This window comes from Nelumbo nucifera, chromosome 6 (genome assembly GCF_055504915.1).
Source record: "Nelumbo nucifera cultivar China Antique chromosome 6, China Antique-T2T, whole genome shotgun sequence".
NCBI lineage: Eukaryota > Viridiplantae > Streptophyta > Magnoliopsida > Proteales > Nelumbonaceae > Nelumbo > Nelumbo nucifera.
In genome coordinates this window covers 10385087-10525939 of record NC_142654.1, presented here as the reverse complement: position 1 = coordinate 10525939, position 140853 = coordinate 10385087, and the positions used below count along the sequence as shown (strand labels likewise).

The 140853-nt window shown below is 37.4% G+C and overlaps 2 protein-coding genes and 1 pseudogene across 18 annotated transcripts; all 3 read right to left on the bottom strand.

The window, feature by feature from the left end:
- Nucleotides 1–8478: 8478 nt before the first annotated feature.
- Nucleotides 8479–14175, bottom strand: LOC104587567 (glucomannan 4-beta-mannosyltransferase 9). Its single transcript, XM_010245233.3, has 9 exons — nt 13075–14175; nt 12825–12923; nt 12196–12448; nt 11096–11206; nt 10859–10995; nt 10174–10287; nt 9866–10065; nt 9523–9717; nt 8479–9143 (listed from the first exon to the last, which is right to left on the bottom strand). The coding sequence occupies exons 1-9, from the start codon at nt 13402–13404 to the stop codon at nt 8981–8983; spliced, it is 1602 nt and encodes a 533-aa protein (XP_010243535.1). The 5' UTR covers nt 13405–14175; the 3' UTR covers nt 8479–8980.
- A 10380-nt stretch (nt 14176–24555) lies between these two features.
- LOC104591304 (uncharacterized) lies at nt 24556–34828 on the bottom strand (annotated as a pseudogene). Its single transcript, XR_016077310.1, has 10 exons — nt 34523–34828; nt 33679–33843; nt 33186–33567; nt 32964–33052; nt 31658–31842; nt 31561–31586; nt 31191–31392; nt 27138–27396; nt 26435–27014; nt 24556–24935 (listed from the first exon to the last, which is right to left on the bottom strand). The product of XR_016077310.1 is annotated as an uncharacterized LOC104591304 (transcript).
- A 20259-nt stretch (nt 34829–55087) lies between these two features.
- On the bottom strand, nt 55088–136004 carry LOC104587548 (exocyst complex component SEC10b-like). Of its 16 annotated transcripts, none has more exons than XM_088889844.1 (30): nt 135917–135932; nt 135740–135768; nt 135521–135570; nt 135157–135419; nt 128482–128519; nt 118265–118327; nt 115168–115263; nt 114382–114639; nt 114220–114294; nt 113452–113553; nt 113240–113290; nt 113024–113129; nt 112563–112682; nt 112383–112474; nt 102312–102480; nt 102154–102230; nt 101924–102022; nt 101726–101816; nt 91159–91244; nt 90879–91052; nt 72245–72298; nt 72013–72141; nt 71827–71919; nt 71582–71728; nt 70696–70793; nt 70525–70609; nt 56886–56944; nt 55777–55875; nt 55540–55626; nt 55088–55446 (listed from the first exon to the last, which is right to left on the bottom strand). In XM_088889844.1, exons 7-30 carry the CDS (start codon nt 115261–115263, stop codon nt 55368–55370), a joined length of 2526 nt encoding a protein of 841 aa, XP_088745970.1. In that variant the 5' UTR covers nt 118265–118327; nt 128482–128519; nt 135157–135419; nt 135521–135570; nt 135740–135768; nt 135917–135932; the 3' UTR covers nt 55088–55367. The 16 variants fall into 16 exon arrangements, 15 of the variants coding, with proteins under 15 accessions (XP_088745970.1, XP_088745962.1, XP_088745965.1 ...); XM_088889836.1 differs by having other exon boundaries at nt 115168–115292; nt 118272–118327; XM_088889839.1 differs by having other exon boundaries at nt 118272–118327.
- Nucleotides 136005–140853: the final 4849 nt, after the last annotated feature.

The following is a 140853-nucleotide window of genomic DNA, read 5'->3' as shown; positions in this document are numbered from 1 at the left end:
GGGGGTCAGATTTCTGAAGTGGACCGAATTATAAAAACCCCTTATTTTTTTAGAATGGTTCTTTCCATAACTGGCGGTACTTTGAACTCCAAATCGGAATGGGCCTCTGAAATGACTGATTGTCCAGATCAAAGGCAACTTCAAATGAATCTATCAAACTTCCAAACGGTAGCTCCATAACCGGCGGTACCCTAAACTCCAAATCAGAATGGGCCTCTAAACTTATAGAAGCCCCAAAAGGTAGCTCCATAACCGGTGGCACCCTGAACTCCCAAAAGGGGTTCCTGTTATTGACAACAATAGAGTATGTCATTTGCTCCTGATCAAACAACTCCAGTGGAAATTGGATATATTCCTCCTGTTTTGTTCGTATTGCCAATGTCATCAGCTGGAAACAAAGAAAAAACAGATATTTGGAAACGAAGAACAGATCAGGAAATACTACAAAAGATTTCCAATTTGGCTTGATTATCAACGGTATGCTAATTTGTAAGTCGAATCAATCTTATTTAGTTACCTGAGATTCAGCTTGAACGACTGGAGACTCACTAGAGGAATGAAACGGTAGAGTTGGTCAAAGGAAAAGAGAGCTAGTCTCAACTTTTTCTTTCAATGAATCCATGACATGTTGGGGTGCCGTTAACGGCAGAACTCAGGGATCGTAGATCCTAACTTGAGATTCCATGGAATTATAGAATCTCATGTAAGTGGAGCTATTATTAGTTGGTTGAGGAGATGATGACGAGACCAATTGCAACAAAGGAGGAAGAATAAAGGTAGGTGTTGCAAGTTTGATGTTTGGTTGTTGGTGTGAATATATCTTTGTTTTTCTCCTTCATAGAAACAGAGGAAGGAATAGACCTTTCTTTCCATCCGCCTTCTTAGGTCTGGTCGCTGGTTTACTGTTGCCGCCCGTTGTCGGGATCTGGTCATCTGTCGGTTGAGGGGTTAGAGTTTGGATGAGAGAGAGAGAGAGAGGGGGGGGGGGAGGGGAATGTTTGAATCCTTCTTTTATGTAATCTCTTGAATTCTAGCTAGATGAGTCTAACTAGATTGTAAAATACTCATGCCAATGCATTTGCAGCAGTGTTTCAAATACCCACGCCACGAACAAAATGATGAAAACTCATTTATGAAGTTTTTTCAAATACCCCCCTGATATGGATTTCCATGCAAAGTGTTTCATAATAGCTCAAAACAGTCTCCACCACGATACTAGAAGAAATAAAAACAAAAGACAGTAGTCGGTAGACACCCCCTTGGTGATTCCAGAGAGACTTGGAATTGACCGTCAATGCATTTGCAACAATAATGGAAGCCCCAAATCTAATTGAACCAAACTCCCTCAATGTCATTGCAAAACATTTTTCCTTTTTCTTTAAGTTTGAGGAACGAATTGAGCAAGGAAGAGAGGTTAAATTACCTTTCTACAGTTATAGACATTGATGGAGGAGATGTTATCATCAGAGCAAGCAAATTGCAGAGCTTCCTTCCTCCCCATTCTAGTTTCTACCTACTCTCTCAACAATCTCTTCTTGCTCTGCACCCAGTCCCTGAACAGTCTCTTTCTCATACTTGTCGTTTGAAATAATTATTATTTTTGCAGTCTCAATTATTTTCTTCCTTTACTGGCAAAAATTCACCAACACTGGACGATTTTCCAGCAGAGTCTCGATGGATACAACTGGTAGCCCGTTGCCTACTTTTGACGCAGGGTCATTTTGTGTGGGGATACAGATGAACTGTTTGATGGGTCATGGGTTCATAAATTGCACTCATCTGGCCACTAGAACAGGTATAATCTTTTGAGTAGTAAAACAGTTTCTGCTTACAACAATGGGTAATTAATTATTTATCAATACTGCAGCATCCCCTCTCTAAGGACAATGCAAATATATGCCCTTTACAATCAGAAAAGAAAAAAAAAAAAAAAACTAAAATGCTCAAAACCCATATAGTTTTGTTTTTCCAAATGTGATACATATTCCTATTACCCAGTAATACTTATATGCAATGAGAGCTTATGCACAAAGAGAAGCATTCAAACACTTAAATCTCTGCAGGCTGCAGCCACAGGTGGAGAGCCTCGATGCCACTTGAATCGTTCTCCTTCATTATGAAGTAAGGATAGGATGCTAGCCTCTTGCAATCTATCCTCATTCCTGAGACCACTTAAAGTTCATTGCAGATACTGAAAATACCCACCGATTAGGGAAATATATGTAATGGCATGCATCAAAGACTACAACCTTTACTTTCAATTGTACGAGTCCATTCTTCAGCTTCCAACACTTTTTTCCTTTTTATTTATTTATCAGGGAATTGTATGTTACAAGAGTTGTAGAAAAACCACTTTTGCTAATTCGTTGAATAACCTTTCAGCATCATTGAATTTGCCCACTTTACAATGGCCATCGATAAGCATATGACAAATATTTACAGTTTGAGAAACAGAAACTAGGGGTGTATTTGAGCCGAGCCAAATATTTGACTATTCAAGTTTGGTTCGCAGGAATAGTATCAGGCTCGAGCTCGAATTGAGCTCGAGCTCGTCTTGGTTCATAGCTCGTAAGTTCGAGCTCACCTTGACTATAAGTCAAGTTTTTTTTTGAAAAATAAAAATTATATGTATAAAGTTATTACTTTTTTATTTTTTAGACAAAAGAATAACAATTATAAAAATTATTTAATATTTATATATACAAAAAATAATTATAAAAATTGCTTTTATTTTACATACAAGAAAATAAGAATTATAAAATGATTTAATATTATACATGAAAAATAAAAATATTATAATATATAATAAAATTATTTATTATATATATATGTATATATAATATAAATTATTTATTTAATACTAGGCTTGTGATCCTCACAAGCCGAGCTTCATTGGGCTCGAGTTTGACTAGATTAGCAAACGAGCTTATATATTGGACTCGAATTCGGCTTGAAGCTTGGTTTAAACTGAACCGAACCAAACTTTTCATGAACCGAACTCGAACAACTCGTGAAAAGCTCAACTTATGGCCACCCCTAACAGAAACTCCCCTACTTCCAATTCCCATAGAATGCTGTATGCAAATATTTGCATGCTTTACAATTCCTCTAAAATCAAAAGAATGCTGAAGTAAAAGCATCCGGATCAAACTTCAAACCCATGAGTTTTCATCTCTTCCATCCGTTGATTCTGACAAAGCCCATTAAGCAAAATATTCAAGGTAACAAGTTTTGGGGATGGACCCTTCTTTTGCACCAGTTCTCATACCTTCGCCTCGTCCAAATTTCCTACTTTGCAATACCCATCAGTGATCAGTGTGTGTCGTAGGCTCCATTGTAAAGGGTGAGGGTCCCATATATTTTATTATTGGCGTGGAAAGTGGAACATTATCATTGGTTCCACAGCCAGCTGAACAGCCCTCGTTTTCAGCTAATCCTTGCTCATTTATTAGTGGCCTGAATTCTGATCATCTGATGTACAAGTTTCTTATTTAGCGGTGAAGGTGGTCAGTCCACAAATTGCTGGGCTTGGGCTGGGTTTTGTGTTTAGGCCCTGCCCACAAATTGCCATGCCCGGTCCAAGCCCAGGTTATAATACCCTTATCATTGGTAATAAGCCAAATCTGGGCCTGACCCATGATCATGGTCCATGATGTCTATTCAATGTATGGTGTAAAATAACACTATAAGAGTAGAAGAAAAATCTTGAATGGTGGTGAGAAGAAATGCTACTAGTACTGAACAACGAGTTGATGCAACTATCGGATTCTTCTCTCCAAAGACATGTTAGGATACAAAGATATGCCACGTCATCTCGATACATGGGGCCCACATATATGGAATTGAAGTAAAACATCATGCTTAACCCTATTGGAAGTCGTCTAGAGTCTAGGACCCATCCAGGGTACTGTAGCTCTGGGGCAGAGAATTGAGATGATCTCATTGATCCTGTCCAAAAACACAAACAAGTGAATTGAAAAGAGTGGAATTGCATCCCTAGGTTAAAGTTATTATCTGAAACTCCCCCTTGTTAGAATCTAACAGTCTCTTGATTCTTAAACTAATCCTGACCTTTTGATACCCTGAAAACCACCCTGTTAGGCATTTTTATTTATAGCATACATACCTTCCATTAGTCAACGTTAATAACTATAATATGAAATGGTCCACATGTGCCATTTTTATTTCTTAATGACAAAAATAACCTTGACCAAGTGGTTTAACCTAATAGCTAATTTTTTATGACATAAATACATTTTGGTTTATGTCTCTCCCATTCTCCCCTATTATTTTATTGACTGTTTGACGTTCACCCATTTTACAACCCACCAACACAACAGTTTGATTTTCCCACCGATAGTTCAAATTGAGTGAAAGGATGAATCTATTTTTAAAAATTTAATTCAAAGGATGGTGCTGAATAGCGGCATTATCGTAATCTTGCAAACACCGTTCTAACGGCGAATTCCTGATGGGGGAATCTTTGGAGTGAGTTCAGATCTCTTGCCCACAAGAATTCTGTTCATGTTTATCGGAGTCACACATGAAGAACATCTCATCCTCTGTATAGTATTATGCAGAGGGAGATGTTCCCAATTCATGGAGAATAGCGTATTGTGGGTAGACATGGGCAGAGTTCTCGTGGGCAGGTGATCCAGACTCCTTTGAAGTTGGGAGGTATTGAAAAATTAGGGTAAGTTTAAGAGAAGATCAGAAAAGTCTAGGGGTGTTTCAGACCAAAAAAAGAAAAGAAAAGAAAAACATACTAAATTTATAAACCACAAAATTGTAATGGACCATTTTGTGGATGGGGCCAAAATTGAATATGCTAAATGCATATAACTTGAGGCTCTTCTTTTTTCAGAGTTTTGTCCATAAATCAACTAAAATATTCATTCAAATTCTGTATAAAAATAGTTTTTTTGGTAAAATATTAAAAAAAAAACAACTGAAAGGTGTAACGTTACGACATCAATTATTGTGGTGAGACACTGAGATGAGATCTCAGTCTCAGTGTCTCAGATATCTTCCATCCAGAATCCAGGTATATTGAGCTGGGCTTAAGATGGATTGGGTTGGTTTGTTTGTTCTTTGCTGGGTTGGGTGATTTTACTCAGTCCCCACCAAATGGGGTGGGGGTGGGGTGGGGGGGGGGATTATAGAGCTTTGGCGCTTCTAATTAATTAGGATAGGACTGAACTGTACCATTACCCCTACACACTGCTTTGTAGGGGATAACTTCTGACATGCACTTCTGTCGGGTGTTCTCTGTCTCGTCGTCGTCGATACGGATGATGCAAAACAGAATTCGAATTTGGATGGGCCAGATGGGCTCTCTACTCATCCAATCAAGAGATTTGGGCCACACTGGGCCTGCTACGTACTCTGATCATCAATTCATCATATATAAATATTGAGACTCCCTTATTATGCTGTATCAAGCTCAAGCATTACGACTTTAACCGTTGACATTGTCCAGGGAGAAATTGTTCCCAAGGCACAGAACTCGGCCCAGGCCAGAAATCACCTCCTGGCTCCGCCTAGTACATATACAAATTGGTCTGCTATTACCACTGCAGCAGCAGCAGCACCAGCAGAGAGTCCACATTTCCTAAGCAATGAGGATTTCACGCTCGCTGGTCAACTGGGAAAGCACCTGAGGCTGAGGTGCGTTTGGCTAATTGGAATCTTAGCCATGCATGAGCATTCCAAGTTCCAACGCCATGTGCATTGTTGTTACCAACTTAGTGCCTGCCTTACCACAATAGTTTCAACTTTCAACTTTCAATTCACGGGATCCAAACACATCCTTTGTATCTAGTGCCCGTTTGGGAATTGGGAGGGCTTTTACCTAGTGGCTCCGACTTTACAAGATGGGTCCCCCACCCAGACAATCTACAACTACAAGCAATGTTTGGTGAAAAGTGAAAACCTTGGAAAACCCAAAACAGCTATCTTACAGGTAAAAAACATGGCTTTCCATTGAAATTTCTTTTTTGTGGCTTATTCAAAGCAGCTCGATCAAAGCTTCAGTTCAGCCCTCCCAAACGGGCCGGGCCCTTAGCAGGAAAGTAGACAGACAAAAGCGAGAAGCTAGCTGGCTTACTGGGTCGACAAGTAAAGAGACACAGACCAAAGAAGATTGTGACATAGCTGAGTAGCGCTGGCTTCTTAGGCCCAGAACTGCATTGTAGGCCATGAAATTAAGGAGGTGGCTTCACGTTGAGTTTCTGCTTGGGACATTATAGTGATGTACAAGCTAGCATCTTTTAATTCTGCTTGTAGAGGGGCCCAAAGCAAGGCAGCCATGGTTGAAGGTTTCCCAAGGGGACCACCATATATATGAGTCAAGTCCTCTCTCTGTCTCTCTTTTGTGGGTATCATCAATATTAAACAACTAGTGCAATAATAAAATAAGGAAGAGGTAGGACATAGGTGGAGTCACTGGGGACTGTTTTTCTTATATTCTATGTGCTGTAGTGACTGCCATATTTAGCTTAGTTAAGGGAAACCATGTTTACCCTTCACTGGGACTAATTCATCAAATATATAAAAGCAACTTGTTAATATGGAAGTTTCTATGGTCTAATTATTAATGAGAAAACAAAGACGAAAAATGGACTTAAAGGCAGAAACTGAAGCAGAATCTCTCTACTTGTGTTTTCTGATTTTTCTTATACCAAAAGGCTTGTTATTGGTGTTTCCCAAGCTGTGAGGATGTCCTCTGCATTACAAGACCAAATGGGTGATAGTGATTTCTCTCTCAGCTCTCATCATGATTAGATGTAAAACAATTAGAAATGAGCATCATCATGACACTTTCTCAAATACAAACAAAACTCAAAAGTTCTAATGAAGCATCAAGACCCAGCAGCTCGCTGTTTCTTTATGTATATCTTTTTTCTTAATTTCTAAACTTGTGACATATTCAACACGTGGGCTCCGGCCCCCCAATCTGGTAATCAGTCATTCTTAATTAATTGGTTTCTCTAACACTATTGTTATTAGGGGACATGCTTGCTGGAGATGTAAATAATTTGGAAGGATTTCATGTGACAGATTAGGATGAGGTTGAACAAGGGTTCCAGTTGTTAAACATGCATCTCTTGTTCATCATGTGGCAAGTTTCATCTAGACTGACCAACCCAAATCATGTGGCAAATGGAAACCATGAGAGAGAGAGAGATGTGGGATGGGATGTGGGCACCCATGAGTACTGAACATGTGTGATGTATATGGGTTCTAGAGTACTGGAGACAGTGGAGAGTTCCCCATCTGAGCGGCTGTGTAAATTGACCATCTTCTTTGTGTTTGTTGCCAAATAGTAGACTGCCTGCCTGCACCCAGGCCCCAGGCCCAAGCACAGTCCATATGAGAGGACTTTGCATTTGTTGTTGTTGGTAGATAGTACTGTGGTGGTTGCTGTAGTAGTTGTCTATAACACTAACCATTTCTGAAAGATCCAAGCGAGCCATCTCCTTGTTTATTATCTTTGGGTTTCCCCTTTGGGTGCGCCTTCTTTCTTGGGCCACAGGTGACAGGGCCCACAAACGGGTCTGGGCGTGGGACCTACATTCCTACCCACCTCTCTCTTTCTCTTTCTTTCTCTCATGCTTCATTGTTGGACCCACCATCCAAAGGGTGGTGGGACCTACATAACTCAATGATTTTTATTTGGGCATTATTTATGTAGTCATTTTTCATACTTCAAGATTTTTTTTGGCCTATCAAAATTTCTTTGGCTTGTGACTTGTCTGATTTATAGTTGGTAACAAAAATGGAAGAGAGAACTTTAAAATCCTTGTAGCTTGTAATTTTGGGTAGGACTACTCAATGTTGGGTCATATTCCTTTTAATGTTGTTATTGTTTGTACAAGTACTAAGTGGTAATAAAAGTTATAAAACTACTACTACTACTACCAGTAGAATACCTATTTTATTGAACCATGAAGGCATGAACCCACCAAACAGCCAAAGAGCTAGCATAGTTCTGGGTCACCTATAACCTCAAGTAATGTGATTCATGTGATGTAATAGGGCCCTACTCTTAATACCAACACAATTTGTCTTTGATCTTGTTCTTCTTTTTCCTTTGCAATCTTTTAATTGTCTATTTGAACCAATAGTTTTGAGAGCTCACCTACATTATTGGCTTCGTGGTTGGGACTTGGGATTAATCCTTCTTATTTATTAGGGGACTTAAAGTTAGGTGCAATAATTAAATGTTGAAGCTTTATAGTTTTTAATTGTAGCTAGGTTGAGCTGCGGACCCCAGCATGAAGAGAATCCATAGTTTAAAAGTGCTGACTTCAATAAAAGAGAAAGCCTATTACCTAATCATTTACTGTCAATCTCACTCTTATAATAGGATTACTCTGATCAAGTTCTAGAGAACTGTCAAAAAAGGAGGAGAGGACACTCAAAAGGTTTTAAACGGTAAGAGAAAAGAAGAAAAGAAAATGATTGTGCTGTAAACGATAAGAAAAAGAATAGAGCCTTCAAATTTAGTAATTTACTACCCCTCCTGGCCATCAACTTATTCCCATCTCAAACAAAGCCCAACAAAATGGATATTGAAAAAACCAAAAAAAAAAAAAGCTAAAAATCCCAAATTACAAACAACCCATTAAAAGATGTTTACAACCAGGGTCAGACCCCCTATGCTGCTTCTGCTTCCTTTTTCTTTTTCTTCTTCTTGTTCTCTTCTTTGTAAATAATGCATTCACATAACAACATCTATGTTCTGTAAGTTCCTGGCCTTTTGTTGAGTATTCACAGGAGAATTCTTCGGCACACGATTTGAGTGCTTCTTCTCAGCATGAAAGAATGACCGGCCTTTCTTTTATGAGCTAAGACAGTAACAAATGCGGGAAAACGTTGCTAAAATGACTTCATATATATGTTGTCTGAGAAGAGAAAGATACAGATGTGGTATGACAGATATTGAAGAGGATTGTGCCATTGCATCCGGCCATGCCTGCTAAGAGTTGGGGACAAAGGTGCCAACATAGCCAAACCCTACTATGAAGAATGCCAAAGATTGCAGATAGAGGTATAGGAAGTAATGGTTCTTTCCATAGGCAAGATCATAGCATGCGATAAAGAAGAGAAACATTCCAACTCCTAGCTCCAGCAGATGGAGTCTGTTGGAAATCAACCATGAAACAAGCAATGTGTCAGATATTATGTATAACACAGTAATGTAACAATTACAGTTTTGAATACAGGACACTGGGAAGCCATGTAAGACTGGCCACCAACTTCAAGAAGGAAATCAACAGCCTTGTTTAGCCTGGGATCTGCTTATGGCTTCAGTTGCTCAAATCTAGTCCCAGGATACTTTATATGAACACATAGAGGAGGCTAATGATTCAAATTTCAAAATATATGCTAACATATGCAATTGTTAATTGAAAACCCAAGTTTTGAAAACTGATGTACAGTGATGCCTTTTTTGATCAGACTCCCCACTCCCCTTCTTGTCAAACTGAAAAAATAGCAGCAGCATGTAAAGAAAATTACCTTTCTCCGATCCTGACTCGAGGTTTCTTGGCTGCTTTTGAAGCTGCTTTTACCTTGAGAGCATCTCCCAATTTCTCAGTTACAACCCATTCATTTACTCTTCCTGCCTCCAGCAGGCCAATAAAGGTTGCCTTAGTCCGGTGCAGAGACATTACATTCTCAAAAAGGATCCAGAAAACTAACAGGTGGAGTGACCTGCACAATTAGATCACTGTGGTAAATAAACTGCTGGAAATTCCAGTAACTCGTAGCAACAAATTTGCATGCTACAGTATGACAAAAGACAATTTGAAATTTCACTTTTCTGGGTATAGACAGCAGGGGAGGGTGGTAGGGAGCAAACCTTAGAGTTCCAACTGAGTTGAGTATGGTAATGATAGAAGGGATATAAACAGATCCCCACTTTGGGACCTCTACTTCAGGAACCAAAACAGTTAATGGCATTACAACACAGTAAAAGACAAAGGTGACAATATGGGCTACGATCTTCCGAACAAAGAAGAAACTGTATATAACATGGAATTTCTTCCACAGAGTCACTTTCTGCAGCAAACAATAGAGAAGACTAAATAAATACATCATCCACTAAAAGGAGATAGGAATTAACAACTACATCAAATGACATCTTTTCTTCTATCAAGAGAAGCTGACCTTGTTCCTTACAACCTCCATGACCATTTTCCTGAACAGATTAGCAGGTCCACAAGACCAACGGTGCTGCTGGTAGCGGTAGGCCTTGAAAGTACTTGGTAGTTCATTTTTCACCTATTGTCAAAAGAAAAAGAAATTTGTAGAACACCATAAGAAAGCCACTCAGAAGTAATTTTTAGCTTTTTAGTTATGAAGTTGGTTTTCAGTTGTGATGATTCATTCGTCATTCCCCAGGGAATAGATTTCCTGTTAGCCTTGGCAGACACTCTCTGAACCTACTAGACTGCGCTTAAGTCTTAAACAAGGAGGCCTCAGCAGTGACCATTCACCAACAAAGCCATGTGTCCCCAAATGACTTGTGTCAAACATTTGGTAGGCAGCTTGGCCTAGTTATATCATTATCAATTAGTTTTTCAAAAGATATTTATTCCTGTACCAAGCTATGGAGATATCATATTTAAAAGAATACTTAGATTTCCTCAGAATACAGGGGAGTCAACATATCGACACAAGTGGACCTGTGGTCCCAAGATTATTCCTAATGTGAATTGTGAAAATCAAATTAAACACGAGCACATCGATCCGATTGCCATCTTCCTTTTTTTTTTTAAAATAAATAATTTAATATAAATATACGGTCAGAAATACATATAATTAACATTCTATACGTATAGATATACGGTACCTGGAGGCCACCAACGTATACGAACTTCCAGCCCTTGAGACTCGCCCGCACGGCTAAATCCATGTCCTCAACCGTTGTTCGGTCCTTCCATCCACCCGCCTCATTCAGAGCCGAAATTCTCCATACGCCGGCCGTCCCTGTATTTTCATTATTTATTTATTTATTTCTTATTTTCCAGAAAATTAAATTTTATTAAAAAAAAGAAAGTAAATTCTGTGAGTAGCAGGGTGTTTTTACCGTTGAAACCAAAGAAGGCGTAGGTGGACGAACCCACTTCCTGCTCCACCGTGAAGTGGTAGTTCAGCGACATCTCTTGCATTCTGGTCATCAAGCACTCGTCGGAGTTCACTGCAAAGCCGCCGGAGAGCCACCGGAACATCATCAGCAGTGTTTTCTTTGTTATATATATAAAATAATCCGATTAAAATAAGAAAGAGCATTAATTGGGAGGAAAATTCAAGTGTCGGTGAATGTAGGAGAGATGGGCCACCAGCAACATCGGGGTCGTGGATTGCAGCGAGCATGGAAAGAATAATTGCACATGGGGGATGCTGTAGAGTGACAAAGAATCGAAGAAAAAGGAAGATAGCTTACGCAGTCACGCTGCTCTCGATTTCACGTAAATCCAAACATACCCCTTACGAATTGCGCGACAAATTCATAGTCAAAAAGGAACTGTCGATTCAGAAAATGACAGACCTACCCCGAAAATCTAGCAGTTCCTTTTGTTCCACGCCGGCTAATCCGATGGCAGTCGCCTTGCTTTGCTTTGCTTACAAGGTTTGCTGGCTTGGTTTGGGACACTACCGTCATTAAACCTACTGACAAAGAAAGCGAATGCAATACATGCAATACTCTCTCTCTCTCTCTACCTGCAAATTGGTTTTTTCGAGGGGGGAAGGTGGAGCGGGACACTGGACAGTGGGAGGGGAGGTGCTGAAGTGGAAGGGAGGGAGTGGTTCACTGGTTTGGATGTGGGTCCCACGTTCCCCATCGGGTGCCGGGGAGGACTGGACCAACATGGACCATGGTCGGAATCGTGAGCCGAAGTGCGAGACCCGGCTGGCCAGCTCTTCGACTTCACGATCAGTCAGGTCGGCATTCAGCAACAAGTCTCGCCACCATCAAAGAAAGCGAAGGCGGAGGAGGCCGAACCGGAACCGCCGAAGAAGGGCAACGAAAAGAAATTGAAAGAGAAAAAAAAAAGGCAGCAAAGAATTAAGAAAGAAGAAGGAACAAGAAAACAACGAAAAATAGACACTAGACAGCACCGACACTTGATTAGAACTAATGACTAAGTCAGACACACTAATTAAGCTGAGTTAAGCGAGGCATACCGAACTTCCAGCGAGCTTGAACTAGAGCTATATCTGGGTTGTGGACAAGGAAAGGGATGGTTCGCCAGAGGAAGTCTGGTTCAGGTTGGAAATCTGCGTCGAAAATGGCGACGTAGTCGCACTCTCTAACGTAGCTTCGTTTCATGCCTTCTTTGAGAGCCCCTGCTTTGTATCCATTTCGGTTGTCTCTGATCTCGTATCTAATGTTAATTCCCTTGCTTGCCCATCTCTGGCATTCCAGCTCCACCAAACTCTGCAAATTTTAATACATAAAGAAAACAGAGCAGACACCCGTATAAGACATTTAAGAAGTTGATCAGGTTTAAGTTGACCATGTAAAAGAAGTCTCGGTTTTTAACTTTTCAGTGTTGTCTTGTACTGTAATATGAATGAATGCAGATCAAAATTGAAACTTTAGATGGAAAAACGCCTGGTTTTAGGTTTTTCCTCTTAATTAACTAGTTTTAGGTTGAATAATTGGTTTAAGCTTATGATTGCTAGCTGGGTCCGATCTGAAGCACAGATCAGAAGCAGGAAAAAAAAACTAGAGCATTTCCTTCCGATGAAGTAAAGAGAAAAAAATTCTTTTCTTTTTTCTGCTCTGTTGTCGTCTAATCTAAAGTAAGCACCTTGATGGTTGAGTCTGTGGAATCGTCGAGAACTTGGATTATGATTCGATCGGATGGCCATGAAAGCCCGCATGCAGCTCCAATGGAGAGCTGGTAAACCTGCATTAACAGTACATGAACAGACATGAAACAAATTCCCAGAAGTACAGAGAAAAAAAGATACAGAGCAACTGAGCAAGGAGCGGAAATGCTGAATCATTAAGACCTCGATAAGAAAGAAACAAGTGGGGAGATAGAGAAAGAAAAGGACCTCCTTTTCATTGTACATTGGGATTTGCACGAGAACCATGGGATAAGCTGAATTTCCCATTTCGACATCGTCCTTCATCGGCTCCCATTTGTAACGCTTCTCGGGTTTTCTCCCAAATACCTTTACGAGAATGATGACGATGCCCATATAGACCCTTTCGACGAACAGCATAATTGACATGATCAAGCACACAAAGACCGCGATTTTCAGTAGAGGAACGATTAGAGGAGCCTTGATCTGTTCCCAGATAAACCCCAATTGCCCCGCGATGTCGTCCCTCGTCCCCTGAAACGTATCCGGAAGCAGTGTAGTAGCAGAAAGCCTATCCATTTCTCTGTTTTGATCTCTCCAGGTAGTGACAGAGAAAACAGAGGACAAGGCAGATGGAAACCCAGAAGCGTGAAAAACAGGGGGACTAGTGGTTTATAGATTGGCTACAATGTCCCAGAGGAAACTCACTAGATCTGCATGGATTTAAAGGAATACCCTTGGCGAAAACAGAACGAATCTGTATCAACCCTTTCTGTCTCTTCCTCTCCTTTGGAGTATCGCTTCCGAATTACGCAATACAATGAGGTAAGGATGGACTGTCAAGTCATTCGTTCGCTCTAATCCCTCAACGCTGTCACCGTCACAGAACCAGACTCACCAGACTACTAAGACGAGAGAAGACAAACCCAGTTCGGATCTCACTCACCCAGAACACAGCAGCCTCGAGAACAAATACAAGCATTACAAAGACATTGACCAGAAAGGAAAAAGTAAGAACACTCGCAAGTACAGAAGATCTAACTTCTAACTCTCTGCTTGAAACCTTCAGCCTTCCCTCTCCCTCCCTCTTTCCCAATCTCTGCAAATCCAAGAAATGCAGAGCAGCAGACTGCAGAAGATACAGATTTGAGCTAGGGATAGAAAGATGGAGAGGCAGAGTAAGAGACAGCGAGATAGATAGAAAGAGGTGGTGTTTTATAGCTTGAGCTTCTGGGTCGTCGTCCTTTTATTTCTGCTCTCTTTCTCTCTCTTCTGCGCTCTTCCCCTCTTCCCTCTCTTATTTAGTAATGTTGCTGCTCTGCTCAGGAACCCCGACTGTTCCGAATAACACAAGTGTGAGACCTAAACCTTTATAGAAGAAACAAAATAAAAGCCGTCAAAAATCGATGACCAGAAACCGGCCGGTGGTGTCAGATCCCGGCGACCACATTTTAACATTTATTATTTAGTTAGCCTTTCCATTAATCCAAACCTGCTCCAATCAATACACATACTGCAGCGATTTCATTTTACACCTGGCCAGAATTACCTAATAATATTTCATTGATCCGTCCGATTGGAATCCTGGGAGTTCCCGCCAATAGAAGGGGTTACATGGATACCATTCTGACGGTTTAAAGTTGTTATGTTCCCAAAGCAAGTGCCTCTCGAATAATTCCTTTTCATTTTCCTTATTGGCGAAAATGGCCTTGTTGTCGTCTCTCTATTTGGAATCTCAGCGATGGATGCGCGTCGGCTTGAATGCCTGTTTTCCGTGAAATTACCATTTGTTCCTTTCCTCTTGGAAGGTGAGCTGCACTTTTAATGCCTATTTAATTTCTTCTCTATTTTCATTTTCCTTTTATAGAATTATTATAGTCTCAACTCTCAAGCAAGAGAGTCAGTCACGCGGTGACTCGACTCGCTTTGCATATTACTGACTCCTCGGAGTCAACTGATGGACTCACTCCCGGCTGAATCACTTTATGCCCGAGTTCATCAACAAAATTTTGAATTTTCTAATTTCCTCTAATTCAAAATCCGAATCAGCAAGTAATAATTTGGGAGAATTTTGATCGTAGATTGATGCCAAATCTACGGTCAAGATGTGGTTTATAGAAGAGGTTACTAATAGACTATGAATACTATAATTTCAGATTTATGTGGAGTGCAGTGTAATAATCTAGAGTGTCTTGGGAGGGTATCCTCGTCATTTAATGTGAAGTTTTTCTTTGCTTTGTTTGCCGAAAAAAAAAAAAAAATCCTCTCCATGTATATTTATTTACCTACGTGAATCGGCCATCGGCAAACAAAAAGGTGCTGGCGACGAGAGGGAAAAAAAAAAAAAGTGCAGGAAAAGAGTTGTAATACCATCGGATTTCTTACGTCAGACCTACGTTCTTTAAAATATAAAACGGTGTTACAACGTTGACTATACGCCAAGTTTGATATAATCTGGACTTATTCTAACCATCCGATGTAACCTAAGCCGTGAATAAATAGACCAGGGAGGAAGGTGGACCCAGGCTACTTCATGTTCGTGACAAGATAGATTGATAAGATGGAGAAATTGTACTTTCTTACTGTATATTATTCAGCAAATGTCGTTAGATCGGAATGACGATGCATCAGGAGATGATGACGCATCGGATGATCCTATTAAACTTTGCGCTTCACAGAATGTAGCAATAAGAGATGATGTACAGTGTCGTATACAATAGTCTCCACAAGTGGACCCGAAGTAGGAATAAAAAAAGAAATTCCACTTGTTGCATGTTTACAAGTGACAAGCATCTGGTTTCTCATGCTTACGTCTGATGGTCGACAGATTATATACAAAAACCTTAAATCATCAATAAAGTTTGGCGCCATTGATTTAGTTGACCAACAACAGAGTCAGTTGATATATTTTTTTTTTATTTCCAAAAGACGGTTGAGATCGCATCTTTAAGATCATTGCTTCAATATTGATAGGCCCAATCATCACGCGCGCATCACATCGTGATTAGCCCAATCTCACGGGTAGTACTGTAGATGTTTTGAACTCGAAGTTCATGATCTACACGTGGCTATGTATCCGACTGAGATTCGTACTTGCAATCTGACAAAACTACCCCTGACTGAATGTCGGTCGCCGTGCGTCCGTTGGCCAAAAACCCCCTTTTAAATGCCGAGAAGGGGGTATTCCGGTCACGAAAAAGATACCGAGGTCCTGCAGCCTGCTCTCCGTCCTCAGCGCACATGCCTAATTTGATCACGATAATTAAACGCCAGCTTCCACAAAACCAACAGACGGTCAATATCGAGGGATGCCGGATGAAAACTGGCCACGGATCGGATTTATTAACCCGGATTTGAATCCACAACTCCGCCCGCCCCGTTGACATCCCTTTTCTCAATTAGTCCTGGAGGGGTATTTTCGTTAATAATGAAGATTAAGAAGGGTAATACGGGCATGCCATTGTCGTATAGGGGGTGTCGGGTGTTGTGAAGGAAGGAAGCGTATATTGGAAGTGGTGGTGATCTGGTGGATAGCGTCTGGCTGGCCCTGGCTGACCTCCATCTATTCACCATTCTCCAGTCTCCACCTGCCCAGCTGGACGGATGTGAGGACTTCTTACCCTTCTCACCCGTTACGGGCAGCTCCGGATGGTTGCCCTGCCCGTACCGTTGAGCCATTTTTGTCACTGAAGGTATTTATTAAATAAGAAATTTATATATATTTTTCTTTGGTTATGCCGAGTCCGGGCGAATATTCGGACTCCAGGTGTACACAAATCTGAACTAAATAAAATTTGGTGATGAGAAACAGATTTATTTTATGTGAAGCCAATTGACTGGAATCTGATTTCCCCAGCTGTCACCCTTCCCACACAACCACCGTCGGCGGAGTCCCTTTGAGTTTTGCATTCTCCTTAAATGCCCTTTGCTTCCTTTCAATTACGAAATTACCCTGTATACTTCCTATAAAATTGAAATGATCAAAATACCCTTGATTAGTTCTTAACCTTCTACTGTGGTAAGGACTAAGGAGGCTGCATTTGATTTCTATGCGAAATGGATGAAAAAAAAATGCCATGCTAAAATATTGAACTATAATTTTGAGTTTTGTTTTTGTTTTTGTTTTTGGTTTTTCTTTTAAAACAAATTAAAAAAAAATAAAAAAGGAGGGGGTTATTAAGGCTATCAATGAACTTTGAAAATTAGATTCCTAATTTGACAATTGATCTAATTATCTTAGATTTGGATGTTAGAACTTGTATTTAATTAATAATCAAATTAGATGTAGATTTAAATTCATCATTTATTATTAAAATCCAAGTTCAATTAAATATATATGCAATATTTTATATTTTATATAAATGTATTATATATGTATAAGTTAAAATAAATATTAAATATTTTATATTTTTGTTCTTCATTCTAAGCACAACAAGTTGGGCTCAGATTAAATTCCAATTTGATCAGAAAATCTAATATGCTGAACTTGGAACAAATTTGAATGTGACATTTTGATAATTGGATTGGATTATCCGAATTACAGCCCTAAGGTTATAGTTATAACTGAAAGGGAATAGTTGTATGAATTGGTTATGTTAAGAGAATATTTGTTAATAAAGGGTAATTTGGTCATATTTCTTGGAGGGGGGGGGGGAAGGAGAGAATAAAACCATGGGCTTTGACTGTTGACCACTTTGCTTAAATAAAATAAGGGGAAGGAGGAATGGTGCTTTCCAGTTTCTAATGCAAATACTAATGCTAATATTGTGCTGAAACTGATGGTTGTCCTTGAACTATATTGGTGATGGTGACTCGATTTTCTTTCTCATTTTTTTTCTTAGTAAAGTACACTGATTATATTAACCATGAAAGAACTTTAGAGCAGGGCCCCCTTACTGTTCCATTTATGTATTCTAATTGTGCGGGAATAAGGATGTTTCTAGGTTTGTAGGGTTTAGGGTTTTTTTGCCAAAAAGAAATCAAACGTGGATCTTTTTTATTATGAATCAAAGATTGATTAGGGTTAGGGTTTGGACTAGTGCAACTCTTAGAGCAAAGCAAAGCAAGCAATCTCTTTTGTTTGCTCCTAACAGAGATACCCCACCTTTTCATTTTTTTTTCCCATTTTTTATGGGTTTTGTTAAGAGCAAAAACCCATTCCTTATTCATGGGCAAAGTTTGGTCGGTGGGCTTCTAGGCCCAATTACATACCCGGAAATGATGTGTTATCTACCTTATTCCCCCAAACCCTAAACTAAAAGCAAATGAGCTCAATGAGAGATACTTGTGATTTGTGAAGCCTCTCTCTCCCTTTCTCTCTCTCTCTCTCTAAGTGTTTTGTTCCCTCCATGCATATATTTCAGAATCAACACCACACCCATTTTATATTCAGTCTTAGAATCTACGATACCCACCTTATGTAACAATGCCCTCCCAACAGCCTCTCTACCTCTTTTATACATTTTCTTTTCAGCAAACATTTCATGGACAAGATTTTGACTAGATAAGCTCTGTTTGCTTTTGATTTAATGACCCGTCAATTTTGACCAAATTCCGTTGTTAATTAGGGTCCCCTGTTTATTTGTTTAAAACCCCTAATTAGGGTCAGCTCTTCCCTCTAACCAATCAGACTCCTGCTAATTTAACGAGTATGATCTAATATGCTGGACCCCGTGTGGATTCTCTACCTCTTTCCTTTCCCACTGATCACAATCCTAATAAAAGCATGCCCTAAAGTTGAGATTCTTTTCTTTTACTTCCATTTATATAAAAAGGGAGAGTTTGATCTCCTTTTGGTCTATTCCCAACTTTTCCCCTCCATATCCTCAAACTTTTGCTTAATTCCTATTCTATCCTCTTCCTTCTTCCACTTCCACCCTTATGATATACCCCTTTTAGGGGGAGGCTTGTACCAGTATCACGTGAAACGCATGTGCCTTTTCACACGTGGCACATGACTAACAGGAAATAAAACAAACTTTCATAATCTTATAGCTTGAACCCAAGTGTGCCTCAAAGAACTACCAAACCATATTTTCCCTGTCTTTTATTATTTTCTGAAATTCATTAAAAAATTTCTATATCTCAGCTCCAAATATGTCCATCAATCTGGTGGTTGAGATGGTCACTAGAAACCCTTCCCTTGGATTAAAAGAGTTGTGTGGGCCAGTAGGCCCTGGCTGCAGCCTGACCTCCTCCCTCCGTTTGGTCGTTTTTTTCTCCCGATACCAACCTCTATGAAACACAACTAACTCTCTCTCACCATCTCTCTCTGTCTGTCTATCTCTCTCTCTATCCAAGTGTTTTAATCAATTTCAAGTGATTTCTATTAGCACTGGATCAAGGCAGAAGTCCAATTGTCGATGATTTATGCTGTAATTGCAAAAGAGGGTCGTGGGTCATTTTCAATCCCCATGAACCAAAAGTTATGAATTCGAAAAGAGGATTCCATAGGACTTTCCATTAGTACAGCAAATCCAACATTTCTCTCCTAATTCTATTTTAATGAGGTTTCTTTTAACTGCATGTATTACTTGTTGCTTAGGGTTTCATCCCAACTCTTCCAAACACAGTTGTCACTCCTCTGCCTTTCTCTTCTCTAAATTGCTCTCTCTCTCTTACACACAAATCTTTACTTAAATATCATTGAACTGCTCTTCTTCCCTTCTGTAGCCATTTTTCCTCCTTTTATATTACGTTTTTTACTTCAACATATTATGAATATGATTTTGCTCAGATGAAATCCTCTACCATGGAAAGGCAAAGTTAAATTAATTGAATTGTTTTATAGTATCACTATCTTGTGAAAAACTGATCAGAGTTGTGGGCCATAACTAGGATGCCTGAAAATACATGATAACAACTTACATTGTATTTGGTTTACGTAAACCCATTATTCCAAATCAAGTTAATTAATGTTCTAGGCTGTGTTTGGTTTGATAGAAAATAAGAGGAAAACAGAAAGTTAGAGAGAGTTCTTAAAAAGATTTATAATGTTGGTGAAGAATTTTCTTGCAACTCTCTATTTCTCTTTTATTTTCTGTCAAACCAAACATGGCCTCAGCTCTTAGTATAATTCAGTGATGAAAGAATGTTGGGAGCTGGGGTTAGATTTTTTAAGAATTAATAGTGAGTTTGAGTTTTAAATAGGGGTGTAAGCCGAACCGGGTTAGGTAGGGTTAAAGTCAACTCTAATTCAAGCCAAGTTGTTAAATCCCCAACCCTAAACCTATGTCCCTACTCCCTAACCCAATGTTTTTGGGTTGGCCTAATTTGTTCTCTTCTTTTTACTTTTAAAAGAATAATTGTTCTCACTTCTCCGATTTAGGTTCAGTGAGTTAAGGTTAATTAATTTTAGCATTGATGCATATACAGTGACAAAACTATGGTGCTTTAGGAGAACTATATTATGTTACACTAAAAAAGGTCTGAGTTTTAAATTGGGTGTGGGGTGGGAACCTGGCCCAGGTTAGGTAGGGTTAAGGTCAACCCTAATCCAAAGCAACGTTATTTAACCCTAACCCTAACCCTATGCCTAAGCCAATGTTTTTGGTTGATCCGTTCTCTTTAACTTCTTCTTCTTCTTTTTTTTTGCATTGAAAAGAATAAATATATATTCTCACTTCTCAGATTTAGGTTCATCCAGTTGAGGTTGATTAGCTTTAGCACTAATGCGTATATGTAACAAAGCTAATTTAGGGGAACCATATTAATTATTAATTATGTAACACTCCAAAAAAAAGTCTTGGTTTTAATATTAAAATTGTTGGCACTTATACATGCTTATTCATGCATGCAAGGACAAAAACATGTTGGGGTTGGATGAAATAAGATTTTCCAAGGCCTATCTTATCCGAAGTTAAATTGGGTTCATATTTTTCACCTTAACCCTAACTTGACCTGATCCAACCTAACTTTTTTTGAGTTGGGTTTAGGTTAATCAAGCTTAAATCACATACCTAGTTTTAGGGGGTGTTTGGTATAGTGGTATTGTATTTTGGGTTGATCAATATAAATTTATGAGAAATATCTATTGTCATATATTATATGAATATCATTTAAATTAGAGAAAAATGTCTGTGATATTAGTTTTATTTATGATTGAAATGTAAATTTGACATTTTCAGTAAAAATAGTAATTTGTATAATCCAAAATGCAAAACAACTCAACACCATTATACCAAATACCCCCTTAGGGAGTAAAGGCATGCCATATGCGGGCCTTTTTTGATGATTAATCAAAAGATGGAATTTGAATAAGAATTGCTTAAGATTCCATCTGTAAGGGGTATTATATTGTGTAGCCATAGATTCAAAGTTAGCTAGAGAATAAAAAAGGAGAGAATCCTCAAATTGCTTGCGGGATCTTTATTAAGGCCGTGTGTTTGGTTTGAAAGAAAAAGGTAGGGAAATCTGTACAAGATATACCTTTTCCTACCTTTTTCTTTCAAACCAAACACAACCTTAATGAACACATCAATCCGGGAAAGGCCGGCTAGATCAGAACTTGACAATCATTCTTGTAGCTACCAAAATAGATGTTGTGATGGGTGTTAATGGATGGTGGACCCAACAATTGAGTTATCATCAAGTCAGAAAAGGGCTAGGTCTAGATGTATGTTGACAAAGTGTTGAGTGAAGAAAGTCCAATCCCTTCTTCATTGGGGGGGTGTATTTATAGATAGTTGAGGCTGAGGATCCTCAATGGATGAGGCATCCATCAACCAGAGGAGATCTGCTGCGACCATGGTCGCAGAATTCCCTTGCGACTCCCCAGTGAAACACTGATAAGTCAGTAAGGAAATAAATTCAGAATATCAGTTGAACTGCCTTTTAATTTCTATCACCAGCGTGCTTATGCTTCATTGGGTGGTGACAAGGGAGTGCTGCAACCATGGTCACAGTAGATGTGAGGTCTCAACCTGTGCAAAGATGATGAAATTGTAAAATTCATGGTGACAATTGACTCTCCTAAAAGACAACTAGGTAGAGTTGCAAATAGTATTCGATGTTGTATTTTTCATAAATTGTCAACGGTTAAGTTTCATACATGTTAATTTTGATTCATTTTGTTCATGAAATGCAATATCTATGATATTTGAATTAGTTTATTTTATTAATAGTAGATGATATTTTGATCTTTTTCTAATTTATTTATTTATTAATATTATTCAATATCCAATTGTAATCCAAATTCAATTGAAATTCAAATATAAATAAATCAAATTTGAATCTACCTATATCTAATTCCATTTGATCCAATAGTCCTATAGCTGGGATCCATCCCTTGATTTTCATTTTTACATAGAGGTAAGTTTTTTTTTTTTTTATCATGCATTGACCTATTCATTAAGGGGGCATTCGGTACTGGCGCCCAAAAGACTGGATCTGCTCCTTACACCTGATGCCTCACACGCACGTCCTATCATGCATTGGGAACATCTCCCACACTTATTTGTTATTATTCAAAGGAGATGTTCCCAATGCACGATGGATATTCCTGTGAAATGCCCATTGTGAGGAGCAGATCCCATCACCCCAAAAGGCATGATACATCTCAAGCCATTGGGCCCCACACCACGGTCACTTTGAAATGGTGCGTTTTGGAACACACTATATATGCCACGTCAAGTGTTCCTATATTGTGGTTTGTGGTGTATTCCAAAACTTTGAGACTTGAAATATATGAATTATTATTAAAATATTTTAAACCATTGTTTGATGAGTGTCTTAAGGTGTGGTGGGTTCTAAAACATGAAATTTTAGTGTGATGAAAATATTGTGATATATTCAATTCTAAAACACATCGTAGCTTCTCTATAATGTGATCTGAAATCAAATAAAATGAATCACAATCATACTACAGAGCACCCCCTAAATCATGAAAAAAATTACATTTAATGAGTTTTACAGGTTGTGCCTCTCTAACCTCCAAACCATATTGTTTCATTGGTCAAACTGAGGCAATTGTCCTACTTATTATGTCTTGTCTAGGCTACAATATTAGGAGAATGGCTTTGACCCAAGGCCATCTTGATCGATCAATGCAGGATGCTCGCATTGGTAATCTGACCAGGTGAGACTTAAGTCGATGTTCTGCCTGGGTGGGGTCTTGGAGGGCTGCCATCAACACTAGCAAATTAAAGGTGATCGAGTCTGGATCTGCTTCTCACAAAACACTCCTTACACCAATCTCACAGCACATTCCGACCATGCCTTGGGAATATCTCCCCATGAATAACAACATACAAGTACGAGAGAAGCTTCCAATTCACGGCTGCAATGTTTGTGAGGAGCAAATTCGATTTAGGGTGATCCATCTCAATAGTTTGATTCAATCCAAAAGTTCAAGGTATCAGTACTATACATCTGATACAAGGCATATCAGAGGTATGCCTATTCACCCCTAACCATCTTCCAATGTTATGCAAGTAAATAAAATAATATAGGCTTTAACTTAAGGGCTATGTGTAATTTACATAAATAATGTTATATATGAATATTCAATAAAAATTAAAGAAAAAAGATCATTGAAATCATTATTTTATAAATACTAATGAAATGAATTATCTGTCAAATACATTATCCATATTTATATTAAAAATGATTTTTATTTTTTGGCAATTTTCAAAAATAAAAATAGAACATTTAACTTAGTAATTAAAATTTATGAATTTGCGTATGATATGTATCCTAGAATTTCTAATGGATTTGATATATATTTTTTTAAAATTAAGATTATATATTTTTGTAAATTATTTATTAATATTTTAATTTACAATAAATAATAACATGTTTATATTTAAGAAATAACAGACATTATTTACAAAAACATTTAATAATTCAAGATTAAGTTGAATAGTTCTTTTATTATTATACAAAGACAAAATAATAAAATAGAAAAAATTGGTTTAGTAATTAAAATATAATAGTTACATATGATTTCTGTTTTAAATCTTTTATATTCTCATGAGTCTGATATATTTTTAGATTAATTATATATTTCTTCAATTTTAACTTAAATAAATAATAAAATATTAATGACTTTATTTATGAATGTAGTAATTTATAAAGATTTATTGAATATGTGTCTTAGACTCTTGATTGATGCATCATACATTATCAGTAAAGCTGTATGATACATCTATGTCCCTTTATATTTGGATATAATGCATTTTTTTCATATAAACTGTTAAAACATGTATTTCTTATGCATTTAGGTTATTTCAACCTTAAATCTGATATCATTAATGTATTTGTGGGAATTTATCGGATGCATCAAAGAATATCCATATCTTTCAACTGTACCCATATATATCGAAAGAGTATCACAATGTATCCGTTTTCAAGCTTACTAACATGTACATGAAATTGATATTTTGAACCTTTGTTTCAATCAAATAGTGGTTTATGAGAAGGATGGGACTTGGGAGATGTGGATCCCTGTTGACTTGTCCTTCAGCTGTTATGCAGTCCAGGTGGGCTATAACAAAAATGAACACCGACAGTGATGATTCAACTTATGACACTACTGATCCATAGAATCTCAGCCTAGGAGACTACATAATATGATGTCTTGTGAGGTGCCAAAACTGTGCCTACGTAGTATTTTAATTTTATGATGAGGGTTTGACCGTTACCCTATAGTTAAACAATGATGTTGAGTTGATGAAGAGTCATAAAAGAGTTAAATAACCTAAAAGCCATAACTGTCATTGATTGAAACAAACATTGTCACCTTTACAAAGATCTCTGAAGTGATGGTTACTACGATGGTTGATGCACGCAATTGTAAAGATGGGTCTAATCAATCTCTTTAGGTTTTACCCAGATCTCCAATCAGTTTTGTTTTTGTGGAGATGATCCAACATTGTTCCAGGCTCATTGTTTACCAAATTCCACATTTCAGGTAAGTTGAGCCCCAGATTTCTGTTTAGACAAAACAGACAAGTTCTTTTCTTCTTTACTTTTTCTTTTGCCCAGTATAGAAAAAATTTCCCCTTTGATCCTTTCTTTGTGCTCCTCATAATATGTAGCAGCCAATTTGGGTTTTACGTGTTCCATCACATTACCTTCCTTCCCATGGCAATCTGCCACCCATTAGCTCTCTGCTGCAAGGCAAACAAGAACATTTTTGACCCATGTCAGATAAATTGATGGGGCAGCTTATTCCTAGGAAATAATGTAAAGTAAATATGGTGCCGACATGAACAAACAAAGGAGAATCCCTTATCAGTTGGACATTCTTAGATTTACAGTCACTTTCCAAACGGGCAAATCCCATCTCTACAAGCTTCAAATTGTATGGGCTTATGTAGGGTTAGATGATCTGAATTTGATCCGTTTATAATTGGATTGAATATTGATCCACCCCAATAGGTATTATCAGTAAAGTTGGTTTAGATTTAGTCTGTTTAATAGAGTCAACAGCTTAGTCTTGTACAAGTTATTCTCAAGTCATTTTATTCATGATATACAATAACGAGGTGATTTCTGGTTCATTTGAACCTGAATAGCAATTGCTCAAATTTGGATCTGGGCATATCTAATTCAAATCTGATGCACTCGCAGCCCTAGTTTTTATAAAAATACAAGCGTAACTGAAGATTAACTGTAATTTTGTGTTTACAACAGTAGTAAAGTTTTGTAATTTATCCCAGGGCTCAGTTTGGGAAGAATGCAAATACAAATGAGTAAGCATCCCAAACTGATCCTTGAAGTCTAAAAATAGGGATTGGGGCAGGGAGAGAAAAGGAGTTAATCATCCAGTGAAGGAAAGTTTCGAGTAAGAGGCAGTTGGGACTGCCAGAGTGTAGCCATCCTTTGCAGCAAGGGAGGTGCTTCAGCTGTAAACAAGCTTATATTTCTTTGGAATAACGGTAGCTTCTTCTCTAGTATTATACTGTCAATAGGCTATGTCATGGTGGATTGGGACCCAGTCTGGTTGGTGGACTGTACATAGGAGCCAAAACTGCACATGGGAAAAGCAAAACCCTACCCTTTCCCAGTCATATCCACCAGAAATCTGTAAGTTATAAAGTTTGGGCTGGTCATGAGTAATAGGTTTGTTAGGATTGACTCTGCATTTGACGGTAACAGATAACCCAGACATGAAAAATCTTGAGATGTCTGCAAATCTAACTTTAAAGGATAATGGGTTTGGGTTGGTCATGAGTAAAAGGTTTGTTAGGATTTCTGTGGTATTTGACAGTAACAGAGAACCCAGACGTGACGAATAGTGAGAAAAATCTGCAAATCCAACCTTAAAAAAGAATAATGGGCAATTAGTTACTGAACTCTGGGCCCATTTATCTGGGAGCCCTCACACAATTGTACACCAATGGGAGCGTGAAAAAGGGATATTGACTCACATCCATGGTTGTAGGGTTTGGGCTGGTCATGAGTAAAAAAGGTTTGTTAGGATTTCTCTGGTATTTGACAGTAACAGAGAGCCCGGATGTGACTATTTGACTAATAGTGAGATAAGTCTGCAAATCCAACCTAAAAGAATAATGGGCAATTAGTTAGTTAACAGCTCTGGGCCCATTTATCGGGGAGCCCTCCCACAATTGTACAACAATGGGAGCGTGATAAAGGGATATTGACTCACATCTCATGGTTGCAGGACTGTCCTTGTTCCTTAATAAGAAGGGTCCAATGATAGTGCTGTTGCAGGCTTGCAGTGCAGCAATGATGCCACAACCATAATGGAAGCAGATGTTAGGCCTATCACCCCATGACACCATTCCATCTTCAAGTTATAATGGTACCAATATCATTGGACCACGTTTGAAGCCCAAGAAGCCATGGCACCTAGCCCATTTTTTGCCCTCCACTCAGTTAGGAAGAGGATGCAGGCCTTGGACACCACACCACAGTATCCAAATGGAAAGTGCCAACTTTTCAGTTTTCACTGGATTCAATCACCAGGCTGCAAATCAAGTGGCTCCAAAGCTGAAAACTTGGAAGTTTATGTTTAAATTTTGGATTTGTGTAGTTGGTAAGGGGCACTAAACAACCAATCTACAAATATTCAGTCTGCATTTTCTGTCCTCAACCATGTTTCAACCCCTACAATCATGCGTCATAAAGAATTATGCTGTCTCAAGTAGAGGCCATCTCATTCAATTTTTTCTAGATATTCTCAACATAGTGTACATGATAGTCTCTTCTCGGTTGACTTACAAGAGCTGTAAAGCAATAACAAGGTATAACAAAATCAAATTCATTAGAAAGAAGTCAGAAAATAATGGGAAGCAGTAGTATAAAGGAAAAATATATTTCATTGATCCAACGTGGATTTAGAGTCATACAGATTTCTTGGGGCCTTAGGCACTGTCTGATCACACTGTTCAAGTATCTCAACCAATGGCTTAACTAGTTGTGGATCTTCTAGGTAGAAAAAGCTGTGCAATACACCATTGACCGTATGACGTAACATCCTTGTGAGAATATCAATGTATTCATCAATGGACGGCAAGAAATCAATAATTACGACCACTTAAAATTCACCAATATCCATTATTTCAACATGTTCTTTAACAGAAACAGACACCACTGGAACTCCTCTCCCTGCAAAATTGGAAGTAAATGAAAAATGAGTTTCATGTATGAAGAGCACTATGCATTTTATACTTTCTGATAAATCCAAACAAAGAATGTGAGAATTGATTTATGCTTTCACATTTGACATTTCCCCCTTTTTATCTTATCGACAATCAGACAGTAAGGCACAAAATAAACTGGAGAAATGAAACTGTGAATATTTGTGATCCGAATAAGACAGTAACCTTTGCTAGTTACCTGCTATCTGTTGGTGAATTGTCACAAGATGTTTCATTTGATATGAAGTAACCCTTTGCTCTAAGGGTAGCAAGCAATGCCTGAGATTTATTATGTGTCTTCACTACAAATAGCACTTTACACAGCTGGAGATATGGTTGGTTACCACATGCTTGTTCAAGAACTTGAATTCCCTGTAAAAAGTCATTAGCATAGTGCTAGTTTAATGTTAGGTATGTATCCAGATAGCTGGGACCAAATTTTGATAATGGCCTTTTTAAAGAATGAAAAAAATGTTAAAATAAAAAGCAAGCACAAAGTATAGTACTTTTATTAACATATGAAGAGAGAAAAAAAAAAAAAAAACTCAAGGTGTAAGCAAGCTATCAATATTTCTAGTTATCTATGATAAGAAGACACTGAACTACTGAAGATTATGCTTACTTCTCCATAACTACTCATGCAAATTCATAATTTTAATACTTTGGCAAGTGCACAAGTGTGATGCAAACATGATAAATAGGAAATAGATCATGGAGAAAGAAAGCAAGTTTCTTCCCACTCATACCCTGATGGCAAAACTATGAGCTTTTACATGATCAAGATAATTGTTTTTTTATAGACAGAAGATAGGTTTTGTCAGTTATCTATCAAACAAGACCAAGATCTTTTGAATCCAATGAAGTCATGGCCATTTTACTGATTGGGTGCCAGTGACAGAGATTTAGTCTTTCTAAAAGATAAATTTCTTCTCATTCCTACCCAGACAACAAAGCCAGGAGCTTTTACACGGTATGATACCAGGATACCCGTACAAGGGTGCTGTATTGTGTTGGATACTTCAATTTTTAGTATAATTTTTGTATCTGATACTACCCATGACCATTTTACTGATGGGTAGCAGTCAGTGATGGGGATCTAATATTTATAAAATTTCGGCATGCCTCTCTTAAAGCTGCTTTTGGTTCATTTAGCTACAGGGTCAGTTTTTAGCTTGATTTGGAGCCTGTAAAGGAAGATTGACACATGCAGTGAGTCTATTGTAATTAGAAGAGCTGAAATTGATAAATAGAAGTTTTGTCAGTAAAATGTGATTGTGGGAGCTTGGTTCAGGGTATCTCTCACTACTTCTCTAGTAATTCTCAACCTTTTCTTCTACTATCTCAAATTTTGAACCTGATATCATATTCATGATTGTGGGAGCTTGATAACAATAGAACATAGCATGATTCAGGATATCTAGCCATGTCCTTGCATCTGATACCATATCTACTCTTCTTTCTTTATCTTTGACTTTCTTCCAATATCTCATTGCTAGAATCTATATTCAGCATTGTATGGTATAAATATGATACAACATAAAGGAAACTTTTGTGTATAATTCAAAATTAATAACATAAAGTATGGTAAAAATAGGTCAAATAAATATAAAAAAGTAAAAGATCAATCAAATACGTATTCATGTTCAATATGTTTTTATTTAAAAGTTCAAAGTAAAAAATTATGCATACTTTACATCTAAGTATGTGCATAATTAAGGGTGTCAATGGACCGGTTTTGGGTTGGACTCCTTCTAAATCAAAATCAATTTGGACGAATTGGATGGACCAATAAGACAATATTGGGTTGGATTGAGCCAATATCTGGTCCACTGATAGAAGATAAAAACACAGGTGTCAATGGACCAGGTTTGAGTTGGAACCAATCTAAATTAACATGAATTTGAACAGATTGAACGGTCCAGATATTGAACTGGACCGGTCCAAAATGGTCCAAAATATTCATTGGATTGGACCAAATCCAGTCAAATTGACACCCCTATCCATTATATATTAAATATATGCATATGTAAAAATATAAGTAGATTTTTATTTTAATATATATATATATATTAAGCTGAAATGTGTACGTAAGAAGGCTTGAGGATGAGGGAAATGGAATCTAACAGTATTTTTTGCCTTTTCTTCATAGAAATTACAAGAATGCCACTCTCTCCTACCAACTCTCTCTCTCTCTTTTGCTTTTTTTCTTTCAAATTACAAGAATGCCACTCTCTCTCCAACTGAGGGAGACCTCAACTCAGCATCTCGGCTGCTAGGGGACCTACAATCAAAGGTAGTCGAGTTCGAGCCATGCCAAGCTCAAGCTTAAGTCTCTAATTCGAATCGAGCTCGAGCTAGATGACACCTCGACCACTGAGGGAGACCTCAGCTCGGCACCTCAGTCACTGAGGGAGATCTCGGCTCAACACCTTGACAATTGAGGGAGACCTCAACTCGGCACCTTGTCAACTATGGGAGGCCTTAGCTCAACACCTCGCCTGCTAGGGAAACCTCAACTCGACACTTCAGCAGTTGAGGGTGACCTCGATTTGGCACCTCGACAATTGAGGGAGACCTCGGCTCGGCACCTCGGTTGCTCGAGAGAGACCTACAATCAAAGGTAACCGAGCTCGAACTTTCGAGCTTTTGACTTGAGCCGAGCTCAAGTCTTTAATTCGAATTGAGCTCGAGCCTGATAACTTATGAGTGAGCCCCTGCAACGCAGGGCCCCCTCCACTAGTATATACTTAACCCAAAATTTTGGACCTTTATTTCTCAAAATCTAAACATACTTTTGTATTATACTTTTTTCAAAATTAATATTCATTAATGTATTTTTTCATATCTTTGAAAAATCATGGTTTAGAACATTTTTAAGAATATAGCAACATGCAAATAATGCATATTATACATGAATTTGCTAACTATTGTGAAAAACAATATACTCCTGATTGGGGCACCTTCCGCATACATCTTACTATAAGGGTAAGAGTAGGACGTACCACCTTGGAAGGCTAGAAGAGGTGTCCATCTAATGGGCTGTGAGTGGAGCCCTGTAAAACCCCTATTCAATATATATATATATATATATATCTTTACTATATAATGGTGGTACTTGACTTCATATCCAGACCACCATGTGAAAAATCTGATCCATTTATTTTGCTTTATCCGCCTCTCTCTTCCTCTCTTTCCCCTTGCACATGCCACCCAAACTAGTACCTTAAAGTCGTCCAGTTGCTTATAAAAGAATTTGCTAAGGACTTGAAACAGTGCAAAGCACCACACTGTGAAACTTCAAAGAATTATCCCACACACATGCAGAGGTGTCTGAGAATACAAGGGGATGGACAGTGGATTTTCTTTAGTACAGTAAATGACTAACAGAACCCATTTGTTTTTCCTAGTACATTTTTTTTTTATGAATAACAGAAACTGGTTTATTAAATTAATAAAGAAAGTGTACAGAGGGGAAAAGGGAGAGATAAGTGGAGGATAAGTGGCAGGTTTTGAAGTCAAGGTGGTTACCTACTTTCTAGGAAGTTCCCAACGTACAAACTCCTTATGCAGCTATAAATAAGAAGGAAGATTTGGGGAACTTGTATAAGTGAAATATATTATTTAGCTTCAGCAAACCCACTATATTGGTGCTCCTTCAGGCTGTTGAATGGTCCAGGGTCATGTATCCTGAACCGACGGATGTCATGATCCTAACCTTCCATCCATAATCAGCTCCATCTTGCCAGATTTTTCAAGTAATACATGCACTTTGACTAGTCGCAGAATCACTTAGGCATAACCTAGAGATATGTTCCATTAGAAGATTTTGCACCACTGAAGTAAAGACATGTCCAAATGAATCATTAAAAATAATTGTCTGAGGATCTCCAGAAGCAGATTGCCTAATTGATTTTAACTTGTCCAGAACACCAGCATTAACAAAAGTTTCCAATCCATCAATAACCTGGATAAGTGAGAAAGAAATGAATTATGAGAAAATAATGAGGATCATAAGTAGCAGCCAAAAAGCAACTATTATTCACAGATTATATCTAAATATATGTGCCACAACCAGTATTTTAAAACTGAAAAGCAGAAGGGGTTTCCAGAACCTGAGGTGCAAGGCATGCACCTGAACAAAGGGAGGCACTACTTGCGCTAAAAGGTGAAAGAAATAACATGTAATAATATGCAAATCTAAATTCTAAAAGAAATAAGACCACATTAGCTCAGTTGATTAGAGGATTGTATTATTAACTTGAAGTTTGGAATTATGTAGGCCCAAGTTCTACAAAAGCTTAAATTTTCAAACATTAACTTCAAGGTTAACTTATGAAAGCATAGTAACAAGTTGGGTGATGCATACCCTACAAAATAACCCTTGCTTGTGAGACCAGGTTCACAACTCTTTAACCTGTTGAAGACAACAGTTTTTCAAAAAGGAAAAAAAAAAAAAAAAAGAATAGAAAGAGAAGAAGACAAAAAGAAGAAAATCCAACATGAATATAGGGAAAAAGGATCTTTTCTTGGGGGGTCAAGTAGGGAAGGCACCTAGACAACCCACCTACTTGTGTCATGTGAAGTAACCTTATGGGAAATCAATTCATATGTCAAATAGAGGAATCCATGGGTTCTTTTTTCTTTTTCTTTTTAATGATCAGTAAAATTAAAGAATTTATTAATCAATATGAAAGAATGATGTACAATAAATATGCATAGAAGTGTGCCAAGCACCCCATATAGGCTAGCAAATGCTACACTTCTATCACCTTGGAAAGTTACCCCCCAAAAACAGTTGGTCCCTGTTTATTCCTTGTCTAACCAACATCAGCCATACTATTGGCTGATATAAACATCCAATTAATGTTACACCCAGTTTCCTTTTCAAGTTCATTATTTCTCTTATTTGCTTACAAATGGATCCAAGGGCCTGAGTTGTTTTAAATGGGCCAGACCATTACAACTTTGGAATCTCTTTCTACCTCAATATTCCTGTAATTAGAGATCTTCCTAGTAGAGGCCTATGGATTGACTGCATGTTCATTTCCTCGGTATCCACCTAGCATATCAGCCCTGTATCCACCTAGCATAGCAAGTTTACCCAATTAATTTTAGCCTTCCAGATTTTCAAATATGCTTAAAAGGATGACCTTATATTAAGAAAGCTGCAAGGTATTTGTGGTTGGAACTTCTTTGATGAGAGAAGGATCAAAGAATACTTGAACTCTTCTTGGGCACCAAATAATTTCCCACAAGGAAGTTTTCTGGCTTGTTTAAACTCCTTCACTAAACAATGTGTAGCACAGGTCTCACAGATCTCGCATTCTCTGTAGAAATTGAAAGGAGATACATGATTATTTTTTCCTTATCTTTTTGTCTGCACAGTTCTTGAGTGTTTATACTATACTGTATACAGATCACATCTTGCAACTATTGTGCTGCTGTTCACAGGCTAAGCCCTCTTTTCCAATATAATTTATCATTTTTATTAAGAAGAATTCCCATACAAAATGGTTAGTCAAATCTTATACTCACCCATGAATTTGGTGCTCTAAAGATGCACCAGGATGTAGACTCACAGTGTGTATCCCAAGAGCTTTGAGAGGTTTACAGATTGACCTTACCTGAGAAAATTGAAAGTCAATGCATGCAGTCATACTTTCCGATACTAGGATTAATGCAACCTAACAATAAGCAAGCAGCATGTTGAATCTAATTTTGTTAGAACTTACAAGATGGGAAAGAACAACTGCATACCTTCATTGCGTTCTCTTGTGATGACACAAGGAATAAAAAGAAGGGGCTCATAATGGATAGACCTTCTTTCCTCTTTTCTTGCAATAGCATCTGCAGCAGTAGAAACCACCCATGCAATCTGCTCAGTTGAACAAGTGCCAGTTGTCTCCAGTATATCTGATCCAGTTGAATAAAATTTCCAGAGCTCAGCTCCCCACATGTTGAACATTAAAGGTCTGCCAATATCCCTGTTGAAGACACCATCATGCAACAATGCATTCTGTATAGAATTCAAACACAAAATAAGAAACTTTGGTGGATATTCTGAGTTTCCATGGAGCCCTCGACCACAAACTTTTCCACCTTTCTCAAGCAGCTGCCTTTTTTCTTTTCCTACACTAAACTACTTGCCTCTTAATAGAATTAGATATGATCAATGTACTTTGTTCGTTATTCTGGTCACCAACCATCTCCTTCTGGCCTTCTTGCTTTTGTACTCTCCCAGGATTCCTCACAGAAATATCCTTCTTAGGCATTCCATATTTCTTAGTAGGACTAGGAGATGTCCCGGCATCTGTCTGGAGAGGATTAAACCTCTTGGATTTTTTTTTATGTTGATAGCCGCACTTCCATGTCTATTGAAGGGATCCTCAAGTGTAGGAAGGGTAAAACGCATCCCCTAAAAAGTCAAAATCCATGGGTAATCTTAGTATTGTAATCAAGACAAATTCAAATAATTCACCAACCAGGCAATCACTATTATTGCCAAGGATTGAAAAGAAGTATGCAAAAAGAAGAGACACACACAAACAGAAAATCAATTCTAGGCAATTACTCGAAGAGACCATAACTTCTAATAGCAATGAACGTATTGAGTGAACCCAGGAGTTCAAAACTTGATGCCATTCTTGGTGAATGTTTATGTTAAGCTATACGCGAGAATGTTAAAAGGTGAGAAATTGCCAATGTAACGAGTGAAGTTGGCATTTAATGTGATAAGAATTCATGCGATGTCATTGCATGTTCCTCTGCCTCTTTGCATGTAGTTGTGGTTTACACTCTAACAACAAAAAACAACCGAAAATTTTCTTTCTATAATGCAGTCCATAAAAAACATTCGAATTTCAATATTAATCAATCCTGTATTTCTTCTGCTATTGGATAATTTATAACAAGAGTCTTGATGAAAACAGTATCTTCCTTTCCAATAGTGATCTTTGGGACATATAAGCATCGCTCTGTGTGCGTGTGTCATCGATCAAACCTTTATTGGAAACCCATCAAAAATCCAGTTAGAACCCAAGTCGATGAGACCCAAGAAACGAAATTCCGACGAAAAACATTCCGACTGAGAATACCTCGCAGATGCGACGTTTGCCAGACTTACGGCATTGTTTGGCAGCGATTATAGCAGCCACACGAGCTGAGACTACTGAAGAGTCCTTTTGCATCCTCTTTCTAATAACTTTGTTCTTCTTCCTTCTTATTGCATCATCGCCTTTCGCCATTTGCCGACCACTGAAGCTCCAAGCTCTGCGCTTTGAGGGATCGAGAGAGAGAGAGACCACTTTGGCACTTTTTAACTGACTGAGCAGTTTTAGAGCGTAGTGACCGAGCGAGAGATGCGTCGTGGGCTCGTAGTTGTAGATGGAAGCCGGTGTAGGCCGTTGGGTTAGGCTCATGTTCAGGACTTCAGGTTGGTTGGGTTGGATTTATTTATTCAGGCTTGGGTGGGTTGATCGGGTTTAAAAGAATTTTATGTATATATTTTTATATAATTATCTTTTATCGGGCATTATAACTCAATTTAAAAGTAGAGTTGATTGAAAATATAAATATGTACAAATTTTATTTACAAATGTAAAAATCATACTTTATACATGTATCTGTGTATACATAAAAAAAAGTATTTTTATCAATATAATGCCAATGTCTATATATTTTTTCAGGTGAACTCGGGTTGGATTGGGCTAGGCTCAGGTCGAACTCAAACTATCCAAGGCTTCAAGATAAGCCCAACCCAGTTTAGGTCAGCTTCAAATTTTCTGGCCTAGACCCAGCACACAACCCAAAAATTCAGAACCAACTCATGTAAAAACTTGGGCTGGGTCAGAGTCGGGTTTGGGTTGGACACGCACAAGTTGCATCCATAGTTGAGGTGAACCCATGCTAAACCTAAAACTTGTTGGCACTGCAGCATTGAAATGTTTGTGTATATCAGTATATGGGGTGAGTCAGGTTGGGTTCTGTATTCCTTCTCTATTTTAGCTGGAATTGGTTTTTGATTGTTTCAAATTGCTCAAGTCATAAGAGAGGAGCGAACTCATATTCGATTCAATTATAGATGATTTTGATGCGGCAGAATTATTTGCACCAATGAGAAATCGCCATGTGTCCTCGAGGGCAATCTAGTAAATTCATGTCACCTCAGACTCATAGGGTTATTCTGCCAGGGTGAAGAATTCACATCAGCGCCCGGTATAGGATGCCTCTACAAATGCCTCACAACATATCCCAACCATGTATTAGGATCATCTCCACTTTGATTGAACTATTTTGGGAGATGTTCCCAGCTACCCAAGTACACATGGGCCAACCTGACCGAACCATTAACTCTTGTGCATACGTTTATCACAGGCCAACGGCTAACCATGATGGCTTGATTCAAGTGTTATGGGCTGAAGAAGGCAGACCAATTTGGAAGGAATACAAATATAGATACAAATATAGAAAGTGCAAAACCTTATATTTTGCATTATTTTGTAGTGTACATATTAATATTTGTACTCTTTTCAAATGGGCCTTATTAATAATTTAAATTTGAGCAACTCTAAGCTATAGATACACATTTTTCCAGTACCGTAGGGATTACAAGAGCGTAGATCCGACAGTTATTGCAGTGAAATTGCATCATCGAGGGAATGAAACGGTTTCTGATGAGACAATAATAGTTCATAAGACACTCTTTGCATGGTTGGGCGAAATTGTGGATTGGGATGTCAACATGATAGTGCCATTCTCATTAGTCATTACAGAGAACACATTGATCCTTTGGCAACCCCATGAACTTGACGATGTAATTCTAAGGGATCAAGAGGCAATAGACGTGGATCTAATACGCTAGGTTCATATGAATATTTGGATTCAAATTAACTCTTTATCATTATCATCATTATTTATCAACAAGAGCTATTATCGTGTGTAAGTAAAATTAATTAATAATCTTCTTGAAATTACATCATCATCTTACCCAATTTTATGGGGCAGATACATAAATCCTGTTTTACCATTCCATTCTGTTTAGGGTTAAAAGGGATGTAAAAATCTAATTAATGTAATGTAGTATTTGAGATTCAACATAATTGAATCAAACATGGTTATAAGTTAAGGTGTTAATGGACCGGTTTTGGATTGGACCCACCCCGTCCATTCCAAAATTAATTTGAACGGATTGGACGGACCAACAAGACATATTGGATTGGACCAATTTGGTCCAAAACATATATTACATTGGATTGGACCTGACCTGGTCCGTCCGTAACAAATTTATATTGGATTGGGTTGGATTAAGCCAATATCTAATCCATTAATATAAGATAAAATTATATGTGTCAATGGACTGGATTTGGATTGAAACCAATATAAATCAAAATGAATTTGAACATATTAGACGGTCTAGACATTGAATTGGACCAGTCCAAATTGGTCCAAAACATTCATTGGATTGAATTGGACCTGGTCCATTTATAATAGACTCACATTGGACTTGATCGAATTGGACCAAATCTAGTCCAATTAACACCCCTAGTTATAGGTGGAATTCAGATATGGAACCCATACCATTTAATTCAACGAATTGAATTTGAATATAGCCTTATTCAATTCGATAAATGTCCAAACCAATTACACATTAATATACACTGGTTTCAAAACGCACAAACACACACATATAAAACCACTCTGATTTGCTCTAATATAACTAACTATATTAGATGTATTCCTTTATATTCATTAGAGGGTATAAAGGTAAAAAACAATTTAAGATTTGGATATTCAAATTAATTTGTCAAATTTGAATATTTAGTGAAATACAAATTCGTGGACCTTTCTAAGAATCTGTGAGATATAGAATCGAATTTGAATAATCAGTTCAAGTTTGGAAATGGCCGTTTGAGATTCACTCACTTTACAACCTTTGGGCTATGTTTGGTTTGAAGCCAAAGGGTAGGGAAAGGAAGGGAAATCTATACAACTTCCTTTGTCTACCTTATCCTTCAAACCAAACAAAGTCTTAATTCTGTTTAGTACCTACCATATCTACCGTTAATATCTACATGCCAAATTAATCACATACCTGGTGCAAGTGCAATATATATATCCATATGTTTCAGCAAGTCTAGTCCAATTTGATGAATCAGGTGGCTTCAGAATTCTGGAATATATCCCACCTCAACAATTGTTATATATCCCTATGAATTAATTACTGCTGGTGGAGTGTAGTAATCATGGTGCAAGTATGATAAAGCATTTGCCAGCCCTCTGATGTCTGATGGCATTCACTTCTTAATCCAACCCAATTCCATTGCTTCCATTTCATTGTTGATTGTTCTGTACACCAAATAAGCTTCCCTTCTTCATGTACTGAACAGATGACAATTTGGTCATATTGCTCATCAGAGAGGAAGGAATGGAGCCTGTAAGCTTATTGTGGGAGAGATTCAACCTCCCTCCCTAATAAGCTCTGTGGTATTTGTCCAGTCAGTGAGTTCTCACTTGGGTCTAGAGCAGATTGTAGAGATAGCTGCAGGTCACCCATCTGAAATGGAATTAATGGTTCCACTAAAATGATTATTGCTCATGTTCAAATACAAGAGCTTGGAGAAGGCCCCAAGCTTCTGAGGAATTGGTCCAGTTCAGGAGTCCTCCGATTTCGGTTGGTATCTGGCTTGAAAGGTGGTTTTTCTCTAACCCTAGGTTCACCAGAGCCGGTAATCCAGTTGCTAAATATTTTGGAATTGAACCAGTGATTTGGTTTGAGTACAAGTACAAGTGGATCAGATTACTCAGATAAGCCAGTGACGAGGGTATCGAACCAGTTAGCCTGTTGTTGCCAAGTCCAGATGAAGTATATTTTCTAAATTTCTTATCTCTGGGGGTATCGAACCACTGATTTGATTAGAAGACAGGTATAGAGTGACCAAGTTGCTCAAACGAGATAGAGCAGAAGGAACTAAACCAGTTAGTTCGTTACTGCCCATGCATGTCCAATTCAACTAGGTTTTTAAGATTTCCCATACATCTCTGAAGGTATAGAGCCACTGATTCGATTCGATTACAGGTATAGAGTAGTGAGGTTGTTCAAATTACCAAGACTCGAAGGAATTGAATCAGTGAGCAAATTATGGCTCAGGTCCAGCTGGACTAGATTTCTGAGACTCCCTACCTGTGAAGGCATGGAAAAGAATCTCCCATTAAGTTGTTCAAATCACCTAGAGTTGGAGGAATGCTCCCTGTGAGATGATTATTATATATGGAGTTGAAGGGAGGTGGGTTTGGTCCAGTTTGTAAACAAACGAGGATATATTTCACCTGTCAAACCATTATAAGAAATGTGAAGCTTGACTGATTAACTGAGAATAGTTAGCGAAAGAGGTAGAAAACCAGAAAAGTGGTTCCAAGATAAGTCAAGGTGGGTGAGTTTGGAAAAATTAGAGATGTGAGCAGGGGTGATGCCAGTGAGATTGAAATGAACAAGGTTGGGCAAAGAGGAGAAGTCCAGAGTATGAAGCTCACCTTTCAGATAGGAATTCTGTAGGTTTATCTCTATGATGCTTCCTGCTGGGTTGCAACTTATGCCAGTACAGTTGCAGTGGTTAAAAACCCAGGAACCAAGAACAGACAGGTGCATGATTGATGAAACTGGATTTCCAGTTGAGAAAAGCCTTCACTTCTTCTGCTGATCCTCCTGCTACTGCTGTTGATGCTAATGATATCAAGAGCAGCAGCAGTGCAGTAACTACAAGTTGAGATACAAAAGAGGAAGCCATTAATTCTTGGCTGTTACAAATCAAAGTATGAATGCCCTTTTGTTTTCTTTGATCTTGATAATGCCGAGGTCAGGTCATTGCATCTAGTCGTGCCGTGTAGTATGTGTTGACCTGACTCCTGAAAATCTTGTCCTGCTCCTCCTTTCTATCAGCATGCTTGCTCTTGACCGTGGTTGAATGTTAGAGTGTTGACTCTTGAACTTGATTACAGAAAGCCAAGGATAGAGCGTAAAGACTAACGATAGTGATAATCAATTCAGAAAATTAAAGCCGTATTGTCTATTGACTAATTCTTCTCTAAAAACTCTTGACTACAACACAGTAAACTTATCATTTATTAAATTAATACATTTGGGCATCCCTTTTGATAAACACATTTGAACAATGATATATAATATGGTACTATTCCATGATAAAGTTAGGTATTATTTATACATAAATTTTTATATATAATACCCTAAATGTTAGACAGTATATGCCCTTAGCTCAAATCAGCTTGATGTACATTATGACATTTATTGTAAATGAATAAAGTACATATTTGATTCGTGTTATTTTTGTGTGTTTCTGTGTAATATCCTTAAATTGGATACTTATGAGACTTGTGTTAGTTTAGAATCTTTACAGCCGTTGAATAGATCTAGGGAGATTTATCATGCCAAGGCTGACACTGATGTGCTGCCAAGTGGGTTGGAGTGGCTTGTCTTAGCTGTTAAGGTGAGACATGAGGCACATACAATGCGGATTTGCTTGAAACCCTGAATCAGACTAAACTATAATGTTGGATTGGGCTGTCTTTGATATACCAATCAGTAAGATCCTTAAAGGGGGTCAAACCTTGGTATGTTGGGGTAGTCCGAAAATTCACCTGAGTGGGTGATCATAGTGACAGGATCATTCCCTTTGTCGGACAAAGTGAATGATCGAGAAATGCACTCTCTCTGATGGAAACCTAAACTGCCGGCAGTTGATTTCAAATTGTTGAGATTTGTTTTTGCAAAATATATTTATATAGATATATACATATATATTATGGTTTCACAAAATGTTTGCAAAAACGCTTTAATTCCCGGGATCCATGTGAGTAGAGAGTGCAACATTATACCTTGCAGCCGAGGGAGAGGTCATCTCTTGTCGGGCAGTGTTTGATCATTATGGGCTGAGATGTTAAGTGTAAGACCATTTAAGGATAATAAACCTGATGGGCTAATCTCACATCTGCCCACAGTCCTTGGGCCTTCATAAGATGGCTGGACCCAATGACCATTTAGTGTAAATGTTGGGCCCATTAAGAGCCCATACTGATGGATTTAGGGGTTCATTGTATTCAGTAGTGAATTCGGCCAGACCTTGTAACAGAGGCTAGGCTGAACCCATGTGGCTTATGTGGAGATCAATGATAAAGTCCCACGCCATACAAAGAGAGCCAAGCTAGCCAGCATTAAAAGGAAGTGAACTTGAAAGCTTAATGGGCCTAAAGCCCATTTTAAACTGGGTTAATTGGATTAATTAAATAGGGGCGAATCTGGGTATGGATCAACAGATAAGAATAAGAAGATAATTCTTATCCACTTAAAGAGCCAAAATCCAAATAAAGATTTGGATTAAGAAACTTCTAATTGGATTAGGAGAAACTTATCCTAATCTGTAGATAAGATAAGGGATAAGCCTTATCACTTAAAGAATCTATGTCCAAATAAAGATTTGGATCAAGAAACTCCTAATCGGATTAGGAGATTAACTCTTTAAGGTATATATAAAGGAGGAGGGCGAACTAGAATTATATACACAGTTTAGCTGACTTTTCTACATCCAGTTCTCTCTCTCTCTCTTTCTCTGTTCTTGCAGCCCTACCCTATTTGATCTCCACCTCTTTGAGTGATCAAGATTGGATCTTGATATTGTTTCTTGGTGGAAGAAACAATCTTGAAGTTGTGCTTACATCCCTAGACAATTCTTGCTGAAGAATCCACTTGTTGATCATGCCTCACCCTAAACTGTGTCATCTTTAGTGGAGTAAGGATTTGGTACTCTCTTTAGGCGTGGATACTTACGTTGGGAGGAGCTTTTTGCGTGGATTCTGTATTAGGTATTCCTCTCTCTAATCTTGGTTTCAGATTTGGTCTGGTTTGTTTCAAGAACGAACCTTGAAAAATGCAGTTTTTCTAAATTAGGAAATAGGATTCCCGAATGGGAGAAAGAAATTTTTGAAATTTCGCCCAGCCACCCTGCATGGTTCGGCCATCCATATGATGGATCTCCCATCCCTTCACTAAACACACACATATGGTATTTATATATAAGTTTTATTATATAATGTATAATATAAATTTTAAATATATACTATATCATTTAATATAAAATATTATAAATATTCAATACTTTTTATATTTAAAGACATACGCCTAGAATGTGGTCGAGCCAGGCCCGGGCAATCGCCCTTATCATTTGTTTGTGATCCTCCCTACTTGTTGGTCTTTATCAACTTAACATGCATATTATATTAGTAATATTGGTTCTCTTCTCCCATTCATTTCCTTATAGTTCTCACCTGCTAGAGAATTTGGATTCCCACTAGATATACAAACGTTTTACTATTGTATGGACTCTTAAATCCCTTTGAACACATTTTTCTTGATAAATTCCTTCCCATAGGTGAGTTAACCATTTTCCTATTCTAAAATTTATTTCTATCTATATCAATATCTATACTACTATTAAAAGTGTGAATGATGTCTAAACTCTAGATGTTTTTTTTACTAAAGACCCCTATTTTTGAATTTATCCCTCTTTATTATGAGAGCAAAAATGCAATCTTGTATCTTGAGTTTCAAGAAAAAAGAGAAAGCACAAACGCATGTAAGACACATTGAAATAGGAAGCTTTATATGTATTGGGAGATAGGGTTCCCTAAAAGGTTTACACTATGACTGTAATCTCTACTATTCGATACTAGATTTCTTCTCCTCTAACGACTATTGACTTAGGCTATAAGTCGAAACACATAAATCTCTTTGTCGTCTTTGTGTCCTCTATTCTTTCTTCTCTTGTTTTATTTGTTTGTCTTTTTTCTTGAACAGTTTGAGCCCTACAAATGGTTTCCTAGGTTGTAATTCTGTGGGACTAGTACTGTAATTCCATTTTCTTGCAAATCGCACAGGGATTCGAATACTCAAAGTGAGAATCACACCACAATAGTTGTAATCAACAATTACCATTTTGAGATCAAATCTATATCTATATTACCTATAAAAGTGTGAATAAGGAGGTATTGGCTTCTAGAATTTTTCTCTACTAAAATACCACTTTTCTTGAATTTGGTTCATTTCCATTGTAAGGGCAGAAAATGTAATTAAAATAATACTATTAAATACATTTAATTACCTCTCATTAAGTCTCACATTTAAGTCATTAAATAAATCACATCATCTTTCAATGAATTCAACATTAATACTTTTATTTCTCACTATTAAATTCTACTAATAAATCTATACACAATAATTATTAATACAATGAAATTTGATATTTTTAAAATAAACCTAGAAATGAAATCATATTTTTCCATCTAGATGGTAGGTAAGTAGTTCAACCATTTTAGTCAAATGGATAATTCCATGTCATAAATAAATAATAAAAATTTAGAAATACAAAAAATAAAAAATATATAGAAAATAAAGAAATTTTGAAAAAAATTGGACACAATTACATTATTATATATTTGTCATATTAAAAAAATAAGTATGATAGGATAGGCATAATTTTATTAATGATTGACACTGAATATACAACTTAAAAACGATGGAAAATGAAACAATTTTCCTATCTAGGGGGTGGGTTAGTGGTTCAACCTTTCAAGTCAAATGGGTTAACCCATGATGTATAATTAAAAATAAAATTTTTAAAATAGAATAATACTGAATATACATCTTAAAACTAATGGGAAATGAAACAATTTTCCTATCTAGGGGTGGGTTAGTGGTTCAACCTTTTAGGTCAAATGGGTTAACTTATGATGTATCATTAAAAATAAAAAAATTAAAATAGAATAATACAAAAAATACAGAACAATTTTGGGCACATCTATAATAGGGGTGAGCATAATTCAGTTAAAACTGAATTGATAATTTTGGTTTACTTTTTTCAGGGTTTTGGTTAATTCGGTTTTTAGAATTAGAAATTTGGTTAACCAAATAAACTGAACTTCTATATATCATATGCAATATATATATATATATATATATATATATATATATATATAAAATATATAATATATAATATTACTTATATATTAATATATAATATAATGAAATTTGCTTTCATAATATTATATATATATATGTTACAATGTATATAATATAGTATATACATTATTAAAATTTGGTTTTAATTGAAATAACTAAAAGCCAAATAAAAATTTTTGGCTTTTCTATTATTTGGTCTTTATTTTTTAATTTGGTTTTAAAAATTTTCAATTTATTCGCTTCGGTTTTTAATCGAATAAACTGAATGCTCACCCCTACATCTATAATATTATATCTTAATCATATAAACAAAAAATAAGTATGATGAATAGTAATTATTTTATTAGTGATATAAATTAAATGCAAATTTTAAAACCTATCTGAAAATGAAACCAATTTCATATCTAGACGATAGGTTAAGAATCTAATCTTCTAGGGAAAATGGGTCAATCTATGATGTCATAACTAAGTAATAAATATTAAAAAATATTTAGAATCTCAAAGAAAAAAACAAGCTTTGTATAAAGCATTTTGATACAGTTCTAATGTTATATATTCAAAATATTAAGTTGAAAATGCAACTAAAATAATACTATTTAGTGCATTCAATTTTTACCTCTCATCAAGTCTCACATTTAAGTCATTAAATAAATCACATTCTCTTCTCTCTCTCATTCAATCCAACATTTATGCTTTTGTTTCTCATCATTAAATTCCACTAATAAATCAATACACAATAGTTATTAATATAGTGAAATTTTATATTTTTAAAATTAACATAGAAATGAAATCATATTTTTTCATCTAGGTGGTGAGTAAGTTAGTTCAACCATTTGAGTCAAATGGATAATTCCATGATGTCATAAATAAATAATAAAAATTCAGAAATATAAAAATATAAAAAATAAAAAAAATTGAAAAAATTGGACACATTTCTTTTATTAAATATTTGTCATATTAAAAAAATAAGTATGCTAAAATAGACATAATTTTATTAATGATGGGCACAAAATATATAACTTAAAACCAATGGGAAATGAAACAATTTTCCTCTCTAGGGGGTAGATTAGTGGTTCAACCTTTCAGATCAAATGGGTTAACTCATGATGTATAATTAAAAATAAAATTTTTAAAATAGAATAATACAAAAAATATGAAAATATTTTGAGCACATCTATAAAATTATATATTAATCATATAAATAAAAAATAAGTATGATCAATAATAATTCTTTTATTAGTGATATAAATTAAATGCAAAATTTAAAACCTGTCTGAAAATGAAACCAATTTCATATCTAGATGGTAGGTTAAGAATCTAATCTTCTAGGTCAAATGGGTCAATCTATGATGTCATAACTAAGAAATAAATATTAAAAAAAATATAGAAACTCAAATAAAAATATTAGCTTTGTATAAAGCTTTTTGATACAATTCTAATGTTATATATTCAAAATATTAAACAAAAATAAATATGAAAATAAGAATTATTTTTATTAATGATGAAAATGTAATACAAGATTTAAAATCAACCAAAAAAGCAAACTGGTTTTTTCCATCTAAGTGGTGGATTAGTGGTTCAATTGTCCATAACATATGGATCAACACATGATGCTATAATTAAATAATAAAATACACAGAATTATAGAAAATATAGATAAATTTGAGAACATTCTATGATATTATATATTCATCATATAAAAAGTGTGATAAATGAGAATTATTTTCATTAATGATGGAAATGAGATAAAAATTAGGAAAAAATAAATCATTAATGTCTAACACATGACTCCGCTAACTATGTCAAATGGTTCCATGATTTAATTAGCTAGGCCACCGTAGGCAAGTGGTTTAGTGGTAAATAAACCTACAATCTTGAATTGGGTAGTCAGCTAATCAATCTAATAAATTGATTTGACCCAAATATTAAAATCCAATATCAAACAATATATTGTAATTGCATTTCCTCTTGTCAAATAAGTAATTTTTATTATATCATAAATTAAATAATAAAAAATAAAAATATAAAATTTTTTATAAATTTTATGGAAACATTTGAACATGTACTAATATTATATATTCTTCATATTAAATAAAAATATATTTGAAAAAATGAGAATTATTGTTGGTAAAAATAGAAATAGCTAAAATACAAAAAAAAATAACAAATTAATGTATTAACCATTGCCCATTTTCTTGGTTAAATAGGTTACTGGTTCTACTGGTAAGGACCTCATTTGGTTCTTAACCAAGTCAATGGTTTTTTTTTCTTTTTGCAATAAACTGGTTTAGGTTAAAATATACTAAAAAAATGTATCCAATTGACAAACCAATAAATCCAACTCTATGGTTCAACAACATGTTGAAAACTTTGATAGAAACTATAAGAACATTTGAAGTTATGTCTTTAAGTTGAACGACGGTATATACACTGTCACGTGCAACGAACGTGCACTTTTACAGTTGTAAAAATACATTATGAGACCTTAGTGTCCGGAGCCGTAGACAAAACTGTAATATAATACCTTAATACTTCCACAACTATATTCATAAATAAATTTACTTTTGGATGCCTTAAAAATAATAATTTGTAATAGTGGGTTCATCGATAAACATTTTGAAAACACCATCTTGGGTATAACGGATAATGGGCTTATGAGCCGATGCATATTTTGCATAGACAACCGATTCTTAATGTCTGTAATACATAAAACTATTTATATCTTTTTTATATTTTACCTTATTTATGCCAATCGACAGGCAAAGTTTGTGTTTTCTGAGCTTTGGCTACCAAAACTGTAGAATTGGTGTTTTATGCCGATCGCTGATCCTCTTAGATTTCATACTAAATTTGTCAATATGGCAAGAGAGTTAATCACAAAAGTACTGAATTCATGATCACTGAGCCCTCATATTGAGCACAAGCCTTCATATATCAAATTCACTACAACTCAAACCCATTCCTTCCCATAAAATATTTTCAAAATATACATTGAAAATACAAACGATTTACTATCAAGGTTCAAAATATCATCAAGTATCGACCGATATGTATCGTATCGGAACCTTCCCGATACTCCCCTATAAGGGATGTTTCGGGTCAGCGAGTGTTTCAGGGGGTAGACCGGCCCCTCTGGACCAGATTCAAAAAAATAAAAAACAAAAAAACAGTACCAATACAGGTTGATACGCCCTACCAGTGTATCCTGTATCGATATTTTGAACCTTATTTACTGTTAAGAAAATGTCATTCACTGGCTTTCCAACCTATGTAGCAACAAAATAAACTTCCTTACATTTCATTGTCCTGCCACTAAACAAAACTATTTACAGCTTGGCCTATGAGCCTCTAGGACCATAATTCTCGTAACATTGTTCAAGACGTAACAAGATGGAGTGGTCTCTTCTACTTCATTCAGCTCTTTTGTCTCCTGCTTTCCAATTCATTCCCCAAACCTATTCTGAACTAACTAGAGCTTGTCCACAAGGAACTTATTTTGGATGCAAGTTTTGCAATCTTGTAATCATAATAAATTGATTTGACCGCAATATTAAAATCCAATATCAAACAATATATTGTAATTGCATTTCCTCTTGTTAAATAAGTAATTTTTATTATATCATAGATTAAATAATAAAATTTAAAAATATAAAATTTTTTATAAATTTTATGGAAACATTTGAACATGTACTAATACTATATATTCTTCATATTAAATAAAAATATATTTGAAAAAATGAGAATTATTGTTGGTAAAAATAGAAATAGCTAAAATACAAAAAAAATAACAAATTAATGTATTAATCATTGCCCATTTTCTTGGTTAAATAGGTTAGTGTTCTACCGGTAAGGACCTCATTTGGTTCTTAACCAAGTCAATGGTTTTTTTTTTCTTTTTGCAATAAACTGGTTTAGGTTAAAATATACTAAAAAAATGTATCCAATTGACAAACCAATAAATCCAACTCTATGGTTCAACAACATGTTGAAAACTTTGAAAGAAACTATAAGAACATTTGAAGTTATGTCTTTAAGTTGAACGACGGTATATACACTGTCACGTGCAACGAACATGCACTTTTACAGTTGTTAAAATACATTATGAGACCTTAGTGTCCAGAGCCGTAGACAAAAACAATAATATAATGCATTAATACTTCCACAACTGTGTTCATAAATAAATTGACTTTGTGATGCCTTAAAAATATTAATTTGTAATAGTGGGTTCATCGATAAACATTTTGAAAACACCATCTTGGGTATAACGGATAATGGACTTATGAGCCTATGCATATTTTGCATAGACAACCGATTCTTAATGTCTGTAATACATAAAACTATTTATATCTTTTTTATATTTTACCTTATTTATGCCAATCGACCAGCAAAGTTTGTGTTTTCTGATCTTTGGCTACCAAAACTGTAGAATTGGTGTTTTATGCCGATTGCTGATCCTCTTAGATTTCATACTAAATTTGTCATTGTGGCAAACGAGTTAATCACAAAAATACTGAATTCATGATCACTGAGCCCTCATATAGAGCACAAGCCTTCATATATCAAATTCACTACAACCCAAACCCATTCCTTCCCATAAAAAATTTTCAAGATATACATTGAAAATACAAACGATTTACTATGAAGGTTCAAAATATCATCAAGTATCGACCGATATGTATCGTATCGGAACCTTCCCGATACTCCCCTATAAGGGATGTTTCGGGTCAGCGAGTGTTTCAGGGGATAGACCGGCCCCTCTGGACCAGATTCGAAAAAATAAAAAACAAAAAAACAGTACCAATACAGGTTATATGCCCTACCAGTGTATCCTGTATCGATATTTTGAACCTTGTTTCTTGTTAAGAAAATGTCATTCACTGGCTTTGCAACCTATTTAGCAACAAAATAGACTTCCGTACATTACATTGTCCTGCCACTAAACACAAACTATTTATAGCTTGGCCTGTGAGCCTTCCAGGCTGTAATTCTCGTAACATTGTTTAAGACGTAACAAAGTGGAGTGGTCTTTTCTACTTCATTCAGCTCTTTTGTCTCCTGCTTTCCAGTTCATTCCCCAAACCTATTCTAGACCAGATTCGAAAAAATAAAAAACAAAAAACAATACCAATACAGGTTAATACGCCCTACCAGTGTATCCTATATTGATATTTTGAACCTTGTTTATTATTAAGAAAATGTCATTCACTGGGTTTGCAACCTATTTAGCAACAAAATAGATTTCCTTACATTACATTGTCCTGCCACAAAACACAAACTATTTACAGCTTGGCCTATGAGCCTCTAGGACTGTAATTCTCGTATCATTGTTTAAGACGTAATAAGATGGAATGGTCCCTTCTACTTCATTCAACTCTTTTGTCTCCTGCTTTCCAGTTCATTCCCCAAACCTATTCTGAACTAACTAGAGCTTGTCCACAAGGAACTTATTTTGGATGCAAGTTTTGCAATTTTGTAATCATAATAAATTGATTTGACCGCAATATTAAAATCCAATATCAAACGATATATTCTAATTGCATTTCCTCTTGTTAAATAAGTAATTTTTATTATATCATAGATTAAAGAATAAAAATTAAAAATATAAAATTTTTTATAAATTTTATGGAAACATTTGAACATGTACTAATATTTTATATTCTTCATATTAAATAAAAATATATTTCAAAAAAATGAGAATTATTGTTGGTAAAAATAGAAATAGCTAAAATACAAAAAAAATAACAAATTAATGTATTAACCATAGCCCGTTTTCTTGGTTAAATAGGTTAGTGGTTCTATCGGTAATGACATCATTTGGTTCTTAACCAAGTCAATGATTTTTTTTTTTTGCAATAAACTGGTTTAGGTTAAAATATACTAAAAAAATGTATCCAATTGACAAACCAATAAATCCAAATCTATGGTTCAACAACATGTTGAAAACTTTGATAGAAATTATAAGAACATTTGAAGTTATGTTTTTAAGTTGAACGACGGTATATACACTGTCACGTGCAACGAACGTGCACTTTTACAGTTGTTAAAATACATTATGAGACCTCAGTGTCCGGAGCCGTAGACAAAACTGTAATATAATGCATTAATACTTCCACCACTGTGATCATAAAAAAATTTACTTTTGGATGCCTTAAAAATAATAATTTGTAATAGTGGGTTCATCGATAAACATTTTGAAAACACCATCTTGGGTATAACGGATAATGGGCTTATGAGCCTATGCATATTTTGCATAGACAACCGATTCTTAATGTCTGTAATACATAAAACTATTTATATCTTTTTTATATTTTACATTATTTATGCCAATCGACCGGCAAAGTTTGTGTTTTCTGAGCTTTGGCTACCAAAACTGTAGAATTAGTGTTTTATGCCGATCGCTGATCCTCTTAGATTTCATACTAAATTTGTCATTATGGCAAACGAGTTAATCACAAAAATACTGAATTCATGATCACTGAGCCGTCATATTGAGCACAAGCCTTCATATATCAAATTCACTACAACCAAAACCCATTCATTCCCATAAAAAAATTTCAAGATATACATTGAAAATACAAACGATTTACTATCAACGTTCAAAATATCATCAAGTATCGACCGATATGTATCGTATCGGAACCTTCCCGATACTCCGCTATAAGGGATGTTTCAGGTCAGCGAGTGTTTCAGGGGGTAGACCGGCCCCTCTGGACCAGATTCGAAAAAATAAAAAACAAAAAAACAGTACCAATACAGGTTATACGCCCTACCAGTGTATCCTGTATCGATATTTTGAACCTTGTTTATTGTTAAGAAAATGTCATTCACTCGGTTTGCAACCTATTTAGCAACAAAATAAACTTCCTTACATTACATTGTCCTACCACTAAACACAAACTATTGACAGCTTGGCCTATGAGCCTCTAGGACTGTAATTCTCGTAACATTGTTTAAGACATAACAAGATGGAATGGTCTCTTCTACTTCATTAAGCTCTTTTGTCTCCTACTTTCCAGTTCATTCCCCAAACCTATTCTGAACTAACTAGAGCTTGTCCACAAGGAACTTATTTTGGATGCAAGTTTTGCAATCTTGTAATCATAATAAATTGATTTGACTGCAATATTAAAATCCAATATCAAACGATATATTGTAATTGCATTTCCTCTTGTTAAATAAGTAATTTTTATTATATCATAGATTAAATAATAAAAATTAAAAATATAAATTTTTTTTTAAATTTTATGGAAACATTTGAACATGTATTAATATTATATATTCTTCATATTAAATAACAATATATTTGAAAAAATGAGAATTATTATTGATAAAAATAGAAATAGCTAAAATACAAAAAAAATAACAAATTAGTGTATTAACCATTGCCCATTTTCTTGGTTAAATAGGATAGTGGTTCTACCAGTAAGGACCTCATTTGGTTCTTAACCAAGTCAATGGTTTTTTTTTTTTTTTGCAATAAACTGATTTAGGTTAAAATATACTAAAAAAATGTATCAAATTGACACACCAATAAATCCAACTCTATGGTTCAACAACATGTTGAAAATTTTGAAAGAAACTATAAGAACATTTGAAGTTATGTCTTTAAGTTGAACGACGGTATATACACTGTCACGTGCAACGAACATGCACTTTTACAGTTGTTAAAATACATTATGAGACCTTAGTGTCCAGAGCCGTAGACAAAAACAATAATATAATGCATTAATACTTCCACAACTGTGTTCATAAATAAATTGACTTTTGGATGCCTTAAAAATATTAATTTGTAATAGTGGGTGCATCGATAAACATTTTGAAAACACTATCTTGGGTATAACGGATAATGGGCTTATGAGCCTATGCATATTTTGCATAGACAACCGATTCTTAATGTCTGTAATACATAAAACTATTTATATCTTTTTAATATTTTACCTTATTTATGCCAATCGACAAGCAAAGTTTGTGTTTTCTGAGCTTTGGCTCCCAAAACTGTAGAATTGGTGTTTTATGCCGATCGCTGATCCTCTTAGATTTCATACTAAATTTGTCATTATGGCAAGCGAGTTAATCACAAAAATACTGAATTCATGATCACTGAGCCCTCATATTGAGCACAAGCCTTCACATATCAAATTCACTACAACCCAAACACATTCCTTCTCATAAAAAATTTTCAAGATATACATTGAAAATACAAACGATTTACTATCAAGGTTCAAATATCATCAAGTATCGACCGATATGTATCGTATCGGAACCTTCCCGATACTCCGCTATAAGGGATGTTTCAGGTCAGCGAGTGTTTCAGGGGGTAGACCGCCCCCTCTGGACCAGATTCGAAAAAATAAAAAACAAAAAAACAGAACCAATACAGGTTATACGCCCTACCAGTGTATCCTGTATCGATATTTTGAACCTTGTTTATTGTTAAGAAAATGTCATTCACTAGGTTTGCAACCTATTTAGCAACAAAATAAACTTCCTTACATTACATTGTCCTGCCACTAAACACAAACTATTGACAGCTTGGCCTATGAGCCTCTAGGACTGTAATTCTCGTAACATTGTTTAAGACATAACAAGATGGAATGATCTCTTCTACTTCATTCAGCTCTTTTGTCTCCTGCTTTCCAGTTCATTCCCCAAACCTATTCTGAACTAACTAGAGCTTGTCCACAAGGAACTTATTTTGGATGCAAGTTTTGCAATCTTGTAATCATAATAAATTGATTTGACTGCAATATTAAAATCCAATATCAAACGATATATTGTAATTGCATTTCCTCTTGTTAAATAAGTAATTTTTATTATATCATAGATTAAATAATAAAAATTAAAAATATAAAATTTTTTATAAATTTTATGCAAACATTTGAACATGTATTAATATTATATATTCTTCATATTAAATAACAATATATTTGAAAAAATGAGAATTATTATTGATAAAAATAGAAATAGCTAAAATACAAAAAAAATAACAAATTAGTGTATTAACCATTGCCCATTTTCTTGGTTAAATAGGTTAGTGGTTCTACCAGTAAGGACCTCATTTGGTTCTTAACCAAGTCAATGGTTCTTTTTTTTTTTTTTGCAATAAACTGATTTAGGTTAAAATATACTAAAAAAATGTATCCAATTGACAAACCAATAAATCCAACTCTATGGTTCAACAACATGTTGAAAACTTTGATAGAAATTATAAGAACATTTGAAGTTATGTTTTTAAGTTGAACGACGGTATATACACTGTCACGTGCAACGAACGTGCACTTTTACAGTTGTTAAAATACATTATGAGACCTCAGTGTCCGGAGCCGTAGACAAAATTGTAATATAATGCATTAATACTTCCACCACTGTGTTCATAAAAAAATTTACTTTTGGATGCCTTAAAAATGATAATTTGTAATAGTGGGTTCATCGATAAACATTTTGAAAACACCATCTTGGGTATAACGGATAATGGGCTTATGAGCCTATGCATATTTTGCATAGACAACCGTTTCTTAATGTCTGTAATACATAAAACTATTTATATCTTTTTTATATTTTACCTTATTTATGCCAATCGACCGGCAAAGTTTGTGTTTTCTGAGCTTTGGCTACCAAAACTGTAGAGTTGGTGTTTTATGCCGATCGCTGATCCTCTTAGATTTCATACTAAATTTGTCATTATGGCAAACGAGTTAATCACAAAAATACTGAATTCATGATCACTGAGCCGTCATATTGAGCACAAGCCTTCATATATCAAATTCACTACAACCCAAACCCATTCATTCCCATAAAAAATTTTCAAGATATACATTGAAAATACAAACGATTTGCTATCAACGTTCAAAATATCATCAAGTATCGACCGATATGTATCGTATCGGAACCTTCCCGATACTCCGCTATAAGGGATGTTTCAGGTCAGCGAGTGTTTCAGGTGGTAGACCGGCCCCTCTGGACCAGATTCGAAAAAATAAAAAACAAAAAAACAGTACCAATACAGGTTATACGCCCTACCAGTGTATCCTGTATCGATATTTTGAACCTTGTTTATTGTTAAGAAAATGTCATTCACTAGGTTTGCAACCTATTTAGCAACAAAATAAACTTCCTTACATTACATTGTCCTACCACTAAACACAAACTATTGACAGCTTGGCCTATGAGCCTCTAGGACTGTAATTCTCGTAACATTGTTTAAGACATAACAAGATGGAATGGTCTCTTCTACTTCATTCAGCTCTTTTGTCTCCTGCTTTCCAGTTCATTCCCCAAACCTATTCTGAACTAACTAGAGTTTGTCCACAAGGAACTTATTTTGGATGCAAGTTTTGCAATCTTGTAATCATAATAAATTGATTTGACTGCAATATTAAAATCCAATATCAAACGATATATTGTAATTGCATTTCCTCTTGTTAAATAAGTAATTTTTATTATATCATAGATTAAATAATAAAAATTAAAAATATAAAATTTTTTATAAATTTTATGGAAACATTTGAACATGTATTAATATTATATATTCTTCATATTAAATAACAATATATTTGAAAAAATGAGAATTATTATTGATAAAAATAGAAATAGCTAAAATACAAAAAAAATAACAAATTAGTGTATTAACCATTGCCCATTTTCTTGGTTAAATAGGTTAGTGGTTCTACCAGTAAGGACCTCATTTGGTTCTTAACCAAGTCAATGGTCTTTTTTTTTTTTTTGCAATAAACTGATTTAGGTTAAAATATACTAAAAAAATGTATCCAATTGACACACCAATAAATCCAACTCTATGGTTCAACAACATGTTGAAAACTTTGAAAGAAATTATAAGAACATTTGAAGTTATGTCTTTAAGTTGAACGACGGTATATACACTGTCACGTGCAACGAACATGCACTTTTACAGTTGTTAAAATACATTATGAGACCTTAGTGTCCAGAGCCGTAGACAAAACAATAATATAATGCATTAATACTTCCACAACTATGTTCATAAATAAATTGACTTTTGGATGCCTTAAAAATATTAATTTGTAATAGTGGGTGCATCGATAAACATTTTGAAAACACTATCTTGGGTATAACGGATAATGGGCTTATGAGCCTATGCATATTTTGCATAGACAACCGATTCTTAATGTCTGTAATACATAAAACTATTTATATCTTTTTAATATTTTACCTTATTTATGCCAATCGACTAGCAAAGTTTGTGTTTTCTGAGCTTTGGCTCCCAAAACTGTAGAATTGGTGTTTTATGCCGATCGCTGATCCTCTTAGATTTCATACTAAATTTGTCATTATGGCAAGCGAGTTAATCACAAAAATACTGAATTCATGATCACTGAGCCCTCATATTGAGCACAAGCCTTCACATATCAAATTCAGTACAACCCAAACCCATTCCTTCTCATAAAAAATTTTCAAGATATACATTGAAAATACAAACGATTTACTATCAAGGTTCAAAATATCATCAAGTATCGACCGATATGTATCGTATCGGAACCTTCCCGATACTCCGCTATAAGGGATGTTTCAGGTCAGCGAGTGTTTCAGGGGGTAGACCGGCCCCTCTGGACCAGATTCGAAAAAATAAAAAACAAAAAAACAGAACCAATACAGGTTATACGCCCTACCAGTGTATCCTGTATCGATATTTTGAACCTTATTTATTGTTAAGAAAATGTCATTCACTAGGTTTGCAACCTATTTAGCAACAAAATAAACTTCCTTACATTACATTGTCCTGCCACTAAACACAAACTATTGACAGCTTGGCCTATGAGCCTCTAGGACTGTAATTCTCGTAATATTGTTTAAGACATAACAAGATGGAATGATCTCTTCTACTTCATTCAGCTCTTTTGTCTCCTGTTTTCCAGTTCATTCCCCAAACCTATTCTGAACTAACTAGAGCTTGTCCACAAGGAACTTATTTTGGATGCAAGTTTTGCAGTTTTATAATCATCACGTAGCTGAATGAATCTAGATCAACAACAAATCCGTTAACAGTAAAATGTTGTCATGTAACACCTGTCTAGTAGAAGAAGAAAAAAGATAAAAGGAAAAAGCATATACCTTTGTGCATCTTTCCGAATGCTTGCTGGGGTTCCCTCAAACAATGTGGAGAGGCTTTCAGGTGCAACAATAAACACATTTGCCATGCTGAAAACATAAATAACGTTTGCAAGTTAAGATTCTACAAACTTACCTTTTGATTGCATTCTCTTGTCTTTTTCAATTGCCCACTCACGTGGCAATTTTGGAGACAAAATCAGAAGTTTAAATTGGAAATGTGAAAGGTCCAACACTTACATGCCCAACAATTCAAACTTCTCATCAATTGTGGGAGCATTGAAACTACGCAAAAACTCCCCATACTCAATTATGTCACGCTTCAGCCGCAGCCCGCCACTGTGGAGAGACATAAGCAATTAACATAAGACATGGAAGGATGCTATCTGTACTAAGCTTGGTAAGATTGAATGGAAGAATTATGCACAACTTAATTGGATGCTGATTTAATCCTTCTCTTCCACTAAGTTGATACTGTCAGACTGCCATGGGACATGCCCTTGTGAGTTGATGTAAAGGGCTTTACTCCAAACTATGAAAGCATGATAAACCACATACTAACTGTAAAAATATAATAGGCCAAGTTGATGAGAGTGAGAATTGGGAAAAAAATGTTTAAGTCGGGTTCTTTGTTTTACTCTTTTTAGTCCATCAAAATGTACCTGAATTTACTGTAAACTGGCAATTGAAAATATGTGTACACTATAACAAGGTCTTGAAGAGAAATTACTTCTACCATGTCTTTTATCCCTTTTTACCAGGGACCCTAAATAAATCAGCCACTAGGAAAGATAAAAAACCAGAATATAAAGGAGAAAGTGTCCCCGTCCTCAACTGCAAAACAGACTCTGACCAACCATAAGCTTCTAGACAGACAAATTCTTGAAGCTTTTGCTGACCAGTAACCCAGGAACCAAACCAAACGATCTTGCCCACCACTTCACTCAGGAGCTCATCTGTCTTACTAGATTTATTTTCAAAATATTCTGCTATGCCACTCTGTCCAAATTGACCAAATGGCAGCATCAGGGATTATGAGCCACACAACTGTCCTACAGTGCTTTGTGCCATAATAATAGACTCAAACACCAGGGATCACTTGACTAAGAAATATATTTTCCTGCTATTGCGAAATTTTTATTCTCCCCCAGTGGATATTTAATTTCTTTTTCCTTCTTGAAAGCCTTCAGATGTTTTTTTTTTAAATTCTTATTTACAATTAAAATGGTTGCACATCATAGTTTGAACAAGAAATTTCCACCATGCACCATCATCCTAATGCAATATAACTGATAAATGCTCATGTAACTTTAAACAAAATGAACAAAGTCATCGAATAAACTTAATACCTGGGATTAAAGGTAAACTTCTGCCAATGACTAAGAAGTCCTTTATGCAAGCGGTTTCCCTAAAATGGCAAATTTTACTTCATTATGATATAAAAAGAATAGACTGCAGATTCTATGCTACAAAAAGATTGGTTCAAAACAGTAAAAAGAAACTGCAAAGATAAGATCCTTGCATAACATGTGTTGGAGCATAACCAGGATTTGATGATCAGATGTCAATAAGTGAGGCACTACTTTTGGTGAATATTGTCCATAATATACTCTTTCCATCCATTAATTTGTTGAATGACATTGATATTAAAATGAACAGAGGTATTCTAGTAACGCAATAGAGCTAAGTAGTGCTATAACTTTGGTCACTTCCACAAATAACTGTTAGAAGCTGTATATTTATAAATTAGGAGTATTCATGGGATTTCTCATGTATTGGAGCTATATAGTAAAATATCCATGTATATAAGGGCAATATTGTAATTTTCATTCATATTTTTATTAAGAAATAAAAGTGTATTGGGAGGGTTGGGTCTCTCATATGAACCCTTCTTGTCCCTCTTCACTTTACTCCTTTCTTTTTCTTCTCCCTCCTCAACTCCTTCCTCCAAAACCCTAATCTTCTAACTTAGGCACATCTAGGAAACTAACCCACTAACCATTCAAAAAATAAGGCTATCTAATCAAGTCTATAAACTTTTGTTCTGCATAAACTTCTTCCCTGTGAATGGATATGTTTATGGAAAAATTTTATAATAATGGATGAATATAGTAAGACTATAAGTTTCTAGGTGAATAAGATTAAAATCTTTGAAAATATCACAGGAAATCATAACATCAGGAGAAATGCTACTCTGGACTTGCCATATAATCTAAGAATACAGTAACAGTTGAGGCCAATAGCAGTAAGCATCACACATGTATGTCTATAGCATTGGAGCTATCAAGATAAAGATAAGTGGTCAATACCCATAGTGCAATACAGCTCCAATATAACAAAAATATGATATTTTGTGTTCGTTAGCATTTATCTTCAGATAACATTTCTCTAATTTTTATTTTCAATTTAACATGTTCTTATAAATTATTTGGTCTTTGAGTGCCTATTCCTGTCTGCCCATGGGCTTTCTTGGAATCTACATTTTAGAATCCAAGGGGAATCACAGAATTTGGATCTTGTCATTTGGGTTCATTTTCTTGTATCTCTTTTTATTTTTCTATCAAATGATCCCTCTCTGAGTCACAATTTGCTTGTGGGAACCTACAAAAGAGTAGGTAGGCCAAACTTACACTTAAACTAATCTCTTTGCAGGCTAGCAGTGAGACTGCCTCACACTTACACTAATCTCCTGCTCCTTTGTTGCTCCTATTTGGGATTATTTCTTCTCCCTTCTTTATTACATGTGGAATCCCCCTTCTAATATAAAGACTCTGTCCAAGACTTCTTTTTTCTTGCAACCTAACATAAAGGGTTAAGCTCTACGGAAATGCCTTAGAACAGAAGTTGTTTGGACAAAATAGGAAGAACAGAATAGGAGAATTTTTTAGGGCAAAAGTCAAACAAAAGATGCTTTATGACATTGGGTAAAAATGCTGACCATCTTTGCTTCAGCATCTTATGATGATATTGCAAGAAATTGACAAGTTATTGAAAATTCATCCATGGTGAGAACCAAGGTATGCACACCTTGGAAGCGACCCCGGATCTCCTGCTCACGAGAACTCTGCCCACCTCTACCCACAACACACTATCCCCCATGAATTGGGAACATCTCCCCCTGCATAATACTATGCAGGAGGATGAGATGTTATCCGTGTGTGGCTGCGATGTTATGTGGGTAGACATGGGCAGAGTTTGTGTGGGCAGGAGATCCGGACTCGAAGCGACTCCGGATCTCCTGCCCACGAGAACTCTGCCCACATCTACCCACAACACACTATCCCCCGTGAATTGGGAACATCTCCCTTCCTGATTTGCCATACCTTAAGCTGAACTTTTAACTTTTGCAGTTTAGGAAACCCAGTAATGTCAAGGTATTGAATTGGAGTTTTAGATGCCATGATGGTCTATAGTAGTCCTCTATTCAGGGCCATTGGGCATGAAAGCTCAATGAGGGATAAACTGTTGGCTGTGTTACAAGGACTGAAATTGGGAAGAACTTCAAATTATGGAAACATTTAGTGGAGGGAAACTCTAAATTAGTACTATGTTGGCTAAGAAACAATGCCATGGGAACTTGGACATACAGGATGCTACTTTGTTTTGGTGGAAAGAGTTTGTCTGATGGGTTGGCTAAACAAGGGGTAAATATGGTGGAAATTTATTGGGAGAGATTCCAGTGGGAATCTGATATTTCTGTAAGGAATGGAACATATAGTGTATGCAGATCTAAATTCTGCAAATTTCTGATATTTCTGTACTTTTGTCTTAACAAAGTGGGGCACCCCTAAAGGAAAATTGAAAGAAAACTTACACAAGGTGTTAGTGGAAAAAACAAAATTTGATAGAATTTATACATAACATAGTTCACCACAAATATTCCTTTAGTTACATCTTTGCTAGGAGCGGAGCAAAACTTTTGATTCTAGTTTAAGTATAAACAAATCCCTCCTTAGTTTGAGAGAAACCAGAAGATGTAAACAAATACATAACCTTTGCTTTTATAAAGCAGGAACCATAATCAGCCAAGTTTCATAAACAAGGCTATAGATGATTTTTCTGCCTTCATAGAATCAAAATTTTATAGTGGAGGGAACTGTAATCAGCAAAGCTTCATGAATAAGATTTAAATGGTTTATTTCCCTACACAAAATCAAGCTTTTATAGAAATTTATCAATTTATGAGGTGTAGTGAACCATAACCAGCCAAGTTTCACGAACAAGGTTGTAGATAGTTTTCTCCCTTGCATAAAATTAAGTGGACTGTATCTTAACTAGAGTAATCCATTGGTTGAAGTGTGGTAGAGTGGAAAGAATAGAAATGTGGTAGAGTGGAAACCTCCCCCAGAAGGTGTCATTAAATTGAACTTTGATGGGATCAGCCAAGGTAATCCTGAGCCTTCGAGTGTAGGGGGTGTGCTAAGGAATAATGACAGCAACATTGTTTCATTATTCTCAGAACCGGTGGGAGTGGGAGACTCTACAAGAGATGAGATACTAGCTGTTGTTCAGGGGATTCAGGTTGCTAACCAGCTTCGAGTGGAACATCTTCTAATTGAAGGAGATTCACAGGTGGTAGTAGGGTGGCTGTTAAATCCAAACACTGCCATATGGGGATATAGAGACCTCCTCAAAAGAGTTAAGTGGCTGACTAGAACTATGAGAGTGGATGTAAAATGGGTAAGCAGGTCGGCAAACACTGTGGCTGATTCATTGACCAAGCAAGGGGTATCTGAATATTCTGGAGAGGTCGCATCTCACGCCTCTCCTTGGGATGCTTGTACTTACTTATCTTTGGTATCTAATAAAATTTATTCAATTATCAAAAAGAAAGTTTCTTTACGTAGAGATAAGGAAAATAAAATAGAAAAGATGAACAGGATAAGAGAATAGAAGAAAGAGGTAGCATCATTCTCCTTGTAGAGAAGGTTGCATGGATAGAATGATGAAGAATGAAAAAAGATTATCTTATTTCCTACATTCAAAAATGACTTGACTTCTTTCTTCCTCTTCTCTTCTTTGATTCTCTACACCTCCTCTCTTTCTCTATTTGTTTTTATCCCTCTTATTGCTAGAACTTCTATTATTAGAATTAGCATTAGCTTCCTCTGCTAGGAGGGGGTTTTATATAGAAAGGGAAGTTGTTAAATAAATCCCTACCCCTCTTTTCATAGGATGCTGTGTGTTACCTCATTTAAAGAGTGGATTAAGGAGGGAAAAGATCCCTCTCTTAATGAGGAGACAGGTGGCATCCGTTTTAAAGATGTGGGATACCTCATAAGTCTGAATGGGCCTCTATTAATTAATACCAAATTAACTCTTTTAGGGCCCAGTGCCCATTTATATGAGCTCTACTGAGGCACATTAAATGTTTAATAAGTGGTCGGAGTCGCTTAAAAATAAATTTAAGGTCTGCTACCCACTTAAATAGACTTACTACAAGCCATTCTTCTTAAATAAATTATTTCAGCTCACTTGTAGGATTGGGCCTACATGACTAATCTAAAAAAAAGGATCTTATGAGCTGTAATTCGAAGTATCTTTATAAATTGATCTCAATCCAGCCAACTTTGAGGCTTCAATAGCCCCCCTTGAGTATTGTGAGGTCAAGAATAGCCTAAGGTTGCAATGCTCAAACAAACAAAATGCCTTTTAAGTAAGCTAAATTAAAGGCTATAGAAGTTTATATAATCTTAATTTTGCTTACCATAATTCATTTAAATGATTAAGATTAGGCTCATATTGCAATGCAACTTAAATGGACTTATTTAAGCCAATAAAAGAAAGCAATAGATCCAAATGTGATCCTTCAATCACAAGAAAAGCAAAAGGAGGATTTTTGTAAAGTGGAGGTGAGTGAAAAAGTGAGTGTAGTGAGCAAGAAAGGAAATGTATTATTTTGTAATTGTATAGGACTGAGAAAGGAAAAAAATATTTTGATAGGAGAAGATGGCTCTAGAAGCTTGTTTTATCAGGATCATTCTATTTACCCAATGACCTGAGTCAGCAATACATGGGTACAGGTGAGGGATACTTCATTGTAGTGGTAAAATATATTGGGTTCAGACAGGATCTAACCCTTGGACAAGTCCTCACACTGGGCACCCATACCTGAAACCATGCAACATGGTTAGAAGCATTTACCATAAAAAATGAACTTCAACCATAACATTTCTGAAATTTAAACAAAAGTCTGGAAGGGACTTTGTGACATTCAGACTGAAAGTCAAACAAAATGCTTCAAAGTTCTGGCTCAATTACCAAAACTTTGACCCAAGTATTGTAATTTTAAACAGATGTGATTCAGTCCTCTAAATATGAGATTAGTTTCTGATTACAGCAACAAAAGGAAGAAGAAGAAGAAGAGAGTTCGATGGATTCACTCTCTCCTCTCTCTTATCTTTTATTAATCAAACTTAATCAAGGTTAATTACAAATTTACCCTTAAGTGGGCGGCCAGCACATCAATAACTTAAAAGAAATAAAAAAGGAGTTAACAGGCCCATTAACACATAAACAATAAAAAGAACACTACTTAACAAGAGAACAAACACAAGGGCCCATTTGGCCCAGTCTCTCTACACCCCCCTCAAGCTGAGCATAGATATCAATCATGCCCAGCTTGCTTATACAGTGTGTCAATTTTCCTTTTGGAACACCTTTGGTCAATACATTAGCCAATTGCTCTTCTGAAGCAATGAATGGCAAGCAAATTTCCCCTGAAGCAACACACTCCCGTTAAAATGTCTATCAACCTCTTTGTGCTTAATTCTGTCATGCTGAACAAGATTATGTGCAACGTTGATAGCTGCCTGGTTGTCACAATATAGTATCATTGGCTTCTCACAATCAATACCCAATACCCATCTCTCCTAAAAGTGATCTAAGCCACAATAATTCTGAAACTCCATGTGCCATTGCCCACTTTGCCCCAGCTGAAGATCTGGCCACTATAGACGGTTTTTTACTCCTACATGAGACAATGTTCCCAGCCACCAAATTATAGTATCTTGAGGTGGATCTCCTATCATCAATACAACTGGCCCAATTGGCACCAATGTATGCTTCCAACTTCATATGTGCATGCTTGGAAAACATAATACCTTTCCTTGGAGTGCCTTTCAAGTAACACAAAACTCTACAACCGCTAAATGTGTAGCACTAGGTGAATGCATAAACTGACTAATGACACTCACTGCATATGAAATATCTAACTGAGACATGCAAAGACATAACAACTTCCCAAGCAGTCTCTGGAACACTCCCATATCAAACAACAGTTCACCATTAGTAGCAGAAAGCTTGTGATTTAAGTCTATAAGGGTAGAAGCTGGTCCGACACCAAGTTTGTCAGTCTCTGCAAGTAAATCAAGGACATACTTGCATTGAGAAATGAAGATACCATCCTCACATCTAGCAACTTCAATTCCCAAGAAATATTTGAGATCTCCCAACTCTTTGATTTCAACTCAGTGTTAAGAAATTGTTTGTCTAAACACTTCCTGGGTGTCATTACTAGTAACTACAATGTCATCAACATAAACTGTTTTCAGCAAGAAGAAGAAGAAGAAGAAGAAGAATGACGTGAGAGCCAAAAGGAAATTGCTGCTGGCGGTGCCCAACATTGCTATTTATATGTTAGGGCGAACAAGACAAAATAAAAAAAGGAGGAAAAGGCGAAAAAGATGTCAATCATCCCCAACTTGTCACAAAGATCATAATGTCGTAGTGAACATAATCCTTTAAAATAAGAACATCTGCAAGTTGTTCATCAGACATAATGTAGGGAGTGCACACTTGTCCCTTCTCAATTTTCTCTCTGATGAAATGTTTGTCCACTTCAATATGCTTGGTTCTATCATGGAGAACTGGGTTGGCTGCGATGTTGATGGCAGCTTTGTTATCACAATAGAGTGACATAGGATCATCAAAAGGAAATCCTAATTCACTCAATAGGTTCTTGATCCACAGTAACTCTACAACTCCATGTGACAGCCGTGTATTCTGCCTCTGCACTTGACTTGGCCACCACACTCTGTTTTTTGCTTCTCAAAGTCACAAGGTTTCCACCAACAAAGGTACAACATCCGCTAGTGGATTTTCAGTTATTCACTGAGCCGGCCCAATCTGCATCTATATACACTTCTACTCTCATGTGCCCATCTTTCTTAAAGAGTAAACCTGTCCCTGAAAATTTCTTTAGGTACCTAAGAACTCTGTATGCTACCTCTAGGTGTGCCTCCTTGGGTGCATGCATGAACTGACTGAGGACACCCACAGCATATGCTATGTCAGGCCTGGTCATGGATAGGTAGAGAAACTTGCCTACAAGTCTTTAGTACTGCCTTGGATCTTTCAAGAATTCACCACTTCAATCCCCAAGTTTGTGATTTACATCTATAGGTGTGTCAGCTAGTTTAGCTCCTAGCTTCCCTGTATCCTTTAGGAGATCTAGGGTGTACTTCCTTTGGGAAATGAAGATGCCTTGCTAAGAGCAAGCACCCTCAATACCAAGAAAGTAACGCAAGTGCCCCAGGACCTTTACCTCAAATTGTGTAGCAAGAAATTTTTTTAACCTCTGAATCTCTGAGACCCAGTCTCCAGTGATGACAATATCATCTACATAGACAATCAAGGCTATTGTTTTTCCTTGCTCCCTCTTTACAAAAAGTGTGTGATCAGATTGGCACTGCTTAAAACCCATCTGTTGAACTGCTTGATGAAACCTGCTAAACCAAGCTCTTGGAGATTGCTTTAGACCATACAAAGATTTCTTCAATTTGCAAACTTTTTGTTCACTTCCCTTAGCACAGAAACCAAGGGGTTGAGTCATATACACTTCCTCTTCCAATCACCATTCAAGAAGGCATTCTTTATGTCAAGTTGGTGAAGTTCCCATTCAAGATTTGTAGCTAAAGACAGGAGAACCCGAATAGAGTTCATTTTTGCAACTGGAGTAAAAGTCTCGGCATAATCAACTCCATGCACATGTGTGAAACCTTTCGCAACTAGCCGAGCCTTGTACCTTTCCACAGACCCATCTGCCTTATGTTTTATAAAGAAGACCCATTTGCACCCTATAGGTTCCTTTCCCTTAGGAAGATCTACCAGTTCCCATGTGCCATTCTTATGGAGAGCATTGATCTCTTCTTTCATTGCACCTGTCCACTCAGGAACAAGTAAGGCCTCCACAACACTCTTGAGAAGGGGAATACTATCAAAGGAAGATAGAAAAGCATGAAAGGAAGATGAGACATTCTTATAGGATAAAAAATGAGATATAGGGTGGTGTGTGGTGCATGATCTAACACCTTTCCTTTTTGCAATAGGGAGGTTCAGATCACAACTTGAAGTGTCAATATCAATAGGTTCAAGAACATCAACAAGAACAATAGTACCTGGGTGGGGTGAAGGATCCAGCCCTTGAGATTCTGATGGCATTGATGGCATGGTTTCCGGTGGCTCTGTGGCTATTGAACTCTGTTGGCCTTGATTTTTGTAGCGCAATCTCCGAAAGACACGAAATGGAGGAGGCTCAGGAATAGAGGGCAACAAAACTTGAGTCTGACTCTGTTTCTCCTCAACTCTACTCTCCCCCTAAGGAGAAACAAGGAAGTAGGGAACATCTTCAAAGAAAGAGACATCCATAGAGACAGTATTTTTTAGACATAGGGTCAAAACAACGATAGCCTTTCTGAGCAAGGGGATAACCAAGAAAAATATACACAATAGCTTTGGGATCAAGCTTACCACGAGTAGGAGAGAGATCATGAACAAAACACTTACATCCAATGACCCGCATAGGGATAGGAAACAAAGGAGCCGATGAGGGGACCTATATTCCAATACCTAAGATGGTGTTCTATTGATGACATAGGCAGTAGTTAGAATAGCATCTACCCAAAATCTTTTAGGAACATTCATTTGTAACATTAATCCTCGAGCAACTTCAAGGAAATGTCGATTTTTTCTTTCTGCAACCCCATTTTGTTGTGGGGTTCTGGCACAAGAGCTCCTGTATTGAGAGCCACAGGAGGCAAAGAAATCTGTGAGGTCTCTATGGAAATATTCCTTGGCATTATCTGATTGGAAGATTCGGATCTCGAATTGAAATTGGGTGTAAACCATATGCTGAAAGTCTTTCACAATTTTAGGAACTTCCTCCCGTGAGTGCATAGGATAAATCCAAGTGTAACGAGAGAAGTCATCAACAAAGGAAATAAAATACTTGTAACCATTCTCAGTTGGAATATTAATAAGTCCCCACACATCTGAATACACAATTTGAAAAGGGAATTCTGATCTTTTAGTACGTAAAGGGAATGAGGTTCTAAAATGTTTACTCAGTTGGCACACTTCTAGTACAGATCTGGGAATCTCATGTGAAGAAACAAAGGCAAGAAAGGAATAATATGTTGGGGAAAAAAGGTTGTAGGATAGGTGTTTGGAGATGTAATGGACAATACACTTCCGCTTGCCCAGTGTTTTAAAAGCACAAAGGCCAATTTGCACTTGAGGCGCAAGGCACAAGGCGAGGCGCACGCCTTTTTGAGCAAGGCACAAAATTCCAAAAAAAATGCTAAAAAAAGTCGGAAAATTCAAAAAAAAATGCCAAAAAATTTAAAGAAATGCAAAAAATATTAAACATAATGTTAATAAAAAATATAAACTTAAATTTTAAAATAAATGTTTTAAAAACCTATTATCTAAAATTAAAATACATAAACATAACATGTAAAGTGTATTCAAATGAAAATTTAAAAATAAAAGCAAACATATAAAGCATTTTCAAGCATATGAAACCCACAATCTCTTTTTTTCCTTAATTGCATTGCTTCAAGTAGCTAATGTGATGTAAAACATGTTGCATTCTTGATTCTATGAGTCACCTTTGTACCACGCCCCTCGAGGCTAGCCCGAACAAGTCTATGTTAGGGTCTGAAATTCTTATTTCTCACATAAAAAATAATGATTGTATAACTTTCATTGCCTTTTAAGAAGGTATTTTATTGCAATGAATGAATGAACAACATTAGCAAATAGGGGGTTCTCGGCCATTAGACTAAAAGAAAAAGCAAAAAGTGTAAAACTTTAAAAAGGCGCATGCCTGGGCTGAGGCGCACCAGACGTATGCCTTTTGAAAGGGGTGCACCTAGGACCTGGGCAAGGCGCATACCCTAAAATGTGCCTCGCCAATGCGCCTAGGTGAAACTCAAGCGCGCCTTTTAATTCACTGTGCTTGCCCTTGCGAAGGGCAATAGGAAGATCAAGGTATGAGAAGGTAGCAAAGGGGTCAAAGGAAGATTGACTTGTGACCTCAATAGTGATGGAGGTGCAAGAAGCTCAATTCAAGGAGTGAAAACAGCTTGCTCATACCTGAGTCTTTGTCTTTGGTACCACCTTTGGACAATGGGATGTGAAGGAAATGTGGAAAGATGAACTAGAGGAGGAGGGGGAGTAGGAACATGTGAATTAGACACAATAAGAGGGGATGACTCAACAAAAGACTTAGTAGGGACTGGAAGAGGAACAACTGGGGACATAGCAAACGGCTCATCAAAATGCTCCTCCTCAAGAGAAGTACCAAAGAAATGAAGACTCAGCAAATATGACATCCTAGAAACAAAGCAGGTGCCACGAACTGGATTGAAACAACAATAGCCCTTCTGTGTGGAGGCATATCCTAGGAAGACACACTTGTGTGCTTTAGGTTCATATTTGTGTCTCTGTTGACTATAAACATGTAACTAGTAGGTGCACCCAAAAACTCGAAGAGGAAGAGAAGAGACCCTCATCCAGAAAAAAAAAGGTTAAAGAGGTTTTGAAACCCAAAACCTGGGAAGGCATACAATTAATCAAGCATGTAGTAGTAAGAACAACACCCCCCCCCCAAAAAAAAATAAAAAATAAAAAAAAAACCTTAATAATAACATAGAAAGAAAAGAGGAGACTTCTAGCAACCTCAACCACATGGCAGTTCTTCCTTTCTACCACTCCATTTTGTTGTGGAGTGTAGGAATAAGAACTTTGATGAATATGGCATCAAGATAGGATGAAAGATTCTTCTCAAAATATGCTTTGGTATTATCAGATTGGAATCTTTTGATCTGAGAGTTAAATTGGATAAGGATAAGCTCATGAAATTTTTGCACAATAGTTGGTACTATATCCTAGGATCTCATAAGGTAAATCCATGTATACTGAGAAAAATCATCAATAAAAAGGATAAAATACTTGTAACCTCCATTACAGGTAAATGATATGGCCCCCACATATCAGAGTACACAACATGGAAAGGAGAAATTGATTTTTTATTACTCACTAAATAAGGTTGTCTACAATGTTTTGCAAGTTCACATGACTCACAATGAAGACTCGACAGAGATATTCCCTTAAACATATCGGGAAACAAATGACTTGAAGCAAAAAAGATAACTGACCAAAATGCAAATGACTTAACATGACTCTATCAACTAACTCTGATAAGACAAACTCTAAAGGTACTACATTAGGTGGTCCAAGACTTCTATCAAGTGTGTCCAGCATTCCATTCACCTCATGGCCACTTCTAATCATCCTCTAAGATTTCAGGTCCTAAAAAACATAATGAGTAGGAAAGTTATGATGCAATTCATGGATATAATCAAGCTACAAATAGATAAGAGGTTGGTATTAAGCTTAGGGACATAAAAAACCGAGGGTAAAACAAGGGAGTCAAGAGGCCTTAATATCTCCTTTGCCAGAGATGGGGGCAAAAGAAGTTAGATATGCTAGTCATATGGTCTGATGCACCAGAATCAATAATCCAAGGGATTTTATGATTACCTGAAATAGTAGCATGATTTGCAAAAACACGAATACTTGAGTGGGCAAATGCAGATGAAGAAGTGTTGCTTGAAGGGTTGGATGCTGCAACAGTGGTCTCCAAATGATTAATTAACCTCCCGTACCTTTCAAATTCTGCCTTTACTGTTGCCAACTACTCTATAGGAGATTTCACTTCACTTTCTCTACTTCCACCTCTCAAACATGAATACTTGTTGTTATTATTGTTCCGAAACCTGTCCAAGAGAAGCTCTGGATGAAGTTTCCAACAAGAATCTTTAGTATGTTTTGGTTTCTTGCAGTATTCACATATCATTTCTTTCTTCTCAATCAGCCCTTTTGGTTTTATCCCGGCATGTGCAAATTGCTCTGAAGGTGGTCCCTGTAACTGTACTTTCTGCCTACTTTCTTCACTGCTCACTATAGAATATGCTTGAGGCAGGGTGACCTCATCTTTGGCTAGAATATTCTGCCTAGTAATGTCAAATTTAGGGTTGAGTCATGTAACAAATTCAAACACCATGTTTCTTTCTACCAGTTTCCTAAATGCCTCTACATCCTTGGTGCTCTCCCACAAAACTGTCTCATAACATCAATCTCTTGCCACAATGACTTTAACATGGAGTGGTAGACGGCCACACTATTCTCCCCATGTCTCAGATTGTTCACATCATTCTTTAACTTATAGGCTCTTGCAACATTTAACTTCTGAGAATATGTTTCAGTAACACTATCCCAAATCTCCTTAGCTGAAGTCGTCTAAAGGTAATGCTAACTTATGTGAGGCTGCATAGAGTTGAGACTAACCATCCAATCACTGTGTAGTTCTCCTACATCCATTTCTCATATGTAGGATTAGTCTCTTCAGGTTTGTTCTTACTTCTTGTGAGAAACCCCAATTTACCTTTACTACAAACATAAATTCGTATGGATTGTGCCTAGGCTAGGTAATTTATTCCATCCAGTTTAATTGTAGTCACAATAGTTAAAAAGGAATCTGTTTGACCAACCCCAGCTACCAAAATCTGTTTCAACTCACTTCCAGATTGCTCCATTGATTGAACGAAAATCAAACAATAAGTTTTTCAATCTTTATAGACCTAACTGAGGTCAGTCCAGTGCCCGAAGCCAAAATTCTAATGGGCCCAGCCTGAAGCCCAAGCCCAAGATAGTGTAAAGTTGGGCCCAAAGCTTGGATCGTGAATAGGACTAACCCGAAAGTTCAAAATCTAGGGTTTCACTACACCCGGTTGCCTAGGCAAAAGAGAGAAGAAGCCATCCCTACCAAAGCTCTCCAAACATCTCCCAACCTCAACCGCCCACTTCAAGAGATCAAAAGGGACCCTCCAAGCATTGAGCGCCACACCCAGTCCTTCTCTTCAGCCCATAACTGAAAAATCCCTCTAGTCAGCTAGGGTTTTGGGCAAAAAACAGCAGCTTCACTTCTTGGCAATCTACAGCCAGATTTCGACTCTCTAAACCCTTAACCAACTAGGCAAAAAGTTCTTTGTTCCATAAGAACTTTATCTCTCCATACACTCTTATAATCGAAGGGTGTATGGGAAAAGGAAGAAAAACAAAAAAGATGAGGAAGGACCACTCTGATACCAAGATGTGATTCAGTCCTTTAAATCCAAGATTAGTTTCTGATTACAGCAACAAAAGGAAGAGAAAAAAAAAAGGAAAACCAACAGGAAGGAGAAGATTGAGAAGAAGAAGAGGAAGAAGAAGAGAGTTCGATGGATTTTCACTCTCCTCTCTCTTATATTTTATTAATCAGACTTAATCAAGGTTAATTACAAGCCTGCACTTAAGTGGGCGGCCAGCACATCAATAACTTAAGAGAAATAAAAAAGGAGTTAATAGGCCCATAAAGAACACTACTTAACAAGAGAACAAACACTACGGCCCATTCGGCCCAGTTTTCCTACATAAACTTAAGGCAAGTTTTAATTAGGTAAAATTTAAATTTATTCACTACTTATCAAAAAAAGTTACTTTTATTCACCCACTAAACCACAATGCACATACAGACACATTCACAAATGTGTTCATGTAGATATATGAATGTATTACCAGAAACAATCAAGAGAGTTTGATAAACAGCAGTCATTGAAACACTCAACAGTCAAAGAAGATCACAAGAGAAATAGATTGGTATACCAGTTCAGTGAGGAAAGATTGTTTGTTTTGTCCTTCTAATGTAGTGAATGCAGCCTCAAGGACACGGGACAGGTATGCAACAACTCTATCCATGACAGAAACATTAATAGATGGACAACCTTAATATGAACTGTAAGTTTTCTTACGATGAAGTTGGATAACTAGATTTACCTTGTACAGGCATTTGTTGGCCGATGATCAGGAGCATTTCCATCATCAGGGGACCTATAATCTGTTGCCTTTTGTTCTGTAGACAACAAGCGCTCTACCTACAAAAATGTATTGGGGGGAGAAATTCTCATAGGAGGAAGAGAACCAATCAAAAAACTCTGACAAGGATGCAGAAGAAACATTGTCACACACTCCTCTTGTAATACTATTATCCTCCCTTATCTAAGCAATAAATAAATTTAAATCAACAGATAAAGTATATTAACTACTTGAAACCATAGGTTCTAATAGTGGCATCAATGTCCTAGAGATTCAGCACTAAAACCTTGATTGTCAAACACTCAAATGGATCAGAATATGAAATACTGAAGTCAAAAGCCTATTCCAACTATTTGCTACATGAATCTTGTTTCATTTTTCCACACTATAAAGGGAAATATCCTCTCATAAGTTCTAAATCCTCAGATATTCTCACCATGTCGATCCATGTACCTTTCAGTTTCCCCTTAGCTCTCCTAGAACCTTCAACCTGCATCAGATGATTCCTTACCGGTCCAGTTGGTTGTCTCCTCTGGACATGCATCTTAGTCTATTTTCCCTTATTCAGCTATTCTATTCAGTTGGTTCTTTCCCATCTTTCCATTCATTCATCATAACATGAATTACAATACTTTCGTAGGAAAATAAATAAGACAGGAAAACATTTGAGTTCCAAGCCTATAAATCATAGGTTTTGGCAATGACAGCATGTCTTAATAGGTAATCATTTATAGGATCTTTTATAATTTCAGAGAAAGAAATACATGGAAAAGTATACGTGATTACATGCTTTGTGTTTCCATGCCAATCTATCTGATCAAAGGATGAAAGTTTCCCAAATACAGACCTCAGCCATCACAGTTTCAATGCATTGTTGAAGTCCTTTAAGGGCAACACCTTCAGCACGAGACATAGCAGTGGCCATTTCTTCACAGGAAGCAGCATGTGCACCATCCACTGGTAATAAGAGCCGAGAAATAGATTTTGCAAAGTACTGAAGAAGAAAAGAAAATGTCACTGTTAGGATTTCATAATTAATGCCACTGTTGCCTGGCCTAAAAATCAATTGAGTATGCTCCTGGGTAACCATACTTGTTGGACTATGGCCACACTGCTGGCACAACGCTGTACAGCCACCATAAAAGTTTTGAAACTGCTTTCACCAGCAGCAGCAGCTGCTTCTGCCTACACATCATCACCAACCGAATTGATTACTGACTGAAAATTTTTTCTGCAAAGAAACCAGGATTTATTAAAGAGACATGGTTGAGTACTTACAGCAGAAGCTGCAGCAGCAGCCACCCTTCTACTGATATTTGTGCCCAGCAAAAATCTTTCCCTCAAAGCTGCAGCATCATTTAGACCATCTCTGGCCCGTTCCAGCCCATCTCTGATATATTGGCTAACCTGCAAAATAGCAAACCTGAATGCAACACTGCATGGATTGCATGAATGGGTGAAATAGAGCCCAATTAAAGACCAGTACACAACTAAAATTAATTTCACTTACTTGGTCAAGCAAGCAAGTGAATACTGCTTTTACATTGGTTGCAAGAGTAGCAGGCTGTACAATGAAACCTTGAGAATGAATTTTGGTGAACCACCAGATGAAAAAAATAAAGGCATCATACATGTCCATTGCAAATATATGCATAGAAGAACCCAAATACATCATAATGAAAAGAAGGAAAAAGGCAAATGATATCATAGTCATAGTGGCAAGTTCATACAATACCATGATGGTGAAAACTATCAGGCCTGGTAATAGATATCATATTAGTTTCATGGCATTATTAGTCTCATACCCCATGGCTTGTATTGGTGAGGAGTAATATAAAATTAACACCAGAGTTGGGCTATATTTCCACATAGAAGCTATATGTAGTCTTGGATTTATAGTGATCATCAAAACAAAAGAAACATATAGTAAAATGAACGAACAAAACAATAATTTTAAGTGGTTAGGCAGATCTGTGCACAAAAATGATCAGGAAAGATTTCAATAAAACAAAAAAGTGTACAGAACAAAATAAAAAACAAATCAAAAAGCAACTCAATACTAAAAACTTTCTCTTTCAAGAAATTCCCAACATCAGTGGGTTGATTCTTTTTTATTTATCTATTATATTACCAAATTATTCCATATATATGAGAAAGAATTTATTTCCAATTAAGAAACTACAAATTAAGCCAGAAACAAAAGACAAAATGTGCTTTTTATTTCAAGATATGTGTGCAATAATATTTTCCAAAATGTGTGGCTATATAGATTGATGCATAGGACATCCTTGTTGCATATCATGATTATGTATTTGTGCAGTTTAGGGTGCACAAACCACTTCTTTACAGAATAAAAAAGACAGAAAGAACAGTTGATCAAAGGAACTTGTGCACAAAAAATTCTTCAGCATTGAAAAACTGGGAGGCAATTTTTATTTAAAATTTGTTCAAGAAAAAAAAAATAGTGCGCTATCTTCTCACAAAACCAGACCAGAAATAAGCTTATCAAAATATTCACTAGAAGTCTAGAACCAACTTGCTGCAAACCCAAGACAATTTCAACCTGTGACCATATAATAATTCAATATTGAATTCTAATTTCAAGGAATCAAGAATTTTCTGCCAATACAGTTGAAAGAATATTGTTGCAGGGGTTACTAAACCATGGGCCTCAAGAAGAATCTGATACATAGAAGCTGTTGAGATTATGCATTGTGGGCAGGGGTATTTATGCTTTTTCTCTTTATTGGGCTCCCATTATGTAATTTTTCTTTCTAACTTAAATGAGAATTTTCTTGGCTGTGAACAGTAACACACCCTATTCTCCCAAAATTTCTTCCTCTTCTCTCTTTTCTTCTTCCTATACTCTTCATTCCAACTTTGTATCAGATCAAGTTGGGATCTAGGAAGAGCCTCCTCTACTGAACTTCAAACCAAGGAAGACCTGTTGACATCAGACCGCTGCCGGATGACATTAGTAGCCTGTATAGGTGCCAGCAGAAACCCTTGAATCTGGTTTGACCTTGTGCACCCTAAGTTTAGAAGCATTTTGGTATGGATCTTAAATCCATTTGATGCTTCCATGCTTTTTCCAAAAATTTTTGATAAAAATAAAAAATATATAATTTCGATATTTGGGGATTTTCTTCCTATTTGGAGTTGTTTCTTGCTTGAAACTTGTCGTTCTCAGGTTGTTTTACCTTCATGGAGGTATGGGAAGTGGTTCCACAATATTTTGAACCCTAGTTACACTTTGGGAGATTTTATTCACATCCTATTTTACCGCCAGTTGCGTTTTTGGCCTCCTATTGGCTCCCAATCAAGTGCTGACCTATTCTTATGGGTTTATTGTGTGCCAGTTGGTTCTTGGACTGAAGTAGGGCAGTCAAGTTGCTAGTGCAAGTCCAATGTAATTGCCTAAGGAGGTAGAAGCCATTTCCAGAATGCTCCCGGGCAATATTGATGCTTCTAGTGGTACAATAGCCATTGTAAATCTTGATGGAACCAACTTCCTAGAGTGGTCTCAATTTACCAAGCTTACCATTGGAGGGCGGGTAAGTTGAGATTCATTACAGGCAAGGAGGGGAAGCCGAAATCTGATGACCAGAAGTTTGCCAAGCAAGAATAGAAAAATTCATTGGTTCTGTCATGGCTGGTTTGTTCAGTGCAGCCACATATTGCTCAAAACTGCATGTTTCTCTCTACTATCAAGGACATTTGAAATTGTGTTACTACCACATACTCCAATGTTAGGAATACAGCTTGAATCTACCAACTCTGAAGGGAAGCCTGCAATATGCGTTAGGAGGAAAGGACTGTGACTATGTACTTCTCTTCATTACAATCTTTCTAGGAAGAAATGGATCATTTCGAGGCCTTGGAATGGAAGAATCCTCAAGATGGTGAACAATACCGAAAATATGTTGAGAAGAACTAAGTTCTTTATTTCTTGGCCAGCTTGAATGCTAAGTATGATTTTACCCGACAGCTTATCTTGAGTACAAATATTGTTTCCCTTGCCACTACATACTCCTTGGTACGGGGAGAGGAGAGTAGAATGGCTGCTATGATGCAGGCTTTAGTAATTGATCATTTGGCTTATATGTCCTCCAAACCCAAGCTATGTGTAATAGACGGGGTGTTAATAAGAAAATTGATGAAGTGGTGTGTGAATACTATAAGAAGCCCAAACACACTAAGGATTAGTGTTGGAAGCTAAATCCACATTTGAAGCCCAAGAACTTTAAGACAACAAAGAGAATGAAAATGCACATTTTGCTACTGTGGGAGATTGTCCATCTCCTAGTGTTCAAGCTCCTTCACATGATTCCTCAAATGTGATGGAGAAGCTTAGGAACCTACTGACTCAGCTTGAGAAATCTAGGTCCCCCACCTCAACTGGCTCTAGTATCCTTCCAATGCTTTTGCTAAATCAGGTAGTGCACTTGTTTGTCAATCTTCTTCTCCTAGCTCTTGGATTGTGGACTTCAGATCTAGTGCTCACATGACTGGCATGCCTTCCCACTTCACCTCTTATAAAGTAACTCCAGAGAAAGGTAAGATTGTTGTAGTTGATGGATCTTAGACTCCAATCTCAGGTCTAGATGAAGTCAAACTTACTAGTAATCTTTCCCTGAGCTCTTTCCTTCATGTTAGTTGCACAAAAATATTTTGTATTAGTTCTCTTACCAAACCCCATAATTGTTTAGTGACATTTTTCCTTCACATTGTGTTTTTCAATACCTGAGTATGGGGAGGACAATTGGAACTTGACATGAAGCTAGAGTTTACCTTTTTTATTATGTCCTGAGCAAGGATTATTGTGCCAAACCGAGTCATGTCAAAGTGAAAATTTGAGTCTTTTGAAGTTGTGTCATTACCGTCTTGGTTGTGTCTTTTAAGTTTATCAAGTTTTTGTTTCCAAACTTGTGTCAATTTGTGTCCAACTTGAGTCTACAATGTGAAGTCTATCATCCCTCAAAGCAATGTAGAACTACATATTTGCAAGTAATTGAAAAAGTAATGTTGCTTTCGATTTGATACATACCGATGTTTGGGGTCCATATTTTATTCCTTGTATGGGTGGCTAATACTTTCTCATATTCATTGATTATTACTCTCGACACTCTTGGCTTTATCTGATGAAGAGTAATAATGCAGTTCCCTCTAGTGTCTAGAATTTCTTTAGAATGGTGGAAGCTTAGTTTGAGAAGAAAATCAAGATAATAAGGTGTAACAATGCTAAGAAGTACTTTGAAAAGCACCTACAAGACTACAACTCTTCCTTGAAGAAAAAGGACCAATTCATCAAAGCTCATGTTCCCACACTCCATAGCAGAATGGTGTAGCAGAGAGAAAAAAATAGACATGTAGTTGAAGTTACCAAAGGGCTACTTATCAAGATGCATGTACCCACCCATTTCTTGGGAGATGTAGTTGGAGCAGTGGTGTATCTCATTAATAAACTCTTCCTTGGAGAAAAAGGACCAATTCATTAGAGCTCATGTTCCCATACTCTGTAGTAGAATGGTATAACGGAGAGAAAAAATAGACATGTAATTGAAATTGCCACAGGGATACCTTTCCAGATGCATGTACCCACTCATTTCTAGGGAGATGTAGTTAGAGCAGTGGGTGTACCACATTAATAAACTTTATGAAATCTTCACCTTCAATCTCCTCATCAACTTCTTTTCCTTAATGACCCAGTAGAAAAGTGCTGAAATAAAAAATCTATAAAAGAAAAGAATATTTCTTGTAGAAGAAGAGAAGAAAGGAGAATAGGAAGAGAAGAGATTTGAAAGAGAAAAGAGAGCACTAATGCTGGCCACCCTCTTCACTATTATTTATAGTCTAAAATAATAAAGAGTACAAAGACCAATATGCCCTTATAGGGCGACTAACACATAAAACAATTAAAATAACTACTCAAAAAGGACCCAACAAGAGTGTTGTGGTCCCTACTTCTAATCTAAATGGTAAATAATCAAAAACTACCACTATAGACTACACAATTTGTCTAAGACCTCAACACTCCCCCTCAAGTTGGGAGTAAATGCCACACATTCCCAACTTGTGTAGGTTGTATTCAAGCTTGTGTTAGACAGTGTATGCCCTTAGCTCCAATCAGATTGATGTACTTATTGTCATTTATTGCAAATGAATAAAGTGCATAATTGATTCATGTTATTATGGTGTGTTTCTGTGTAATACCCTTAAACTGGACACTTATGAGACTCGTGTTAGTTTAGAATCTTCACAGCCATTGGATAGATCTAGGGAGATTTATCCTACCAAGGCTGACACTGATGTGCCGCCAAGTTGGTTGGGGTGGTTTGTCTCAGCTGCCAGGGTGAGACCTGAGGTACATATAGTGTGGGTTTTCTTGAAACCCTAAACCTGACCAAATTCCAGTATTGCCCTGGACCTTGGAGATAGATGGGCAAAACTGAAATGTTACACCTGACCCCTAGACTCGATTATGGTACTGCACTAGATGTCGGATTGGGCTGTCTTTGATATGCCAATCATTGAAATCCTCAGAGGGGGTCAAAACCTGGGTATGTTGAGACAGTCCGAGAATTCACCTGAGTGGGTGATCATAGTGACAGGAACATCCCCTTTGTCGAACAAAGTGAATGATCGGGGAATGCACTCTCTCTGATGGAAACCTAAACTGTCAGCAATGGATTTCAAATGTGTTTGAAACTTGTTTTGCAAAATATATTTATATAGAGATATACATATATATATTATGGTTTCAAATTGTTTGCAAAAGGTTTTAATTCCCGAGATCCATGTGAGTAGAGAGTGCAACACTGTACCTTGCAGCCAAGGGAGAGGTCCTCTCCTGTCGGGCAGTGTATGATCATTAAGGGTTGAGAGGTTAAGTGTAAGGCCATTAAGGGTAATACCTGATGGGCTAATCTTGCATCTGCCCACAGTCCTTGGGTTTTCACAAGATGGCTCGACCCAAGGACCATTTAGTGTAAATGTTGGGCCCATTAAGAGCCCATGGTGATGGACTTAGGGGTTTACTGTGACCTACAATGAATTCGGTCAGGCCTTATAACAAAGGCTAGGCTGAACCCATGTGGCTAATGTGTAGATCAATGCTAGGGTCTCACATCATATAAAGAGAACCAAACTAGCCAGCACTTAATGGGTAAAGTAAGAAAAATGACTTAATGGGCCTAAAGCCCATTTCGAACTGGGCTTAAATAGTTTAATTAAATTGGGTCATTCTGGGTTTATAATATGACTGGGATTGGTAGTTGAATAAAATAAGTCTCATCAACTTGAGAGTCTAGATCTAAATACAAGATTTAGATTAGGAAATCTCATTCCTAATCAGATTAGGAAGTTGATCCTGAAGGGATTCTAAATAGGGGGCGAATTCCACAGAACAAACATAATTCTTTCTGCAATCTTTTCGCTCCCTCAGTTCTTGGCACCATCCCAGTTCGATCTCCACCTACTAGAGTGATCAAGAAGTGTTTTTGATATTGTTTCTTGGAGAAGAAACAATCAGAAGTCGTGCTCACATCACCCTACTCGATTCTTGGTGAAGAATCCCAGGTTCTTGCTGATCCTGCCTTAATATGCGCTGTGTCATCTTCAGTGGGGGCGGATTTGGTATCCTCTTTGGGCGTGAACACCTACGTTGGGAGTTCCTTTTACTTCGTATCAGGTATATCCCTCACCTCCCTTTTGGTTTCAGATCCGGTCCGGTTTTGATTCAAGAACGAACCTTGAAAATGTAGTTTTCTAAATTAAGGAATACGATTCCCGGATGGGAGAGAAAGAAATTTTTGAAATTCCGTCCAACCTTCCTGTAGGGTTCGGCCATCCATATGATGGATCTCCCATCTCTTCAGTGGTATCAGAGCCAGGTTCACATTCATGAACCGAATCAGACTTGATTGAAACCTACATAAATAGGCACAATCGTTCTGGCCTATTTGCGCAAATTATAGTTTCTCTGGGAATCGGTTCCCAGATTTTGGGCGAATGATCTAAAAATTAAATCTTTATTTATCTGCAATATTTATAGAATTTTTCTATTTATATTTCTTGGATTATGGGTTGTTCGTATGGTGGAGATCAAAATCTTTTATAGGCGCCAAGAATTTGCGCCCCTACTGTATTATTCTATTCATTCTTGGTATGTAAATAATTTTTTTTTAGACGAAATGTATAGGATTTAATTCCAATGTAATTAATAGAAGATTAGGTTTTTCTATTTTTTTCATTGGAAGAAATGCTGGAAGCGCGTGGAGAAGTGTTGTCGAATCGAGTTCAGCCATCCGCGATTTGCAGAAAATAAATCTGCAAACTGTGACTAACCTCTTTCTTGCAGGTTTGCAGCCACACGAACAACCCACTGTTATGTTTATTTGCTGATTGTTGATTGTCATTTATCAGCCATAATTAATTCCAGATCATCTTCTTGAATTGAATCTTGAATTAGACACCAAACCCTAGACACATTCGACCCAGATTGGACCGAATCTGTGGCTCAATAAGGACTGTTCACAGCCCTAAAATTTGATAATGGGCCGAGGGTTTGATGGCTGATTGCAAGATGCAATTCGGCTCAACTTGTAAAACCTAGTATTGTTAAGTTAAAACTGCATCAGCCCTAATTCAGCTATATGGGCCGAACTACTTTTTGCAGTTCAGCGCATGTACCTAGATAATGTTATATGATAATGTTATGGGCTCTAATGGGCTGATACTAATTTAACCTAACTATTTTAGGGTTTTACAGATGATTAAAATTGATTGGATCAATTGTGCCTTTGTTTCATGCATGTGATGTATGATGTGTGATGTGCTACGTACATGGGCCATAAGCACTTGGCCCATGTTAATTCAATAGTGGCTCTTTCGCACACCATGGCTGAATGCACATCATTGCCATGGTGTTCTTAATATCATTGGATGATCTCCCTTGTTGATGGGCCCTACATCAGCTTCCTCCCCAAGAGGAACCATGCAGAACCCTAGCCGTTTAGGGCCCATCTGAATCTGACTTTAAGAAAGTCAGTGTGAGCCACTTTGGTTTGACCTAAATAAAACTAGGGCGTAATTATTCGTTACCTCCAGCAAAATATAAGTGCATGTGATAAGAAAATTCATATGATGAACTCTTTAAAGGCCTTCCATCATTAACATGAAGATGGGTCCTTCAGTAATGAGGAGAGGCACCATAAAATTGGGCTATCTATTTGCTGTTGGATCTGTTGGATTATTTCATAAGATGATAGAGGGCGTCATAGACCGATGTGGGAGGGGCCTATCCTAAAATGGAAGACTCTCTCACGATACCTTGGCATTCACGAATATGATGGATAAGCACTTACTTGACAGAAAGGTTTAATCTAAATTGGCAATGAACCTTGTCTGACAAAGGCCAAAGGGAAAGCTCATAAGATGAGTAGATATGATCATTCACAGAAAGTGGTGGGGTTATGCAGCTGAAATAGTTGGCTCCATGCAATTTATGTGGATTCCCACATTTCTAGAGACATTTCGTAGTCTCCGTAACTGAGATAGGAGGGAAATCTCATAGATGAACAAATGGAAATGGAACATAGATTAAAAGCCATATCTATGTAGTAAACATGAATCAATTTAGGTTGTGGACTAATAATCTGCCTTGCCTTTAATTAGAAATGACAAACGGACAATTCACCATGTTATTGGACGATAACAAACTTAAGAGCCCAAATTATGCTGACTGGTTCTGTAACCTTATGTTAGTGTTAACGTTCGAGAAATTGGACAAGGTTGCTAAGAACCCTGCTCCGGATCGTCCAGGCGATAGGGCTTCTGAGGCACGCAGGAAAGAGTATCAAGAATGGGAAGAGAAGAACTCTCTTGCCCAATGCTACATCATAGCCTCCCTCGACAATTCGATTGGATCGAAGTGTCCAAGGATATCCTGGATAGTCTGAGGACCATGTATGAAGAGCAAAATCGTTCTATTCGTCAGAAGGTCTTGAAGCTGTTCATGACTGCTAAAATGACCGAGAGTCAGATGGTTCATGACCATTGTCTCAAGATGATGGGTTACATTAATGAACTAGAGGCACTCGGGTCAGGGCTAGATCATGTCACCAAGGTTGATGCCATCCTAAACTCTTTGCCTCCCTCCTTCAATCAGTTTATCATGAACTACAACATGAATACTCTAAATGTTAGCCTTCAAAAACTCGGCAATATATTGCAGAGGGCTGAAGAACTAATTAAGAAGGATAAACCAATAGCCATGCTTGTTGAAGGTGGCAATTCGGGTAAGAAGAAGAGGAGGGCAAAGAAAAAGCCTTAGAAGAAGACTAGCAAATCGAAAAAGCAGAAGAAGGACAAAGCATCAGATGCCTATCACTTTTGTAAACAGACTGGCCACTGGAAGAGGAGTTGTCCTCAATATCTAGAGACTAAGAAGCAAGGTATTTGAATCTTTTATCATAGAGACCAATTTGTTGGTCACTTCTACTTCCTGGTGTATTGACTCCGGGGCTTCAACTCATGCATGTAACACATTGCAAGGGTTCAAGACAAGCAGAAGACCGAGTAACGAAGAAGTAACGCTCTACTTGGAGACTTCTACAACAGTTGCAGCTACAGCTATAGGAACTATAGAACTAGTTTTCAGAGAATGAACAATTGTACTTAAAGATTGTCTTTTCGCACCTAATTTAAGAAGAAATTTGATTTCTGTCTCAAAACTATGTTTGGATGGTTATTCTATCTTATTTAGTAATGTGATTACTATTACACGGAATAACAAATTCCTCACATACGGAGAACTTGAGAACAGTCTCTATGTTCTCCATCCTTCTTTGGAAACAAACATTACTGAAACTACGTCGAAAATAATCCCCAAGAAGAGAACTCGTGATACAATTAATCCCACATGCCTGTGGCATTACCGACTTGGCCACATTAATATAGATCGTATCACAAGGTTGGTAAAGGATGGTCCTTTGGATTTTCTAACTGTAAAAGATCTTCCAACCTGTGAACCTTGCCTTTAGGGTAAGATGACAAAGCGGTCATATACAGGAAAGCCCGAAAGATCTACAGGCACACTTGACCTTATACATACTGATGTATGTGGTCTTATGAATGTTAGGACACGTAACCAACATGTTTATTTTATAACATTTAACGATGATTTTTCACGGTATGGTTATGTGTACCTAATGAGACATAAGTCTGAATCCTTTGAAAAGTTCAAAGAGTTCAGGCAAGAGGTCGAGAAACAGTTAGGGAGAGAAATTAAAACCCTTCGATCAGATCGAGGCAGCGAGTATCTCTCTGACAATTTCAGGGACTACTTAAAGGAAAATGGGATTATATCACAACTGGCTCCTCCTGCTACACCACAATTAAACGGTGTGTCAGAGAGGAGAAATCGGACTCTAATAGATATGGTCCTCTCACTTCTCATCCACTCAGAGCTATCCACATCCTTTTGGGGTTTCGCATTAGAGACTGCAATTTACGTGTTGAACTGGGTTCCAACCGAATCCATTCCTAAGACCATATGATCTATGGACCGGTAAGAAACCAAGTGTGAGACACTTGAAGATTTGGGGTTATCCGGCACATGTTAAAAGAACTAGTGCTGACAAATTGGAATCCAAGACTAGTCATTGCCTATTTGTAGGTTACCCCAAAGGTTCTGTAGGTTACTTATTCTATGATCCAAAAGAGCAAAAGGTGTTTTGCAGTCGAAATGCCTACTTCCTAGAGGAAGATAACATCCTGGATAATCTTCATCAGAAAGTTGTTCTTGATGAGGAAAGCCCAGGGGTAGTGGGAGATGTCCCACCAACTCCAAAAAATAACCAACTTAGAAGATCTACCCGGGTTTCCAGGCCTCCAGTTAATTACGACTATGACCAAGAAAGTTTGGTGGAAGCCATGAACAGTGAGGAGGATCCCGTGACTTATACAGAAGCTATGTTAGACATAGATTCCTTGAAGTAGGTAGATGCCATGAGAGTTGAGATGGACTCAATGGAGACCAATGGAGTCTATACTCTAGTAGATCCGCCCCTGGGGTAAAAGCAATTGATTGCAAATGGATCTATAAGAGGAAGAAGGGCCCCGATGGTAAGGTTGAGACCCACAAGGCTTGTCTTGTAGAAAAAGGGTATACTCAAAAAGAGGGAATTAACTATGAGGAAACCTTTTCGCCCGTGGCCATGCTTAAATCCATTAGGATCCTGCTAGCTGTAGAAGCATACCATGACTACGAGATTTGGCAAATGGATGTCAAAACCGCGTTCCTGAACGGAGATCTTACTAAAGATATCTATATGCAGCAACCTCTAGGTTTCATAGCTGCAAGTTAGGAACACATGGTATGTAAACTTAATCGATCCATATATGGACTTAAGCAAGCTTCTAGGAGCTAGAACATCCGGTTTGACTCTACTGTCAAACAGTTTGACTTTGAGCAGAATCCGGATGAGCCCTGTGTTTACAGGAAGACAGTGAGAGATAAGGTTACGTTCCTAATTTTGTATGTAGATGACATTCTACTTATTGGGAATGATGTAGGAATGTTAACTACGGTGAAAGTGTGGCTTTCGCAGCAATGCTCCATGAATAGATCTTGGAGAAGCCTACTACATCTTGGGACTTTGACTCTATAGAGATAGATCGAAGAGGATAATAGGATTATCCCAGTCTACTTACATTGACAAAATTGTCAAAAGATACAGTATAGAGAACTCCAAGAAAGGAAATGTTCCTTTTAGCCTCTGCACTTCATCTAGCCACAAATGATTGTTTTTTACTCTTCCATGAGACCAAGTTTCCTCCCACAAAGGTGCATACCCCTAATGTAGATCTCTTGTTATCTAAGCAACCTGCCCAATTTGCATCTCTGTAGGAATCCAACTTTAAATTTTCATGGTCTAAGAAAAGAATCCCTATGTCGGGATGATTCTTCAAGTATGCAAGTATCCTCTCAATGGCTTCCTAGTCTTAAACCCGAGGAGCATGCATATACTGGCTCACAACACTAACAACATGAGAGATGTCTGGACGTGTCATACATAAATATAATAGTTGGCCTACCATCCTCTGATATCTTCCCACATCCTTAACCAACTCACCATCCAAAAAATTAATTCTATGATTTGGGTCAATAGGAGTATCAGCTGGTTTAGCACCTAGCTTCCCAGTCTCCTGTAGTAAATCCAACACATACTTCCTCTGAGAGATGAAAATCCCATACTTGGATCTTGCAACCTCAATCCCCAGAAAGTATTTCAGTTCACCTAAATCCTTGATTTCAAACTCTTGTTGTAGTGACTTCTTGAGTGCATCAATCTCCTTCAGATCATTTCCTATAACAACTATATCATCTACATATACAATCAATACTGACAAGAGTGTCTCTTCATTTTACAAAGAGAGTATGGTCAAATTGAGCCTGTGTGTACCCAAAACAGATAAGTGCTCCTCTAAACCTGTCAAACCATGCCCTAGGTGACTGCTTCAAACGATATAGTGATTTTTTCAGCCTGTAAACTTTCCCCTTACCAGCATTCTCATAAAAACCAGTTGGAATGTCCATATATACCTCCTCTTGCAGATCACCATTAAGGAAAGCATTTTTAACATCACTGGAATAGAGGCCATGAATACATAGCTGCTAGGGACAAGAGAATTCGAACTGAGCTCATCTTAGCAACTGGTGCAAAAGTCTCCAAGTAATCAATACCATAGGTCAGTGTATACCCTTTTGCAACCAACCTTTCCTTGTACCTCTCTATGCTACCATCAGCCCTGTATTTCACAATGAACACCCATATGCATCTGACTGTCTCTTTATCTATAGAAAGATCAACTATTTCCCATGTCTGATTCTTAACCAAGGCTTCCATTTCTTCTTGCATATCTAGTTTCCAATCAAGTTTGGAGAGACCCTCACTGACATTCCTGGGTATAGACACAGAATCCAAGGAAAAAAGGGAAGCACGATAGGAGGGTGATAAGGCAATGTAGGAGAGATGGTGTGAAATGCAATGGGCTGTACACTTTCTCTTCCCTTTGCGGAGTGCAATGGGAAGATCAAGATCAGTGGGATCAACTGCCACAATAGTGTTAGGTACAAAAGCATCACTATCAGGAGAAATAATAGGCTCAAGGTCAAGGGAAATACCTGGAATTGTATCAGCCGAACCTAGGATCTTAGATGGACTAATGGAGAGTGGTGTAGGTTATTCTATCTAAGCATGTGTGGAGTCAACCCTCTTCTGGTGGCGCTAATAGACCTATGAGGCTAGTCGTAGTGGATCAAGCAGTGGGATTGTAGTTGTTGATGGTGGAATAAGTGGATCATATAAAAGAATAAATGACACCGGAAGAGAGCAGGTTGTGAGTTCTCCACCCCAAGACACTCCCCTTGAGGAGAACCGCCCAAGAAAAAGAAAGTAGACTCAAAAAAGACAAACCTGCTCCCCAACACTGGATCATAACAACAATAACCCCTTTTGGTTTTGAGCATACCCAAGGAAAACACATTTTTGGCCTTAGGATCTAGTTTCTTGCGATGAGGACAAAGAATGTGAACAAAGGAGACACCCAAAGACTCTTAAAGGTATATGAAATATCTCCCCATCTGGAAAAAGCAAGCTAAAAGGTGCCTTAAACCCCAAAGTGCGTGAAAGAACACTGTTAATCAAATACACGGTTGTGAGAATTGCATCCCCCCAAAAATGAATAGGAACTGAGGCACACACCATAAGGCTCCTTGCCACCTCCACAATATGTCTATTCTTCCTCTCTACTACCCCATTCTGTTGCGGTGTGTATGCACAACTACTCTGATGAATCATACCATGCTCCAAAAAGTATGATGACAAGTCCTTCTCAAAGTATTCTCTACCAGTGAGAACCATCTGGTAGAACTGTCACACCAAAATGGGTACTTCATCACGTGATCTCATCAGATATAACCAAGAATATCGTATATAACCATCCACAAACAAGAGAAAATAATGGTAACCACCCATGGAAGAAATGTGGTAAGGACCCCATACAACAATATGAACAGTATCAAAAGCAAAGAAGCTTCTTTTATTACTTGGTTTAAAAGAATGTCTACAATGCTTTCCCAACTGATAGCTTTCACATTCCAAACTAGACAACTGAATAGACTCAAACAACTTTGGAAACAAAAACCTCAATGAAATGAAAGAAAGATGACCCAAACAGTTATGCCAGAGCATACTCTGTCTCACCGACTCTGATCCACTACTGCTGCTGCTACTAACATGATGGTTCTAATGTCTCGGAATCTCATCCAGAAAGTAGACTCCATTCACCTCACGACTACTCCAAATCATCCTCCTTGATTCCAGATCCTGCAAAACACAATTACCAAGAAGAAAGGTCACTGAATAGTTCAAAATTTTCATCAGAGAGCTTACTGAAAAAAAAAAAAAAAAAAAAAGATTAATGTTAGAGTTTAGGGACATGTAAGACAGAGGATAAAGTAATGTCATTAGTCACTCTTACTGTCCCTTTCCTAGCAATGGGAATATGGGAACCATCTGTTGTAGAGACTCTATCCCTACCAAAGCACAACTGGTAAGAACTAAAGAGGGTAGATATATTGGTCATGTGCTCAGATGCTCCTGAGTCTTTAATTTAGGGAGGTCCCTCCTTACCTGAGGTGGATACATGATTTGCAACTGCATATGAACTACCTGTATGAGCAAAGAAAGTAGTATGGTTGGCTCTTGTACTGTTCTACCCATCTGAAGAACTAGAATTGGCTAAATCCTTCTTACTCATAAGTTGTCCATACTTTTCCAATTTAGTTCTCACTGCTACTGTTGCAATAGACTCCAGATCAGCCTAGGAGAGGGGTCCTGAAGGGTCTCCTATAATCGCCACATTTGCATTTCCCTTCTTGTTCTTGATCCAACCTGGTATGAGATGAGGGTAAAGCTTCCAATAGGTGTCTCTGGTGTGCTTAGTCTTCTTGCAATAGTCACACACCAAGTCCTTATTGTCCTCTTTCCTAGCCTCATTACTCCCCCTGTCTCCATTTGGCTTAGATTTAACTATACTAACCATAGCTGACTCAGATCAATGCCAAGTTGTCTCAACATGACATTCCTCCTGCTCTCTTCCCCAGAGACAAAGGCATAAACTTGAGAAAGAGTCACACTTTCTCTAGAAAGGAGATGTTGCCTAGCAATGTCGAATTCAAGGTTCAGCCCAACCAAGAACTCAAAAACCCTATTCTTTTCTACCAACCCCTAATAGGTTGTTGCGTCCTTCATACTCTCCCAAACCATAGTTTCTAAGTGGTCGATATCCTGCCAAAGAGTGTCAGCATGGAGAAATAGGTGGCAAGAGGTGTATCTCCCTATTTTGTACTAATCACCCGATTCCTTAACTGATAGACTCTAGCTACATTTTGTTTCTGGGAATAGGTTTTAGTCACTCCATCCCAAATCTCCTTTGCAGTATTAGCCCACAAAAAATTTTTACCAATGTGAAGTAACATAGAGCTACACAGCCAGGTCATCACCATGTAATTCTCCTGTACCCATCAGGAGGGATCTGTTTCAGGTTTCTTCTTCTCACAATGATGTACCCCGATTTCCCATGAGCACCAATGGCCATCTTGACTGATTGTGCCCATTCTAGATAATTTGTACCATCAAACTTCACTATAGTAATAATTTCATACCCAAAAATATCACTACTACCTCCAACACCCAGACCCATGTTACTGGTGGACTTCTGTTCGGTACTCCAACTCTCCATTTTACTTCAAACAATTCAAAAGTAGAAAATAATTAGGTAGAGAGCCTCCAAGATCAAATCGATCTCACACACGAAGGTAATAGACCTTTCCGGAAGAAGAAAACCTTATCCGGAGAGAAATCTCTCTCCTCCCATTGTCTCCCACCAAAGAGAAAAGTGAATTGGCCACTCCAGTTCTTCCTGATTTTGATGCCAAAACATAGATCACCCTCTTGATGAATAAATCACACCAAAAAATCAAAGAACTAGGCAATCTAAAATAGATTGATCAGCCCTTTATCTCCTCATGCAATTAGCTGATCTAGGACTGCATGGAAAAAACTCCAAGAAACCCTAGCTGAGCTCTGATACCAAGTAGAAAAGTGCTGAAATAAAAAAAGAAAAAAATTTGTAAAAGAAAGGAATATTTCTTGTAGAATAAGAGAAGAAAGGAGAAAAGAGAAGAGATTTGAGAGAGAAAAGAGAGCAATAATGCTGGCTGCCCTCTTCACTATTATTTATAGTCTAAAATAATAAAGAGTACAAAGACCAATGTGCCCTTATAGGGCATCTAACACATAAAATGGCACAAAACAATTAAAATAACTTCTCAAAAAGGACCCAACAAGAGTGTTGTGGTCCCCACTTCCAATCTAAATAGTAAATAATAAAAAACTACCACTATAGACTACACAAGAGTGTTGCAGCTATTTTGTCCACGATTTGAGTCCCTCTCACCTCAAACTTGATCTCAAGTCTATCAAGTGTTTTTTTTGGGTTACTCTTTAGTCCAAAAAGGGTACAAGTGCTTTGATCTTAACTCTAGCCAACGGTATGTGTCTAAGGATGTTGCATTTTTTAAGCCTACTTTTTTCTAGTCACCTCATCCTTCTATTCAATGGGAGAATATTAGTGAAGATCAGACTCTTTTTTTTTTTTTTTGTCTTCATGTTCCTGTCTCTGTAGATATTCCAGGTTTATCTTCCTCTTTAGTCTCTTCACACTTGCAGTGATGGTACTCCTACTCCTACTCTTACTCCTCCCCTTGTTCCTCAGCAACGTTCTTGATAATAGTGGTTCATAGAGCACAGAAGGAAGGCTACTCATAAGGCTAATTATCTCTGACAATTTGATCACCTGGCTCCAAGTAATTCTGAAAGCAACCTTGAACCTGAGATTCTTGTTGCTTTGAGCTTCTTATTCCCACTTTTACTAAACCTCATACCTTACAATGCAATACCTAACCTTGACCTTTCCATTGCGGTTCGAAAAGGAAAAACGAAATGCAATACCTATCCAATCACTAATTATGTTTCTTATAATGCCCTTTCACCTTCCTATTATGCTTATGTTTCTGCCATTTCCTCTATTTCTATTCCTTGTAACATTACAAATGCAGTGCAGTCCTCTCAGTAGAAGGATGTTATGAACCTAAGAGATGGAGGCCCTTGTAAAGAACCAAACCTAGGAGATTGTTCCTCTTCCCAAGGGTAAGGTGTTGCAAGTGGGTGTATATAGTTAAACACTGGGAAGATGGCTCAATTGAAAGATACAAAGCTAGGTTGGTGGCAAAAGGATACTCCTAAACATATGGGATTGACTATCAAGAGACCTTTGCACCTATTGCCAAAATGAACTCTATTTGAGTGATTATATCTCTTGATGCTCAGTATTCATGGCCTTTATACCAAATGGGTGTGAAGAATGTCTTCCTCAATGGAGATCTTCAAGAGGAGGTCGACATGGATCTTCCCCAGGAGTAAGCTTCCCTGACAGTAGGGGGAAGGTTTGTTGTCTGAAGAAATCCCTTTGTGGGCTTAAAAAACCTCCTAGAGTTTGGTTTGATAGATTTAGAAACATTGTTCTTAAAATTGGGTTCATTTAATCACATGTAGATCATACTCTCTTCATAAGAAGAGTTAATGGCCTAGTGACTCTATGTATATGTTGATAACATTGTTATCACCGAAGATGATAACTCCAAAATAGTCCAAATAAAGTCATTTCTTGCTTCTGAATTTGAGATCAAAGGAAGGGTGCAAACTAGTTGAAACCCCTATTTACCCAAATCATAAACTAAATGCTAATGATGAAGACATTCTTCTAGACAAGAGTGTCTATTTGAGACTAGTTGGTCAGCTTCTTTATTTGTGCTTGACCAGAACTGATTTATCCTATGCCGTGAGTGTGGTGAGCCAGCAAATGCATAACCCCAGACTTTCACATATGCAGGCAGTTAACAGGATCCTTGCCTACTTAAAGGGGTGCCCAGGCAAAGGAATGTTGTATTCCAACCATGGGAATCTCAAGGTCGAGCCCTATACTAAATTACTAATGCTGATTGGGTAAGTTCTATGGACGATAGGAGATCTACCTCTACTTATTGTGCATCAGTGGGAAGTAATGTTATATCTTAGAGAAGTAAAAAGCAATCAGTTGAGGTTGGCAGTTAATTCATTAGAGAAAGGATAGTTAGTGGAGAAATGTGTATGCCTTTTGTTAAGTCAGATGATCAACTTGCTAATTGTCTTACCAAGGGCCTCCACCCTCCACAAGCCAAAGCTTGATAGAAACCTAGGAGATCAAGAATGATAGATATCTATACTTAGCTTGAGGGGGTGTTTTGAGATTAGCATTGTGGGTAGGAGTATTTATTTCTTTTCTCCTTATATATGTTTGGTCACCCATTCAAGGGCACATATGTAATTTCTCTTCTCTAAGATAAATGAGAATTTTCTTGGCTGTGAACAATAACACACCCTATTCTCCCAAAATTCATATACTCTTCATTCCAACTGAAACCAAGCATGAAGAGAGTACCAATAAAAGCACAACATAAGAAAGCAAAGATTTCACAAATTCAGAATTAACGCCCAATTTTTTATCAATAAAAAAACTTTCATTAATCAAACAAAATAATTAATTACGAAGAGGGGGAGATAAACTGTCTTAACTCCCCCAACAGAGGCTAGAGCCCAAAAACTGATAAAGACCAGAATTACAACTGAGCCTAAGAAATAGATTCCCTAATCACCCATTGCATGGCTAACCCATCAGAAAACAAGTTAACACAAACTCAACACCCAATCCATGACATTATATTGTTAGCATGGAAGAAAACAAAGACAAGGAAGACTAACAGATGACTTTGGAAGTAGATTTGACATTCTAATGACTTCATGCATGATACATCAATGTGTTACTTCTCAAGATTGAAATTTTGTAGAGATCATGCTCATCCATTTTTGTAGTGCATAAAGGGTATATAAGAGACCATTTTCCCATTAATTTATAAATTATAATTTTAATGCCCAAATTTCTTGAAAGATTGAGGCAAGCAATTGACTATGTTTTACCTGAGAAGAAAACAAAGTGCATCTTGAAATTGCTTCTTCATTCCACTGCACAAACTCAGTCACTACAGAAACTGATATCTGCTGTTGTGAAGATGCTATTGAAGCTCCCTTTGAGCGTCCAATTGTCCCACTTGACTCAGATTGCTGATGACTTTCTGCACGTAGTTCTTCCATCTGCCAAGGCATATGAAGATTTAGCCTATTGACAAACTTACATCTAATTAATACATTAAGCCAAAATGGAATTGTAGCTTAACAAGACAAGTTTTGGATTAAAAACCTTTGCCTGATAGAGCTGTCTTAGGCAAGCCTGCTCGTTGTCAGGATACTCATCTATGTGAGAAAGAAATAGAGATTCTATAAGGCCTAAAACAACAAAAATGGTTACTGTTAGTGCATAGAAAATGAGAGACCTACAAGGATCTGGTATAATGATAACAACAATAAAAGCAACTTCTCAACCAACATTAATCATTTAAAATATCTTATTATCTATAAATTCCATCACTAGAGAATCAAAGCCTGTTGTGCTCAAACAATGAACACTTCTATGTTATATCCAAAATAGAAAGCATAGCATTAGAACTTTGCTACTATATCAAATAAAACTGGTCAATCAAAATTTATGCATTAAACATTCATTGGAATTGTGGAAAATATTGCATTAAAAATTTATGAGACATCTGTCCACACCCATTTTTGGGCTGGATACATATTCTTAATGATAGTTTGTATTTCCACCATGATGCAGTTTGTACTATGTGCTGCAGAGGACATTTATGTCTTTTCTCCTTTTTTATTTTGTACAGTCGCCCTAGCCTATATAATCAAAATCTGGCTCCGCCAGCCCGAACTTTTGGCTCTCACATCTCTTTCTTCTCTTCTCCTTCTTCTCCCTTTCCTTCTTCCTTGCTGAAATCATGGTATCAGAGCAAAACAGTGCTCTGTATATTTTTTTCTTCATTGGTTGAAGACATCCTCTGTGTTCAATGGACTGAGAATGGAGAAAACAAGTTTGTTCTGGACCTAAGAACTCTTCAGGTGCACCTTTCTCACCTGTTCTGGGCTGAATCTCAACCGAAGTAATTCCAGAAGCTTGTTGATGACTGTTTGAGGCGGAGTGTTGTAATAATAGAGTTATGACCACAGGGAGTGAAAGTGTCTTTTTATCCTTTTCATTTTTAAGTGATGTCAACAATAATAAGGGCACCACCTGTCCAATCTTTGGATCTCCAATTATTCGATATTCTCTTCCTCAAATTTATTTCTCCTATCTCTTCTTCTTAGCTTTTTTTATCAGTACATTCTTCTTAGCTTCTTCTTTCTCTTTTCACTGAACTATAGAACTCTTTGGCACATAGAGAGATTTGTAGCTAAATTTGGAAGATGCTGATTAGAAATCTTTCCTATTTGCCTGGGGTATGAATTAGGGTTTCCTAGATGGATTTAAAAGTATATTTTAAGACTCCACTCTCAGATTTGATCTACCCTATACACCCTATGCAATTCAGCCATTGAAGAAGATAGTCTTCATATTGTGATTCCCCCTTCACTGCTCACTAACTTAAATTGTTTGAGTCTATTGAGCCAGACTTATTCCTACCTGTTTGCTCATTTGATTAGCATCTGTTGAAGGTTGATTTACTGCTCAAAAGTTTAGGGGTCGATCAGAGAATTGCAGAGAACATCCATTGAAGCGAGACTTGAAGTTGTGCCACTTGCAGCTGCTTGTCAGGATCAACAAGTGGTGGCAGTTTGTACTGTGAACACCATATTTTAACCAGCTACACTTTTGGTTGGGTTTCTCCATCAGATAATCTTCTTTTCTTGGTTTTGGGCTTGAGACATCATGATCCAATCCCCAATTTGATCCAGGTTGGAGAGAAGGTTTCTCTCTATGGTGCGATTTAGCAAATAGCAGTTTCTTGGGTAAATTTTGGAATTTTCCCCGGTGCGTTTTGGCCTATTAACAATGCATCCATCATCCAATTGATAAGACATGATATTTCCTGTATCATCCCTAAATGCCCCTCCGATACCTAATAGACCAGGATTTTTTTTATCAGCAACACAGAATTTTTTAATTGATAAGATTAAAAAGCATATACACAATCACGGTGGCCTCCATAATAGACCAGGATTTCCAATGATGCATCCATCAAAATTCTACTTGACCTGATCTAAAAAATGGTAGCCTCCACAATCCGTACCTCTTAAACCAAAGTCTTGTTTTTGAGGTATTTTCTATCCAACGCCAACCTATTGTGATGTCATCCATGGAAATTGAGGTATTTCACTCAATTTCCTGCACTTATAATTACAATTTCAGTAGTCGCTCAAGATTGAACAGACACTTCAAAGGAGAAGAAAAAAAATAAGAAAATAAGAGGAAGAAAAAGAGAGAGAGAGAGAGAGAGAGAGAGAGATAGAGAGAGAGAGAGATTTTGATAAAAGTGAGTTGGGTTGATGTTTGAAACAGCCGCCCCCCTCTTAAATTTATATACATAGTATCATACTTGTAAAAGGACTGAATTGCTTACATGGCAAGATAAGATAAGATTAGATAAAGCTGAAAAAAGACTAATCCTAATCTTATAAAAGACTAGTCCTAATCTTATAAAAGACTAGTTCTAATCTTATCATAAAGAACTAATCCTAATCATAACTTATTACTGACATACGAACAGTGGGGACCACATTAGTGTTCTCTATACTCCCCCTCAAGTTGGGAATAGATGTTTGTCATTCCCAACTTGCATAGATCTGGCTCTAACTTCTTCCTTAAAACCGCCTTGGTGAGAAGACCTGCCAGCTGCATGTCAGAGGTGATGTATGGAAGAGATACTTCTTGAGATGTAACCGTTTCTCTAATAAAATGTCAATCCACTTCAATATGCTTAGTTCTGTCGTGTTGTACCGGATTATGGGCTATATTGATGGCAGCCTAATTATCACAGTACAACATCAAGGGTTTCTCATAAACAATACCTAACTCCTCAAATAATGATCTCAACCATAGAATTTCAGCTACACCATTTGCCATGGACCTATATTCAGCTTCAGAACTAGAACGAGAAACAACATTTTGTTTCTTGCTCCTCCAAGAGACAAGGTTACCTCCTACAAAAGCACAATATCCAAAGGTAGATCTTCGATCATCAACACACCCAGCCCAATCAGCATTTGTGTAAACTTCTATCTTAATGTGATCATTATTCTTGAATAAAATGCCTCTGCCTAGGCACCACCTCAAATATGCTAGTATCCTCTCAACTACAAAGAGGTGAGTAGTCCTAGGAGAGTGCATATATTGACTAACCACACTCTACCCTCTGCACTGATCTTGTGATTTTGTTCAATGGATGTGTCAGTAGGCTTAACACCCAACTTTCTTGTTTCTTCCAATAGGTCAAGAACATACTTTCTTTGAGAAACAAAAATCCCATGCTTGGATCTGGCTACCTCAATGCCCAAGAAGTATCGTAGTTCTCCCAGATCTTTTACCTCAAACTCTTGATAGAGTTGCTTAAGGGACTCACTCTCAATATTATCATTTCCTGTTACTACAATATCATCCACATATACAGCAAGCAAGGTTAAGGAATAATCCACTCTCTTAATAAATAAGGTGTGGTCTGAATGGGCCTGTACATATCCGGACCTTTCAATGGCTTGTCTAAATCTATCAAACCAAGCTCTGGGGGACTGTTTTAGTCCATACAAGGCTTTGTTCAACTGACAAACCTTCTTTCCTGTCTTTGTACCATAAAATCCAGGAGGCAACTGCATGTAAACTTCTTTTTGCAAGTCTCCGTTGAGGAAGGCATTTTTAACATCCATCTGATACAACGGCCAAGAGTAACTGGCTGCAAGAGATAATAAGACTTTGATAGTGGTCATCTTTGATGCTGGTGCAAAAGTTTCCAAGTAGTCGATACCATATGTTTGAGTAAATCCTTTTGCAACTAACCGGGCCTTATACCTTTCAATAGAACCATTAGCATTATGTTTCACACTGAATACCCATCTACATCCAACTGGTTTCTTATCTATAGGCTGATCAACCATCTCCCAAGTATTGTTTCTAATGAGGGCATCAATTTCTGCTTTTATTGCATCTTTCCATTCCGGTACTTCCAATGCTTCCTGTATTGTTCTGGGAATGGGAACATCAGCAATGGATGCGAGAAAAGACTTATAGGAGGGAGACAAATGATCATAGGACAAGAACTGAGAAATGTTGTGAGTTGTGGATGTGGTGCAACAACGCTTGCCCTTACGAACTGCTATGGGAAGATCAAGATCATCTAATGAAAGTGAAGGCTCCATGGTGAGATGTCTCTCATCTATAGTATCTATGGTACCTGGATCTGGCTCTGCAGAAGGAACTGGGGCTACTGTGGTACCAGGATCTGGATCTGCAAAGGAGACTGGGACTGGCCTGCACTGTTGATGTTCGAAATCAACCTATCTCCATCGTCTATGATAGACTCTCACATCCCTGCATCTCTGACAGCCCTCCCCATTACACCCCTCTTCACTTAATGGGATAGGTGAAGAAACTTCTGACGAGTTAATCCCAACCTTACTACTCTCCCCCTGAGGACAAACCCTTGGATAATAGGGTACATCTTCAAAGAAAGTGACATCCATTGAGACAAATCTTTTTTCAGAAGTAGGTTCATAGCAGCAATATCCCTTTTGAGTTTGTGCATAACCAAGGAAAATACATTTTGAGGCCTTAGGATCAAACTTGGAACGATGAGGGCCAAGAATTTGAACAAAGCATGTACAACCAAAGGTTTCAAGGGGAATGGTAAATAACTTTTTATCAGGATATAAGAGGGTAAATGGAGGTTTCATGTCAATAACCCGTGAAGGAATCCTATTGATGAGATACACTGCTGTAAGAATAGCATCCCCCCAGAAACGTATAGGCACATTGGAGGTAAACATAATGCCTCTGGCTACCTCCAATATGTGTCTATTCTTTCTTTCAGCAACCCCATTTTGTTGTGGTGTTTGAGGACAGGTACTCCGATGGATAATCCCATGTTCAAGTAAATAGGAGGCTAATGGGTTTGCAAAATATTCTTTCGCATTATCAGATCTAAAAATTTTGATTTTGACCCCAAATTGGGTTAAAATCATCTGATGAAATATCTGAGTTAATGCTAGAACCTCATCTTGAGAACGCATGAGATAAATCCACGAAAAACGAGTATAGTCATCAACAAACAGTAGGAAACATCTATACCCCCCCCCCATGGCAGTGGTATGGTAAGGTCCCCAAACATCAGTATGCACAATTTCAAAGGGAATATTACTTCTATTATTACATAATGAATAAGTTGTCCTGCAGTGTTTTGCAAGTTCACAATTCTCACATTTCAAACTAGACATCTGAATAGATTCAAATAAACTAGGAAACAAACTCTTCAAAGCCCGAAAAGATAAATGACCCATCCTATTATGCCAAAGCATAGCCTGATCAACAAACTAAGAAACACAAGACCTCTTAGTTTCACTATCTTCCCAATGAGGACTCCCTCCAAGCAGATAGACTCCATTTTCCTCACGGTCAATCCCAATCACCTTCCTTGTCTCCAGGTCCTGAAAAACACATCGATCCGGAAAAAAAGGTTACCGAACAATTCTGGTTTTTTGTAAGCAAGTTAGTACTAAGCTTAGGAACATGCAAAACTGAAGATAAGGAAATAGCATTAGACAACTTGATGTCTCCCTTGCCAGAAATAGAAACGAGGGAGCCATCAGCAATGGACACTTTGTCTCTGCCTGAAGATAAGTGATAGGTACTAAATAGTGACGGCAAGCCAGTCATATGGTCAGATGCTCCTGAATCTATTATCCATGAATGTTTGTATTACCTGTAGCTGAGGCATGGTGAGATGAGGCCCGATTACCTGAATGAGCAAAAGCTGAGATAGGGGGTGTTGATGGTGTCTGAGGAGGTGGAGCTGAATTACCAACTTCATTTTCCAGCTGAATTAGAGCAACTCGGACAGCAGCTAGAGTGTCTAGAAGATTGCCTTTTGTGCTAGACGAGGTTGTACTATCAATGTTAACAACCATATTTGCATTCCCCTTTTTGTTTCTGAGTTTTGTTGGAACTAGATGTGGATGCAACTTCCAACAGGTCTCTTTAGTATGTTTCGGTTTCTTGCAGTGCTCGCATACCAGGTCCTTCTTAGCTTCCTTCTTCATGTCTCTTTCCTTATCACCCCCAGATTTGGGCTTAACTGCTGCCAGAGCTGATTCAAAAGGTTGTTGCTATAGCATAACTTTTCTCCTAGTCTCTTCGTTGTGCACTAAGGAATAGGCCTGGGACAGAGTTACACTTTCTCTTGTCAACAATTGCTGACTCACAATATCATATTCCGAATTTAGACCAGCCAGGAACTCAAACACTCTATTAGTTTCAATTTGCTTTCTATAAATCTGTGCATCCTTCTGACTTTCCCATTCAATTGATTCAAGGTGGTCAATTTCATGCCACAGGGATTTCAAGATTGAAAAATAAACAGAAACTTGTTTCTCACCTTGCTTGAGATTTCTAACCTCACATTTCAGCTCATAAGCCCTAGCAACATTAAGGACCTGAGAGTAGGTTTCTTTCACAACATCCCATATTTCTTTAGCTGTTTTTGCCCATAAGTAATTTCGGCTTATGTGTGGCTGCATGGAATTGCACAGCCATGTCATCACCAATAATTTTCCTGAATCCACTTAGCATAAGTGGGATCCTCCTTATTTGGTTCCTTCACATCTCCCAACAAATAGTTCAGTTTTCCTCTTCCCCCAATGGCCATCATGGCTGATTGGCCCCACTCTAAGTAGTTTGAACCATCAAACTTTACAGTTGTAATCTAGAAGGTGTTTTCAGTCATGCCACCTGAACCAGTCCCAAAAACACCCTCCCCTTGGTGCTTGAACTCCATTCTTGGTTAGGGGTTAAGCAAAAAAAACCTTCTATTTACTGTAACAATCAGCCTACTAGGTCTGAAAATTAACGACAGTAGGTCTAGAAGCAAAAATCAAATTTAGAGAGAAAAACTTTCCAATTCACTGTATCAATGTATCAATCAGCCTACTAAATCTGAGAACTAATAGCAGTTGGCCTAGGTACAGAACTCCAAAAACAGAGATCAGAGAGCACAAATCTGATAGCAACCAAACTTAAAAACAAGTCTAATCTCTTATCCGGACATAGTAACAGTCCTGGATTTCAGGGTTTTCTCTTAAAACCCTAGAAGAGAAAAAGAAAAAAAATTCTATATAGCCATACCTCACAAATTAAGCTATCCTTGCTGTTGCCCTCAAGAAGGAATAAGACCTTACCCAGGAATTTCTGAAAAAACCTGATCTTGATTCAAAAATCTTCCTGAAATTGTGATCGCCAACTTCAGTTTGCTCAAAACTGATCTTGATTCTGATCAACCCGAGAAACTTCTGAAACAGAACTGATCTCGGAGAAAAATCTTCTTGATCGCCAACTTCAGTCTTGATGAGAGAACCAAAAAATCTGATTGGCACCTCCAATCTTGATCAAAGACCTAACCTTGATCACTTAATTCTTCTCTGATTCTTTCTAATTACAAGGAGCACTTTCCAATCCTTGGACAGTTGTTGAAGACTTCTTGTTATCTCCAAGAATCAGTCGAATGAAAAACTCAGCCCTAAATAATTCTCATGTGGTCGGCTGAATTAATTCCACATGAGAAACCCTAGATCAAATGCTCTGATACCAAGTAGTCGCTCAAGATTGAACAAACACTTAAAAGGAGAATAAAAAAAATAAGAAAAGAAGAGGGAGAAAAGTGAGAGAGAGAGAGAGAGAAAGATTTTGATAAAAGAGAGTTGGTTGATGTTTGAAACAGCCGCCCCCCTCTTAAATTTATATACATAGTATCATACTTGTAAAAGGACTGAATTGCTTACATGGCAAGATAAGATAAGATAAGATAAAGCTGAAAAAAGACTAATCCTAATCTTATCCTAATCTTATAAAAGACTAGTCCTAATCTTATAAAAGACTAGTTCTAATCTTATCATAAAGAACTAATCCTAATTATAACTTATTGCTGACATACGAACAGTGGGGACCACCTTAGTGGGGTCCACATTAGTGTTCTCTACAATTTCCACAATCATCTTACTTTCTTCACTTCCCCTTGAATATTCTATCATTTTTTCCTACATTAGAGAGAGACCATAAGATGGCTTTACTTAAAAGATGAGTATAATTAACAACCAAATATAACTCTTATATGATGACTCCTTGTACTTGAGATTTTAAAATCATTTCTATCTTGAATTGTTTGCCCATATCAGAAAAATATTGATTATTATTTATTACCAGTAGTATGATATAATTTTATGATTATTATGAATTACTAAATTAATTTCTTAATTAAAATTTTTAAAAGAGCCATGTATTATAAAATCCTAGTTAGGCTTATTGATTGAAAGTTCTAGATTAGAAAATCTAAATACCCTTTTCATAATTATGCAAAGTTGCGATTCAAAAATTTTCTATGCTTGCGACTGTTTCCAAATGGTTTTGGCAAAATTGGTGAAATTTCCCTGGTATTTCATCAAAACTAGGAAATTTCAAAATATCAAGTAAACATCAAGAAGTGTTTGGAAGTTTTTGATTCAGGAAGTTCTTGCTTCATCTCTTAGGAAATGGAGATAGAAAAACATAGCCATATACACCTCTCAAGTACCAACTTTTGCAGATAAGAAGACATTTGGAGAAACTAGAAACTAATTGCTAAAGCTTCTTCGGTTAAGGACAAACCTGTTATAGCCTGGAAGCCCCCAGAAGAAAGTTTCACAAAACTAAACTTTGATAGCAGCAGCCTTGGTAATCCTGGGCCCTCTGGGATTGGGGAGTATTCAGGAATGCAGAGGGCTAGATAGTGGCTTTATTCTCTGGTCCAATTGGAGTGGGGGATGCAGTTAATGCAGAGGTCCAAGCTGTTTTACAGGGGATTCAAATCACTAAAGAGATGAACCTCAGAAATCTGGTCTATAGAACCGGAGACAGCGGTTTGGCCCTTCAGGGAGGCATTGAGAAGATTCAAATGGCTAACTTCTAATTTAACAGTCAGAGTTCAATGGGAGAGAAGATCAGCAAATGGGCTGGCAGACCTACCAGCTAAGCAAGGGGTGAATAGGGGTCAATTATTCTGGGCTAGTGTAATTTATATTGTTTTTTGAGGATACATCACACGCCTCTTGGGAAAACTAAATGCTGTATCAGTTGTAAAACCCATCTTAAAAAAATTAATGAAATACTTTATTATTCATAAAAAAATAAAAAATAAAAAAAAAACTTTTGTAGATAAGAAGGTTTGTGGTGGTATTCTCCTTAGGTGCACAACAAAGGATAACTTACTTGGATAAAACCCATTGATGGGAATTGTTGATCTATGAGGCTGATACCATGTCTTGAGGATCTATCATCTAAAGTATAGATTCTATAAATCAGAACAGAAGACTCCAGTTGAAAGGGTTTGTGGTGGAATTCTCCTTAGGTGGACAACAAAGTATAACTTACTTGAATCAAAACTCTTTGATAGGAATTGTTGATCTATGAGGTTGATACCATGTCTTGAGGCTCTATCATTTAAAGTGTAGCTTCTATAAATCAGAACAGTAGATTCCAGTTGAAAGCATGGTTTAAAATGTCCCTAATTTCCCTAATATTTCCACGACATATTTCCATCTCCATGAGTAGCAATACGAAATTTTACTGGAATCGACATTTCCCCAATGAACACTACCAGATCTACATGGAGTACAAGAGACAGTATCCACGACATATTTCCATTTTCACTTCCATGGGTAGCAACATGTAATTTTACTAGAATTGGCATATTCCTTTTGAACACTACCAGTACTATTTGGAGTACAAGAAATAGTATTATAACATAAGTTGGTGACAATATTGTAAATATGTGAACTAACAAGTTATTGTCCACCTAACTTACATATTACAACTTTGAGCTAGCTCAATGTTCATTTCAAACATGAAGTTAAGTAATAGTTTTTGTTTTTTAGTAGATTATTTGGTTGATCTGTTACAACCATTTACATTTTCTATGAGTTTAAATTTTGCATTAACTATTTCTATATATCATGAAGTTCTAAAGTTTAAGGTTTACAAGGCAACTTCAGAACAATTCTTTTGTCTATAACCCTAGTTTCTTAGTTTTGTTTAATAACTTGGAACAAGATAATAATTTAAAAAGGTGTACCTATGCTTCTTTTGTCATTTCATAAAATATCATTCTATAAATTTCATATTTTATAATGTTTCCACCATGTCCATAATTTTTACAATATTTCCAACATTTCCGACATGTTTCTTATATTTGGATGACCGACAATTCCACCGACATCGACATTTTAAACCTTGGTTGAAAGGCTACATAGACCTACAACCATTAGTGTGAGTCACAATTTACACTTTCAATCCAAGTGAAAAATATTAATAAGCTTCTGATTGTTGTGTCCCAAAGACGACATTCTCTATCAACCTAAGGATAACGCCACCAATGTCCTTAATAGAATCCTGAGACCTAAGTCCTAAGTACCCTCTTGTACAATCAATAGCATGCTTTTGTTTTGCTCAGTTACATCCAACATTTGTAATACGTGTATAATTTCTAGACTCAACATAGTACCTTACCATTCATCTTGTGCATGAGCCATTTGTCACTTGAAAAATAGAAAAAAAAAAAAGAAACTGTCAAGCTTTTAATAATTTTACTCTACAAAATAAAGAGGGGAGGAAGAAACATCTGATGTTATAACATTACCCTCAATATCCAAATCACCACATCCTACAGCTCGCAAGTCCCTAGCAAATTCCTGTGTCTTTTCATATGCAACAGCAAGCATTCTAAGATACTGCAGCATCACAAAAAAAAGCAATAAAAATAATAAAAACCAACACCTGATAGGAACTTCATAATGGAATCAGTTTTAGAGAACATTACAAGATAAATTCTACTCACTAGTAAAAGTCCGCCTTTTTCAACAGGAGGCAAATTCACAAGGGATGGCTTCACCAGTACCTTGTCCAAAACAGCTGTAACTCGCTGCTCCAAAACTCGCTGTATGCAATCACAGAAAAGTTGTTATACAATAGAACACTAACTAAACCAGGTCTGAAATATAAATTTTCTCTGAATGTTTTGGCATAAAAGTGATGGTGAAAAAAGAAGAGAAGACCATTCTTGTATACCTGCACCAGAATTGACATGACCTCATTAGGAGAAGGGAATACAGCCATTATTGTGGAAGCTTCTTTTCTTACAGTATCTGCATGCAAACAACCAAAATATATCAAATCCCTTAAAGAAGGTAATTTCCTACTTGATCATAATAAAAGATCATATAAACCTGTGATTTCTTTGTACACTGAAGAAAGCCCACGAGCAACATTACTAGGACTAGCTTGTGACCCCTGATCACCAAGAACCAACCTGGCGTCTGCATTCATTATCTCCACATCAATAAACATGGGTCGAGTTGCCACATAATGTTGCATAGCACTGGTGCCCCTGTTAAACTGCAATGAAAAACAGAAATTCTGAGAAACAAAAAAAATTGGCCCACTCAAATGACTCCCTTCTAAATGTCAAAATTTATCCTAAAAATTCCTTTCTCCTTTTGCATCGGGGTATTTTTTTAATGTAATTTTCTTTCATTTTACTATTTTCTCTAGCATGTATAGCTACTGAATGTACTACAGATGCCCCCAACATATGGATGGGCCCAAGTCAAATGACAAGTAACTAGGACTGCAAATGGATCAGATTTTGATCCAATTCAAATTCAAATCAGATCCATTCAAGCCAGATCCTGATATTTGTTTAGGGTTAATGAATTGAAATGGATTGAACCGTTTAGTTATTGGAAATTTGGAATACCACTGCCAGTTGAAAAGAGGTTTGAATAGCCACAATTTGTAGCCCACCAAACAACAACGTATCCTCAGATCTATAAAAGTGGAAACAGGTATTATCAATTGACATTGGTTTCAGGGTTTGGGTTTTCTTGAATTCTTTTTATTAACATAACAACTGCGCCTGCAGGTTTCTTCCTCTTCTAAGTAGTAATGCTAGCACGCTGCATTCACAACCGCAAGAACCAGTTAACTGAAGAACAACTGACAATACCAACAGGTAAGCTAGAATTTACTAAGATGAGATTTTGACTCCATTGAGACAATTTTCACTAGAGCAGGTGTGGAAAGTTTGTGAGGCCATGAGGGTAGACAATGCTTGCCATACTATTAACTGTTTGGGAGGAAACAAATAACATTGTAATGAACATAGTAAACTAGGTAAGGTCCATAGAGGTTTTGCACCCTTTTATATGAATGATATCATTCAAAGATGGAAGTGGCAAGATCATTGATATGGTGAAATGCTGATTTGATGTGTATGATTTGAAGTTTCTTAGCCCTAGTTTGGAGAAGAGAAGAAAACATTTTTAAGAGAAGAATGGGTGGCCAATAGCCCTCTCCCAGCTCCTTATTGATATTTAATTGAAAGTTACACAATATTACATGGACAGACAAGTGTGCCCCTGCTTGGGTGGCAGCAAGATATATAAACATAAGAGAACTATGGCCCGGTCTAGCACAGAGGCAAAGTATAAAATTAATGGCTCATAGAGTTTCTGAATTGTTATGGTTGAAGAACTTATGGACAAAGATGGGAGTACAGATTGATACTCCAATGTTATACTGTGACAACAAGCTGCCATAAACATAGCCCACAATCCTGTCCAGCATGATTGTACTTAGTGTATAGAGGTTGGTGGGCACTTCATTAGAGAAAGGGTTGCAAGTGGAGAGATTTGTTTGCCTTTTGTGAGGTCTAAAGATCAGCTGGCCAATTGTCTCACTAAAGTTGTACCCGAGCCAAAAATTGACAATGCTGAATTGTTAGATTCTGGGAGGATCCGTGGTGGGGAGAGCTGCTTCTTTGCCAGAGATTCCCTAAACTCTTTTTTCTTTTTGTTTACCTGAGAGAAAGGTAACTGATTTGATTATGAATAAAAAGGACGTGTACAAGAGGGTGAGAGGGTAACAGTAGCAGTCTCTGAGGGTTGAGGGCTGAGGAAGGTGGAATGGACGAGAGCAGGTTCAGAGTAGTAGGAAGGTGGAGGTATGAGGTGTCGATCGAAGCCAAGACTTTCAAGTTCAAAGAGGAAAGGATCAAAGGTGAGGATGTTTTGAAAATCAGAGAGAATAACAGAGCGACTGTGTTGGTGTCAAAGGAGGTCTTAGTCTGGTTGAAAGGTTTCATAGATGGGGCCATCAACTCTGGTAAGGTGATTGGATGGACAAATTCTTTGACTGTACCAAGTAAGAAATATGTAACAGAAGTGAAAAGAAACAGAAAGGGTTGGTTTATCTCTGTGGTGGAGTTTTTCGGAACAAATGGAAAGCAACTACTGTGTGTGCCAGAAGGGAAGCTACGGAAAGGGTGGATGGATTTTGTGAAGGTGCTACAGTCTTTTCTTGTAGCCTTGGAAGTGAAGAGAGCAGAGGGGGTGAAGAGAACTGATCAATTCTCCAAAGACCAGGGTAAAAAAGGTCAGGAAGGGGCAGTTTCGGTTAGTTTCTCTGGGAGCGTAGAAGTGCAAGGCACTCCGACCGAAGTGGTGGTTGCTTGCGCGTCTAGTCCTCGAATCCAAGAAAAGAAGGGTTTTAGTAGCCGATAGAGGAGTGACAGACTGGAGAAGGGTTCTGTGTACTGTGGCAGGGGAGTTGGGATCTGGGAATGAAGCTTTGTTGTTCCCTTTTGCAGAGACGAAGCTGTGCTTGATGTAGGCGACCAGGAGCTAAGTTTTAAAGCAGTAGTGGTGGATGGAGTTCTGATACAGGTTCAGAACTGGAGTCCATTTTGCAATGAAGTCGAAGTCCAAGATGGTTGTGTCCGGCTGAAGCTTGTAGGCCTTCCATTTCACCTCTGGTGGAACTCTGTTCTTGAACACATTGTGCATTGTCTGGGAGGCATCTTGATGAAAGCTGATAAACGATTTCTGGGTGCCGTGGAGTTACAGGTTGCTGGTGTAAGGCACGAGAACTTGCCGAGGGTCATTGAAATATGCTCGGATGATGCCTGGTACAAGGTGTGGGTGGCCTCTGAAGTTGAATGGTCGTGGGGGGGAGGTGTTCCTAAGGTAGAAGATGATGAACTGGCGGGGTGGTGGACACGTGGAGGGCGTTTGCTGGGAGTCAAAAAGGTGGAGCAGACGCAAGGATTTTTTGGGGTTACTGAGCCGGTTGGGGAAAACCAAATGACAAGAAATCCCATTAAGGAAAATTTTTCAAATAGGTCTGAATTAAGCAATTTAATGGCGGGATTCTCCTCCTTTGCTGACGTTGCGAAAGGGCAGGGTGGGTTGAGGAGCCGAAAGGGTTGGTCTGAGCCGTTGAAGGTGGCGGGTGGGTCGGGCGGGGTAAGGGTTGAGCCGGGACAGAATTGGAAGGACCCACGTGACAACTTAAAAGGTCATGCGGGCGGGTCGGGTGGGCGTAACACTGAAAGGGGGATCCGGTTGAAGGACCCACGTGATAACTTAAGTCGTCACGTGGGTCGGGGCAAAGGGGCTTCTCTTGGGGCGCTGATAGACAGTGGGTTTGTGCGCAGCGGCGGAAGATGGAGAAGAAACCGATGTTGCAGTGGGTTTCCCGGCGATGTTTGGAGAAGCATAGCCAACTGCGACGCTCCTCAGAAAGGCCGAATCCAAGATTCGTTAGGGACAGAACTGAAGAGAGGGAAGAGAAGGATGAAGGATGGGCGCAGTGCAGTGAAGGAGATGAAGAAGCGGAGGACCTTTCTGCTGATGGTACTAGTGTGGGCAGTGTAAACGACGAAGGTAGTTGTGCTAGTGGTGATGTGGATGGGTGGAATATTGCTAGCTTATTTCAGGGTGTAGGTTGCAATCGGGTCAACTCATTTCCAAGTCTACAGAGTGTGCAAGGAGTATCAGAAGGGGTAAACCGGGAGAACAGAAAGCTGAGCAGGAACACACCATCTAGGGGTGAACCAGGGGTAGAGGGAAAAAATTACCAGGTTGGCCAAATGACAGAAATACTTTCCAACCAACTAAGGGAGACAGATGTTTACCAACCTCTGGAACATGAGAGGGAGGCCGGGAGCAATCCTTTTCTAGTCTGTCCACCAATCCCGTTTCTGTTCCATGTCCTGCAGCCCATGAATATGCAGTCGTGCTAGAAGGCGGGCTCTCCGAGGAGGGGGAGAAGGGGATGAAGGAAAGTGGGAAGGTGAGGGAAGGAAGGTTTAGGAGTGAAAGTGTGGGAAATCATTGAAAAAGTGTTTAAGGAAGTGGAAGGAAAATTGATTTGGAGGAGGGAAGGGGAGGAAGGAAGAGGGGAGGGGCTAGTGGAGAGGAGGGAAAGGTTTGAGGGTAGAGATGGAGGGAAAGGAACAGGGAAGGAGGGAAGTAATAGGAGAGGGAGATTGGATGGAGAGGAAAGAACAAAGGTGGGACCAGGGGAGAGGAAGAACGGGCAGATGGGCAGAGATGGAGGGGTTTCTGTAGGAAGGGTAAGGGTGGAGGACTCGGTGAGAGAAGACTTGCTAGCTGAATTTATAGAGAAGTTGGGTTGTAGGTTGGAAGATTTGAATGTATTGAAAGAAAGTTTACAGAAGAGGAAGAAGGAGATCAGAACAAAGAAGAGGAGATTGAGTGAAGTTGAGAGATTGAAGAGAGATGTAGGAGACAACAATCTCGGGGTAAAAGGAGATAGGAGGAAAGGGGGAAAGTAGTGGAAGGTGGCAAGGGGTTTAAATAAGAAGTGGAATGAAGATACTCAATTGGAATGTGAGGGGAATTGGGAGTGCAAGGAAGAGAGCGACAATAAAAGATGTAATAAAATGATTTGACCCAGACATTGTGCTGTTGCAAGAGTCTAAGAGAATGGAGTTTAATAGCAATTGGGCATGGAGTGTTTGGAAAGCCAGGGGGTCAGTTGGGTGGCTGCTCCCTCTTGGGGTGCATCCGGGGGGATTATAACAATGTGGAAGAGGGATGTGGTTGAAGGCCTGGAGGAGTTGAACGGAAAGTTCTCGGTTTCCGTGAAGTTTAAGCAGCTTGAGGGTGATTTTACGTGGGTTCTCACAAATGTTTACGGACCGAATGACTACAGAAAGAGAAAGGAGTTGTGGGAGGAATTGGCGAATGTTAGAGGGTTGTGGGATGGGCCCTAGTGCTTGGGTGGGGACTTCAATGTGATTAGATTCGTGGAGGAATCCAATAAGGTTAACCAGAGAGTGACAAAAAGCATGAGGAAGTTTAACAGCTTTGGGGAGGACTTTGAGCTTAAAGAGATCCCCTTAGCTCATAAGACATTTACTTGGTCAAATCTCCAATCTAGACTCATTTGCTCTAAATTGGATAGATTCCTGTTCTCTCTGGATTGGGAAGTCCATTGGGGAACCTTGGCTTCTAGAGCTCTTCCAAGGGTGACCTCCGATCATTGGCCCATAGTGTTATGTAAGGAGGAAAGAAGGCGTGGAGGTCCTACCCCCTTTAGATTTGAAAATATGTGGTTACTCCACCCAGGGTTTAACAACAAAGTGAGGGAGTGGTGGTTTGAGTGTAACCCATTGGTGGAATGGGAGGGGATGAAATTCCATAAGAAACTTCAATTTTTGAAAGCAAAAATCAAGGAGTGGAATTTGGTGGAGTTTGGAAGGATAGAAAAAAGAAAGGGAGATCTATTGGATAAGATTGAAAGCCTTGACTTTAAAGAAGAAAGGTGAGAAGTTGGAGAGGAAGACATTGAGCTCAGGAGAGATCTAAGATGACAGTTACAGGATTGCCTGCACAAGGAGGAAATTAGCTGGAGGCAAAAATCTCGGTGTAAATGGGTGCAAGAGAGGGATAGAAACACTAGGTTTTTCCACTCTCTAGCAGAAGGCAGGAGAAGGAAGAACCTGATCTCCAAATTGGTAGTAGATGGAGTTGAGCTAGTGCATCAAGAGATTGTCGGGGCTTGTCTGGAGCACTTCAAATCTATCCTAAGAAGGCCTGTGTGTAGAAGGGTGTGGATAGAAGGTTTGGATTGGCCAGATGTAGGGGTGGAGAACAGAAGAAGGTTGGAGAGAAGCTTTAGTTTAGAAGAGATCAAGGAGGTTGTTTTTTCTATGGATAGAACAAAAGCCCCAAGGCCGGATGGGTTCACAATGGGTTTTTATCAGGACTGTTGGAACATTTTGAAAGATGATCTTTTGCAGGTATTTGAGGAGTTTTATAGGAGAGGAATTGTCAATCCGGGTGTGAATTCCACATTTATAGCCTTAATTCCAAAAAAGAAAGATGCTTCACACCCAAAGGATTTTAGGCCAATTAGCTTGGTTAATAGCTTGTATAAGATCATTGCAAAAGTGTTATCTTTGAGGCTGAAGAAGGTTTTGCCAGATATCATTGCACACTACCAAGGAGCTTTTGTGAATGGAAGACAAATCACTGATCAAATTTTAATTGCTAATGAGAGTGTGGAGAACTTTAAGAGGGATAAGAAGAAGGGAGTGGTTTGTAAGTTGGACTTGGAAAAGGCTTATGACTTGGTGGACTGGGAATTTTTTAGTAAAATTTTGACTAAATTTGGGTTTGGGGCTAGATGGTGTAAGTGGATCATGGGTTGTGTCCGGAATTGTCATTACTTAGTGCTAGTGAATGGGACAGTGGTAGACTTCTTTCCAGCCAATAGGGGTATAAGACAAGGAGACCCCCTTTCTCCTTTCTTGTTCATTATAATTGCGGAGGTTTTGGGGAAATTGATTCACAGAGCAGATTCTAGGGGGCTCATTAGAGGCTGGAGAGTTGGGAGGGCGGAAACCCCTCTTACTCACTTGCAGTTTGCTGACGACACGATTCTTTTTTGTGAAGGCGGAAATGTGAGATTTATTAGGAATTTGAAGTTGGTGATACAACTGTTTGAGCAAATATCCAACTTGAAAGTTAACCTTGAGAAAAGTTGTGTTGTGGGGGTGAATTTGGAGGAGGGAGAGATCGGGGAGAGTGCTGAAGTATTGGGGTGTGAAGTCTCGGGCTGGCCTTTGAACTACTTAGGGTTGCCTTTAGGGGGATAATCCCATGAGGGAGAGCTTTTGGAACCCGGTGGTGGAAAGGTTCAAAAAAAGACTAGTGTCATGGAAAAAGAACTACCTCTCTCTTGCTGGGAGAATTACTCTTATTAAGGCCACGCTTGCTAATTTACCTATCTTTTTCCTGTCGGTGTTTAAAATCCCAGTGAAGGTTGCTAATAGATTGGAGAAGTTAATGAGAGATTTCCTGTGGGAACCGGGAGAGGAAAAGAGGGACCATAGAGTGAGCTGGGAGATAGTTTGTAGGAGTAAGACTGATGGTGGCTTGGGGCTTGGGAATATTAGGAGAAGGAATATGACTCTGTTGGGAAAGTGGTTGTGGAGATTCCCATTGGAGAAGGAGAAGCTTTGGGCTAGAATAGTGGCAAGTATTCATGGGCTGGAGCATAATGGATGGGACGCTGGAATCAGAGCTAGGACCACAAGCAATTCTCCTTGGAAAGCCATTCATGACCTACTACCAGTTTTCTCCCCTAATATCAGGTATGATTTGAATTCCGGTAACTCCATAAAATTTTGGGAACAAACCTGGGTGGGGAGCCCCTCTAAAGGATCAGTTTCCTTCTTTGTTTGCTCTTTCTGATTTGAAAAATGAGCCAATCTCGTCTTTTACCACCCCGTCCTCTTCCATTTCTGGGATTGGGCGGAACTTGGGTCTAAGAAGGGATTTGAGGGACTCAGACTTTGACATTATTTTGAGCCTTATTGCAATTCATGATAACGTTGTCGTAGACCCCACTAGGGCGGACTCTAGAATTTGGACACCTTCTCCCAATGGCATTTTTACTTGTGCTTCTTTCTTCAAAGTCTTAATTCAGTCCACCAGTCCTACCTCCCCTCCTTTTCCTGTTGATGAGGTTTGGTGCAGAGCAATACCTCCTAGGGTTGGTAGTTTTTGTTGGGAAGCCTATCTGGAAAGAATCAACACTGGTGCTTTACTCCAAAAAAAGAGACCCAATACTTGTTTGTCACCTCAGTGGTGTGTTCTTTGTAAAGCGGATGGGGAGACTGGTTTTCACCTACTGGTGTCTTGCCATTTTGCGAGGTCAATTTGGGAATGGGCTTTGTCCCTATTTGGTTGTTGTTGGAACCCCCCATCAGACTTGCAAGGCCTGTTTTCCCCTTCTTTTTTTCAGATGGCGGATAAAAAGGGGAAGGACAATGTGGAGAGGACTAAGGGCTGCGGTATGTTGGACACTTTGGGAAGAAAGAAATTCCAGGATATTCTCAGAAGCTCAGAGAGGAGCAGCATATCTGAGGGCTATCATTCATATTAGGGCGGTACAGTGGCTGAAATCTTTGGAGCTTTTCACAGATTACACTGTGGATGACATGTTGAGGAAGTGGGGTGAAATTGCAAGTTGCACACAAACTAAGTCAGTAATGAGTGTGGCTTGGACCCCTCCACCTAGTGGATTCGTGAAATTAAACTTTGATGAGTGTAGCAGGGGAAATCCGGAACAATCGGGGATTGGGGGTGTTTTTAGGGATGAAAATGGGGTCATTTCTGCCATGCTCTCAGGCCCAATTGGAGTGGGTGACTCCCTTAGAGCTGAGATCTTTGCAGTTATGGAAGGAGTCCAAAAAGCTAAGGAGTTGAACATCAGGAAACTCTTAATTGAAGGGGATTCAGAGGTGGTGATAGGGTGGCTGCTTAAAGATCACAATGGCTTATGGAAGTACAATAATGAGAGGAGGAAATTCAAGTGGCTAGTGCGGGAGATGGAGGTTAAGATACATTGGGTTAAAAGATTGGCTAATTCCCTAGCTGACGGTTTAGCTAAACAAGGGGCAGAAAGGGATTCACTTTTTTGGGCCAAGCTGTAACTTTAGTGTGTTTTCTTTCTTTTCTCTTTCTTTTTTCCTTTTCTTGAGATTCTTTGTTGCTCTTGGAAGATAAGCGTGTTTGTCTTCCTTTTGTAAATCTTCTTTGATGAATTAATGAAAGTGTTATTGATCAAAAAAAAAAGCCAAAAATTGACAACAATTTGAGAAAGCTGGGCATGATAAATATCTATGCTCAACTTGAGGGGGGAGCATTGAGAGTGTAAGGGAATTTTCATCCTTTTATATGTTTTTTTTCTTTTTTTTTTTTTTTGCATTAGGATGCCTAGTTATGAGCATTTTTTGTAATTTCTTCATTATGTTCAAATACCAAGTTTCTGGGTGTGAACAGTAACACACTTCATTCTGTCAACAAACACTTCTTCTCCTCTTCTCCTCTTCATTTCTTTTCTTTTCTTTTCTTTTTCCTTCCTTTCTTTTATCACACAGTATTTTATAACTAACTCTAGGGTGTGAAACAAGGGAGAACACCCTACTGGTGCCAATAAAGGGGAGAAATAAGGGGAGCCCACTTCAAACACCCTAAACCACAACAAAACAAAAACCATTCTCTATAGAAATATCAAACATATCAGTAAAGCTGTACAAAAATTTAAAATAAAATATTGGGTTCTTGATTTTTAGGAAAAATTTTCAAGGCTTCCTCTTGCACACCAAACTATGATACCCGGGTACTTGTACAAGGGTGTTGTATCATATCAGATACTTCAAGTTTTAGTGTAAATTCTGTGTCCAGACATATCCTTGTTGTATCTGCATAACATAGGCATCAAGCAATCTCCAATTAATTCTCCAAAAGTCCTCCAAAAACCAGACAATCTAGAATAGATTGATCAACCTCTTCAAATCTCCATGCAACCCATTGAGCCAAGAACTACAAACATTTCACCCTATAGACACACAAAAAGGAGCTTCACTCTAATACAAACTTATCTGGTTAACTCAGAAATATAGAAATTTAGTGAAATAAATAGAGAAGGAAGAGAGAAGAAGAAATCAATTTTGAGAGAGAAGAAAAAAGCATGAGACATGTGGCCTTTTTCCTCTGTTTATATTATTTTGTAAAACAATGAAAAAGACTAGAACACCCTGGTCATGTATCCATATAATAAGTCCTATAGTAATGAAAACACAAGACCTATAATAATGACAATGTAAACATATCAATTCTTAAAAATAAGGCCATATTTCAACAATTTTTATTTTATATTATTCATTATCCATTCAATGCATGGATGGCAACCAAGTCAAACAATAACACAAGTTAGAGATTAACTCAGCAGTCCTATCCCACATGTTGAATACACACATTTCTTTTGAGCAAAGCAGATGCAATGTTTGTATCATCCAAGCAGATAAAGAAGCCATAATTCAAAAGTTGGTCAGTCTGTAGCTAATTAACCCATAAGGTGTAAGGTACTTAAAAGTAGGGTGATGACATCAAAATACAACCTTCTACAAACCTCTGAATTACCTGAGACAAAATTTTAGCACATTGTGCCATTGTTGATAATTCCCTCCTCTGTGAAGCTGCATCAAATCGAGTCAATAATCTATTCTCCAGTTCTGAAGAAACCAAGGCAAAAAGGCCAAATAAGTTATATGTTATTTAGAAAGGATAAAATAGAAAAGTAGCAGGTACAAGTAAACCCACCATTGCAGTAGTCTTGAAGATTTGCAACTGCAACTTCCAGACCTTTTCCTGCTGTTGCATTTCCCATCACTGATGGTACAGCTATGCCATGTCTTCCAACATCTTCATCGGCAAATGCCCCTAAAAAGACATAACAAAGTAATGGTTAATAGTCACTCCTGTTATGACAAGAAAAGAGGAAACAGTATTGATATAAAAAAAAAAAGAACATAGAAACAAAATGTGCTCTTTAAATATCTTTAATTTTGTGGAATAACTCTAATGATGTTTCACAATCAATTCATTAATGAAAGCAGCACAAGTAGACTTTTATTGAAATGATTAGCATGATTCACTGCTTCAAACAAGATCCTTTTAGCACAGAAAATTTCAAATATTTTCAGAATGTCCATAACTTAAGAACTTAAATTGATATTGAAATGGACACATTACAACTTTACAAGTCAAGAATTTCATCTTACGCAATTTCTGTGCAATTGAAGCAGCTTCTGCAACACGACTATCATCAGAAAACAGAGGTGAAAGTTCCATCAGATCCCCTGGGCTGCTATTGAACTCCATCAGGTACTGCAGGAATTCATTACAATCTTGACGTTAGGAAATTAATTATGCAGAGGATGGCAACAAAGTAAAAAATTATTACAACTGGGACAATTCTGAAAGATTTCTAGGATTACCTTTATCAGCTCTATTGTTTGACTAGCGGTTTCTCTCTGGGAATCTGCACTCTGATGAGCAACAACAAAATTTATTAAAACAATGGATGCTACATAAATCCCATTCCAACCATCAGTAAAACCATGATTTCATATAGCCCTAACTGCAATGCATGAAATGGAATAAGAAAGCTCGGTAACTAATCATTATAAAATACAGACACACACTTTACCTGCAAATGATCTCCAATTTTAGCAGCAGTCTGCCCAACACTAGAGATACGAGAATCCAGCCTGGCAAAGCTATCAAATAGGCCATCTACACCTTTCTCCAACTGAATGATGAAAAAACAAAAATTAACTTTTAAATAAGAAAGGCAATTACCGAATGTTGGTCCCAGCTATCAGTCTTGGGAGGGGTGAACTGGATACAGACCTAACCTTTTTGCACAAAGTGGCTGCTCTCAGACTCAACCTCACATTCCCGTGCCTGTCAGCCCGAGATTTTACCATAACGCCAAGTAATGGCCCCTAAATTAAAACTTTCCAATCCAAATGGATATTTGATTCACAAGCTCTACAAACATATAATTTGAAGAACTCTTCTGTGATTTCAGAACTTCTGGGTTTACTATAGGTGTAAATCCATCATACAAAAGGAAGAGAAGAAAAGGCCAATTGGTCCACTCTAGACAGTAAAAGGAGAAATGCTTGAGCTCAATTTCAGTAGGTCCTCCATTAATAACTCTTGTACAATGGGGATTGGTGGAAAACCATAGGGATCCACTTTCCCTTTTTTTTGGTTCTTTTTTAATAAAATAATTCAGTTATTCATCAAAAAAAAAGTTGAATGTTTTCCTTTTGAAAGCAGCTTGCAAAATTTTGAATAAAAATAAAGACATATAATGTTGTGAAAGTTAAGTAAACATCATATTATCTAGTCTTTTGGGTTATCTAAATTGACTAGAAAACTCTTAACTTATTCCTTTCAATACACTAACCTCAGACAGAGTCTTGCGGTGCTTGGAGTCTTGGACAGAAACCTCCTTCTTGAGATTGTTCAGTCTTGCATCAATCTTCAACTCACAGTAGATAAAGAGAAACATCGATTAACAATCTGGACAAGCTTAAATAGTCTACTGGCCCAAGCCCAGATGATATACCTGCTTTCTAAGGTCAATCAACTCCCTGCAAGAATCTTTGAATATAGATAAGAGAGCATCTACTTCTGGAAATAAGGGAGAGAAAAGTCCTTGTGCAAACTTTGCTGCATCAGATGGAGCTCGCAGATGTCCACTGGGCAAAACATCATTTCCTACAGTGCCGCTTTGGGCTTCTGATGAATCAGCATCTTCTTCTTGAAATGATGGGAGGAGTTCATTTACCAGGTTTCCAAATAATGCATCAAAAGAGAAATCACCCTAAAAGGAAAAGTCACACTAAAAGATCAATAGTCAATCTAAATGAACTAATAGCAAAAGAATCTGAAAACCTTTATTTTAATCAATTTTCAAAGGCTAAGCCATCTAATGGAACCCTGAAACATGCCTATAACTCTTAAGGCATGCTTTGAATAGTTTAGATGCTAGGGACAGGCTAAATGTCATTCTCTGCACTGTCGTGGCATCACCCTTGGCAATTTTGTTGCTTCCTAATTACAAATCATAAAACCATTTTCAGAATCTTCAAATGCAAAAAAACATTTTTATAAGGATTAAAATATCGATCTGTATCGGTGCATCCAGTATTCCAAATACACATGGATACACCAATACATAAACTTTTAAAACTTTGGGATGATTAATCACACCACTATAATCCTATTAAAATGAAAAAAGTAAAAAAATTAAATAAATAAATAAAATAACTTGGAGTAGTGGGCATATTGATACACATCGATACCAAATTTTGGTATCAAGCATACTGATATTTTAATCCTTGCCTTTTACCTTAAAGTCATCTAGGTCCAGCATAAGTGGAAGTGAGGTAATAGACGATGACTTTGAAACTCTACCACCTCTGGTTCCATCTCTACTCTCTTTCATCTAATCCAAGGAAGACTAAATCAGGATTTCTGAAGCAATATAAAATTGGTTAAAACATGCCCAAAACATTGCAGCATATTTGGCTAATTAGCCATAAAGCATAAAAACTAAAACAACCCAAAACTTGCAACTAAAGCATAATTCTAGAGAACATGACTTTCATGTATGTCTCGCTTCCAGAACTGAAGAAACAGCATAATCACAAGGAATTTCACACTTTAAGTGCTAAACCAAACAAATTATATGAGATGTATAATGAAGGGGAGAACTATGACTTACTATCTTCAAAAAAAAAATGCAAGGGCAAATAGAAAAAGAAAATGAGAAAACAATATGGCAACAAAAGAAGACCCAATTATGGCCAATGGGCAGGCATTCCCTCACTTTCTTGATCAGCTGATTGCCATCACTGACTCACTTTGTGGAAAAGATTGTTACAGAGATCAAATATTACCAAAGGGAAATGGATAAAAGTGGGGGTAATCTGTTAGACAGTGTATGCCCGTAGCTCCAATCAAATTGATGTATATTATTGGCATTTATTGTAAATGAATAAAATACATAATTGATTCATGTTATTATGGTGTGTTTCTGTGTATTACCCTTAAACTGGACACTTATGAGACTCGTGTGAGTTTAGAATCTTCACAGTTGTTGGATAGACCTAGGGAGGTTTATCCTGCCAAGGCTGACACTAATGTGCTGCCAAGTCGATTGGGGTGGCTTGTCTCAGCTGCCAGGGTGAGACCTGAAGCACATGTAGTGTGGGTTTGCTTGAAACCCTGAACCGGACTATTTTCCAATTATGCCCTAGACCTTGGAGACAGATGGGCAAAACTGAAAAGTTACACCTAACCCCTAGACTCGATTATGGTACTACACTAGGTGTCGGATTGGACTATCTTTGTACCAATCAGTGAGATCCTTAGTGGGGTCAAAACCTGGGTATGTTGGGGCAGTCTGAGAATTCACCTGAGTAGGTGATCATAGTGACAGAATCAGCCCTTTTGTCAAACAAAGTGAATGATCGGGGAATGCACTCTCTTTAATGGAAACCTAAACTGCCGGCAGTTGATTTCAAACTTGTTGAGATTTGTTTTTGCAAAATATATTTATATAGAGATATACATATATATTATGGTTTCACAAAATGTTTGCAAAAGGTTTTAATTCCCGAGATCCATGTGAGTAGAGAATGCTACATTGTACCTTGTAGCCGAGGGAGAGGTCCTCTCTTGTCGGGCAGTGTATGATCATTAAGGTCTGAGAGGTTAAGTGTAAAACCATTTAGGGCTTTTACCTGATGGGCTAATCTCACATAAGTCCATAGTCCTTGGGCCTTCATAAGGTGGTTGGACCCAGGGACCATTTAGTGTAAATGTTGGGCCTGTTAAGAGCCCATACTGATGGGCTCAAGGGTTCACTGTCTTCGGCAGTGAATTTGACCAGGCCTTGTAACAGAGGCTAGGCTAAACCCATATGGCTTCTGTGGAGATAAATGATAGGGCCCCAAGCCATACAAAGAGAGCCAAGTGATCCAGTAATTAAAAGGAAGTGAGCCTGATAACTTAATGGGCTAATTAGATTAATTAATTATGGGCGAATTTGAGATCAGATCTGCTTCTAGATCAGCAAGAGGATAAGATATGTCTTATCCACTTAAGAGTTATGATCCAAATAAAGATTTGGATCAAAGAACCCTCTCCTGATATGATTAGGAAGCTTATCCAAGAAGGATTATAAATAGAGGGAGAAATCCTTCTGTTAAACACTTTTGCAAATCTCAAATCTTCTCTCTGTTCTTACCGCCCTACCCTGTTCGATCTCCAGTTCTTGGAGTGATCAAGATTGGATCTTGATATTGTTTCTTGTTGGAAGAAACAATCTTGAAGTTGTGCTCACATCCCTACGTGATTCTTGCTGAAGAATTAGGGTTCTTGCTGAAGAATCTCTTTGTTGATCCTGCCTCACCCTAAGCTGTGTCATCTTCAGTGGAGGAAGGATTTGGTGAACTCTTTGGGCGCGAACACCTACATTGGGAACTACTGTTGATTCCGTATCAGGTATATCCCTCCCTTAATCTTGGTTTCAGATTTGGTCCGGTTTGTTTCAAGAACGAACCTTGAAAAATGCAATTTTTCTAAATCAGGGAATAGGATTCCCGGAAGGGAGAAAGAAATTTTTGAAATTTCGCCCAGCCACCCTGCATGGTTCGGCCATCCATATGATGGATCTCCCTTCCCTTCATAATCAACTATCCAGCACATCACAGAACATTGACTACCATTTACAAGCAAAGATGGGGTAAATAAAAATGAGAGCACAATAGCTATCTCAACAAGGATTACACCAAGGAAAAAAGTAGCCTTAAAAGAGGTCAAAACAAAGAAAAAATAAACATTTGGAAACACTCCCAACATTCATAATCAACTATCCAGCACATCACAGAACATTGACTACCATTTACAAGCAAAGATGGGGTAAATAAAAATGAGAGCACAATAGTTATCTCAACAAGGATTACACCAAGGAAAAAAGTAGCCTTAAAAGAGGTCAAAACAAAGAAAAAATAAACATTTGGAAACACTCCCAACATTCATTCAACCATTCATAAATAGATATAGCTCTCCTTACCTCCCAAAAATAATACTAAGGTTCCACCAATAGAACAAATATACAGAAAGGATAAATAACCTCCAAAAGGGACGACAACCAAGGATAAAAATATAAATTTTGAATACTTCTAACATCCACTCCACCATCAATCAACATATCTGGCACTTTAAGCCAGCTGCATAAAATATCCATAACCATAGCAAATAATTATCAAGGAAAAGACCTATAGTATCATAACCAACAAAAAAAAACTGAAGTATTCACAATATCCAATCACCAATTCATCAAGATATATGGCCCTCCTGGCCTCCCACTTATAAGAACATCAACATCCATGATAAATTTGATGGAAATTCACAGAAAAAAAATCAAGAATTACACTAGCCTCCTACTTTCTGAAAATGGAGATGTGAATGCTCTACTAGAGAGGCAACTGTCAAGGGGGATCCTGCAAGTTAATCACAGACACATAAGATTGAGGAAAGAAAGAAGCACAACATAAAGAACAACACAATTAGCAAATAAAATCTCTTATGAGAGAGATTAAATCAGCAAATGAATATTCCAAATCCCATTTCATTATTCCATTAGTACATTTGGCCCAGATGAACACCCAAATGTAGGCATCCATAATTACCAAAATTATTTAACAGTTCCAAATTACCAGGAACACCAAGTATAGGTGACCAGATCTGGAAAGGCATTGACATGAATGAATGAATTTAATTTCTAATGTGTAGTGTCGAACAAAGAAATGAATGATGTTAAAACAAATGAACTTGCGGATTGATCATTTTCATTTTTCTAATTTTTATGTCTCCCAAACTAGAAAATAAAAAAGTACACACAAACACATTGCATTGTCAGGTATCTAGCATCAATTAGGGCTTATTTGTTTATCCGATTCCTAATGCATGTTCAAGATTTTAATCTTTCTTTCAAAGACATAATAAATTGAAACCATTCAATCTGCCTCAAAGTTATTCACAAATTTACAAGTGAAACCATTTTAAATATCTAGCAAACAAAGATATTTTCTTCTAGGTTTAGGAGCAACCAAACACGTATAATCAAATATTTTGGTTTCTTTTATTTGTTTAATCTTTTAGTTTATGAACCATACATATGTACAAGTGACCATATCTAGGTAGTTGCTGACATGAACGAATGAATTTCTAATGTATAATGTCAGACAAAGAAATGAACTTAGTTTATAATATGATGCTAAAACAATAAACTCGTGGATTATTCATTTCCATTTTCTTAATTTTTAAGTCTCCTGAGCTAGAAAATGAAAAAAAAAAAAACATTGTATTGTCAAATATCTACCTATTCATAATATCAATCAGGAGTTTATTGATTTATGTGGTTCCTAAATCCTGATGCAAGTGACCATATCTAGGAAGTCATTGACACGAATGGATGGATTTAGTTTCTAGTCTGTAGTGTCAAACAAAGAAATGAACTTTCCTTCTAATATGATGTTAAAAAATGAATTCGCGAATTGATCATTTTCATCTTCTAATTTTTAAGAGTCCTAAACTAGGAAAAGAACACATTGCATTGTTAGACATTCCTCCTCAGTGTTATCCACAAAATTACAAATAAAACTATTTTAAATGTCTACAAAACAAAGAAGATTTCCTCTAGGTCTATGAATAGTCAAACATATATAAACAAAGCTTTTGGTTTCTAGTATTTGTATTTTAATCTTTTGGTTTACAAACCACACATGTAGCTAACATTTTATTTGAGAAGTGATCATTTAGACTACATATAATATCATATGGTGCAGGAGATTATCTCATTGTCCTAGAAAACTACTCTGTTGCAAATATGGAAAGGTTTTCCAAGTGGATATCCCAGCTTCCCATCCAGGAGGTTCTGATGCAAGAGAGAGGGTGATAGTGGAAGAAGGAGAGAGGGTGTTGGAAGGAAGTAATAAGGGGGAGGCAGACAGAATTTGGGAGCTGATTTGTACAATGATGGAGGAAAAAAAAAAAGGAAGGACTCTTAGAAAGATGTTGTAGCCAAAATAAGTGTGAGCAGGGTAAAATTCTTTCTCAGACATTGGCTGGAAATGGTGGAGAAAAGAAAAAGGATGATTGTTGTATTAGGAAGGGGGGGAAAAAGGAACAGATAAGAAAAAAATATCTGAAGTGGAAAGGCTAATTTCAGACATTGAGGGGGATTTAGAATTCAGTGGTAGAGGGGATAGGAGGAAGGGCCTAAAATGAGGAGACTATGGCCTTTTCATGGGTTTTTTGCTATTTTGTCTCGATGAAAATTATTAGCTGGAATGTAAGAGGGTTAGGGAGTGCAAGAAAGAGAAGGGTGATCAAAGACCTACTCCGAAGGGAAAAACCCGATATTGTGTTGTTACAAGAATCCAAAATGATGGAATTAGATGGGAGATGGGTGAGGAGTTTTTGGAGATCTAGAGGTTTAGGTTGGAGCTTGTCTCCTTCTTGGGGAGCATCGGGGGGGATCGTAACACTGTGGAGGGAGGATGTGGTGGAAGTAGTGGAAGAATTGATAGGCAGATTCTCAGTTTACATTAAGTGTAAGAATGTAGAGAATGGGTGTGTATGGGTCTTAACCAATGTTTATGGCCCTAATTCCTATAGAGAGAGGAATGAGATGTGGGAGGAACTATATGCAATCAAGGGGTTATGGGATGGTCCTTGGTGCCTGGGCGGGGATTTTAATGTCATTAGATTCTTTGATGAAACCAGTAATCCCCAACAGGTAATTTCAACAAGCATGAGGAAATTTAATGGTTTTATTGAAGAATGTGAACTGAAGGAAATACCTCTGCTGCAAGCCAGTTACACTTGGTCCAACCTTCAGGAAAACCCTTTTTGTTCGAAGCTGGACAGATTCTTATTTAACCTTGCCTGGGAGAATAGTTTGGAAAACTTGGTTGCTAGAGCGTTACCCAGGGTCACCTCCGATCACTATCCTATCCAAATAGGTACTGAGTCATTTTCTATAGGACCCAAACCTTTTAGATTCAAAAATATGTGACTCACCCATCCAGATTTTGTGAAAAAAGTGAAGGAATGGTGGGGTGAGGAGAGGGGGGTAAGATGGAAGGGGATCAAGTTCCATAAGAAATTAAAAAGGCTGAGAGCCAAAATAAAAGAGTGGAATAGAGATCAGTTTGGTAGAATTGAGGAGCAAAAATTGTGCCTAATTTCTCACATAGAGAACTTGGATGTAAAGGAATCTCAAAATGGGCTGACCGAGAAGGACAGAGTGTTAAGGAGACAATTGAAAAAGGATTTGGAAGAGGTGTTATTGAGGGAAGAAATCAGTTGGAGACAAAAATCTAGACACAAGTGGATTAAGGAAGGCGATGGGAACACTAGATTCTTCCATGATTTGGCAAATAGGAGACGAAGAAAGAATCTTGTGACCAAGCTAGAGATAGGAGAGGAGGTAATTACCAACCAGGATGACATAGCCAGAAAATTTGTGGACCACTTCAAATCGATTTATAGAAGACCTTTGAGTGAGAGAGCAGTCATGGAAAGGGTGGATTGGCCAAGAATTGATGGAGTGGCAAGGTGGCTGGAAAGGGATTTCGAGGAAGAAGAGATTAAGAAAGTTGTCTTTCTAATGGATAGACCCAAGGCTCCGGGTCCATATGGCTTTACAATGGGCTTTTATCAAGACTGTTGGGAGGTGGTGAAAGAGGATTTAGTTGAAGTCTTTAAGGAATTTGCAGACAATCACACTATAAGCCCTGGAATTAATGCCACCATTTTGGCCCTGATACCTAAGAACATTGATGCCAACCACCCAAAAGATTTTAGGCCTATTAGTCTGGTGACAAGCATCTATAAAATTCTGGCTAAAGTGCTCTCATTGAGGATCAAAATAGTCCTCCCTTCTATCATTAGTGAAGCACAGGGGGCTTTCATTCAAGGGCGACAAATAACAGATCAGGTCTTAATTGCGAATGAGTGTGTGGAGGAAATGAAAAGATCTAGTAAGAGAGGATTCATTTGTAAATTGGATCTTGAAAAGGCCTATGATTTGGTGGACTGGAAGTTTCTATTAGAGGTTATGCAAAATTGTGGGTTTGGGGACAAGTGGTGTAATTGGATCTTTGGGTGTATCAGTACTTGTCACTACTCTATTCTGGTAAATGGTATGGTGAGGGACTTTTTTCCAACTTGCAGGGGTGTCAGGAAAGGGGATCCACTCTCACGCTTCCTTTTTACCTTAGTAGCTGATGTGATTAGTAGGATCATTACTAAGGCTGATAGCGAAGATGCCATTAGGGGTTGGAGAATAGGGAGACACCAAGTTCCCGTCACCCACCTTCAGTTTGCAGATGACCTAATGATCTTTTGTGAAGGAGGTCTTAGCGAAAAGGTAGCAAACCTAAAGGAGCTAATAAAAGGTTTTGAAAGTATCTCTAATTTGAGAATAAATCTGGAAAAGAGCTGCATAGCGGGTATAAATTTGGAGGTAGGGGAGGTCGAGGCTATTGCGGAGTGTCTTGAGTGTTCCACTTCTGCTTGGCCTATGTCATATTTAGGGCTTCCTTTAGGGGCAAATCCTAGGGAGAGTAGATTTTGGACCCCAGTGATAGAAAATTTGAGAAGAGATTAGCCTCATGGAAGAGGAATTATATCTCTTTAGGAGGGAGAATTACCCTAATAAGAGCTACCTTGGCTAACTTACCTACCTATTATTTGTCTGTTTTTAGGATACCATTTAGGGAAGCTAGGAAACTGGAGAAGTTGATGAAAGATTTCTTATGGGAATCGGGACAAGAAAAAAAGGATCACTTGGTTAATTGGGAAATTGTGTGCAAAAGTAAAGAAAAGGGGCGTTTGGGACTTGGGAGGGTAACTAGAAAAAATCAAACTCTGTTAGGGAAATGGTTGTGGCGATGGCCTTTGGAAAGAGAGAGAGATTGTGGCATGAGGTGGTGGGAAGCATTCATGGGAGGTCAGAGAATTGATGGGATGTTGGTGTATCGAGGCAAGCTAACCTAGCAACACCTTGGAAGGCTATCACAACACCCTTCCTCAATTCCTCAATTTTATCAGGTATGAAGTTTGTTCTAGCAACTCTGTCCATTTTTGAGAGGATATTTGGGTAGGAGACACACCGTTAAAGGATTTGTTCCCTTCGCTATTTTCTATTTCTTTGTACAAAAAAGAGGTGGTCTCAAAATTTGTCTCACCTTTGGGAACACCCTTAGATCCTACTTGGGATTTTGGGTTTCGTAGAGGTCTTAGGGATGATAAAATTGATTCTCTTTCTGCTTTTCTTGGTTGTCTTAATCAGGTTTGTTTGGATCCCTCCAAGCCAGATAAGAGGGTTTGGACTCCTAGACCCAATGGAACCTTCACTTGTGCTTCTTTCTTCAAGTCCATCTCTCAACTTTCTACTCACCAACCCTTTCCGTCAAAAGAAATTTGGTGTAGGCCAGTTCCCCCCAAAATTATGGCATTTTGTTGGGAAGTATTCCATGGGAAAGTTAACACTTTAGATAACCTACAAAAGAGAAGACCTTTCCTCTGTATTTCTCCTAATTGGTGTATCCTCTATAGAGCTCACGGTGAGGATTGTTACCATCTATTAATATCTTGTCCCTTTTCTGCAGACCTTTGGGCTTGGCTACTTTCGTTGTTTGGGGGTAGTTGGAGTCTACCAGCAGAAGTTCACATGCTCTTCAACCATTCTACCTTTTATTGGCCTACAAAAATAGGGAGAATTATGTGGAGATGTGCTCGTGCTGCTTTGATTTGGACTCTTTGGGAAGAAAGAAATCTTAGAATCTTTCAAGAAAAGGAAAGGAGCAGCCAGAATTTGAAATACTGTGTTGAATAGAGCAATACATTGGCTGAAGACCTTGGAAATCCTTCATCAATTCTCCTTTAATGACCTTTGGAGAAATTGGTCAGCAGTAGCGAGGTGTTCATCTCTAAAGGACAAATCAATTACAAGCTGGTCTCCTCCATCCGAAGGCTCACTAAAGTTGAACTTTGATGGAAATAGCATGGGTAATCCAGGTTTATCCGGAATGGGGGGTGCTTTGAGAAATGCGAAGGGAGAGATTTTGTTGCTTTACTCAGGTCCCTTGGGATTTGGGAACTCCATCAGGACAGAACTTTTAGCTGTTGTACAAGGGGTGCAATTTGCAAACCAGATGGGGGTACAACAACAACTAATAATCGAGGGGGACTCCAAAGTGGTGGTGGGTTGGTTGAAAAATTCTGAAGAGGCTATGTGGCGATACAAGAATGAAATGAAGAAATTCAGTTGGTTGACAAGAAATATGTTGGTCACTGTACAGTGGGTGGGGAGATCAGCAAATACTTTGTCAAATATGTTAGCTAAGCAAGGGGTAAATAGAGAAGAATTATTTTGGGCTCAATTGTAATTCTTGTTTTTCTTTCCTAGTTTACTTGTAAGATTCAAGGAGGGGCTGCAGCTCGCGCCTCTCGCTGGGATGATGTATGAACTCACTCTAAATTTGCTTCTAAATCAATAAATTTATTATTATTCAAAAAAACAGATTGGCCTAGAAGGATGAAGGTCAACAATTACAAGGGTGGTATTGATAATTACATATTTTTTTATAGGAAACAGTAACTTTCATTAAAATTTAAATTCAAATTCTTAACATTACATACCAATCATTCCAAAGCTGGAATGTTGAATCTAAAATCATAACCATTGTTACAATACAGCCCAAAAAAGTTCACTCCTGTTTGATCCTTGTTTGGTTAGAGCATCAGCAAGGCCGTTTGTTGTTCTTCTAACCCATTGGAAGTTTGCTTCAACTTCCCTTGTAAGACACCAAACTTCTCTCATAGCTTTCATATGGTTTCCAGATTCCCAAATTTCCAGCTTTCATCAAGTCTATTACTATCTTGAGTCAATTTCCACTTCAATCTGGAGTAGTCCCATCTGTTTAGCTAGTCTCAGACCTTGAAACAAAGCTAACACTTCAGGTTTAAACAAATTGCCCACTCCTATATGACTTGAGAAAAGAGCCAAAATTTTTCCTCCCTATCTCTAAATACTTCTACACCTGAGGGCCCCAAGTTACAATAGGAACTACCATCAAAATTCAACTTTATTTTTTGTTGTGTAGTGTTAGAGTAGTTCAAATAACACTGATTTGAGTCAGCTGTGTATCATCACCCACCCAAAAAAAGAACAAATTATATCAACTTTAAATAGTGTGAAAGGACAATTATGTCCCTCTCAAATAAGAGAAAATACAAATACAAGCAAGGAAAAAAAGGAGAAATTACAACAAGATAAAATACAAACAATGTACAGTATGAACATGGACTAATCACCCCATATCTCTACACCCCCCCGCCTCAAGCTGATGCTGGGAAATAAGCATCAGTTTGTCACTAAGAAATTGATGGCAAGCACATGTCAGAGCTATGGTAAAGAGACCTCCTAGTTGAAGACCAGAAGATAGATGAGGAAGGGTAATACGGCCCACATGGTATAGATCCCTGATGAAATGGCAATCAACCTCAATATTTTTTGTTCTTTCATGGAATACCAAATCAGAGGCAATCTTGATTGCACTAATATTATTAGAATAAAGAGGGATGGGAGAAGAATAAGAAAGATTAGTGTCATTCAAGGGAGCACAGAGCCCCACCAATTCATTACAGGTCGAGGGCATTGCTCGATACTCTACCTCAATAGATGATTTACAGACAGTTTGTTGTTTCTTACACTTTCAAGATATCAAGGAGTCTCCAATAAAACTGCACCACGTCCCCCAAACATAACAAATAATCCAATGAATTGATGACATACGAGGCTTCCGCAGGGTAGAAACAAACTAACAATTTGAATTGCATATGAAATGTCTAGTCAAGTCATTGTGAGGCATATAAGACTACCATCTTCCTTAGACAGCTTATGGTTAAGTTCAAGAGGTGTATCAACCTGCTTATCACCCACCAGATAAGCTGAGTTTACTAAATCAAGAACGTACTTCTGTTGATTAACAAAATACCCAAGATTAGAATGAGACACTTCCAAGCCCAAGAAGTAAGACTAAGGACCAAGATCTTTCATCTAGAATGAGTGACTTGGTGTTTGTTTTAGAGAAGAAATGCCACCAACATCATCTCTATAATCAAAATACCATCCACATATACCAACAACAGAGTGATGCTATGGGGACTTCTCAAGGAAAACAAAGAGTAGTCTACAAAACACTGAGTAAACCCAACATCAGTAATGGTGGACCTAAATTTCTCAAACCAAGCCCTAGCCCTTAGGCATTTGTTTTAAGCCATACAAAGACTTTTTCAATCGACAAACCATCTTTAGCTATATCATTATATCCAAGAGGTGGTTTCATATAAATAGTCTCCTTCAAATCCCCATGCAGGAAGGCATTTTTCAGATCCATCTGATGCATAACCCACTTCTTAATAGCAGAGATAGCCAAAATCATATGCTTTGTCGTCATTTTTGCTACAGGAGCAAAAGTCTCTTCGTAGTCGATGCCATATTCTTGCTTATAAACGTGTACAACTAGACAAGCTTTATATCTATCAAGGCTCCCATCCAACTTTAGTTTTACTAAGTACACCCAATGATTGCCAATAACAAAAGCATCTAGTGAAGGGTGAACCAGGTCTCATGTATCATTTTCTAGTAATGCCTAAACTTCAACATCCATAGCCTCCTTCCAATGCGGGGCAGCATAGTTTATTGGTAAATCTTGGGAATTTCTGTAAAAGACAACATAGCAGAAAAGGGGTTGTGGCCAGATGAGAAGCCATAGCAGTGAAGTGGGCATGAAACACGAGTAGAGCGATGTAAAGGTGGATCTAAGGTAGGAGATGAATCAAGGGTAGAAGAGAGTGGAGTACTTACTAGATCAATAAGAGATAGAGGACCAATAGTTGCAAGTGTAAGGAGCAAAGGTGCAGGGACTGGAGTAGTTTGATGCCTCTTCATGTAGACCTGGAAGGGTCATGTAAAAGTAATGGATGACAAAAAAGAATCCACTAACCCTGAAGAATCAAAGGAATACAAAAACAAACTCGAAGTATATGATTTTTCCATGTGAGAAACGAAAGAGATAATTTCCAAAAAGACTACATTCCAAGAGAAATGCACACAACGAAGTTGGGGATCATAACAAAGAAAACCCTTGTGATCAGAGCAATAGCTTACAAAAGCACACATAGCCGCTTGAGGAGTAAGAATTGTATGCTCATAAGGAAAAAAGGAGAACAAAACAAATACATCCAAATACATGGAGCATAGAAAAATCAAGAGAATGATGAAATAAGCATTCATATGGAGAAGAATTGTGTAACACAAATGAAGGAAGCAAATTAATAAGAAACACAGTAGTGTTGGTCGCCTCCACCCAAAAGAAATTAGGTGTATGGGAGTCAAAAAGAAGGGTCCTCACCACACTCAAAATATGCCCATTTCTGTTGTAGGGTACCAACTACCAAGGCAACATCTCCTCAATTCAATTCCTTGTTCTTTCGAAAAGGTTTGGAAAGCATACAAATCTTCACCATAATAATACACCCTAAATTTGAAATTAGGACTCTCACTGAGGCATTAAAGTGGACCATCACCATAACAAGAAATAACTTAAATGTAAGAATACCTCCGGTTTCTTTCTCAAAAAATATATCCATGTGTAGTTGTGTACTTGGTGCAATCATCAATAAATGAAACAAAGTATTTATATCCAAGTCTAGAAACCATAGGAGACAACCAAATATCACTATGTATAACATCAAAAGGAACATGGTTGTGCTTTGAATTAGAAGGAAAAGGCAATACATGTTAAAAAAAATGTTTTTAGAAGTCAAGGCTACGCCTTGTGAGAAGTGTGGCAAGAGTGCCATCAAGGTCAATGGGACTACCCTCTTGTGTCTCACCATCAAATGCAGTAGATGGTGAAAACCTAGTACACCTACATTAGGAGATGCTAATGGTCTTGACCTATTTACTAAAGGAGTCCATCAAACTTCTCCAGTTGAACAGGCCCCACCAAACAACACCCTACATTCATTAGCAAATTGTAATCCCGCATGCCTAAATACTAATGTTTTCATAAAAGCCTGTTTTCATACAAACAAACTATCCCATTAGGTCCTTCACACAAATACATTACCTATCAACAACAAAATTTTAAACTAGTTACCTTCAAGAAATCCTCATTGCTCATTTGTCCAATTAACTGTACTCAGTGACTAGATTGTACCCATTTCTAGTCCTATTGATAATCATCACTCATAGTTGATACTTTCTTTCCAAATAATCAAACCCATTCTTCAATTGTTTTTTAGACAATTTCTTTTTGCACTTCTTCCTAATCTTGTTTTGAATCCATGGCCAAGATTCTTTCCTTAGAGAACCACCTTGTCCTTTATCATAAATCTCTTTTGGAGCCATTTCTAACCCCTATAAATAGTATCACACAAAACCAAAAAAAAGTGTAGTTCGAAACATGTTCCACCATACAGTAACATAAAAGAGTTTATTGTTTTGCTATGTCCACACCACCAAGATATAGTTCCACGTATATTTACATACCAAACAATGAGTGTCGAATCATACCTGAAATAGTAGCTATGTAAACACTTGAAATATATAACCTGAAAAAGAAATAGACATATAATGGGGTTAGCTTTGTAAATTTCTTTCTTTAATACATTGTTTGTCCATTGTGTTTCCAAGTGCAAAATCAAATGAAGTTCTTTCTTTAATACACTGTTTTTTAGTCTAAAAAAAATATCTTATTTTAGGCTTCAACCACTGCATAATCCAAAGGCAATATGTGCATCATACAAGCCTAATCCTAACTATATGGGGTAATCTACATGATCATTCTTGACAGTGAGGCCGGCCAGAAATAAGAGGAGAAGAGAAGAGAAGAAGAAGAGAGAAAGGAGAAAAGAAGAGAAGAGATTGGCAATGGAACAGTGCTGGCGGTGCCAGCTTTATTATATTATATAGGGCGGCAGAAATAAGAAGGGAAAAGACCCTTGTGCCCCTGCTGTAAGTGAGTACAATAACAGACATAACAGAAATAAAAAAAAAATGAAATAAAAAACGCTTTAACTAGCCAAGCAGACCCTAACACAAATAACTAAATTATTTCAACACTCCCCCCCAAGTTGGAGCATAGATGTCAATCATGCCCAACTTGTCACACAGATCATTGTGCCGCACATGATGAAGACCTTTGGTGAAGATATCTGCAAGTTGTTCTTCTGAGCTGACATATGGAGTACACACTTCTCCATTTACAAGTTTCTCTCAAATAAAATGCTTGTCCACTTCAATGTGTTTCGTCCTATCGTGCAGGACTGGATTAGCAGCAATATTGATGGCAGCTTTATTGTCACAGTAGAGTGACATAGGATTGCTCACTGCAAAACCCAGTTCACCTAACAGATTTCTTATCCACATGATTTCAGTAACCCCATGAGACATCGCTCTATATTCTGCTTCAGTTCTAGATCTAGCCACCACACTTTGTTTTTTACTTCTCCATGTGACCAAGTTTCCTCCTACAAAGGCACAATACCCACTGGTAAACTTTCGGTCATCGACTGCTCCTGCCCAATCAGCATCAGTATATACTTCCACCTTTAAGTGACCATGTTTCTGGAACAACAAACCAGCTCTGGGAAACTTCTTGAGGTATCTAAGGATCCTCTCTGCAGCTTCAAAGTGAGTTGTCCTAGGATTGTGCATGAACTGACTAAGGACACCCACTGCATAAGCAATATCAGACCTAGTCATAGACAAATACAAGTCTCCCTACTAATCTCTGGAATTTCTTCACATCTTTCAAAAACTCTCCTTGACTGTCTCCCAGATGATGATTAGATTCAATTGGTGAGTCAATTTGTTTTACCCCCAACTTGCCTGTATCTTCTAGTATATCTAGTACATATTTCCGTTGGGAAATAAAGATGCCCTTGTGAGAGCGGGCAACTTCAATTCCAAGGAAATAACGTAAGGGGCCTAGATCTTTCACCTCAAATTGAGTGGCTAAGAATTTTTTTAGTCTCCGTATTTCAGCCTCCCAATCTCCTGTGATCACTATGTCATCCACATACACAATAAGAGCTGCAATTTTCCCTTCACCTCTTTTCACAAATAGAGTGTGATCTGACTGGCATTGTTTGAACCCCATCTGTTGGACTGCTAAATGGAACTTACTAAACCAAGCCCGAGGTGATTGTTTCAACCCATATAAAGATTTTTTTAACCTGTACACCTTTTGTTCACTACCTTTGGCACAGAAACCTAGAGGTTGGGTCATGTACACTTCCTCTTCCAAGTCACCATTCAAGAAAGCATTTTTTATGTCCAATTGGTGAAGTTCCTAGTCAAGATTTGCTGCCAATGAAAGAATGATCCTAATAGAATTCATCTTGGCTACTGGAGCAAAAGTCCCTAGGGTTGTTCATAAGAAGGCCCAACCCGACCAAACCGACCAACCCGGACTGACCCAACCCGAGTCGGTCGGGTTTTCATCAGCACCAATCGGTTTCGGGTTGGGCAAATTTATAATCCGAAATGTCGGGTCGGTTTCTATTTCCTTGTGTAAAACCCGAAACCGAACTGAACTAATCTTCCTACTTAACTAGTCTTCTACTAGTTCGGTAGTTCCTAGTTTCCTACTTAACTAGTCTTCTACTAGAACTAGAACAACCTTATCTTCTAGTTCCTACTTAACTAAATTGTACCTATCCTAGTTTATATAGTCTTTTACACCAAATAGGCAACCCATTAAGCAATTACAATTAGAATTAGGTGTCCTCTTTTACCTAGATTAGAATTTAGAAAGTTTCTTTAAATATAAATGTTTCAGCCTTCTTTCTATAAAACAGCTTGACTTTCTATTTTATTGTCTTATTGAATATTGATAACTTTTGTCTTTTGTCTTATTGAATATTGAATATTGATAACTTTTGTCTTCTATAAAACAGTTTTGTCTTTTGTCTTATTGAATACAAAAGCTTTTTGAGTGGAACAGGGGTTAGTAAGGTTGACACTGGACCAAAGGTGAGACAAGTTTCAGAAATAAGGTTTGACTACAAGAGCAAAACCGAAACCGACCCAAACCGACCCAACCCGACTCAAACCAACCAGGTCGGTTTTGCCTATCAGTGGGTCGGTTTCGGTTTCCACCTCAGGTAACCCGACCAGGTCGGGTCGGTTGGGAAAACCCCAGTAAACCGACCCAACCCGACCCGTGTACAGCCCTAAAAGTCCCTGCATAATCCACTCCATATACCTGTGTAAAGCCTCTTGCCACCAGTCTATCCTTGTACCTTTCAACAGTTCCATCAGCCTTGTATTTCACTGTGAACACCCACTTGCAACCCATTGGTTCCTTCCCTTCAGGAAGGTCCACCAACTCCCAAGTGCCATTTTTGTGTAATGCATCAATTTCTTCCTGCATTGCATCTATCCATTCAGGTTTAGATAAAGCTTCTGCCACATTCTTAGGAACGGGGACACTGTCCACGGAAGAGAGGAATGCACGGAATGAAAGTGAAACATGATCATAGGACACAAAATTAGAGATAAGATGATTAGTGGTACAAGATCTAACACCCTTTCTCTTAGCAATAGGAATATCAAGATCATTGATGACAGGTGAATCAACATTTAGAGGAACAGGCATATCAATAGAAGCAAGTGTACCTGGCTGATGAGACGGATCTGCCTTTGGTGAATCCGATGATGCTGGTTGCATAGTGTCAGGTTCCACGGCTCTTGAACTCTGCTGGCTTTTATGGTGACGATGAAAAACCCAGAATGGAGGAGGATTGGGTAAAGGAGGTAGTTGAGTTTGAGTCGCCTGTTTCTCCTCAACCCTACTCTCCCCCTGAGGAGAAACCGAGAAGAAAGGTTGATTCTCAAAGAATGATACATCAATGGAGACATAGTACTTGCGAGAGGTAGGATCATAGCAACGATACCCCTTTTGAGATAAAGGGTAACCAAGGAAAACACAAGGAATAGCCCGAGGATCAAGCTTACCTCGAGTAGGGGACAGGTTATGGACAAAGCAGCAACACCCAAAAACACGCATCGGAATGGTGGACAACGAAGCTGTAGGAAACAAAAGCTGATGTGGGGCCTCATACTCTAGCAACCGAGACGGCATACAGTTGATGATGTATGTAGCACACAAAACGGCATCCATTCAAAAACGTTTTGGCACATTCATATGAATTAATAAGCCACGAGCCACTTCAAGAAGGTGACGGTTCTTTCGTTCAGCAACACCATTTTGTTGGGGTGTCCTGGCACAAGAGCTTCGCTGAAGTGACCCACTTGAAGCAAAAAACTCCGTGAAAACACTATGGAAGTATTCTTTCGCATTGTCTGACTGGAAGATATGGATTTCAGTTTGGAACTAAGTGAACACCATGCATTGAAAGTCTTTTACAATTTTCGGCACTTCATCTCGAGATCGCATAGGGTAAACCCAAGTGTATCTAGAGTAATCATCAATCAAGGTAACAGGGCCCCAAACATCAGAATAAACAATATGAAATGGAAATTCAGATCTTTTATTTCTCAAAGGTAAAGAACTTCTATAATGTTTACTCAATTGACATGTCTGACACTGTAACTGACTCATTGACAATGACTCAAACAACTTTGGAAACATAACTTTTAATGACTCAAAAGAAAGATGACCTAGACGACTATGCCATAAATAGGCTTGACTCTCACTTGACAAACTCATGGACTCTATAGCCACAAGACCAGCTTTATTCTCCAACATATAGAGACCATCCACCATGCTCCCTCTACCAATCATCTTCCCCGAGGCCAAATCCTGAAACACACATGAAGACGGAAAAAGTGACTGAATCAAGGAGTGAACACATGAAGACGGAAAATAAGTATCGTATTGGCTGATACGATACTTATCAGCCAATACGGCCCAATACATATCAAAATTTTGAACATTGGTCTGTATTGACCATTCATTTGATCTTTTGCCAGTCTCTCTGAACTTCTTATTGGAAAGGACTTCAGAGTTTTGTGTGGGGCCAAACAACTCTACTTATTGTTCATGGGTTATGTTGACTACCTTTGGAAGGTGACTTTTAGGTTCACAAGAGATATTATAGATGACAAGGGAGTCACTAGAGTGGAGGGTGTTCTTAGAAGATATTGTAAGGAAACTCTATCCATTATGATGACAAATAAGGAAGCACTTCCGGCCATTGTCGAAGTATGATTAACCTCTCTACAAATGAGTCCTATCCCCTTTGAAGGCTTTGCAGCATCAAAAGGTACTTCAATTTGAAGAAATTTACCTTTGTTTCATTGTAAAATGATTGGTTATGTTCATACAAGTAAACAAGATTTTGCACCTGTATATCATCATCACCACCACCACTACCACTCATACCTTCATTCCACATGCTCTGAAATGGTTGTTGTTACTTGTTACATAATGAGATGCTTTGTCTTGAGCAAGAAACACTAGATCGGGATTCATGAGAAAATATGCCAAAAGATTGCAGCTTGCAAAGCAATACAATCCCCCCCCCATCTGGAATTGTGGACTAGGAATGCCAAGTAAAACTCAATACTGGCAGAGTTATAAATGTGGTAACTATCTGCTAATAGAAGTTATTACAACCAAAACCTAAGTGTGGATTTTGAATTGTCTACAGACTTACTGGTTTTCTTTTAGGTGGACATGAAGAAGGTGAAATCAAGGTTCAAAATTTCAATACGCATCAGGCCTACTGGCGGATACATATTGTATCGGTGGCTTCCCAATACGCCCCTACAGGGGGTGTTTCAGGGTCTGACCTGGTTCAAGGGGTAGATGGGCCTTAAACCAGCCCCTCTGAACCAGTTTCAAAGAAAAACTAAAAATACATAAAAGGCGAGCAAAGATACAGGTCAACACGCCCCTACCAGCATATCGGCCTGTATCGATATTTTGAACTTTGGGTGAAATGAGAAGTGTGCATGACCAGGTAATTATCCAGCCTATATCAGTTTTGGGAACATGGAGATACCTTTTTTCTTTACAGAACATGTTTGTTTACTGAGAATGCAATGTAAGGCAATAAGATATTTATTTTAATTGACATATTCATAATGACTTTACTCCATTACAAGCCAAAGGACATGACTAAGTGGTTTAAGAGCATTTTGATCTACCTGATTACATTTTATGCAACAATGGTACGAAAGTGTGTGTCAGCATGGATTGCATATGTTGGAAAAAACTAAAATGTAAAATACATCTATACAGTTCATTTCCTGTATTGCAAAATATGCTTATGATTTAGTTGTGCACTAAAGAAAAAGAAAACACCTAAAAAAGTGGTTATATACAAGAACAAGTATGTTAAAGTTTTGAACCAGAGATATATATGATGAATTTTATCTACTTAGAAGTGTCTAACATCTATCTTCTTTCAAAGGAGAACATTGGACTTCTGACACATATACTACTCCAAGTAATCTCAAAAAGAAAAAATTATCAGCCTCTTTATCAGAATGAGCATTTGCTTTGTCAAGAAAAATAATTAACCCCAGAAAGCTTATTCTTTTGAGCTGCCTTTGATCTGGTCCTAACATTAAAATAAGGGTTTCATCATCATCTAAAATTCAACTAATAAAAGTAACATGACAATTATATGGGGTATGGGGTTAGCTACATAAATCACATATGGGGTTATCATCATCAGCCTTATCCCAACTATATGGGGTTTGCATTTCATGTTTCCTTCTTAGAAAATAAAATTCAACTAATAAAATTAATATAACAGATAAATAACAGTGCACCCTCTTTCTAACTCCAAAGGAACCTAAATTAACTGAAAATGAACAGCTGGATTACATATTCATACATGTAGACCAACGTCTCCTATCTTATGGTGATGCAATTAAGCAGTTGAAGTTCTCCCATTTTGGAACCTGCTCCTATATTTGACTCAGCAAAGAAAAAGGGTGTCGGACTGCTCCTAGATTTTTCTTGTTGAAAAAAAAGCATAGAGTCTGGTAGTAATCAAATCCAATCCAACCTAAAGATTATTTTATTACTAATGCATAGATTGCAAAAACACTGAACTGGCTGACTGTGTCCGGATTTATGTCGTGGTCATGATGGGTGTAAGGACTTCCGAAAGTTGGGTTGGATTGCTGTCCTATTGTCCTGTTGAAGAGAAGGAGCGAGAAAATTGGAAGCTTGGAAGGCTATCGTTTACTGTATACATGAGGTCATACCTGCAATTCAGAGGCTCTCAAACCTCAAATATAATCATTCTTCTTACAAATTCCACACCACTCGATATAGGCGCTTGACTTCTATTTCGTTTATGTTTGAGAAAGGCGGGCTTAGCAATGGCAATAGAGATGGTAGAGGCATTGTGTTAAGTTTGATTATTGCAATATTGATGAATGCCTGATGAGTGCTTGTATGTTGTGAGCCTACGGACTATGGCCAAGCCCTACTGCGCGTCGTCTTCGGCTTGTTGATGGGTGTCGGACTGAGGGAAAAAGGTGAAAAAAAAAAAAAAGATAAGAAGAGAGGGAAGAGAGGGGGAGAAGAAATAGAAGAAAATCAGTTGAAGTTCTCCCATTTTAGAACCTGCATGGATTTATTGTTAAAAACTTGTTGATAGGTGTCGAACTGAGCATCTGGTCGGTTTGAGATGAGGGAGAAAAGGTGAAAAAGAGAAAGAGAAAATAAAAGAAAAACGAAGAAGAATAATGAACAATAATAAGATAAACCGAAATAGAAAACGGTGAAAGAAAAACAATGATGAAGAAGAATCATAAATCAAAAAATAATACTTTGCTCACTCACCGCTGGCTGACCGCTGGTTATATCTTCACCTGTCGGAGTGCAAATTGAAACCCAAATGGAAAAAAAAAAACGGTAGAAATTGTAAGATACCAAAATCTTACCAACGAAAGTGCAAATATCGGATGAGATTTGAGAAAAAAGGAATACGCAAATGAAGATCTGAGACCATTAACATACCTGGGGTAATGCTCGCGTACTGCGGCGAGTCTCCTCGTTCGAGAGGAAGAGTTCGAATGAGCTACTATTTGCGTTTAAATTAGGGGCATGACATGTCATTTCAAAATTAATTGAGGTTATTTTCGACTTTGAGCAAGGTCTGAAACGCGCGCATCTAACCGCAAAAGTATTACCATTTCAAATCTGACAAAAGTGCTTCAAATCATTAATTCACGTACAAAACCAAACGCATCAAACTGTTTTTAGACCTTATATATACATCTTAAAAAATGTTATTAAAAGACCCCCCCCCCCGTAGCCTTCCATTTAACTTTAACTTTAGAATTATTTTCATTTATGGGGCTTTTTTGAATTGGTTGAAGTTAACTTCGATTGTTTTGGATTTATTTGATTTATTTATAATGGAGAACTAGTAGAGACCCATGTAGTGCAGTGGATTAATGTAGGCATCTATATCTATATATATTAAAATGCAATGTGCCAAGTTGGCATTCTTCTATTCTATGTTTATTATGAAAGTCACTTATCTTGTTTATGATTTCTTTTCAAGGCACCTACACCTATCTCTTATGGTTTCTTCTCAAAGAACTATGTAGTCACTTATCTCTCTTTTTTAATTTTTTTAATTTTAAAAGTGACCAATCGCCTTTAAGAATTTTAACACTCCTAATTAAAACACCTTTCTCTCTCTCTCTCTCTCTCTCTCTATATATATATATATATATATTCTCTTCCCCACTAACTCTTTTAAAAATATATCCTCATTAATTATGCCATTAACTCTCTCCTTCAATAACCCATGTCACTAATTCTCTGTAATCTCCATTATTCTATTAAATTGCATAATAACTTTATATATCTATCTATATACATTTCAATTTAACTATATATATATATATATATATATAATAGATATATTTTCATTAAACTATAGTTATCAGTAAAGGTTAATTATATTAAAATTGAGATATTCAAGGATATATTATTACACTAAATAATCTACTTTCATTTAAATTATAATCCATTTATATTCCATTTGAAAAAAATAAAATTTAACTAACATAATAAAAATAATTTAGTAAGTTACTTAAATAAAATAAAAATAATTATTAATTATTATTATTGGTAAAAATATTTTTATTAATATAATAGAAAGAATCCAATTAATAAAGGGAATAAGATAATTTAAAAATGAACATTAATTTAAAAATAATGTAAAATTATCTGACAATTATTAGTTTCATAATTAAATTTTATTAATTTAAAACCAAATTAAGTTCCATTAAAAATAAAAATTTATATAGTTAATTAAATTTCATAAGGAATTTAAATTTAATAAAAACTTAATATGCTTAAATAAATTCATTTTTTTACTAATTCCATAAATTAATAAGCATATTAGTTTCAGCATTGTTTAATTATTTTAAAATCAACCTAAATATCATTTAAAAATAAGAAAAATTATCAAAACCTCACTAGGTTTGCTAACAAGTCTATGAAACTCCCTGGTGTTTTGACCTTAACAAAAACCTTCCCTACTGCTTTGAAAAAAAGATATGCAAATACCTTTCTTTAGTCAACATTCGAGATAAAGTTGAAACTTTAAATTATGTATGATAATGCATTAACAATGATAATGGTATTTTGGTAATTTTAATGTCTTTGTTACCAAAGAAGCAAGGGAAAAAGAGGTATTTGCACCTTTTTTGTCAAAACTATAAGGAAGCCCTTCGTTATGGCCAGAACACAAAGGGGGTTTATAGAATTGTTATAAGAGGATTTTTTTATAATTTTACCTAAAATAATACAAAAATAATAACAAACCAATAAAAATAATAAGAAAATCTTTTCCAAGGTTAATAAAGAATAGCATTAAGATACCAAAAAATACAAAGTTATTTAAAGAATAGGAAATTGGCCACTCTTACTAAAGTGCAAGTTAGATTGGGATCAAATAAACTAGACATAACCCCCCAAAAAAAATAATATCTGAATTGAACTTAGATGGACACCATTTAATTGGAAATGTCATAGGGCTTCATCTTCAATTTTCTTAATAAATAAAGTCTATGCATCGCGTCGCACGGATCCTAACTAGTTAAATTTATTAAGTAAAGATGTTATCTTGTAATAAAATCCATGGTAACTGAGTATGGTGCCAAATACTAATTTAACTGGACCAATGGATTCAGTTTATCTTGGCCCATTTAGAATGTCGTAAAACTCTTGTGTCTTCCCTTAACTTTCTTAACAAAGTCTTGTTGAAAAAAAAAAACCTTGCTTAACAAAGTGAACCAGCCCAGTGATCGATAAATTTGAATGGTTTTGGGACTTTTACAATGAAAGTAGATTTGGGTTAATTGGACTGAGTTGAAACTTCCTTTAATAACAGATAAAAACTGACTCGGCACAATGAAGCAATTCATATTGACCATTTTTGGGTCTTTTACATTAAGTATAATTGAGTTAATTGAACATGAGTAATGCAATATATTTGGATAACTAAATTTATCGTTAAGTTGATTCCACTCGGTAAACTAGCGAGTTTGGATCATTCTTGGGTCTATTACATCGTAAGTAAATATGGGTTATACTTAGGCCCTATTAGCTTTCTGGTAAGTTATTTATCCGGGTAAATATTTTTCAAGAAAGACTTGCCTGTGTAAGTGTATTTATCTATGCTCTTTTATATCTTATGGTGCATGATCTCGTACTCCCTGCTGGAAGACAATTCAGACGTCAAACTGAGTAGGTTGCTTGGCCGAGTTGCAAAAAAAGAGGAATCAGAGTGTTCGGGATGCTTTTCCGGTGTGGGCACTCTAATGCCTAAGTTAGCGAAGAGTGTTTGAGAATTGGAAAGCAAGAGAGCTATGAATGTCGTGAGACCTAAATCGTGCGTACCTTCTATGAGAGAGGGGACGCCTTTATATAGGCATATGAAACCAAGAGCTTTACGTAACACGTCCAAGATCTCCAGGGGGGACGTGGGCAATTTCTCTCTTGGAGACAATTTCTGCATAAAGCGATAGAGCTCATCTGGTTGCTTCTGAAGCGGCGAGGCAGGAGTTATAAAAATTATTTACTATTATACATAAAAAATAAAAACATTATTATATATAATAAAATTATTTAGTATATGTATGTATGTATGTATGTATATATAATAAAAATTATTTATTTAATACTAGGCACGAGAGACGAGCTTCACTGGGCTTAAGCTCGGTTCAATTAGCAAACAAACCTATAGTTTGGGCTTGAATTCAGCTCGAAGCTCGATTTAAACCGACCCGAGCCGAGCTTGAAGAGCTCATGAAAGGCTCGGCTCGTAGCCACCCCCTAGATGGCTGACTTGGTTGACCTAGTCTTGTCCTATGATGGCCAACCTGATTCTAAGATAGCTAACCTTGCCTAGGTGGTGCCAAGATACTCAGATCATGTGAGGTGTACCTGACACATACCCGAGGTAGACTCCACTTTGGTGAAAACAGTGTTGCTGCCTATGTGGCGCCGAGATGTTAAGCAACGCTTTCAGGATCGCTACGTGGCATGATGTCATTGGAGGACCAAATCTCCCTTCAATAATTTCCTAGGTAAATAAGGTAATGACTATTTTAGCCAAAAAGATCCATTATTAAAAGGGACATTTTTGTCCTATTCAAGTGATGGCAACTTTTTTCCCTGAAAATCTAATTATCCACTTAAGAAATCCCAAGAAAAACAAGTTTTCCCTAGTCCTCGTAGAAATTTAAAAAAAGAACATGGGTTTCTTGGTCATCAATGGGAATAAAAATTCTCATTGACCAACTTTCCCCACCTCAAAATAAGAAAAAAAAGAACACCCTCTTAGTGTTGGGTCGAGATGATCTTCATGGTCTCTTGCATTTACCCATTAATCTAATTCAATTAAAGTTAATCAAGATTAAATACATAAATAATAATATATGTATTTTACATATTACTATAAATCAAAAAAATGTTTAATAATTATTTTATATAATAATCTAATCATATAACGAATTATTAAATGTTTGATCTACTTAGTAACTAATTATTAAGGGCAACACTGTAATTTAATAAAAAAGTAAAGGAATATTTTATGTTAACTAATTACTACTTATCCGTTCTATTCAATAACCTATTGATATAAGCATTGCACTAATTACTTAACAATTTTTAAAAAAAAAAACTTAACAATTTGTTAAATTAATTGATTAATTATACATAACTGAAACAATTAACTTAATAAATACAATAATTATTTAATGTGGTTAACTGGACTAATTTGCATGTTTAATTTAGACGTCAAGTCTATTTTTAACTAATTAATTAGTTATTATGGGTTTGTTTTATGTAAATCATATTCAAATTAGGGAAGGCAATTTTCCACATTAAATTAATAAGTTAATTTTATTAAGAAACACAATTAAGTTAGTTTAGTTAGGAAATTTAATGTGGAATTTGAAATATTATTTTCACATTTAATTATTTAACAATTAGCAGCCGTTAAATTAAAATATTTAAATCAATAATGTTAATTAAGTTTATTTAATCAATTAAGGAACTTTAAACCAATAATGTTAAATTGTTAATGTTATTGATTTAGCGTTCCTTAATTACAAAAAAAAAAAAACTATTTTTAACCATCTAAGTGATTAACTTTAAATAAATTAAACTAGTTAAAAGTAATTAATTAATTGGCATATTAATCATGGTTAATTATAACAGAGTTAAGTTTATTAATGTCAAAGCCTTAAAGGATCCTCGCATATCCAAAACTAAACTGGGTTAAATCATTTCAAACCACGAAAATGGGTTGGGAAAACCCATCCAAGTTGTCATCTTCACCCGCTAGCAAAATTCGGGTCAGACGTAACCCATTTTCTCCAAATGCTGAAACACGGGACTTGTAGGTTTGTTTTCAACAGAAGAGCACTCTC

Excerpts from the sequence above, each read along its gene's own strand:
- LOC104587567 (XM_010245233.3), bottom strand. The coding sequence starts at position 13,404 with ATGGATAGGCTTTCTGCTACTACACTGCTTCCGGATACGTTTCAGGGG. Across the intron at positions 12,449-12,824 it reads CCACAGACTCAACCATCAAG|AGTTTGGTGGAGCTGGAATG; the intron begins GTGCTTACTTTA and ends TAAAATTTGCAG. Across the intron at positions 10,066-10,173 it reads TGGAGGTTGTAAGGAACAAG|AAAGTGACTCTGTGGAAGAA; the intron begins GTCAGCTTCTCT and ends TGTTTGCTGCAG.
- LOC104587548 (XM_088889838.1), bottom strand. The coding sequence starts at position 115,263 with ATGAAAGAGAGTAGAGATGGAACCAGAGGTGGTAGAGTTTCAAAGTCA. Across the intron at positions 72,299-90,878 it reads GCACTTTGTTTTCTTCTCAG|CCTGCTACTCTTGCAACCAA; the intron begins GTAAAACATAGT and ends TTCATTGTACAG. Across the intron at positions 56,945-70,524 it reads AATCTTTCCTCACTGAACTG|GGAAACCGCTTGCATAAAGG; the intron begins GTATACCAATCT and ends TTGCCATTTTAG.